The sequence below is a fragment of the Saccopteryx leptura genome, chromosome 1 (genome assembly GCF_036850995.1).
Source record: "Saccopteryx leptura isolate mSacLep1 chromosome 1, mSacLep1_pri_phased_curated, whole genome shotgun sequence".
Taxonomy (NCBI): domain Eukaryota; kingdom Metazoa; phylum Chordata; class Mammalia; order Chiroptera; family Emballonuridae; genus Saccopteryx; species Saccopteryx leptura.
Genome location: NC_089503.1, coordinates 87,922,911 through 88,067,089, shown reverse-complemented (window position 1 = coordinate 88,067,089; position 144,179 = coordinate 87,922,911). Strand labels below are relative to the sequence as shown.

General features: G+C 38.6%; 2 protein-coding genes and 1 pseudogene across 2 annotated transcripts; all 3 read left to right on the top strand.

Moving 5' to 3' along the window:
• Positions 1-26,331: 26,331 nt before the first annotated feature.
• On the top strand, positions 26,332-26,990 carry LOC136388939 (small nuclear ribonucleoprotein-associated protein N pseudogene; annotated as a pseudogene).
• Positions 26,991-41,048: 14,058 nt separating this feature from the next.
• MMP20 (matrix metallopeptidase 20) lies at positions 41,049-88,628 on the top strand. The gene is made up of 10 exons (XM_066360739.1): positions 41,049-41,174; positions 48,212-48,459; positions 53,206-53,354; positions 55,566-55,691; positions 56,520-56,681; positions 58,491-58,632; positions 68,447-68,583; positions 69,518-69,674; positions 87,027-87,130; positions 88,528-88,628. The coding sequence occupies exons 1-10, from the start codon at positions 41,049-41,051 to the stop codon at positions 88,626-88,628; spliced, it is 1,452 nt and encodes a 483-aa protein (XP_066216836.1).
• A 43,968-nt stretch (positions 88,629-132,596) lies between these two features.
• Positions 132,597-143,797, top strand: MMP7 (matrix metallopeptidase 7). The gene is made up of 6 exons (XM_066360737.1): positions 132,597-132,751; positions 135,465-135,691; positions 135,777-135,925; positions 137,558-137,686; positions 139,275-139,436; positions 143,496-143,797. The coding sequence occupies exons 1-6, from the start codon at positions 132,641-132,643 to the stop codon at positions 143,510-143,512; spliced, it is 795 nt and encodes a 264-aa protein (XP_066216834.1). The 5' UTR covers positions 132,597-132,640; the 3' UTR covers positions 143,513-143,797.
• Positions 143,798-144,179: the final 382 nt, after the last annotated feature.

The window sequence follows — 144,179 nt, the reverse complement described above, 5'->3', positions numbered from 1 at the left end:
AGACCATTGGATATAATAGATATTTACAGAATATTTTATTCCAGAACATTAGATTAGAAATTCTTTTCTGTGTGCATAACACATTATCAAGGATAGACCATATGTTAAGCTTCCAAACCAACCTCAACAAATTCACCTGCAATAAGTAAATCTGAATAAACTAAAAACTATATGTTTGTATATTGTTTTATGTCATATTATCACATTTGGAGACTCATGTAAACACCACTAAAATCAATAGCACCCTGTGGGACCCTTTGATAGTTACTCTTGCTCTCTTCCTCTCATCCCTTCATCCCTAAACCCTGATAAGAAGTCATCTATTTTTCATCTTGGAGATTATTATGCTAAATGAAATAAGCCAGGCAGAGAAAGACAAATATCATATAATCATAATGATATGTGGAACCTAATGGACACAATAAACAGGAACAAAATAGAAACAGAGGCAGGGTCACAGGGAACAGATAAACAGCTGTCAGAGGGAAGCAGGAAGAGGGAATGGGATCAAAGAAAGTAAACGGATTAGCCAAATTATATATACATAACACAGAGATACAGATAACAGGTTAGCAAGTCCCAGAAGGACAGCGGTATGGAAGTATGGAGATAAAGGATAAAATAAGTAAAATGGAAATGGAGAGAGAAATAGATGATTACTTTGTAAGTTAAACATGTATGATCACTAGGTTATACACTTGAAAGTAATATAATATTGTACATTAACTGTAAATAAAAAAATAAAAATTATAGAAACAACAGCTGATGCCAACCAAAGAAGACCTAGAAATAACACAACTGAAAATTGGAGGCAGACAACACCAACCTTCGACAGCCAGCTCTACAAAAAACACCCAAACTAGGAGGGTATACACAGACAAAATGGGAAGACAGAGAAGTGCAATCCAAATAAACCAACACAAGAAACCTCCAGAAAATGAACTGAGTGAGATGGAAATAAGCAAACTACCAGATGCAGAGTTTAAAATAATGATTACTAGAACACTGAAAGATCTTTGAACAACAATGGATGGACACAAAGAGATAATAAGCATCAAAGATGACATTGAAAAAATAAAAAAGAACCAGTCAGAAATGACAAATACAATATCAGAAATGAAAACTATACTAGAAGAAACTAAAAGCAGGCTGGATGAAGTAGAGGATCGCATCAGAGATTTAGAAGACGAGATAAACAAAAACAAGGAAGCAGAGCAGCAAAGAGAAAAGAGACTCAAAAGGTCTGAGGAAACTCTAAGAGAGCTCTGTGACAACCTAAAAGGAAACAACATTCACATCATAGAGGTTCCTGAAGAAGAAGAGAACAAGGGGTAGAGACCTTGTTCAATAAAATCATAGCTGAAAATTTCCCTAAATTGATGTAGGAAAAAGTCACACAAGTTCAAGAAGCACAGAGAACTCTATTAAAGCTAAACCCAAAGAAATCTACACCAGGGCACATCATAATTAAAATACCAAAGCTAAGAGATAAAGAGAAAATATTAAAAGCTGCTAGAGAAAAAAAGGCTATCACCTACAAAGGAGCCCACATAAGGATAACATCTGACTTCTCAACAGAAACACTTGAGGCCAGAAGGAAATGGCAATCAATATTAAAAGTAATGCAGAACAAGAGCCTACAACAAAGACTTCTTTAACATCAAGGCTATTGTTTAAAATTGAAGGAGAAATAAAAAGCTTCCCAGACCAACCCCCCCCCCAAAAAAAAACCCTCAAAGAATTCATTACAACCAAACCAATGCTACAAGAAATGTTAAGAAGTCTGTTGTAAACAGAATAAAAAGGAGAAAAATAAAGCAAAAGAGGAATATAGTTTTAAAGAATAAAATGGCAATAAACAACTACATATCAATAATAACTTAAATGTAAATGAATTAAATGATCCAATCAAAAGACATAGAGTAGCTGTATGGATAAGAAAACAGAACCCATACATATGCTGTCTACAACAGACACCTCAAAACAAAAGATACACATAGAGTACAAGTAAAAGGATGGAAAAAATATTTCATGCAAATACAAATAAAAAAAAGCTGGGATAGCAATACTTATATCAGACAAAATGGACTTTAAAACAAACGCTATAGTAAGAGATAAAAAAAAAAAAGTCACTACATAATGATAAAGGGAGCAATCCAACAGGAAGATATAACCATTATAAATATCTATACACTTAACATAGGAGCACCTAAATATATAAAGCAGACTTTGATGCATATAAAGGGCAAGATCAACAACAATATTATAATAGTAGTGAATTTCAATACCCCACTAACATCACTAGATAGATCCTCAAGAATAAAATTAACAAAGAAACAGCAGACTTAAAGAACACACTACATCACCTGGATTTGATAGATATCTTCAGAACCTTTCACCCTAAAGCAGCAGAACATACATTCTTTTCAAGTACGCATGGTACATTCTCTAGGATAAACCACATGTTAGGCACAAAAGTGGTCTCAACAAATTTAAGAAGATTCAAATCATATCAAGCATTATCTCTGATCACAATGGCATAAAACTTGAAATGAACAACAACAGAAAAACTGAAAAATACTCAAACTCATGGGAACTAAATAGCATGTTATTAAATAATGAATGGGTTAACAATGAGATCAAAGAAGAAATAAAAAATTCCTAGAAATGAATGATAATTAGCATACAACAGCTCAAAATTTATGGGACACAGCAAAAGCAGTACTGAGAAGGAAGTTCATAGCCCTACAGGCACAATTTATGAAGCTAGAAAAAGCTCAAATAAACAACTTAACCCTGCATTTAAAAGAACTAGAAAAAGAACAGCAAGTAAAGCCCAGAGGTAGTAGAAGGATGGAAATAATAAAGATCAGAGCAGAAATAAATGACATAGAGGTTAAAGAAACAATACAGAGGATCAATGAAATCAAAAGCTGGTTCTTTAAAAGGGTAAACAAGATTGCTGAACTTTCAACAAGACTCATCAAAAAAAAAGGGGGGGGGGGAGAGGAGAGAGGACTTAAATAAATAAAAGTAGAAATGAGAGTGGAGAAATAACAATGGACACAACAGAAATATAAAGGATTGTAAGAAAAAACTATGAAGAACTGTATGCCAAAAAATTGACAACCTAGGTGAAATGGACAAATTCCTTGAAACATAATCTTTCAAAAATCAATCTAGAATTAGAAAAATCTAAACAGACCGATTAAAACAAATGAGATAGAAACAGTTATCAAAAAACTCCCAACAAACAAAAGACCTGGGCCAGATGGCTTCACAGGTGAATTCTACCAAATATTCAAAGAACTAACTCCTATCCTTCTCAAACTATTTCAAAAAATTCAAGAGGAAGGAATATTACCAAGCTCCTTTTATGAGGCAAGCATAATTCTGATTTCAAAACCAGGCAAAGACTACACAAAGAAAAAAAAAATTATAGGCCAATATCCCTGATGAATTTAGATGCTAAAATCCTCAACAAAATATTAGCAAACCAGATCCAGCAATACATGAAAAAAATTATACAACATGATCAAATGGGATTATTCTGGGGAGGCAAGGCTGCTATAATATTTGTAAATCAATCAATGTGATTCATCACATAAACAAAAAGAAGAAGAAAAACCACATGATAATTTTAATAGATGCAGAAAAAGCATTCAATAAAATCCAGCACACATTTATGATTAAAACTCTCAGCAAAGTGGGAATACAGGGAACATACCTCAACATAATAAAGTCCATTTATGACAGACCCACAGTCAACATCATAATCAATGGGCAAAAATTAAAAGCAATCTTATTAAGATCAGGAACAAGGCATGGGTGCCACCTTTCTCCACTTTTATTCAATAGAGTACTGGAAGTTCTAGCCACAGCAATCAGACAAGAAGAAGAAATAAAAGGCATCTAAATTGGAAAAGAAGAAGTAAAACTATCATTATTTGCAGATGACATAATACTGTATATAGAAAACCCTAAAGTTTCAGTCAAAAAACTACTGAACCTGATAAATGAATTCAGCAAGGTGTCAGGATATAAAATTAATACACAGAAATCAGATATTTTTATACACCAACAATGAACCATCAAAAAGAGGAATTAAGAAAACAATCCCTTTCACTATTGCAACCAAAAAAATAAAGTACCTAGAAGTAAATTTAACCAAGGAGATTAAAAACTTGTACCCGGAAAATTATAAAACATTGGTAAAAGAAATCAAGGAAATTACAAAAAAGTGGAAGCATATACCATGTTCATGGATCGGAAGAATAAACATCATTAAAATCTTTATATTACCCAAAGCAATTTATAAATTCAATGCAATACCAATTAAAATACCAATGACATACTTCAAAGATATAGAACACATATTTCAAAAATTTATATGGAACAAAAAAGAACTCGAATAGCCTAAGCAATCTTGAAAGAGAAGAATAAAGTGGGAGGTATCAGACTTCCTGATATCAAGTTATACTACAAGGCCATTGTTCTCAAAACAGCTTGGTACTGGCACAAGAACAGGCATATAGATCAATGGAACAGGACAGAGAATCCAGAAATAAATCTACACCTTTATGGCCAATTGATATTTGACAAAGGAGGTAAGAGCATACAATGGAGTAAAGCCAGTCTCTTTAACAAATAGTGTTGAAAAAATTGGACAGCTACCTGCAAAAAAAAAAAAAAAAAAAAATGAAACTAGACCATCAATTTACACCATTCACTAAAATAAACTCAAAATGGATAGAAGACTTAAATGTAAGTCGTGAAACCATAAGCATCTTAGAAGAAAACATAGGAAGTAAGCTCATCGCCATCTCTCGCAGCAATATATTTGTTGATTTATCTCCACAGGCAAGTGAAATAAAAAACGAATAAACATATTGGACTACATCAAACTAAAAAGGTTTTGTACAGCTAAAGACAATATGAACAGAATAAAATGACAAACCACAGAATGGGAGAACATATTTGACAATATGTCTGATAAGGGGTTAATAATCAAAATTTATAAAGAACTTGTAAAACTCAACACCAGGAAGACAAACAATCCAACCGAAAAAATGGGCAAAAGAAATGAATAGACTCTTCTCCAAACAGGACATACAGATGGCCAATAGACAGATGATAAAATGTTCAACATCACTAATCATTAGAGAAATGCAAATTAAAACCACAATGAAATACCACCTCACACCAGTCAGAATGGTACTCATTAACAAAACACATGATAGGTGCTGTCGAGGATGTGGAGAAAGGGGAACCCTCCTGCACTGCTGGTGGGAATGCAAACTGGTGCAGCCACTGTGGAAAACAGTATGGAGATTCCTCAAAAAATTAAAAATGGAACTGCCTTTTGACCCAGCTATCCCACGTTTAGGACTATATCCCAAGAACACCATATCACTGACTCAAAAAAAGAAATGCACCCTCACGTTTATGGCAGCATTGTTCATAATAACAAAGATCTGGAAACAGCCCAAGTGTTGTCAGTGGATGTGTGAATTAAAAAGTAGTGGTACATATATACAGTGGAATACTATGAGGCCATGAAAAAGAAGGAAATCTTACCTTTTGCGACAACATGGATGGACCTGGAAACTATTATGTTAAGTGAAATAAGCCAGGCAGAGAAAGAAAAGTATCATATGACCTCACACATTTGAGGAATCCAAGAAACAATGTGAACTGAGGAACAAAATTGAGATACAGGAAGGATCAAAGGGACCAGAGGAAAAGAGGACAGAGGGAAAGGGGATGATAGGATGGGATAAACCTGAAGGGAAGGGGGAGGGAGGTGTTGAGAAAGGGGCAAGGGAGATGTTCAGGGGAATACAGTGGAGGGGAAGATGCATTCGGGGAGACACTAGAATCTATGTAAACACAATAAATAAAAATATATAAATAAATAAATAATAAAAATTATATTTTTAAAAAAGAACCATTTTTTTTTACTAAGTGCTCAGAGCAATGTAATTCCAGTTTGTCCTCAGAAAAACTAGGGACAAATGCAAACTGTGTTATTTAAAAGCTATAAGACAATGAAAAAATTCATTTAATCATTAGATATGTTTATATTTAAAATGAGAATAATAAAAATGACTGGTCTGCAAAGTTGTTGTGAAGATTAAATGTAGAAATGTGCAATGTCAAGTAGATGTCAAACTAATGACATCTTATGTCAGAAGATAATTGAAATAGAAGTCATTTTGGACTGATATTTTCACTTTGATTTTGTGAGAATGGAAAATCAGCGAATTTTCAGAGTAACTTCATAGCCAAGAATGGAAGGTTGAGCTTCCCCCCTTCCCAGTGTACCAGGTATGTTTCTTCACTTTGCCACTAAATGACACTACCAGAACATTTGTGCTGCAAGGAATTAAAATCCCCAAATCTAGTACAAGGCTGATTGTTTTTCATGTTACAAATCAAGCCTAGAGCCACTATATGTAACAGGGCTGCCTGTCAAAGAGAATTTGTTCACTCAAGAACTAAGAGATTCAAGGATCCTTCCTGAAATTCAAGGGTGGAAGGGATGATGGCCTGATAGAGCCATTTATGACTTCTTCCAAAAAGGCACTCACCCAACTAGCCTGAGTTCACTCCTGCTACAGAGCCTTTGCACTTGCTGTCCCATCTTCCTGGGTCCTCTTCCCCGGACCATACATAATCCACTCCTTTATGTATTTACTTCCTAGCTCCCTCTCTCCACAAAAAATGTCTCAGGAGAGCAGGGACTGTGCTTTTTTTCCCCTAAAGTATCCCCAACCTCAAGAACTGTCTCTACTACATAATTCTAAACATTTACACAATAAATATTCATCAAATGAAATCAAATACCCAAATTCAACCAAATGTGCAAGAAAACTATCGCTACCGTTTCCATCTTCATTTTTAGCTGAATGTGGATTTAGTGCTGTAAATGATTTACTGGTAAAAAAAAGAAATCGGCTGGATATAACACAACGTGGAGACTTGAGACTAAAGCTAACCAAATGGGAACCTAATATAAAATCTCTGTGCAGCAAGCATCAAGCGCAAGGATCACACTAAATTAAAATAATAAATTAATATAGAAAAATCTGTATTAAAATTATTTGGAATTTAAATTTCTGTTTTTCATTATATGTTTTGAAATTTTACTTACTGTGTTTTGTTAACAATTTCATAGTGATTTCTTCCTAGAACCTATCATTTATGTTTATTAAGTGAACAAATCAATTTTTTAATGTTAAAAATTATGTATGTTACATAGGGGGGGACATAAAAATTTTAGAAAGGTTAAGGTGGGGCATGGCACAAAAAAGGTTGGGAAACACTGTTAGTCACTGTTTATACATACCATTAGATCAATTATATGTTAATTTCCTCTTTGCAGTTGGCTACTTTTACCAGGTTGAGTTTCTCTGAAGCTCATCTTATTTACAGTGTGTCTGCAATATACTATGCTACATCTTAATAGTAACTTTTTTTTAATAGTAATTTTTTTTTACAGGGACAGAGAGAGTCAGAGAGAGGGATAGATAGGGACAGACAGACAGAAACAGAGAGAGATAAGAAGTATCAATCATCAGTTTTCGTTGCAACACCTCAGTTGTGCATTGATTGCTTTCTCATATGTGCCTTGACCGCAAGCCTTCGGCAGACCGAGTAACCCCTTGCTCGAGCCAGTGACCTTGGGTTCAAGCTGGTGAGCTTTTTGCTCAAGCCAGATGAGCCCGCTCTCAAGCTGGCAATCTTGGGGTCTCAAACTGGGTCTTCTGCATCCCAGTCCAATGCTCTATCCACTGCGCCACCACCTGGTCAGGCCTATGCTACATCTTAACATTTAGCAAGAAATAACATTTAGAACTGTCCAGACCTTGAGATCCTTGTCCTATATAACATATGGACCCTTTAAAAATCAGCTTATTCTATCTCTTTTATGAAGCCTTCTCTCTTTCTGCCTCTCTAAGTATAACTGACCCTCTGCATCTTGTCTCCACTGTGTGTCATGTAGAATTCTCTTATAGCATTTATTCCTTCTTATTGCAATGAATGTTTAGCAAGTTGCTTCTCACTAGACTACAAGGTCTTTGAGGGTTCATCAACATCATATTTATTTTGGTGGGGGGTTTTTTTATGCTCCTAAAATGGATCTGGAACATTTGATCCCTGTTACCTATATTATCTCCATTACCTACAAATAAATTGAAATCCTTTTGCCCCATCATTCAAAGTCACCAAGCATATCCTTTACCATATTTCCCTATGTATAAGATACTTCCATGTATAAGACACACCTTAATTTTAGGGCTTGAAATGTAAAAAAAAATGTATTACATAAAGTTAATGAACTCAAGTTTTGTTCATCGTAAAATTCATACAAACTCCTCATCACTGTCAAAATTCCCATGCATTAGCTTGTCCTCATCTATGTCTGATGATGAATCACTGTCTTCATATATTACCTCATCCTCAGTTTCATCTATGATGAAAAGCAGGAAATGAAAGTCAAAAAATCTACAACCACTGTATAAGATGCACCCAGTTGTTAGACCCCAAATTTTCCCCCCAAAATGTATGTCTTATACATGGGGAAATACAACAATTACTTCCCTACCTATCACTCCCAACCAGGCTGAACACTGTGGGTGCCCCTGTTAGCACGTATCAGGACTACCTAGTGCACCCAAGAAAGGCCTGAAAGGTAAACTTCAAGTGCATGATGATAGATCACATTTCAGATGTTCTAATATTAGTTACCAGGAAAGTTCCAGAGCCAGACTGACTGGGTTCAAATCTCCTTCCACCACTTACTGGCTGGGTGACTTGGGAAGAAACTACCTTAAGCTCTCTGTGCTTCAGTTTTCTCACTGGCAATGAGAGCACCTTTCCAATAATTTTTTTTTGAGGATTAGGTTAACATATAAATCTCTGGAACATTCTTAAAATATAGTAAGCATTCAATTAATTCTAATTATTAAATGTTTGCTATATGTCAGCTGTGATGCTCAAATCTTGACATATTGCATTCAATCCTTACAACACTAGGAGGCAGTATTTCCCCACTTCAACTGGTAAGAGGGTTGAGGCCCATAGAGGGTAAGTACCTCTTACAAAATGACATGGTCAGGAAATATATACTAGCGAGAGGATTTTAACCCAACACTGTCTCTTTCCTCTATGCTCTTTCCAAACTTCAATCCACAGCATACTACTAATGTGACTTTTGCCACATGTGTACCATTGTTTATTAAATATTCTTCAACTTAGCTCTTTTCCTTTAAATAAATACAGAATAGATGTAAATGCTTCACTTTCACAAATGAGATTGATGTATTAGTCAAGTATCCTAATTTGCACAGAAATTAATATTTAATTCTTAAATGTTTGTCCATCTCTCACCTTGGTAAACTCAGCACCATGTATGGCATGCTGCTTAGCTTGTTTATTTATATGAACTCTACAAGAATAAAGTAGTTGATCTGTGTAAAACAATGTGCATATAGTTAATAATGCTGTGCTGTCCACTTAAACATTTGTTAAGAAGACAGATTTCATGTTGTTGTTTTTTACCACAATAAAAAAAGTGAGAGTGACAAAACAAGAAGAAGAGGAAGAAAAGAGTAAAAGAGAGGGAAAAAAAGCCCAAACTGTGAACTGTGTAGATCAGCAGTTCTCAACCTGTGGGTCGCGACCCCGGCAGGGGTCGAACGACCAAAACACAGGGGTTGCCTAAAGCATTGGAAAATACATATTTTGACCCCTGTGTTTTGGTTGTTCGACCCCCGCCGGGATCGTGACCCACAGGTTGAGAACCGCTGGTGTAGATAAGAGAACATAGAACTCAGTTCACAGAACCTCAATTCTAGACTTTGGTCTGCTACTTAGATAACTTTGGTACATTTGGCAATTCTCTCAGCAGTTACTTTCTCTAGTCTGTTACATCTGAATAATGCCACATGTTATAGCTCCTCTTTGGACTATAGGAGGAATAAAATTGCTAACTGATGAGAAAGTATTGTAAGACATGTAATGTACTCTATAAATTAATATTTTAATTACCTGAGCAAATTATCAATAACTTGTATTCATAGCAGAATCAAATTAGACAACAGAGCCATTACAATAAGCTCTCATCAATACTCTGATAGGAACTCTGTTAGAAATTTCCACCTGGGCAGGTGGCTCAGTAGATGCAGAGTCAGCAGGCTGTATGGACATCCAGGGTTTGATTTCCATTCAGGGCACACATGAGAATCAACTATCTTCTTCCCCACATTTCTCTTCTCTCCTTCTTTTCTTCCCACTGCCAGTGGCTGAATTGGTTCCAGTGTGGCCAGGATGCTAAGAGTAGCTGGGTTGAAGCACATCAGCTTTAGGTGCTTAAAATAGCTCAGTACTAGAGCGTCTGCCCCAGATGGGGTTGCCAGGGAATCCCCTGGGATAAAGGGTGCATGAGGGAGTCTTCCTCACTATCTCCCTTCCTCTCACCTAAAAAGAAAGAAAAGAAATTTCCAACCCCATCAAGCCTCTCAAGGGAAACTGTTTCCTAATGAAAATGGAATTTCCCAGACAGAATTTTTCTCTAGAAGCAGAGTTTTCTTTTTATTATGGGTATATTATGGATATCTACCACAGTGAAGATGCAGTCCAGAAAATTTTATTCTGGGAACCAGAAACAAGACTTACTTGTGTTCAGACTAGACAAAGTAAGAAGTGCAGCCTCTACCCGTGTGTTATAAAACCTCACCAACACTCAAGCTTGTCCTGCAGAAAGAACACCATTCTGAGACACAAATTAAATGGACATCACACAAGATCAATGGTATCTCCTATACACAAATACAAGCAACCCAAAACTGCAGGCCGTAGTTATTTTGCCCATAAATTCATGTACGTACAGTTCACCCTTGAAAAAACATGGGCCACACACAGAAAAATCTGCTATAACTTTGATTACAGTCCACCCTTCACATCTGCGATTCAATCAACTGCGTATTGAAACAGTCCTTCACCTATGTATATAGTTGAAAAACTGCAGCTGGGAATGTAAAAATCCAGTTTTTGATTCACATGATGTGTTGAATCCTTGGCTATGAAACCTGAGGATGTTATGGCTGACTGTATTTACTGAAAAAAAAATCCACAAATAAGTGGACTAGCGCCGTTCCAGTCCATGTTGTTTGAGGGTCAGCTGTAGTCGTTGTTCACAGGGTCCTTTTTCTGAAGGTGAGGTACCATTTTTATTTTATTGCACTTTGCTTTTTGCTTTGCTTAACAAAGGTCATCTGGGGATGTTCAAAATATAATTGAAACATAACTACTAGTGGATTTCAATTTCTGTCAACATAATTGAAAGTCAGGCACGTGAAAATTTTATTTTGTTTAAAAACAAAAGAGTAAATTGCTTGTTATATAACTAAAAAGAATGTTAAAAGCTATTTATTTCAGAAACAGTAGGCTTCAATATACAGGCCAATGTTGAGGAATTGGCCACGGCTGCCTGGAATGCTGTTGGACACACAGAGGAAAAATGCCATGATGCTCTCTGCCAAGGGCTCAGGAGACTGAGACAAGGGCACGGGTCCCCAGTTTGCCATTCTTCATCCAGTCTACCCATTCAGCTTTTCAGAGGTAATGTCCAAGTAACTGTTTCTCCTACCACTCTACCCTTACTGGATAACCAATAGATCCAGGTTTTTCCAAGAGACTAGTAAGTAATAGAGGAAGGACGATATGACAACTCTCTTTTATTTCTTTTTTTATTTCTTTTTTTGTATTTTTCTGAAGTTAGAAGCGGGGAGGCAGTCAGGTTCCCGCATGCGCCCGACCGGGATCCACCCGGCATGCCCACCAGGGGGTGATGCTCTGCTCATCTGGGGAATCGCTCTGCCGCAATCAGAGCCATTCTAGCGCCTGAGGCAGAGGCTACAGAGCCATCCTCAGTGCCCGGGCCAACTTTGCTCCAATGGAGCCTTGGCTGCAGAAGGGGAAGAGAGAGATAGAGAGAAAAGAGAGGGGGAAGGGTGGAGAAGCAGATGGGCACTTCTCCTGTGTGCCCTGGCCAGGAATCAAACCCGGGACTTCCACATACCAGGCTACCACTCTACTGCTGAGCCAACGGGCCAGGGCTAGGGTAACTCTCTTGTTACTGGGATGATGGTGCCATAAGAGATACACAGGGCACCCAGAGCCAACAGGAAGGCAATTAAAAAGGGTGAGAGAGACATGCTAGATGGGGCACTCTGATGAGGCGTGGAAAGAACATCAAGGCGCTGCACCAGCCAGACACAATAAGATCCTGGCAAGTAAACACTGTTTAATGTGATGACTGTGCATTAAACCTGAAATCAGCACTTAGCCCCTGTCAGTAAGCCTTAAGATGCCTCTAAGTGCTTACTGGGGATCCTGCACGTGTATATTTTCCTGCTCCAACACATATTTAGGGCAGACACTGGGTTGTGGTGAAGGATCTCTTTTATGGCTATTTTCCTGGGCCGACCTGTGATGTTCATCTGGACAAGCCTCTACTTATTAGATCCCACTTGAAGGATTTAAAAAAATCCTCCTACTGATTCTCCCTCTGTAATTCTTCTTATTCTTTTTGATTTAGAAAAGAAGGAAAGTTTGTAGAGTGGTTACGCTTATTCTGAAAACTACAAAAGAAGAGCCAGAGGTCCTACCTTTGCTCGCAAGACTGGAACTCTCTTCCAGAAAATGTCTAAAAGATGACTTTACAGAAAATTAACCTAGCAGGCCTAATCTGCTATCTTTAGAATGCTCTGCTTGCAGGGCTGGCCTTTGGCTGGCTTTTAGTAACTTAGATTTTGGAAGAGTTCCCACCTTTAATGGATAAGAAAGGCTCACTGTGCCTAAAGTCTTTGTGCAAACAATATTGTTTATGCTGAGCACCTGCTTTCCTTCTGGGAATCTAGCATTTGGCTACCTGCCTGGAAGAGGCAGGTTGAGGGAGCATGTCACCAGCACCCAATAAAAACCTTGGGTACTGAGTCTCTAATGAGCCTCCTTGGTTGACAATACATCACACATACTGTCACGACTTGTTGCTCGGAGATTTAAGTATATTATGTGACACCGCTGGGAAATGACCTTTGGAAACATGCACCTGACTTTCCCTGGACTTGACCCCTTCCATCTTTTCCCTTTGCTGACCTTTTTCTGTATCCTCTTCCCGTCATAAGTCATAGCCATTAGTACGACTATATTCTGAGTCATGTCCACTCTCCTAGCAAATTGTGGAACCTGGGGGTAGGCGAGGAAAATCCATAGACACAACCACTTTTGCTTCACTATACTGCAGGGTTATAAGAAGATAGATCATGCCTGACCAGGCGGTGACGCAGTGATAGAGCATCGGACTGGGATGCAGAGGACCCAGGTTTGAGACCCCGAGATCGCCAGCTTGAGCGTGGGCTCATCTGGCTTGAGCAAAAGCTCACCAGCTTGGACCCAAGGTCGCTGGCTGGAACAAGGGGTTGCTCAGTCTGCTGAAGGCCTGCAGTCAAGGCACATGTGAGAAAGCAATCAATGAACAACTAAGGTGTTGCAATGAAAAACTAATGATTGATGCTTCTCATCTCTCTCCGTTCCTGTCTGTCTGTCCCTATCTATCCCTTTCTCTGACTCTCTCTCTCGGTCTCTGTAAAAAAAAAAAAAAAAGGATGGATCATGAACAGAAAACCAAATAAATTTGAGCTAAGAATCTGAAACTTACATATAAGATGCAAACTGGCCCTGGCCGGTTGGCTCAGCGGTAGAGCATCGGCCAGGCATGCGGGGGATCCGGGTTCGATTCCCGGCCAGGGCACATAGGAGAAGCACCCATTTGCTTCTCCACCCCCCTCCTCCTTCCTCTCTGTCTCTCTCTTCCTCTCCTGCAGCCAAGGCTCCATTGGAGCAAAGATGGCCGGGGCGCTGGGGATGGCTCCTTGACCTCTGCCCCAGGCGCTAGAGTGGCTCTGGTCGCGGCAGAGCAATGCCCCCTGGTGGGCAGAGCGTCGCCCCTGGTGGGCAGAGCATCGCCCCTGGTGGGCTTGCGGGGTGGATCCCGGTCGGGCGCATGCGGGAGTCTGTCTGACTGTCTCTCCCTGTTTCCAGCTTCAGAAAAATACAAAAAAAAAAAAAAAAGATTATGGCCTGACCTGTGGTGGCGCAGTGGGATAAAGCGTCGACCTGGAAGTGCTGAGGTCGCCGGTTCGAAACCCTGGGCTTGCCTGGTCAAGGCACATATGGGAGTTGATGCTTCCAGCTCCTCCCCCCTTTCTCTCTCTCTGTCTCTCATATCTCTCTCGCTCTCTCTGTATCCCTCTCTCCTCTCTAAAATGAATAAATAAATTTTAAAAAAAAGATGGAAACTCCATAAACATCAAATAGAGAGTTGATCTATGCCCTGGACCTGTGGGGAAACACAGTGAACTCCTTGTAGCATTGCAGAAGGGGTGTTTTACCCTTGAAGAGCATCTTTCAGTTTATAATCTGATCTTCTATGGAAGAAAAGAAAGTTGCCGTATAAGTAAATACTAGTTAACATAAATGATCTTCCTTGAGGTAAAATCACCTCAAAATCAGAAATCTAAGTTTCTTCCTTGCCTTTTTTTTAGATCCTGCCTGTCTTTTCAAAGGCATTTAGAAAACCTTTGACTCAAAAGGGATCTCAGAGATCATTTCATCTCCTATTAGTATAGAAATCCTCTTTAGACATTTCTATCAGATATTGCTTGAGCATTTATTTCCCTTACATTCAAGACTTTTCAAATTTTCCCTCAAAGTTGCCCTAAGGAAATAATTCATATTGGCATAAGAAATAGTTACAGGTGTAACACAAATCTGATTGAAAATGTAAATACCTCTAAACATTAGCTTTAAAATTCATCTGAATTTTGCTCTGTATTTTGTATATCTGAATTTGCTTAACATAAAAATATTATAGAATCAGGCATAACCTCGCACATGTATATTTCTGTGAAATTACTGATTACGATTTTAAAAAGCATGGTCTGAAATAAAATACAGGTTATGTCACTTTTTTTCATAATTACAAAATACATAAATGCCTAAGGAAAAAGGACAACATTCATACACAACCTCTACCCCTGCCCCTAAGAAAACTGCTTTGAATATTTAAGTACATATCTTAGACAAAAATTTTTAAGGAAAAAACCAACAGTTATAATATGTTGTGGTTTTTTCCACTTGCATAAAAAATAAGAAAGAAAATAAGAAAGGATTGGGTATTACAATTTCAATAAAAGGAAGGGCCTGAAATTCTAACCTTGACTGGAAGACCTAGAGTTGAGACAGAAAATGAGATGTAATAACCATGTTTTCATTTTAAAATATACCCTTTCAGTAAGGATCCAAATGCTCTAGATGTAACATGGCAAAGACAGAGTCCAAAAAATTGAGAGAAGGGCTGTCTGCACATTTGTTCGCCTGGAATGTTTGTTAATATGAGGTTAGGCCTCTTATACCCTTTAGTTATACTCACTCGGCTGCTGTCAGCAGAGTCATTGCCCAGGTTCAGGGCATGCGGGGAATTTATTTTCCAGTTATAAATAAGGATCTTTCTAAGAGGTAGAGAACTGGGACTCGTAAGAAAAATAATTGTGTCTGCAAGACTATTAAACTCTGTGGTTGGCCCAATAGGAGACCTAGTTAGGTATCCAGGACCTTAAAGAAGTGTCTATTACACACACACACACACACACACACACACACACACACACACACACACATGAGAAAAGGTAGAATGACCAAAGGGGGCAAGGTCCCACTGAACAGCATTCCACCAGTCATTCAGCTAAAGGACTGGGATGTGCTCCAATGATTAGAAACCTAGAGGCAGCTACAGTGTTTGAAAAAACCTGAGAACTTGCCCTGCAAGAAGTCTGCATTCTACTACTGCTTCTGCTATTTACCAACTAGTGGGTTTTTGCAAACCATATCACTTTCATGAGCTTGCATTCCTATCAATAAAATGGGTAGAGCAGTGTCCACCTAGAAGACTGAAGTTCATACATTTTATAATACCTGGCATGTAATAAATACTTAATACATGATAGCTCAGATGGCTGTTATGCTGATAAAACCATGTATGTGACAGTACTTTGTAAACTATATATATATGGTATCTATCTATATATAACATATATAGTATCTATTTATATATAGTATCTGAGAGTGAGAGGAAGTCAAACCTTACAGGAATGCTTACACCTGGAACTAAGGATTATGTTTAATAAGGACCTCATTGACTAAGAAAGGCAAGTAGATTTCCCCGGGAGGGACAATCCATTCCTTGCTGAGCTACTGTCTTGAGTGCTGCATTGTGTGAAGGGGTCCCCGAAGCCATGTCCAGACTTAGAATGAAAGAATTTTGTGAGACAGTAGTAATACCTTCCGTGAGTACAGAAGGGAAAAGAATGACAGCATTCTTGCCTGGCTCTGCAGTCTCAGAGTATCTAAGAGTATTTTAGACCTCACGCTCACCTCCAGCACTTCTGGAAAGGCACCCTGCCTTCACCTTGGCTCCTGATCTGTAGCTGCTGCATTTGATGTTGCAGAAAAAGGCTTCACAAACAGAACACAGCAGTGATAAACATCAGGCTTGTAAGGTGTATACACTGGATGAGAAAACCACAATGTCCCAACCTTTTCAAGTTTATCCAAGTGCATAATCTCAGATTACTGGGTATGGGCAAAAACGAGCAGGGAATCTTCCCACCCACAATCCAATTGGTTGCCATTAAATCTGAGGATAATTATAATACTACTTTCAGGGTTTTTATGAGAAATAAATGAGATGAAATACATAAAATGCCTAGAAGTGACCAGGCAGATAACAAACCCTTAATAATATTTAGCTATTATTATGAGGATGAATAATTTATTATTTTTTGTTTCAACAATTTATGTGAATTGGGATTAGGTTGTAAAAGTAATGATTATTGCCTGACCTGTGGTGGCGCAGTGGCCTAAGAGTCGGCATGGAACACTGAGGTCGCTGGTTTGAAACACTGGGCTTCCCCAGGTCAAGGCACATCCATAGATGCTTCTCAGCAACTACAAATTGATCCTTCCTGCTCCTCCCCACCCACTTTCTCTCTCTCTCTCTCCACTCTCTAAAAAAAATAAAAATAAAATAAAATCTTTAAAATTTTTTAATTAAATAAAATTAAATTAATGATTAGTGCAAAATTCAAATCAAAATAACTTTTGGATAATCCTTAAATTGTCAAAACCTGAAAATTAGGAAGCCTGAAGGCAAAAAATATGTAATTATTACCTCTCTGTTTTTCAGGTGAGAGTTCTCTTTACCTAGAACTGGGGAGATGCTTTTTAAATGCCATTGTGGGAAAGGGAGAGGAAAAGAAGAGAGTTGATGCTGGTTACATTTAAGTTAAAAATGCCAGGGGAAGGGGGAGGGAGGAAAGAGGAAGGTGGGGGGAAGGGGAGGGGCATAAAGAAAACCAAATAAAAGGGGACGGAGGACAATTTGACTTTGGGTGATGGGTAAACAACACAATCAAGTGTCAAAATGATCTGGAGATGTTTTCTCTGAATCTATGTACTCTAATTGATCAGTGTCACCTTGTTAAAATTAATTGTCTAAATAAAAATTTTAAAAATGCATGTGATACAAATGTATTCATAATTTTCCTTAAGAATTAAATCAAATAGTAGTAAAAGACTTAAAGTAAAGCTGTCTCTTGCGATGCCCCAGTCTGGAAAACAACCACTGCCACGTACTTAATTGTGTCTTCTAGCATTCAACTTAATTTCCTTAAATAAGCTTATGAATTTATTTCTTCATTTATCTATTTTAACATTATCTACTGCCATCTGATAAAGTAGGAGTTAGCTCTAGCACCCTCCCAATCCTCCATCCCTTTCCTCCCCACACTTCCTTTGCTTAAGTCACAATTTTTTTACTAAATCAATACTTCACATTTTTTATTAGGTTAATACTGTTTAATTCTAAGTCAAAATAGTTATTATAATTACATTTCCATTACATACAACTTTCTGTTCTTCCTAAAATTGTTTCTTTTCCTAAATGTTAGTTGTTGCTTTATTTTTCCAATTTTAATATATGTGCTGCCAAAGTGAGCATACTTTATTTTTCATTACTTAGTTTTCTATGTGGCGGTTCCAAGATTTTTCAAATGTTCCCACTGATTTGATGTGTGCTTATCAATAATTATCCAACTCAATTATCAAACCATTTAATTTAGTTTCAGTTTTCCTCCCTGAGGATGAAGCTGTCTGTAAGGTATATTTCCCCACCGAGGAAGAAGGAAGGGTGTAGCAACCAAGTGTGGATAAGCAAAAGCTTTATTTAGTACAGCACTTCTCAGACAAGGCTCTCTGGCCCGGGGGACAGGGGCCAGAGAAGTCGCATGGGGAAATCCGCGTGGGGGAAATTTAAAGGGTCATTTAGGGTGGTCGAGTTAATATGATGTGGTGAAATGTCATTGGCTGGCAGACAGTCGCTCTTTTCCAAAGGATTTCTGGAAGTTTCTTTTGGCGCACATAGTGTGGGCAGTTCCAGTCAAGTTCCCGGGTCTGATTCCTCATGCAACCTTCCCCCATTGCCAACCCACCTCACATTCCGACCTTTTATGTTAGATTGGGGTGCTGCTGTTCATCTGGCTACTTCCTGCTGGTTAGGGACGTCGTGGGGAGGGGAGGGCAGAAGGTGGTGGCTTTGAGGGGAGTCCTGTATATGGGTGTAGGAGCATCTGTTTGGCCGTGACTCAAGAAACTTCACGGATGTGGTCCTATAAGGATTTAAAAAAGAGGGGAGTAAATATGAGTAATATGCTGATAAGTAGAAGAGGATTTAGGATAGGGGCAGCCCAGGTGAGGATGGGTGGCTGCCATTAGGAGTTAAATGGGTTGTAGAAGGAGAGATCCTTGTGCAGTTTTTCTTGCAGACAGTGGAGGACCCCGATGCTTTCTTCCATTGGGCCAGTCTCATTGAACAGCATTGCTCCCTGCTTTAGCTGACCCTGGTGGCAGGTTCCCGGTGGGAGGGACAGGAGCAACAGGGGGATCTGCAGGGTCCAACCTTTTGATGAGCCAGAGACGGTAGGGCCCAGTGGTTCCGACTGCCAGCAGTCCTGAGTGGGGGCAAGCTTGAGGCGAAACTGCATGTCAGGAGTGGCATACGAAGGGGAAAGGAAGAGGTCCCATTCACTCCATAACTGAGACCTGTGAGATAACTAGAGGTCCAGAGTGTGATGGCAAAACAGAAAAGGTAGCCATTCGTGTTTACAAGAAATGAGATGGACTTACCTACTCCTGCAGCATTACCCTGGGCTTGGTGAGGATGATGGGGGTCTTTGAGTCTGGGCCCTGTCAGTCGTCATGAGGCCTAGGAGTTCAAGTGATGGGCCCGCCTGGCTGGCTTGGTCTCCCATTTGGGTGGCTTGTCCTTCACATAAAGGAACTGAGGAAAAGCCTGTTGCCCAAAGGGGCAATCACTCCGCAAGTGACCGAGCTGCTTGAAGTTAGGGCAGGGTTTGGTGGGCCAATCATGGTGCCGTTTGGTTGCTCCGCTACCGCCCACCATGAAAGCTGGAATGCCCACTAGTGGGCAGGAGGGACCAGGTTGACCAGCACTGCAAAAGTGGGTGGTTTTTATAAAAAGGTTCACCATCACAGACTAGGTGTATGGCCAGTAGCCCCAGCCACCATCACAGCTGCCTGGCCCATGCAGGTTTGCATTTGATTTGAATAGATGGTAATGAAACAATGGAGCCAAGAACTGGTGGGCCATTATCTTTAATCCAAGCTCACACCCAGTGGGCAAGAAATACACACAGTGGGAAAACACTTCTCTTTCCATTCAGGTCTCCCAAAGCCACTAACTTATTCAACTTTCCTAGAATCAAAGGTTTCTACCTCACCAGCCTTATTCACCTCTGTTCCCCATCTCCTTCTCTCTGCACAAACTCTGCACTAACTGGCTTCTCCCTCAGCACTCCACCATCTTGGCTGCTTCTCCTCTGCAATGCTAATTTCAGGAACCAAGAGAGAGAGAGCCCCTGGTCTCCCTTATTTTATAGTGTAGAAATTAAAGCCTTTAAACCAGTATGCAAATAAGAAAGTCTCTGATACAAAGCACTTATTTGAGGCATAAATGGGATTCCTCATAAAAGTGTACCACCCCACATCATGCAACAGTCAAGGGTGTGCGGAAAAGCTTAGTGTTGAGAAGATCTTAGTATTAAAAGGGTGGGAAAGGCTTAGTCTTAAAACTAAGCCCTAGCCCTGGCCAGTTGGCTCAGTGGTAGAGCGTCGGCCTGGCATGCAGAAGTCCCAGGTTCGATTCCCGGCCAGGGCACACAGGAGAGGCGCCCATCTGCCTCTCCACCCTTCCCCCTCTCCTTCCTCTCTGTCTTTCTCTTCCCCTCCTGCAGCGAGGCTCCATTGGAGCAAGGATGGCCCGGGCACTGGGGATGGCTCCTTGGCCTCTGCCCCAGGTGCTAGAGTGGCTCTGGTCGCAACAGAGCGACGCCCCGGAGGGGCAGAGCATTGCCCCCTGGTGGGCAGAGCGTCGCCCCTGGTGGGTGTGCCGGGTGGATCCCGGTCGGGCGCATGCGGGAGTCTGTCTGACTGTCTCTCCCTGTTTCCAGCTTCAGAAAAATACAAAAGAAAAAAAAAAAACAAAAAAAAACTAAGCCCTAGGCTGTAAGGACCCTGCCTGCTTTATAGCCTGTCCTCCACACCCAATGCAAACTATAAGCAAGCAAACATATACATCATATTTGCAAACATATTTGACCCACATTAGGTTTTATGACTTCTTGATTTGTATCTTGATTGACTGATCAGTTGACTCTAAAAACCTAAGTTAAAGGCATTTCTCTTAAAATTTTGAAAACATTTCTGTACTGTCTTCTAAAGTTCAGTGTTCTAGCCATTTGAATTCTATCTTTAGACTGATCTATTTTTTTCTGTCTTTATTTGTTTTTCTGAATTTTGAGGTAATTTGCCTTGATCTGGACCTTTTTGCATTTTTTAATTGAATTTATTGGGATGACATTGGTCAAATTATATAGGTTTTAGGAGTACTGTACAATTCTTCGCATTTGTTGATCTGGGTAATTGGTGGACTCTTTCAGTCCAGAAATTCTCAGTCTTAAGGGAGGGAAATTTTCCTATATTATTTCTTTGATAATTTTTTACTCTGTTTTCTCTGAAACTCTTATTGATTGGATGTTAGTTCTTCTGGTTTTCTCTCTGTTGGGCAGATAAAATGTATTATGCTCACTTTGTTAAAGATGGCGCTGCCCACGAGGAGGCCGTCGCCCAGGCGGTGGGCAGGCAGAATCCTTGTAGCCTGGGGTTTGGTTTTGGGATTAAGCCTTTCCCACCCTTTTTGATGTGGGGTGGTACAATCCAGTCATGCCTCAGAGAAGTGACTTTGTATTAGAGACTTCCCTATTTTGTATATTGGATTAAAGGTTTGGATTTCTACACTATAAAATAGGGGCAGAATAAAAGCTTACGCTCTTGGTTCCTGAGATTATCATTAGAGGAGAGAGCAGAGCAGAGAGCAGAGGAAGGCCACATGGAGGAGGCCAGGAGAAGCAGCCAAGATGACGGAGTGTTGAGTGAGAAGCCAGTTTATACAGAGTTTGTGCGGGGAGAAGGAAGGAGATGGGGAACAGAGGTGAATAAGTCTGGTGAGCTAGAAACCTTTGATTCTAGGAAACTTGGATAAGTCAGTAGCTTTGTGAGCACTGAATGTGAGTGGGTTTTGGAGCCCAGTGTCTGTTTTTACTTGCCTGCCGGGTGCAAGCTAGAATTAAAAATAATGGCCCACCAGTTCTTGGCTCCATTGTTTCTTTACCGACTGTCTGAATCCAATGAGAACCTGCATGGGCCAGGCAGCTGTGATGGTGGCCTTGGCCACTGGCTTTACACTCTCCAATTTTCATATCTTTTTTCCTCTAATTTTTAACCTTTCCATATATTTATTTTATTTCCTAAACAATATTCTTCACTTTATCTATTATTATATTTCTAATAAATTAACTGATTAGTTTGCATTAATCAAGGTACTTAGTTGTAAGAATGAGAATCAAACTGACTAATTAAATAGAAAGGGATTGTACTTAAAACATTTGGGTAGCTTATGGAATATATAGAAGGCTAAAGAACAGGTATAGAGACTACAACAACCAAGAAACCCAAATACCTATAAGAACTTTCTCAGTAAAGATGCTGTTTCACCATTGCTAGGCACAGTCACTGTGACTTACACTACCACTGCCACCAACACTAGAGGCTAGAAGCTATCACTAAAACATTTTCCAGTGTGCCCCTGGAGGCTGGAAGTAGCTGCCACCACAATTTCCAGACTCACCACAATGAATCTGTGTGGTACTTGAGTCTTCCTATCACTAGATGCCAATTCCAAGTTTGGAGAAGCCAACTATGCACTAGTTACAAGAAAATGCTCAGTATTTTTAGTTTTAATATTGGAGGCTGATCCAACCTCCTAAGTAGGGACATCAGCAAAGACAGATTCATCACTGATTTTCAGCGAATCCTGATATATAATTGGGCTCTGTTTCAGCTTATAAAGATCCAGACAAAAGAGAGTATGGTGACAACCCAGAGATAATAATGCAGAAAACGTTTTCAGTATTCAATGTATATCTATGAATCACGCACTATGCATAATGCAAGGGGCAAGATATCTACTATTCTGCTCTGTGTAAAGCCCATCAACAGGAGGGTGAATGAAGAAACAATAGAAGTATTTTTAAAACTGAAATGTCTCAGAGTTAGAAGGTACTTTTGAGGTCCAAGCCAGGTCTGCTGAATATTGACACTGGCAGAGCACACACAGCCTCCAGTTTTCAGCCAGTTCCACAACCTTGACCTCAGGTTGAGCTGTTATCTACGCCCTGGGAATTTATCCTGCCTCTAACCCCAGTTCAGCCCTCTGAGGCCACACAGAACAAGTTTAAAAACCCTGCAGGTATTCAAAAGGAGCTATTATGTGACTCCACTTGAATCTTCCCCTTTTAAGTAAGTTTATATTTCTTATATAATGTGTTTTGAGTGCCTCTTATCTTTTGATTCCTCTGTAGAGGTTCTAGGTATGACCATTTTAAAATGTGGACTCTAACACTGGTCACAATGGTTCAAGTGTGTTCTGATCAGAGCTGAGATCAATGATTCATCTGGGTTGACACTTCATCTCCTGTACGATAGGTGTCCGATCCCAGAACGCATACAAGGCAGGAATCTTTTGTCCCATACGGCTGGTCACTCTGCTCCTAGACAATGGTTATTTGGAAGGACATTGTCAATCAAAGAAATCAAGAAACTCTTACTCTTCAGTGTGCCTTACCCAAAAACTTGCTATAGCCCTTGTTTCCATTGGTTAGGAATAAAACTTGTATAATTTTAACTGCAAATATAATGGGAGTGTCAGGTTATTTTTATCTCATTTATCCATTCTACCTGATTTATATTTTTCAAATTCATCTAATTTTTTCCCTCCTGAGTTCAGGATACCATCTTTTTTCTATTGGGTTATTGCTACATCCAGCTACTGGAGTCCTATTGCCTCCAGTAGTAAGAGGCCAGAGTAAGTTCTCTAAAATATAATTAACAATGTTATTCCCTTTCTTAAGACCTTTATGTGGTTCTCCATCCCTCTTATTCTTCTTAACGTGACTTATAAGACCCAACCTGGCAAAAATCTATACCGGGCTTCATCTTCATCCTTTGCCTACCCAGCCTTGTGTCTAATGCTTAAGACATGTTGAACTTTCACAGGTTTGCCTGAGCATGGCCATGTCCTCTTTCACCTTTGGGCCTTTGCACTTGCTATTCCATTTCCCAGAACTCTCTCCCTCTACCATCTTGTCCTTTTCACCCTCTTCTCCTTGGGCTTTAGGACACCAGATAGTTCCCTTCCTCTAGGAAGCCTTCCTGACTCCTCACACCTAGTTTCCCCTCCCATGTTGCTCCCTTAGCACACTGCATGATATTCCTATCATCATAGTTATCAAAAGTCTTTCTCAAGACAGCAGGCCAGGAAGTCCACAATAAATTATCAGAGTTGGTACAATCTACACACCTTGAGTGGACCAAGAAAAGAATTAGTCGGACAATCAGCATATACACTATCTTAACCCTTAGAATTCTCTGGCTTTGAAGACTAGAGAAAAAGAAACAATTCTACTAAGGTTAAGAATAGAACAAAATAAGTATGGTCAAAAACCTAGAAACCTGATAGAAAACAGATGAAGATTAAAAAATAGTGACAATACATAATGTATTTGCCTTGAAAATGGTGATATTTGGCAAATTCCAGAAACTGAATCACCAACCGTGAATGCTGCAATCTGGAGTGGTCTGGCCTTTTTTAGAACCCCATAATCAGTTCTGAGTCTAAACCTAGATGATGTGTGTTGACCTGAGCAGCCAATCAGAAAGAGAGGAAACAAGGTTAGTACATTTTGGAAAGGAAGCATTTAGGTGGAAGGATGAAGAAACGAAGGCATTTACATAGAAGGAGAGTAGATGAAATGAAGAAACATCTCAGTCACCGAAATCCCTGTTAAGGAACGCACTGTATTTGTCCTGAAATAAATCTTTTCATTAACTACTACGGGTCAAAGGTGAGAATCACCCACATCCTGTAGGCACATGCTCAAGAAACAAGAATTGCTTGCTAAGCTGTTCCATATAGAGAAGTGGTGAATTTAAAGTTCTGTTTAAGCAAAGAAATAGAAAGAGGTCAGAAACAGAAAACTCCCAGAAGTGGCAAGAGAAGGAAGAGCTAGAGAAAATAGAATATCAGATGGTTAATCCGCCACCAAAAGTGACTTAAATAAAATATTATTTACTCAAAATTCAAATGTTTGGACCTCTATGTGTCCTTCTTTTCAGGATATTTTAAAAGAAAACTATAGGGTGAGCAAATGTTTGCAGAGGTTTAAACTCATGTCTCCTTAGAGAGGAAAGACTAAAGACCTTTTGAGACCTTCTCAGTCCTGTGATTCTATGACATTTCATGGAATCAAGAGCATGATTAAACCTGAAGAACTATAATAAAAACAAACTTTAGGTGTAATTATAATACCCAAAAGTGCCTGCTTCGTCTCTTTTGTTGCTGCTTCTTGTGTTTTTCACCTAAACAGCTTCAAACTGCAAATTATCATCACTTTAAAGATCCTGAGTTCTCAAAGATAAAAAGTAAATACCTCTGAATTTATAACATGATGCTGGTTCTGAGTCAGAGTTTTGCTGCTGCTATGATGTTTTTGATACATCGAATATTCACTAAACTGCTCCTCTGCAGTTTGTATTAGATCTTATGGGCATGGGGATCGAAGATGAGTGAAATGTGATCTCTGCTTTAAGGAACTCAAATCTAGTTTGTGGGACAGAAATTCAATAAACAATACAAATAAAAAGAGGTGAGTATAAAAATGAAATTATAAGGAAGTACTACCTATTAAGAAATTATTTAAGACATAGAAAAATGCATTCACTGCAAATCTCAAACCTTGTTCTTTATAGTACTATTATGTCCTGTTACCCTTATCAAATCACATCAACCAGGTCACCTTAGTCTTGTGGAGACAAACAACAAAACTATGACAATAGATGATAATGCTAAATAAGAGAAAGAATAAGGCTCTGAACCAAATGTTGTAGTGTAACTCCATAAGGGCTACCAGTCTGGTGGTCAGGGTGTTTAACAGTAAGCCAAAGTATGCTAGTAGTCATATAGGGTTAGAAAAGACCAAATATCCTAGAATGAGTCACTGCAACTATTTCATTCAGATGAAGTCAGGTTAACATGAACATCAATGAGAGGAAAAGAAACCATGAAAGGGTGATCTCTTTCTCAAGCTGCTGTGTGGGGGTAGAGAATAACTTTGTGGGATGATGGTCTTGGAAGCAGCACACACGATTGTTTCAGATCATTTTAGTTTCACCAGCTAAGTCATGTCCAGCACAATCAGCTTGACCATAAGCTGTACCCAAGGTGATCTCAGTGGCAAGAGTACCTGTGGTGGACTTCCAGGTGGAACTGAGGCAGGCATTCTGAGTTGAGATACCAACAGGTGGTTAAAGTTGTCGAAACATACCAGGGAGCTGATTCCAATTGAAAAATCAGACTATTTGAAGCCTCTGCCCCAGCTTACATTGTTTGTAGCAGAACTTATGTCATACCTTTATCTACATAGCCTTCCCTTAGGTCTTAAGGATCCCAAAAAATTTACTGTGGACATTGGATTTGTTGGAACAGCAGTCAGGACTGTGGGAAAGGGCAGTAAGATGCTACAGCACATCAACAGTAGAATGAGCTGTATCCTGCAAGATGGTTGAATCTTCACTGGCACCTTTCAGGCTTTTGACAAGCATGAGAACCTGATTCTCTGTGATTGTGATGAGTTCAGAAAGATGAAGTCAAAGAATGGGAAGCAGTCAGAACATGAAGAAAAGTGGGTTTCAGTCTGGTGTTGTTGCATGTGGGGAGAACTTGGTGTTCATGACTGTGGAGCAACCTCTCCCCAAAGATACTGGCATTGCTTATGTGCTCCTTGCTGGAGCTGCAGGAGGCCCTAGGGTTGGCAGGGCCACTGGCAGAGGTGTGCCAGCTGGTTTTCCAATTCCTGAGGCTCCTGTTGGATTAGCAGGTCATGTCCAAAGGCTAGGGAACCATTCCAGCAGGTAGTGACTGCACAGGGAAGAGGCACCGTAGCAGCTGCTGCAGGTGTGTCCACTGCCAGCATTGCTGTAGCCCCAGCTCAGAACCCACCAGGTCAGGGGTTCCACCTCCAAGCATATGGGTCTTCCACCTGGATGAAGCCACTCATTAGACCACCAATTGGGCTTTTCCCTGCTCAATAGGCATGCCCCATCTAGGAATGAGACACCCCCCACCAGAAATTGGATGTCCACCACCCCCAGGAAAGCATCTACCAAGACCTTAGGATATTATTGAGCCTCAGTCACTTTTTCCTGCAGAGCATCTTATGAAGCTATATAGAGTGTGTGGACTTTCGGTCCCTCTTTGTCACATTAATATTTACTAATAAATGCATAAAGAAATTAAACTGTAAAAATACATAAAGAAACTACATCTCTTCATTCAGAATTAATGGTTTATTCCATACGTAGGTGGGATATAAAAGCGAGACTAAGAGACATTGATAAGAGTGTGGTGGTTACAGGGGGTGTGGGGAGAAGGAGAGGGAAAGGGGGAAGGGGAGGGGCACAAAAAAACTAGATAGAAGGTGACAGAGGACAATCTAACTTTGGGTGATGGGTAGGCAACATAATTGATTGACAAGATAACCTGGGCATGTTTTCTTTGAACATATGTACCCTGATTTATTGATGTCACCCTAGTAAAATTAATAAAAACAAACAAACAAACAAACAAAAAAGAATTAATGGTTAATATCTGAAGGGCATTCTAAAGAAAATAATTAATATTAATAATCTGAAAACACAGCTTAGTTTACTTTCCTAATTAAAACTGTGCATTATAATAAGTGTGACAAAGTTACACAGAAATCATTCCCGGAACCTTTGTTTCTCTTTTCGTTTTCTACGTGTTCTTCTTTAGTAAAAATTACCAGTGGGAGGCAGAGGACTCTGAAGTTTAAATGACACATGCTAGACTTTTAAAATATTCATTGTTTCAAGGGGATAGGAACACTTATTTTATAAATAAAAAAATCAAAACTATGAAATAAGAAATTGCAAAGGCCGCGACACACAAATATATGACAACAGGACGACCAGTTCTGAGGGAAACAAAGCCAACTGCATGACAACATGAAAAATGAAAGTATTAACTGAGATTTCCCTTGAATTCAACCTTAACTGACTGAGTGTGTAGTGTATTTAGCTAAAGTCCAAGTAGTCATGGTTTCTGAAGTGATTGTTAAAGTGAATACTATCTTACAACCAGTAAATCTGTTTTGAGTGATTGCTCTTCTCCTTAAAGTAATAATCATATTAAGGTCAGAAATTTTCTTTTAGAATAGCAGTAAGGGAAATGAGACATGAGAATAAACTCTAGAAACTTCCCACTTGAGCAGATGAAGAAAAATATGACAGATGGATTAAAAAAATACGTAGCACTAGCTGGATAGCCTGATTAGCTAAAGCAGGGGTCGGGAAACTTCATGGCTGAGAGAGCCATGAATGCCACATATTTTAAAATGCAATTCCATGAGAGCCATACAACCACCTGTGTACGTTCGTATTATCAAAAAAAAATTTATTGTTGTCCCAGAGGACAGCTGTGATTGGCTCCAGCCACTTGCAACCATGAACATGAGTGGTAGGAAATGAATGGACTGTAATACATGAGAATGTTTTATATTTTTAATGTTATTTTTTTATTAAAGATTTGTCTGCGAGCCAGATGCAGCCATCAAAAGAGCCACATCTGGCTCACGAGCCATAGGTTCCTGACCCCTGAGATAGAGCATCATCCCAAAGCACAGAGGTTGTCTGTTCAATCCCCGGTCAGGGCACATACAGAACAGATAGATGTTCCTGTCTCTCTTTCACTCTCTCCCTTCCTCTCTTTAAAATCAGTAAAATAAATATTAATTTTAAAAGGCCTGATGACTCAAAAGAAACCAGCACCTGCCTGGGGAGAAGCCAGCAGTACACTGTAAATGCAGACTTGGAGCATAAGGTGATAAGAACATGCCTTTTGCTTCCCTGGGCTCCAGTTTCTCAGGAATGCGCATTTTCAGCAGAGCCAAGATTCTGTTGTTGATACGAAAGTCAATAGAAGAATGTAAATATCAACAGGAAAAATCAAGAAGTTGAAGTCCAAAACACCAGCAGGGTCAAAATCTGTCAATATTTATCCCTCATCTCCACCAGATAGAGCCCTGACCCCCTATGGGATGCAGGGAACATACCTGTCTTCTTCCGCCTTAAGGCTTGCCACTCCGCTAGCCCTTTAGGCCCGTGATAGTAAACCTTTTTATAAAAACCGCCCACTTTTGCAGTGCTGGTCAACCTGGTCCCTCCCGCCCACTATTGGGCTTTCCAGCTTTCATGGTGGGTGGTAGCGGAAAAACCACATGGCCTCACGATTGGCCCACCATGAAAGCTGGACAGCCCACTAGTGGGCGGGAGGGACCAGGTTGACCAGCACTGCAAAAGTGGGCGGTTTTTATAAAATGGTTCGCCATCACAGCTTTAGGCTTTAGGAGCATTGGGTCGTCATGGTTTTGCTTAGCCAGGCCATCTCATACTGTCCCACTTCCTACAGTGCTACCTTTCTTTCTTTTGCCCAGTTCACTGCTATCCATCCCATCACGCTCAGGGAACCTTCCCTGATCTCTCCAATAACCCCATAACAATGGCATCTTATATCCACCCTTGACTCCTGTTATAATTGTCTTTTATATGATTGCTGTAAAGGACAGAGCTGAGTCTTGTTGATTACGATATCACAATATCACTAGTGCCAGGCATGTGGCTGTTTATTCAGTGGATGAGTAACCAGGATATTTGTAAACTTTAATTTAATTATTTAAGAATAATCAGCTATTTAACTTTAATTATTAAAGAATAATCAGCTATTCTTTCAACTTCTACTGGCAAAAACTTCCTAAGCAATGTTTAGAGAATGTGGGGCTAACCAGGGAGAGAAAAAAAGAAATCCACAGTGAGCTCAATGTTCTCAGAGAATGCTTTGTAATTGTGGAGTGGTTGGGTGGGGGTAGGGGAGATAAATTTAGGATATGTTTAAAAGATTGAGAAGGAGAAAAGTATGAAAGAAGAAAATCAGAGAGTACTCTTATAACCATTCATTAAGCTGTACACGTTTGCTTAGTAGTTCTAAGCATATTTGAAGAGGTTCAAGTCAAAAGGAAGTGATATTGAGAGGCTTTGCAGATAAATTGTAGCTTATGATTATAATAATTACCATGTATGGTATAAAATTAAAATTCTATGATATACATGCACATAATATATAATGCTATATGATAATAAACATTATCCAGGACTTTTCTTCCTTCTAAGAAGACATGGCCTAGAAGAAGTTTTATTCAAAATACATATTTAGAAGGATAGCTTCCCAGTAGACCAGTATGGCTACTCTAAACACACAATACAGTAAATACTCACTACATAAAGCCTATGGGGAGAGTCAAACAAAGATTCCAGGACACCATTGGATATATCTTAAAAGAAAAATCTTGGGCCTGACCTATGGTAGTGCAGTGGATAAAGCGTCGACCTGGAAATGCTGAGGTTGCTGGTTCAAAACCCTGGGCTTGCCTGATCAAGGCACATATGGGAGTTGATGCTTCCAGCTCCTCCCCCCTTCTCTCTCTCTGTCTCTCCTCTCTCTCTCTCTCTCTCTCTCTCTCTCTCTCTCTCTCTCTGTCTCTCCCTCTCCTCTCTAAAATCAATCAATAAAAAAATTTTAGAAAAAGAAAAATCTTGGTTAAAGATAAAAATTTAGGTTTTATCAACATATATGTGGATCTTGAACAACAGTAACTGATGTTACTGAAAGTGAATACACAGAAGGTGAGAATACATAGAAGAGAATACTCAAATAAAATGGTTAAAGATAAACCCTGAAGAGCACCAACATTTAAAGATCTGGATAAAGAAGAAGGAGAAGACTAAGGAGCACAGGGAACGGGGGTAATGTGGGGTAATATGGCTAAAATTTTGGGATGAGGCCACATTCACTGAGCATGGTAATGGTAGATCTCTGTATAAAGCGTAGCCATAATTTTCTTGAATTTTTTGTGATCTCACTTGATAAAATTTTTTAGATACTTATAAACTCAGAGAACAAAATAAATTCATTATCTAATCTTCCCAATTTGGAATAACTTCTTCCAGGTACATTTAAAATTAGATCACAGTTCTGACCAGTGTCATTTTTTTTATGGGAATTTTAGAAGTCATACATAGTCTCCTTCTCCAATCAGGGCTAGACCAAAACTAAACTAATATTTAGGCTGAAAATTTGGCACCCTTTAAATCTATACTCTTTGAATATTCCTTCAATATTTGTTTAAAGAAAACCAGAAAAAATGTTTTCTATAAATGAAGACCATATTTTTTATGTATAAAATGAGATTCATTGCAATACTATACTTAATCACAAATTTTGACTTATTTGGGCTCATCTTTTATTTCAGTTTCCCCTACATAATTAAGCAAAGCTAGAGTTTTCATGGATATGGCTTTTACAGATTGTTTATAATCTTTTTTTTAAAAAAAATTTCTGGCTTGAGTGTTGCCAAAATAGTTCCTATTTTTCTAGAGTGTTTATTCTTCTCCTTGGTTGATAAAACAATACATTTACAATGAACTTTCCCACTCTTTCACTAACTTCTCAGAGCACCTGGGAAGTAGAGCTTATTGTGTGAGTCTGAGTCCTATTTTCCAGCAGAGGAAAGTGATCCTGAATTATTTAGATGACCATTTTTAAATGCTTATTTTTTTTTCAAATATTTAATTTTGAAGTGGTTTTAAACTTACAGAGAAGTTACAAGAATAATAAAAAGGACTGTCACATGAAGACCTCATTCAGGTTTTGCCAATTGTAGCAGTAATGTCCTTTAAAGTTCCTGGGGAGCACCTGTTTGTCATGTCCCCCTAATTTTCTTCAGTCTGGAACATCTCCTCAGTCTTCCTTCACTTTCATGACCTTAAAGCTTTTTTACAGTTATAGGTGATCATGTGATGGCATGTCTTTCAATTTGGGTTTGTCTGACATAGTGTCATAAATAGGCTCTGGCTATGTATGTTTTTGGCCAGAATATTACAGAAACTTTGTTCTTTTCTTTGCAACCTATTGGGTGGCACATTATGCTTATTTAGTCCATTATACATGGTGGTAACTTTTTTCCTTGGTAATAATACATATTTTGTGGGATGATATTTTGCAACTATGTAAAAAACCCCTTCTTCACCTCATTTTTCATCCACTAGTTTTAGCATCCTTTGGTGTTTCTTGCCTTAATCAATTATCACAAAAATGGTTTCCAAATGATTAGTTTCTAAGGCCATTATTCTTTTTGCATTTATTTATTAGTTGGAATTCTACTAGAAGGAAGAGGTTTTTCTTCTCCTCATTGTTTATTTGTTTGTTTATATCAGTATAGACCCATGTGTGCCCATTTTATTCAGAGGACTACAACCCATTACTATCATTTTGTATTTGATGCTTAGAGTGTCCCACACTAGGCCAAAGGAGGCTCCAACAGCTGGCTTCTGTCCTTTTGTCACGCCTCCATCATTACATGAGCACTTCCTTACTACCTGGCACCACAACATATTCCAAATACATCTTTTCATTTCCTTCCCCCAGCTCTACAAATTGCCATTTCCAAGGAGCCTGGTTCTTTTTAGTGGTAAGAGTTCTGGAAACCAATATCAGGGTGCAAGGTATGCCTGTTGGGTCCCGTTCCCAGACTCTTTCACCCTTTCAGTGGACACTGACAGGAAATACGTATGTGTGCAAACACACATTTGGCTCCATTTTTATTTCTGTGAGTATGAGTTTACACCAATTCCCCCATTCCCATTCTCTCAAGCTACAGCATAGCTTTCCTCTTGTCCAAATGTGTACCTCTCTTTTCTGATGGTGGAAGCCTTGCTCTAGATCTCTTAGTCTCTATGTAGCCAATCTTGATGCTGCCAGACCATTGCCCTCACTGCCCCTCACACCTATGTTCCGACCCTGGCTAGGTCTGCATTCCCCAAGTTACCATCCCCATTTGGGCCTGTTTAATGGCTTTTTGAGAAGGAAGTGAGGGAAGGAGAGAGGATGAGAGAGGGCAAGGAGGAGGGAAGAAAGAGAGAAAACTCTAGAGAAAAAAATGGAGACTTGGAAAGAAACTGCTGGGCACAACTTCCAGAAATTGCTGATTCATACACTGAAATAGGTCTGTAATTTAGTGACTTGACTCACTAAAACGATTAGGCAAGTGGAATGCGATCTAATGAGACTTCTGACATCCTACCCTTACATGGGCAGCTGTAAACATAGTTACCGTCCAACCTCAAAAGCTCACATTGGTGATCATTGCATTATAGGCCTGAGATTTTTTACAAGAATAAACAAAATGCTAACTACATGGACACTGTGCTTGCCTTTCACAGGTCATGATCTAAGATAAACATAGCTGTTAGCCCTCAGGCCGGCACCTCCTACACCCCGCCCTTCTGTGACCCCCTCACCTCCGTCCCCTCCAATCTATGCAGTCTTTCAGGGTAGTCTTTGGGTAAATGCAAACCCAATCATGTCATTCCTGAGGAAGAAATCCTCCAGTGGTTTCCCATCACAAACCATTAATATCTAGACGCCTTAGCCTGGCACACACGGCTCCCATGACGTTGCTAGTCCACCCCTCTCCGGGCACTTTAAATAAACGCAGCAAGCCCTCAATAGCCCTGGTTGCTACCGTGGCTGCTCCAGACTTGTTGCGTGCCATCCTGCTCACCTTCTGCCTTCTTTGTTATGCCAACGGTATCCCAGCTCTGTGTCCTGGAACCTCATTTCAGTCCTGCCCCTTGGATTTGCAGCTTGTGTTAGAACTTTCTTCTCTTCTGGCTTTCACTGTTGACCACAGCTCACCCAACGAATGACTCCTGGCCTCTGCCTTCCTGTTTCAGTCATCGGAACTGTGGGTGAGAGCTGTCCTCCAACAAACATGTCTCTGCACATCTTCTCTGCCCCAGAACCTGGTGCTGCCCCCAAATCACCTAGTGCAGAAGAATACCTTCCATTTCCTATAGATGCCCTTTGACATTCTCCCACCCCAGAATCTCCTTGGCTTAGAATTCCTCCTTCCAATTTCCCTGCACCATCCCTCCTTCTCACCTCACCCATCTTGCTGGTGAACTCCAACTCCTTCGGCAATCAATCCTCCACAAAAGCCCCACCCTGTGGAAAGCCCACCCTTCTTCCCACTCTCGTTCTCGACACTCCAGGCAGAAACAGACTTTCCCTCTTCTTCTGCCCTCATTGGGACCTTTAAATACCGTAATTATTCCACTAATTGCACTGTAAGGTATTCTTAGTTTACATTCACTGGAGACTCTAAGACCCTGCTAGGTAGAAACAGGTTTTTATTTACCTTTTGTACATGGAACACTAAGCCCAGCACAGGCGTATAGAATAAATGCAAGAGATTCATACTGAGTAATTAGATCAAACATGGGCAAACATGTAAGTAAAACAGGCCACTGAACTTAAAGGATACATTGATATGGTCTTTCAAAATCTCACTATTTTTTTTAAATGTACGTTATCATTAAAGGAAAAAATGTAAGCATAGTTAGGTACCGGTATAAGGTCTTACCACCTTCTCACTACTGCCTTCAGTTCTCTCGGTTTCCTTCCAGCTTTCTTGCCTATAGGTACATACTTTTCCTTCTCAGACATAGAACCAAATTTATCTAATTTTGTATATTTTTTGGTTTAAATTGTCCTTTTAATATTTTATGCATTGCTATTTCATTTCTCATGATTAAATTATATAAAGTGAGGTATCATCCAGGATACATGGTAAGTCTATTCTCCCCCATCCCTCCTCTCCTTTTCCCTCCTCTCCTCTCCTCTTTTCCCCTCTCCTCTCTCCTCTCCTCTCCTCTCCTCTCCTCTCCTCTCCTCTCCTCTCCTCTCCTCTCCTCTCCTCTCCTCTCTTCTCTTCTCATCTCTTCCCCTCTCCTCTCTTCTTCCCTCCCTTCTCTCCTCTCATTTTTCCTGTGCTTGGTGAAGATAACAAGTCAGCTGAATAAGAGCTTATCAGTCCCTCTCTGAGCTTCTAATTCTTATTTTCTGTATGAGATAAAGAGATCATCTCTGATTTCAAAAACACTGTTTCTTTCTTCCATTTATATTCCATCTGATTCTAGCATATTTGTTTATCTAGAAATCCAGGATATCACTTAATGTTATTCTCTAGTCTTAAAGTGTCTAATCTTTTAAATAATAATTCCATTACAAAATAAAATATGATATGACTTACAAGTTAAATAAATGACCGTTTTTTTTTAAAGTCAGGCATTCAAAGTGGGACATATTCACTAGAGAATTTTGAAAGAAAGACAGGTAAGGGTGGGTGTGGGCTAGAAGGCCAGCCAGTGGTTGACGGCTAGAAGCCCGCCTCACTGGGAGCTGTTCTTCCAGATTGTGAGTAAATTCCTTGAAAATCCAGATATGTAATCACTTATAAAAGCTAAATTCTCTAGAGATTGAAATGTAGAAAGCAGAATAACAACTGTATCATTAGCAATAAGAAATCACATCAGTCTAACTCAGGGGTCCCCAAACTACGGCCTGTGGGTCACATGCGGCCCCCTGAGGCCATCTATCCGGCCCCCGCTGCACTTCCGGAAGGGGCACCTCTTTCATTGGTGGTCAGTGAGAGGAGCCTAGTTCCTATTGAAATACTGGTCAGTTAGTTGATTTAAATTTACTTGGTCTTTATTTTAAATATTGTATTTGTTCCCGTTTTGTTTTTGTTTGTTTTTTTTACTTTAAAATAAGATATGTGCAGTGTGCATAGGGATTTATTCATAGTTTTTTTTTAATAGTCTGGCACTCCAACGGTCTGAGGGACAGTGAACTGGCCCCCTGTGTAAAAAGTTTGGGGACCCCTGGTCTAACTGATGCAAACAGTCTATCTGGCTCATCTTCATTGTAGGAGAACTCGCAGGGTGCTAGAGAGCTGCTTGGCAGGTGAAGTCAGCCAAGTGGTCCGTTGCCTGCCAGCCAACCAGAGGTCCAGTGTCTTGGCATAGGCACCAATGTAGGGTGTGTTTCCTGTAACTGGGATAGTTTAGGAAGTTTCACAGATTGAGATGGACATTTTCTGGGCGTGTTTTTAGTTTGTTCTGTTGCTGCCCTGCACCAGTTTCCTCTCAATGGAAATGTCTCCCAGAGAGGAAACTGATAGTCTCTGTGGAAAGTAGCCTGCCTCCTAGTATGGAGGACAAGATTGGAGGTTCTTCTGCTTCGTACCTCTGGAAATCCAGGTGAGAACACATGACCGCGACCCAAGCAACAGACTCTCCCACTGAAGACTCTGATTTGGGAGGGAGCAAAATAAAGACAATTAGAAACAAGAGCCTAGTCGCAATGGCCTCAACTGACCAGCTGCAATATTATCTAATGGTAAGAGGCCAGGGCTTCAGCATAGGTTACTCCTTGGCTTTGGTTTCTACTGCCTTTGGTCCTGCTGCTTTTCCCAACCTTCCTGGCAATTCTCTGAGCTCTCTTTAAATTAAAGTAAAGGAGGAAAAAGGTAGGAAGGGAGGGAGGAAAGGAGGGAGGGAGGGAGGGAGAGAGTAAAAAGGAAGGAAGGAAGGAAAGAAGGAAGGGAGGGAGGGAGGGAGGGAGGGTGGGAGGGAAGGAAGGAAGGAAGGAAGGAAGGAAGGAAGGAAGGAAGGAAGGAAGGAAGGAAGGAAGGAAGGAAATGTGTTTTCTTTTAAATTAGCCAGAATTGGATTTCATAGCTTGAACCTTAAGAACACTGACTGGTAACACATCTAGAAAGTGGTCAAGTCAGTATTTGATTCTAGGTCTATCTAGATACAAAGCTGTGCCCTTTGTTAGTAAGACAACTAGGCGGTCAATTATTTATTCAACAATTATGCATCAATTCCTCACATGCATGGCAGTTGCCATCTCAGAAACCAACGTTAAAGATTTACTGGAACTGCTATAGTATTTAATTCAGTTAGGATCTATCAAGAAGTTATCTGTAGTGAACTTGATTCTAAGAAGTCCTCAGGATCCCCAAATTATCATCCCCATCTCTGCCCAGAGGCTACCAACTTCCTATTTCATGTATATTATTTTTATCATCCAATTTTTCTACAGATACTATGCTTTCTAAATTTCTCTGTGACATAGCCTCTCATTTATTTCCTTGTAGTCATCGACTTACTTTGATATAATCTTTTTAGGTTATAATGATTTGGATTTAAATTTGATAGAAATTTTACAGTAGAAAGAAATCACACTTTGCACCTGTGAAGAGAAAAATATCAGTAAAAGGAAGTGAGAAATTACCAGCTTGAGTTTTTCATTCTTTTTTGGAAAAGTTAAGGATGTTGCCTAGTACTGTCCTTGAGCTAAAATTCATTCATACTAATGTTTAAGTGACTTATAAGCAAAAATTGCTATTGCTCTTCAGTTTTTTTATTTGTCAGTTGAACTGGTATACTTGGGAATGTTGGGGTTGACTGCATTCATGCATTAGAAGAATGGATACTGGACCCTACTAGAAATATATATTTATATCACACCTTATAAGCAGTTGTTTACCTCAATCTGCTTCAAAAAGTGGTTTAGTGTGCTCCTTAGAGTTCTGTGGGTGAGGATATCTTCTCTCTATTGGCTCTAGATATTTTTACTATCATTCCTTCCACTCAAAATTCCTCCACCCCATCTGCTTTTGCACTCTGGCCATTAGCATGAATTGGAACAGTCATTTTAGGGAGAAAACGAGGGAACAAGATGACCAAATAGAGGAAACTTTCAAGAATTCAGCCCTTGTTCTTTGATTTTGGCAGCTGCTATAATGGATTATTTAGCACTACAAAGGACGGGAAAGCATATAAATGAAAAAATTTTGAAAGATTATTGTAATTTTCCTTTCCTCAGACCAAAAAGTGACCATGAGTAGTATGTGTTTGTACATTCATTTATTTATCTATAAAACAAACTTGATTATGATTTTTGTATTATTTAGTTCTTAAGAAGCTTACAATTCAATGAGTCTACTATCTCTCTGGTTTTCTTCCTTTTATTCTTCTGAGAACCATGTGCTGCATGTCACAGAGTAAGTACATGACAGAGATGATGTTCACATGTGCAGTAAGCTCTTGTTGAACACCAGGGGTTATTCCCTAGACCAGTGGTTCCCAACCCCCGGGCCACAGACCGATACCAGTCCGTGGGCCATTTGGTACTAGTCCGCAGAGAAAGAATAAATAAATAACTTATATTATTTTCATTTTATTTATATTTAAGTCTGAACGATGTTTTTTAAAAAAAAAAAATGACCAGATTCCCTCTGTTACATACGTCTAAGACTCACTCTTGATGCTTGTCTCGGTCACGTGATACATTTATCCATCCTACCCGAAAGGCCGGTCCGTAAAAATATTTTCTGACATTAAACCGGTCCATGGCCCAAAAATGTTGAGGACCACTGCCCTAGCCCCCACACATCAGCTGTAACTCCACCATTTTCTCTTTCATGCAGGAAAGTTCACCAGGATGCAACAGCAAAAGCAAGAGGGAGACAGAGAGAGGGAGTGATCACCATGGCAGTAACACCGAATCTAGTCTAAACATGAAGGTCATTCACATACTTTTCTTAGCGGCATAAAAGCGGTACCAGGTGTTAACCTTGGTTCAGCAACCTCTGTTACGGAGTTCTGGCTAAGAAAAAAATCAGAGCCAAGAATTGTAAAAGAAAGTTTATATAGAAAGTCACAGAGGTAGAAGAAATGAGCCATGGAAGAAATGGGCTCAGGAAACACCTTACAGCAAAAGAAGGGTCCTTGGAATTTAGGGAAGAGAGAGAGAAGGTGGGGGGTAGAGAGATAAAAGAGGGAGGAGAGGTTCAGGCTTGCTCCAGAGAGAGAAGGGGGGGGGGACGTGCCCTGCAGAATAAAGGGGATGGCAAAAGGAATGGGCATGCTCCATAGAGAGAGCTGTGCGGGGTCCTCCATCCTGAGGGCTTCTGTCTGGAGGCCCTAGGGGAGAATCCCGAAAGAACAGTCATCAGCTTTCCAGCTGTGCCCCCTCACAGTCTCCACTTATTGGTCAGCCCCATGGGGTCATTAGTCAAAGCAGGGGCCCTGATGTCAGCCATAGCATCACTCTGTCTGCTTCTGCTGCCTGTCTGGGTCGGGAGCTGAAGCACAGCTGAGGCCTAGATGCTATCTTCAGGGGTTAATGTTTGAAGGGAGGAGTCATGAAAGGACTTGTAGTTTTGTTCATTGTTAGGCACCCAGGACTCTCCACCTGCCCTGGTGACCCTCTGCACCTGCCCTATTGTTCTTGCTCTGCTCATGCTCAACTGCCTACTACATTTTCATGGCATAACAAGTAGTAGTAATGAACTATTTGCAACAGACTTCACAAATAACTTTCTAAGACCAGGCATGTCACCACTAAAAAAATGCTCCAAATGCTAAAGGCAGTATTGAATACTTTCTGTGACTGGAATGATCTTGGCACTTTTTAGGCCTTTTTTCATTTCATCCCAGACCCCATAATCTTATTTACTCCACAAATCCAGTGGTTTTCCAACTTTAGCATGCATCAGAATGACCTGAGGGTTTGTTAAGACATAGACTGCTGGGCCCAGTTCCTGAGATTTCTGATTCAGGAAGTCTGGGTGGGGACTGAGAATGTTCATTTCCAACAAGTTCTCAGGGATAGTGATATTGCTGGTCTGGGAACCACACTTCGAGAATCATTGATGGAGTCATCCATTCAAAGAATATTTATTAAAAACCTACCAGGTGGCTGGCACCAAAGTAAAAGATAAAGTGAACTTTATTTTTTCTAAGTGAGAGGTGGGGAGGCAGAAGGACAGACTCTTGCATGCACCCCAACAAGCAAGCCCCCTACAGGAGAATGCTCGCCCATCTGGAGCCACTGCTCCATAGCTCAGCAACTGAACCATTTCAGTACCTGAGGCGAGGCCATAAAATCATCCTCAGCGTCCAGGGCCAACTTGCTCAAACCATTCAAGCCACGGCTGTGGGAGGAGAAGACAGGAAGAGAGAGAAGAGGAAAGAGAGGGTGGCAAACCAGAAGGTTACTTCTCCTGTGTAGTGAACACTATTTTATAAGAGCTATTGTCTACTGAACACTCTGCTAAAGTATGACCTGATTACTCCTCCGTGGCAATTCTACAAAGCAGCTATCTTTCCCCTATTTTACTGAAGAGAATACCACAACTGTGAGAGATTAAGTAACCTGCTCACAGCCATTGGGACAGATTTCTGAACTAGGATTTGAACATATGTCTATTGGATGCCAAGTGGTGCCAACAGACACTGTGCTATGTGCTATGGTGCCCCTGTAACACTGAGGAGTTTACACACAGTATTATTGTCAGTGTTTTGAAGATTAAAAAAAAACCCTAATATTCAGGGAGGTTAAAATATTTGCCCTAAGTTACACAGCTAGGAAGTATCTTAAACAAAATGCAGTGTCAGTTTGTCTGATGCCAAAGTGCTTTTCCCTCCATGAACACCATTTCTCCTTTATCTAGCTCCAAATCAAGACCAATCTTAATCAGAATAAGATCTTAATCAGAGAAAAGAATAAGATCCCCAGTTAACCAGAGTGAGCAGAGAATGAGTAGTTCTGTTTAATGTCTTGGTTAACTCTCATACTCTCATGTTAACTTTCTAACAGTGATCAGTTTACTTTCCACCCTAAGTCAGCACACTATAAAGTAATGTTTCCCTGATGGTTCAGGATCATCAGACCCCACAACTTCCATTAGGGACAGCGCTTGTTACTGAGAAGTATCAAAATGGGTGCAGAAGAGGCATACAATTGGATTGAATGCGTACGGAGTCCAGAATTACTGAGGACACATTAAATTACATTCGAATCATTTACCTTTTCTGTAATCAGAATGGAAAAAGGCCTCCAAACTGAGGCTAATCAAATGATTCAAGTTTAGTTGGGTTCTAATTAACCAAGTTTACCCCAATTTGTGTAAGTAACTGACAAAATTCATTAAAAGTGGCTGCTTTATCTCCTTTTATGACTTGGTAAATTGCAAAGGGTGAGGCTTTCCCTGACTCCTGTGCACTGTTGTGATACCCCGTCATCAGGGAGGAAAGCAAGCTGTATAATTACCTTTTGAGACATGAATCATCTTTGCTGTGAGGGTCCAGACCTGTTTGACTCTATAAAAGCAGCCCAAGGTCGAAGTGCAAATGTGTACTGTCTACCATCCTCGAGGCTGATATAATTACCACACTACCTGGAGGAGATGAAGGTGCTCCCTGCATCTGGCCTCGCTCTCCTCCTCGTCACGACTTTGAACTTGGCCACTGCAGCCCCCTCCCTACTTGCAGCCACCCCCCGGACCTCAAGGAACAGCTACCGCCTCGCACAGGTTTGTGAATCTTTGCAGAATTCCCTCTTCCTTTTCCTGCCTGGGAAAATTAAAAGGGTATAACAAGAAATAAGGAAAAAAATCTTTTTTAAAATCATCTTGTAAGTCCATTGAAGTCTAATAGATACAATCTCCTGTGTAACTAAGTCTGGGGTACATTAGGTGTATGTGTTGCATGACTAAATAAATAAATGAATAATTATTTCCCTAGATATCTTGCTTCTCAGAGAATTTGAGATGGCTTGCAAAAATATATGCAATACAAAAAAGACCAAAGAAGTATTTGAGGAATAATATAGCAGAAAAGTAAAGGCAGACAAATTTAAATGAAGGTGTAAGATCTGCATCTAGTACTAAGCTTCCTAGCAGTGCATTTGTACTCAGGGAAAACTTGGTCAAAATCTGAAGTGAACCGTTTTTTTCTGGGTGCCTACTTTGTCTTATTTGAGAGTCTTTTCACTCTAAAGCATTTCCCCAAGTACCTTATTGACTTACACTCTCTGTATTTCCCCTTTTAAAGTCTCTTTCAACTGACTGCTGGAAGAGATCTGATACAAGTAATTCATGTGAGAATGTTCGCAAAGACTAAATTTGACTTGAAATGATTCAATGTGTAGGGGTGGGCAAAAGTAGTTTTATAGTTGTCTGTATACAAAAAGACATCCAGGTTATAATAATTACAGTAGCTTTATTAACTGAAAACAAACAAACAAACACACAAACAACAACAACAACAAAACCCTATGCAACTATAAACCTACTTTTGCCTACCCTTATATATTTGTTTTTCAGTGGGATTTTTGCATTTAATAGGAAGGAGACAATCTTTAACTTAAAGAAACAAGTCTCTAATGATGGAACTTCCAGCATTAGTGAAAGGTGTGTGGATGAGATGTTTTTGCACCAGGGCCTCTCTTTCAGAGTCTGTCAAAGGAACAGCACACCTGTGATCACCAACCCTGCCTCCAGGGTGCCTTCTGACTTGCCAGGCTACCCCGTGTACTGCTTCAGCAGTTGCACTGCAGAGCTGAGTTTTGCTTATATGTATGTACATCAGCTGGTCCCTACCAACTGTTCACACCACTTGTCCATCCTAATTGGCTAGTCCCCTCACCACACCAGTCATTAAACATCAGCCCTGCACATAAACGGTAGAGTGAATGGCAAGTACAAGTCTGTTGAATTAAACTTCCTCCAACTTGAGCCCACTTCTAGATGAATGAAATTCAAAATAACAAATCTCAAATGCTGGGGTCTATTTCAAATTGTATTTCACTGATGCCACTTAGCTTTGGGTCCCTTCTCCCTAAATTTAGTTTTCCCTCACCCAGCCTCATGCCATTCTGACTCAGAACTACAGAGACTAGGTGACCTCCGCAAGGAGGCTCCTGCTGAGGCCAGAACTGGTCTGCGGTGGATAAACACCACGATTCTAGGACAGGTTCAGACAAGCTGTGGTCATCGGCAATCCGGCCATGCCTGGTCGCTTACATATTGTCTATTACTGTTTTTTGTACCATAATGGAGTATGCAAAACCAAAAATACTAACTTTCAGCCCTTTACAGAAAAAGTCAGCTGACCTCTGAGCAGTCAGTCTACACAGGAATAAGGCTAGAAAGGTTTAGGCAAAGCTAGCCTTGCAGGGAGCATTTGGAAAGGGGGTGGCCTTGGCATGTTGGGGCTCTTTAATGCTCCCTTACTTCTTTTTCTCCAAAATAAGTCAACTCTCCTCAGTTTTCCTCATGACATACCCCAGAAAGACCATCAACCAAGGACCAAGTAGACTTGTCAATACCTTGCCCCCTGGCAAACAACGCCTGCCTGCAACAGTCCCAGTCACCAGCTCTGGGCAAAACAGGCACCACAATTTAGCAAACTAGAATGATCTGGGAAAACCTCTCATGTGGGTCTCAGTGACTAAAGAAAATAAATGGCCCACCTTATAGTTTATAGATGCATATAACAACTTTGACAGCCTTAAAATATAACAAGTAAAATAACACAAACATAAGCAATTTAAGTTCATTAATTCAACAATCATTTATTGACTGCTCACTATGTGCTATGTGTCAGGGTCAGTTCTAAGTTCTGGATAAACATCAATGAACAAAACAAATGATGTCCCTGTGCTTATGGTGCTTACTTGAGGATGATAGAGGGTGGCAGGGAGAGGTGCCAGGAGGGTACTGACAAGTAGTCAATAGACAAATATCCAAAATTATTTCAGAAAGGGATGAGTGATATTGGAAAAAAATTAACCAAGTTGATAGAGTAACTGGTACAGTGGGAGTCATCTTCACCTGGGTAGTCCAGGAAGGTTTCTCTGAGGAAGTTACATTGTGTCTGGAAACACAAAACAGGCAACATTTCCAAATGCCATATGCTTCTTCTCAAAACCACAAACACAATAAATCTACACTTGAAAAGATGAACAGGTTTAGTTGTTTTATTTAATGCCCACTTATAGCCTTTAAATTTTGATTTAGTGGTGAACATATAGGCTTCAAAAAGTGTGATGATAAAATACTTAATCTTAATTCAGTGCTTTAATCTACATTTTGTTTGTTTTTTAGAAATTAGTGATATCAATATAACATTTAAAGCAAGTTGTTAAATTGTCCTTAAAGATAATATAACTTTTCATTATCACATTATTATAAATTCAAAGTTAAAGAAAATAAAAATCTTCCAACTACAAATTGTTAAATTCAGGTGTCTTTACTACCATTTTATTTTCTGTGCATGAAGATATTTTTAGAAATTTTTAATTGAATTTATTGGGGCTACATTGGTTAGTAAAATTATGTAAATTTCAGGTGCACAATTCTACATCATCTGTATACTGCATTGTGTCTTCACCACCCCACGTCTAGTCTCCCTCCATCACCAGCTACCCTGTCTTCCCTCTACCACCTCTGCCCACCCTCCCATTCCCACTTGCAATTCTTAAACTATTGTCTTGTCTAGAAGTTTTTTTTTATTTTTTTTATTTTATTTATTCATTTTAGAGAGGAGAGAGAAAGGGAGAGAGGGAGACAGAGAGGGAGAGAGAGAGGAGAGAGCGACAGAGAGAGAAGGTGGGGAGGAGCTGGAAGCATCAACTCCCATATGTGCCTTGACCAGGCAAGCCCAGGGCTTCGAAACGGCAACCTCAGCATTTCCAGGTCGACGCTTTATCCACTGCGCCACCACAGGTCAGGCCTAGAAGTTTGTTTTTTTTGCTTAATCCCTTCACCTTTTCCATCCAGCCCCCAACCCCCAGCCCCTCTGACAGCTGTCAGTCTGTTCTCTATTTATGAGTCTGTTCTATTTTGTTAGTTTATTTTGTTTGTTAGATTCCATAGATAAGTGAAATCATATGATAAGATTTTTCTGGTATTTTTCTGAAGTGAGAATCAGGGAGGCAGAGAGACAGACTCCCGCATGCATGGGACAGGGATCCAGCTGGCATGCCCACTAGGGGGTGATGCTCTGCCCATCTGAGTGTTGCTTTGTTGCAACTGGAGCCATTCTAGTGCCTGAGGTGGAGGCCATGGAGCCGTCCTCAGCACCTGGGCCAACAGTGCTCCAATGGAGCCTTGGCTATGGGAGGGGATGAGAGAAAGGAGAGGGAGAAGGGTAGAGAAGCAGATGGGCGCTTCTCCTGTGTGCCCTGGCCGGGAATCGAACCTGGAACTTCCACATGCCCATGCCAGGCCAATGCTCTACCACTTAGCCAACTGGCCAGGGCCAAGATATATTTTAATTGTTATTATATTTGCTTCCCACCTTTCTCATAAATATCAAAAAAAATTTTATTTTTCTACTATTTTTTAAACATCACTTTGAAGAATTACAAATATTCTATTATATAAATGAATTTTCATTTAATGATTTCTTTTATTGGACATGTTATTTCCATATGAATATTGTTTCTATAAACACCTTTGTACATCAGCCTAATCTAATGGATTATTTTTCAGTATAGACTTCCAGATGTGAAATTAATGAGTAAAAGAGTATACATTTATCATTTGATACATTTAAAAGCATTTGTACAGATTTTATTGGATCCTCACACTGGATCCAATTAGGATCCAGTTAGGGTCATTAGGAGGGATATCAACCCTATTTTATAGATGAGAAAGCTGAAATCAAAAGAATTTAAAGGAGTATTTGCAAACTTCCTAGAACCTAGGATTTATCACACAGAATCAAAAGTTCTCACAACTCCCTTTCTGTGACTTAGGCAAAGTAGAAAGAAATATAGAAGAAACACCTGGCCAATGCTCTTCCACTGAGCCAACCAGCCAGGGCCAAAGAAACCATATCTTGAACTTCACCTTGTGTTGAAGCATATTTAACTCTGAGTTTTAAACTTTTAATTCTTAGGAAAGACAGTAGAGAAGTGCAATGAATGAGGAGTTAAGACCTAGGCCACAGCATGCTGAGACAGACCCTCTAGGACACTATTATTTTTATCTATCAACATTGAAAGAGAAATGGAGAGAGGACCACTTGAACCCTAAACTCTGTGACTTTAACAATGGGGAAGTGGGAAGGGATGAAGGGCAAATATTACCATTCTTATGAGTCCTGAAATCTTTGACCCAGTGTTCCAATTGGGTGTTAGAATGTACACAAATGCAATTCTAAGTGCACATCTATTTGCCTAACTGAACACTTGAGCCTAAAAAGTATACTGAAAACTTATCAATAACTTTTACAAGATTTCCCAAATAAGTTAGGCTCTTAGAACATCTGATACTTTTTTAAAGAGCAGTGCATAGCCATACAGGCCTACCTCAAGAAAAAGAAAAATCCCAAATAAACAATCTAACTTTACACCTAAACAAATTATAAAAAGAGTAACAAACAAAACCCAAAGTAAATAGAAGGAAAGAAATAAGATCAGAGAAGAAACAGAAATGGAAGGGAGGAAGGAAGGAAAGAAGGAAGGTAGGAAGGAAAGAAGGAAGGAAGGAAGGAAGGAAGGAAGGAAGGAAGGAAGGAAGGAAGGAAGGAAGGAAGGAAGGGAGGGAGGGAGGGAGGGAGGGAGGGAGGGGGGGGGGGGAGGGAGGGAGGGAGGGAGGGAGGGAGGGAGGGAGGGAGGGAGGGAGGGAAGGAAGAAGGAAGGAAGGAAGGAAGGAAGGAAGGAAGGAAGGAAGGAAGGAAGGAAGGAAGGAAGGAAGGAAGGAAGGAAACCAAGACACCAAGAGCTGGTTCTTTGAAAAGATAAAATTGACAAGCCCTTAGCTAAACTCATCAAGAAAAAAGAAAAAGGACCCTAGCTGCCTAGCCCAGTGGATAAAGAGTGTCTGCCTGGTGTGTGGACATCCCGGGTTCAATCCCTGGTTAAGGCACACATGAGAAGTGACCATCTGCTTCTCTTCCCTTCCTTCTCCCCCTTCTCTCTCTCTCTTCCACTCCCACATCCAGTGGCTCAGTTGGTTCCAGTGACAGCCCCAGGTGCTGAGGATAGCTTGATTGATTTGAGCATCGGCTCCAGATAGGTGTTGCCAGGAGGATCCCAGTCGGGATGCATGTGGGAGTCTGTCTCTGTATCTCCCCTCCTCTCACTTAAAAAAAGAACTTCAAAAAATTTTAAAAAGAAACAGCCCAAATAAATAAAATGATAAATGAAAGAGAAGTAACAACCAACACCACATAAATACAAAGAATCATTAAAGAATACTACAATTATATGCCAACTAATTTGACAATCTTAAAAAAAAATGGATATATTTCTAGAAGCATATAACCTTCCAAGACTAAACCAGAAAGGTATAGACTGTCTAAGCAGACCAATTACAAGTAATGAAATTAAAGCAATAATCAAATTCCCAACAGATAGAAATCTAGGGCCAGATGGCTTCAAAGTTGAATTCTACCAAAGTTTCAACAAAATTGATACCTATCATTCTTAAACTATTTCCAAACATTGAAGAGGAAAGAATACTTCCAAAATCATTCTATGAAGATAGTGTTACGCTGGACAGTATATGACCTTTAAGTCTGTATTACTTCACATGAGTATATAATACTATACAAGTATCTAACAAATTTCCTATTGTTAGACATTAAGATTGCTGTTAATGTTTTATTATTTACACAATAAATATGCATATATAGCATATAAATAAAAGTCTATATAATTCATATAGAATATATATAGTTAATGTAATTTATAAATACTATTTTTATACAATAAAAATACCTTACATGCAATATATAAATATAAAATTTTATATATAATAAAAATGTATATATAAATCTTTAACTGCTCTTTGTTTATTTTCCTGAAATAAGTTGGGTGAGTAAATTCCTGGGTCAACAGCAGGTTCTGATCCTACATTTGCATGACTCAGCCTCACTCACTTCACCTAAGCAGTCATAGAAAAGTATTTTGAATGATATATTAGAGGCTTAAGCCTTTATCTGCAAATGAAAGCTCTATAATGTATGATTAATGTTACTTGTCTCAAGGGACAAAGAGCCTGTCCCAGGAAACCTGCCCCCTGGAAACGTCCAAGGTCACATACTGAACACACCTGTAAGGAATAAGACTGAGCCTCTGCCCTTGTATAAGATCAGGGCTGGAATATAACGTCTCTGAAAGTTAAAAACACTGATGTGTAAGGAAAACATGATACCAATAACTGCTCATCCGAGAACAGGAGAGTCTGTTCTGCAAATTGAGTACAGATATCAAAGACAAATAAATTATTCATGGGGAAAACATGTTCATTTTCCTTCCATTATTTTTCTCTCTTACAAGACCTCTTCATTGTAGAAAAGCTATAAAATGCAGGTGAGCAAAAAAATAAATAAATGAATAAATTAATAAGCTAAAATTGTCATTACCAAAAGATAATCACTGTTAATAATCTGACATACTGTATATCTCTCCAAATTTTACCTATGCAAATGTGTCTAAATTTTTTTTCAAAAATGGAAATATACACACTCTATTTCATATGCTCAGAAAATATTACCTGAACAAGAGTACTTCCAAGAGACTGTGCTGTAGATGTGTTAGCCTGCCTCTCCATTTCAGGCATACCTTGACAAGTATTACACAAAGAGAGGAGGGCATCAGGTTGGTGACATGGTTGCACGAGGAAGCAATTCCATAGTGAAGAAGATTAAGGAGCTCCAAGCGTTCTTTGGCCTCCAAGTCACTGGGAAGTTAGACCGGACCACAATGGATGTGATCAAGAGGCCTCGCTGTGGAGTCCCAGATGTGGCAAACTACCGCCTCTTCCCAGGAGAACCCAAATGGAAAAAAGATACTTTGACGTACAGGTAATAAGATCTGAGCCTTTCCAAATTTGGAAACACCTTCTTTTCTTTAAAAAAAAGAAAAATCTTCCTTCTGATCTGTGCAAATATCATGATTCATCACAACCACAAGATAGAATAAGAATTTTAGGTCCAATCTGTAGATAATAGAGAATTCACTAGAAAATATCTTCTCAGGATTATTGTAATAATGGGCTGACCATTATAGGTATTACAATTTCACAACACATTATTTTTTTTCTTTTTTGTATTTTTCTGAAGTTGGAAACAGGGAGGCAGTCAGACAGACTCCCGCATGCGCCCAACCGGGATCCACCCAGCATGCCCACCAAGGGGCGATTCTAGCGCCTGAGGCAGAGGCCATGGAGCCATCCTCAGCACCCCGGCCAACTTTGCTCCAATGGAGCCTCGGCTGCGGGAGGGGAAGAGAGAGACAGAGAGGAAGGAGAGAGGGAGGGGTGGAGAAGCAGATGGGTGCTTCTCCTTTGTGCCCTGGCTGGGAATCGAACCCTGGACTCCTGCACACCAGGCCGACACTCTACCACTGTGCCAACCGGCCAGGGACAACACATTATTTTTAAAGAAAAATAATCTAGGCTAGGGTTATTAACCTGATAGAATGAGCCAGTATTCTTAAAACAATCTGTTCAATCAGAAGGATATATGCTAAAACTCACCTATCAATAAATTGTTTTCATGTATTTAAAAAGTCATTTATTAATGACTTAGTAAGTATTTACTATAGGCAATGTTGGAGATCATTTGTCCTTTATGCATCAGCCCTTAGCCGCTTATTCCACCTTATACCTCTCCACCTCCCTGGTCATTATCTGGCCTCCACCTGCCCAGAGCAAGGACTCTGTGCAGCCCTGGGAGGCATGCCCAACCAGAACCTACATTCTCTCTGTGCTCTGGTCATCACACAGAATTCCTTCCCAGCAGCCTGGTCTCATTTCTGGGGCCGGTGCAGGCCCCTTTCACAGGTCCGCCTGGGTTGGACCATCCACGGTGCCTGTTTCCAGCCCCACCGCGTGTGGACCTATGGGCCTTTCTCATGCTAGACACAGGTGACATTCAAAAAGAAGGAAAGCCCACATTTCTAGCTTTTGCCCCAGGCCTCGCAAATATAGGGGTTTTCTAGGTGGAAAAGCAGACCAAGCAAACAGCCGCAAAATGTGGTGTGTGTGAGGCAGGGCCGTGAGCAGTGCCAGTGGAGGAGCAGACGGCGGGCAGTGAGGGGGAGGGCAGCTAGGACGAGAGGATGAGAGGCAGTGTGGACTTTAATCAAGGGCAGTGGAAAGCCAGACCAGGATCTGGATCTGCTTTTGTTGTGCAAATGAGCACATCTAGTCGATATCTGGGCACAGAAAAAGGCTGGGCTATCACAGTAGTCCCAGCGGTGGAGTGCTGGAGCTGGCTACTACTAACAGTTCACAAGAGTCCATCTTTAAATGTTGTGCAGTTTTGCAGCCAGTTATTAAGTTTCCAAGAATTTTGTGAGCTGGTCGCTAAACAAAACCGTTATTAAAACCTAAATTAAGCCCTGACCGCATGACTCAGTTGGAGCGTCGCCTGGAGCACGGAAGTTGCAGGCTCGATTTTCCCAGCAGCTCAATGTTCCTTCCTGTCTCTCTCTGACTCCCTAAAAAAAATAAAAATAAAAAAATGAATTATATAAACTTAAAATTAAATAAGTTATATTAAAAACAAGGTAATCATAAGATTGCTTTCTAATTATTATACTGCATTTATCTATATTCAGAAAGTCATTTACATCTATTTTATTGATGTGTTGTAAATGATGTCATTGCTCAATTCTTCCCAACTTGGTGTTTCCTGGTGGCAAGTTGGTAACTTGAAATTAACCACAAGGAGCATATTTACTATAAGAAAATCTGGAAACGCTACCAATTAAAAATCTTTGGCTTAGAACTGGTTGTTAAACTGTACCAATGTGTGACCTGTGGTGGTGCAGTGGATAAAGCATGGACCTGAAACACTGAGGTCGTGGGTTCGAAACCCTAGGCTTGCCCAGTCAAGGCTCATACAGGAAGCCACTACCATAAATTGATGCTTCCTGCTTCTCTCCCCACTTTCTCTCTCCCTCTCTCTTTCTTTCTCTCTCTCTCAAGTTAATAAATAAAACTTTAAAAATAAAATAAATAAATAAACTGTACCAGGACACCGGTTAGTCCCTACCATCAAATGAGAGCCCAAACTAGACCACTTGTTAGCTGCTGTGAGTTTATGAGTCCATAAGGTGGAGCTCTTAGCACAATTAATTGGCTTCAGCTTAAGAATCACACAAAAATCAAAGCATTTGTTCCGCTTATGGAAAACAATCCTTTTGGTGTTGAACACACAGTGATTATGAAATGATTAAGGGAAATTTTTATAAAAACCCGTGGAATCTTTTTCATTGTTTTGATGTTTTTTTCTTTTTTCTTTTTTTTTTTTTTTTTTTTTTTTGCTTTCTTTTTCTTCTTTTCCAAGTGAGAGGAGGGGAGCTAGAGAAACAGACTCCACATTCGCCCCACTGGGATCCACCCAGCAAGCCCAATCATGGGTCCATGCTAAGCGCACTGAGGGCCATGCTGGCAATAGAGCTATTTTTAGTGCCTGAGGTGGAGGCTGCAGGGAGCCAACCTCAGTGCTCAGAGCCAATGCTCTCAAACCAATCAAGCCATGGCTGTGGGAGAGGAAGAGAGAGAGAAAGAAAGCAAGAAGGGATAGGGGGAAGAGTAAAGAAGCAGATGGTTGCTGCTTCTGTGTGCCCTGACCAGATTCGAATCCAGGACATCCACACGCCAGGCATATGCTTTACCACTGAGCTAACTGGCCAGGTTCTCATCATTTTCTTAAAATAAACTGTGTCACAGAATTTTAGTCCCTGAATATGCAGAGCAAAAACAAGGGGATCCGGATAATTTGGGACTTGGAGAAGCATAATATCCTTGTGATAAGTTGGGAAGCCCCAACCCCCCTCAACACATTCACACTACCCCTCCACTCATGCTCTGCCCCTCATGAGAGACTTAGTACTTTGTCTATAGAGCTGCTGGATTCCTGAATAACTTCCCATAACAAAGGATTTAAAAAGACAAAATATATCATAATGTTTATGTGCATAAGCTTTGAAGTCAGAACTAGGCTCAAATCCTGATAAGTCATAAATTGTCGGTTATTATTATGAACTCTTAAGGTGTTGTGAGAATTAGATGACATATCACATTAAGCAGTGCTTAGAAGAGTGTCTTATCCTTAGTATGTGTTCAGAGAATATTAGCTATTATCACTATTGTTTTATCAATCTCTAGACCTTTGGATCAGGATTTTCTCTGTGTTCTCTTCTGGGGTTCTTCCTTTCTCTGTCTCTGCCTTCTATAGCCCAACACACTGCCAGCCCAAAGATACAGCTGACTTGCCTATAATGTGAGGGAATTGTAAGGTACCAACTACACAGAATTGTGATAAATCACAGATTCTTGTTATGCAGTGGGCTTGGCATATTTGAAAGCACTAAATGTCTCCTTTTAGTGTCTTTCTGGTTTCCCCCTTCAACATATAGTTCTTGGTCCCAACCCTGGAGTTAAAGATGTTGTTTCTTCCCTCTCCAGTGCTCAGCTGAGCTTTTTACCATCTTCTCTGTGAAACATGGCCCCTTCCTTTGTGCCTCCAGGCTTACCTCTATTGATTTCCAGTTGAGATTGTACCACTGGCATCAGAATAACCTAGGATACTTGCAAAATGCAAATTTCTGGATCACATCTGTATATTTAAAAACCTTCCCAGGTGGTTACTATAGGTCCCCAAATTTAAGAACTACTGCATAGGCTCTAAAAACCACTAGTTTTTATTCATTAATTCATCCATTTGTCAACTATATTTCCTAAATACCAACTATGTGCAAGGCACTGGACTAGGAGCTGGAGAAAGAATTGTAAACTCAGTCTGCTCTCAAGGTTGTTCTCACAGACCTAGCTTCCCGTTCTGCGTCTGTTATTCCATTCCACCCCAGGTCCCAGGTGGAAGTTCCTCTCTCCAACACTTCTGCACACGCTGCCGGAAGCCCCGCCCCTGGGCTCCAGGGTAGCATGTCTAGAGAACCACCAACCATCTCTCTCTATAACTGTTTGTCTACACCCCTAAAAAAATAAGTAAATAAAAAATGAAAACTATAACTTTCTGCCTACAGATGTCATTGTCACACCAGGACTTGATGAAGAACTCCAGCCTTTTTCAGTTTAAGTGAACACTTCCTCTTTTAAAATGCATTAAAGAGAAAAGTGATTTCCCCTTGGCCATGGGGAAATCCTGATGGCCTTTGAACTAAGAGTTTGCAAAACTTCCAAACTCCATATTATTTTTTACAACTGAAAATTTTCAGTCCCTTAGGGGGAAAAAGAGACCACTTCTCAATTAAAACCACATTAGAGCAATTGGACTTCTTGGTGCTTGCAAAGTAACCCAAGGTATTGTTCTTCAAAATTCCTATAGTAACAACGAAAGCCAAACTGTTTCAGCGCCAGATTACCTCAACTTTTTCATTTCTCCATTCCGTTTTCTCATTGTTTAACATATTTCAGTGATCTAACAAATATGAAAGCAAAATCAGAATTATTGTTTTGAAGGAAAAAAAAATCTAAATTGTAGAGTTATGTTCGATATTAACATTATTAGTGCAAACAATAAAATTCTTGGCTTAGGAGCATTTATTGAAAGAAAACCATGTTCCTTCTATTTTCACAGAGTATCCAAATACACGTCCTCCATGGCTGCTGCTGAAGTAGACAAGGCCGTGGAGATGGCCTTGCAGGCCTGGAGCAGCGCAGTTCCTCTGAACTTTGTGAGGATAAATTCAGGAGAAGCAGATATTATGATATCTTTTGAAACAGGAGGTATTGTGGAGCTTCTTGAATTTTGTCTACTAATCCAGAGGAGAAATGTTGCAATATTCCTTCTACCATACTTAATCAAGTGATTAGCAAGATCCTTCTTCACATTGTCGTGTGATGGGCGGAGACCTAGATCAGCACCGCAAAGTGAGGGTCTTCATCTGGCCAGAAAACAGAACCAGAGAAGTCCTCGCATTTCTTGTCTTTATTAGACTGAGCTGTAGGCTGGACCAGTTTTCGTTGTGGTCTTGCCCCATTAGGGACTGATTCTGTCAGATTTAGTGTTTGCTTGGGAGCCATATGACCTCATGCCATTCCCACAATGATGTTCATTGCTTTATATCCTCTTCCAAATTAGCCAGGACTCTCCCACCTTGAATCGTCACTAAGGAAAATGAATTACACGGAGACCCTGACAGCTGTCCCCTGCAGCAGTGGGTAGGAAAGTGGGGTTGCTGCTGTCTTGCCTCCACTTGCAGGCTCCGTTGGGAATCACCAGGCCTGCCTGCAACCTGCCCATCCCCCACTCACCCAGTAAGGACTAGAGGCCTAACTTTGCACAGTGATTGGGGAAGTGCTCTGAGCCCTTGTCAGAGAAATTTTGTCTCATTAGTAGACATAGGAAAGGCCATTGGATTACTTTCTCTTCTTAGGTTCCTAATAGGTAAGGTAAGTGAGTGCCACTACCTCTCACCCTCCAAAGATAACATTTCTAAGTGTCCCTCTTATTTCAAGTCTTGATCTTAATTTTAATCTGACAACCCTGGGAAGAACCATGCTAGAAGCTAAGAGAGAAAAGATCAAGCAAGTCCTGAGTAAAACCATTTAGAGATAGTCTGTGACAGTTCCTGCTCTTCCCAGAGGACCAAGGCCACCACCAGTCAAGTGGCAGGACAATGTGGCCTAGGGCAGCTTTGGGGACAATGGAGTTAACATCTTTCACACTTGTGCCCTGTCTCAAAGGACAAGGTAACTAGGGAATGTGCTGCCATGTCAGTAGGTGGCCCGGGACATACAACCGGATTAACCTGCGCTGCACCTAACCCTGGCAATGACACACCAGATCTTTGCTTTGTTGGTTTCTAATAAAACAGTGTATCCTCACTAAAATCCTGAAAAATTGTGAAACACAGCTTCTTTATTGCCCCTCTTTTTATTCTTCCTTCTTTTCTACTAAGTCTGTAATGAACTGTTAATACAATACAGAAAATAAAACAAAAACATAAGAAGCTTTAAAAGTTAGGCTTTTATAAACACGTCTATTACTTTCATAAATTTTACATGGGAAAGTTTATCAAAATTACACAGAAATGATTTGCTACTTCCTTAAGTTGTATTGTATTGTGCTGTACAAACAGAAAGCACACACATGCTCAATTCGCTGTCACTGTCATAGCTAAGTCACATGTTGAAGGCTGCACTCTACCAATGCATTCACATTCTGACCAGTGGAAGAGATCACTATCAAATGACCATCTCTGCTTTCTGCTTTTGTAATCTATAGTATGTCTCAATTCACAGTATGCCACATGTTAATCAATAGATACCTCAAAGAAAACAATAACAGAACATTTTTTTTTATTTTTAAGGCTTACTACATTTGAAATATAAAACAGCCCTTTTAATTTTCTAATTGACAGATTAGTCATTGACATTGAACTTTTTTTCAAAATATATATTTTGCAAGAGAAACAGAGAGAGACAGAGAAAGGGACATATAGAGACAGACAGACAGACAGGAAGGGAGAAAGACGAGAAGCATTGATTCTTTGTTGTGGCACCTTAGTTGCTCATTGATTGCTTTCTCATATGTGACTTGACCAGCATGGCTACAGCAGAGCGAGTGACCTCTTGCTCAAGCCAGCGATTTTGAGCTCAAGCCAGCAACCTTGGGCTTCAAGCCAGCGACTTTTGGGCTTAAGCTAGTGACCATGGGGTCATGTCTATGATCCCAGGCTCAAGCCAGCAACCCGGCACTCAAGCCGGTGACCTTGGGGTTTTGAACCTGGGTCCTCTGCATCCTAGTCTGATGCTCTACCCACTGTTCCGTCACCTGGTCAGGTGACATTGAACTTCTTATTATAAAAAAATGAATATTGAAAATCTAGTATTTGTATGAGAAGTATCAGTGCTATTCAAAAGACTGTAATGTTCTATGCCCCTCAAATTGCTAGAAGAACTAAATGTTGTTGGCATTTCTTCCTACTTGTTTAGATCATGGGGATTCCTACCCGTTCGATGGGCCTCGAGGGACCCTAGCCCATGCATTTGCACCTGGAGAAGGCCTGGGAGGAGATACACATTTCGACAATGCTGAGAAGTGGACTATGGGAATGAATGGTATATATGCACAATTCACCATAACCTGGAAAATATTGTACCTTCTTCTGGGCTTCCATCATGAAACCTTGAGGTTCAACGTCCCAAACCACCCTTTAACAAGGGAGGCTGGCTAGGAAAAACAAGTAAGCCAAAAATCCAAAAGGGAACACCATAAGGGAAAGACCCTCTCTCAGTCATGCTATAGACTTGCCTGACCTCTGATCCACAGCAGATCATATCAAGAAGCAGCAATTCCCTCCTCAACATATGGCTCTGTTTTTTTCATTTCCATAGTGTTTATTGTTTCTCACTTGTGCTTGGAAATAGGCGACATTCAGGAATGACCTGAAGGAGTCAGTACTCTCCTGAGAAGTGTGAGGAGGATGGGTATAAATTTCCAGAGCATAGTGCATATCATCTGAAAATTTTCAGTGTGAAACATGTTTGGATAAAAAGAAGTAGGTTGTAATAGCAGGGAACTAGTAAAGCATTTGTGACCTAAATCTACATATTATTGGCACTATTGTTATTTTGCCAAGATAAGCTCCAATTAGACCTCTTTTTTATAAATCAATCTATCGAGCATCATTGACAATGAACAAAATTGGCTGATTTGCATGTGCCTCTCCCTCCTCACCAAGCCCCTTCTAGACAAAAGGGAAAGGACTAGACTAAAGTAAGCCAAGTTAAATGCCAGAATAACCTACCAACCTTTGAACAATCCAGTTATGAGAAGAAAAGAAAATGAGCTAACTGTGATTTGGGTGTAAATTCTCCTGTAAAGACAGAAGATATTGAACATAAAATTCTGTGTTGATGCTGTCTTTTCTCTCTCATATTCTCTAGGTTTCAATTTATTCACGGTTGCTGCTCACGAATTTGGTCATGCGCTGGGCCTGGCCCATTCCACAGACCCCTCAGCACTGATGTACCCAACTTATAAGTACCAGCATCCCTACGGATTTCACCTCCCCAAGGATGATGTGAAAGGGATCCAGGCATTGTACGGTACGCACACTGCATTTCTTTGACAACTGACGCTGAAAGTAACAAGCATTAGGTATCCAACTTAGACAAAGTATAGTTTGCCAAAAGTTACCTGCAGAGGCCAAGATTAAACTAAAGACAACAGCTCCCACTATGCCCTCCTATAAAGAGCTTATTTATCAAATATGAATAATATTTTCTTCTAAGATGTGCAATTAAATTTTACATCTTTCTTCCAGATCATATTGGTCCCACAATGAGCATAGAAAATACAGTCATTTCTTTTTTGAGTTAGGTCAAAACTTAGACTTTGGGAGAAAATGGGTATATTTTATACTCCATATATATGGTGCTTACCCATTTTCAGATGAGTGACCTTATTTTTCTAAAAATAGCAATTATGATGATTATAACTACATCACTCAGTTGCAAAGACAAACTGCAGTTTACAAAATGTGTCACCATCTTTAGGATCAGCCTGTGGGGTGTGAAGTGTTTCCCTCATTTGATCGCTGAGAACACTGAGGCTCAAAGGCAGTATGTGTCTCAAGACCTTCAAAATTAACTCGTGTCAACATTCTTTCAAACATAATAAAGGAGCACTAAAAACTCCATACCCAACTTCCTTTAAAAAAAAAAAGACAAATTCATTAGTTCAAGAGAAAAAATCTTGACACACTATTAGAACTGGGCACTTTTTCATTAATGTTTAAAGGCAGAAAAATCTAGAAACTGATTTTCACACAAGCTTTGGGTCAGTCTTTCAGTCTTTCCTTGCCCCAGAGGCTATAAGTCAGACAGCCCAGCTCTTTCTTCTGTAGCTGGCCTCTAGTCCCTCCGGAACACACAGCGTGAGGTAAAAACTCACCTGCAGTTTTCCCAAAGAGCAGTCCTTGTTTTACAAGAGGAGCCACCAGAAGATGGGTTTTTTTTAATCATTTATTCTCTTATATCTATAGCAGGGGATATAGGGAGGTGATTAGTGGAACAATAAATATTTCCAAGATTTCAGTGGTGTAGCACAATGCACAAATTTATTTCTTGCTCTTGCAAAGACCAGTTTTCAGATAGTATGAATGCTGGATAGCCCTTCTCCACATAGTGACACAAATGTACAGGCCTCTTCTAGTTTGTATATCCTTTATCTCGTCGAGTTTCATGTCTATCCATCATGGTTCAGAAGCTTGGGGAAGTCATCCCCTGCACAGATGTTTCCTGGCCTGCGAGTTACTGATACCAGAGATGATGCCTTTAAATAGCAAACACGGTCAGTACACCTCAGTGCCACGAAAATCCCGAGTCTCTCCTGAGGGGCCTAATAAAATGCTTATGCTCAGTGTAGGACACCCAGAAGTGGATGAAAATAACATGAAAACACCTAAGAAAGTTATTATCTTATTGAGAATGCAGTACTTAATTACAAAGAAACAATCAGTGGCAACTTTTAAAGTACATTTCATTTAGGATGCCTGTAGATATCAAAGAAGTTATGTCTAATAATAAAATAATAGCTACTATTCTTTGAGCATGTACTATGTGCCAAGTCCTGTACTGAGTCTTTTCAGGCACTATCGAATTCTCACAGAAACCTGAGTAGGTACTGTTATCACCCCCTTCCATTTTACTAACGAGGAAACTGAGGCATGGAGCGTCTATTTGCCCATTTATCTCACACCCAGTAACCAATGAAGCTGGGTTTAAACCCAGGTCCGCCTGCCATCAACAGCAATGCTGTCTTCACCTTGCAAACGCACTGAAAGTGGGTCTGTGGAGGTGAAGTGCGCAGACTAGATTCCTGGTGCCTTTTGACCAAGTCGCTTTGAATCCTAGGACCTCGGAAAATATTTCCAGGAAAACCCACTGTGCCAAATGCTCCCCCTCATAATCCTTCCATCCCTGACCTCTGTGACTCCAGCTCAGCCTTTGATGCAGTGACAATGCTGGGGAAGGAACTCCTACTCTTCAAGGACCGGTAAGCCTAAACTGTGCTTAAGACAATGAGGTTGTCCTAGAAGTGTGAAAAAAATAATTTATAGATATTTTTCACTCAACATAATCTCATTTTTCCATGTCAATAAATTTTAATTTTCATCTTTATTTTATATATGTATATAGGGTGAGGCAAAAGTAGGATTTTACTGATTAGGTAACCCTGGACAAGTAATGTGCCAAACATATTTACTCCCAGTAAATATTTGAGAGTGGAAATCAAGAATTATGTCTGGCCCTGGCCGGTTGGCTTAGTGGTAGAGCGTCGGCCTGGCGAGCAGAAGTCCTGGGTTCGATTCCCAGCCAGGGCACACAGGAGAAGCGCCCATCTGCTTCTCCACCCCTTTCCCTCTCCTTCCTCTCTGTCTCTCTCTTCCCCTCCCGCAGCCGAGGCTCCATTGGAGCAAAGATAGCCCAGGCGCTGGGGATGGCTCCTTGGCCTTTGCCCCAGGCGCTAGAGTGGCTCTGGTCGCAGCAGAGCATCGCCCCCTGGCGGGCAGAGCGTCACCCCCTGGTGGGCGTGCCGGGTGGATCCCGGTGGGGCGCATGCGGGAGTCTGTCTGACTGTCTCTCCCCGTTTCCAGCTTCAGAAAAATACAAAAAAAAAAAAAAGAATTATGTCCAATGGATTGAGGCTTGGAAACTTGAAGTATTTTTTATTATTATTTATTTTTATTGGATTCTTTTTATATTAAGACATTAATTATTGACTTTTTTATTGACTATTACCAGAAGTAAACCTAAACAGAATTGGTAGGCATTGGTTCAGAGTGACAGAGCAGGAGGGGCCTGGAACACCATGTTAAGTAACGTTGGCTTCTTCTAGGATAACATTGTCAGAGTTTACGTTGCCCAGACGGGTGCACGTGGTACTCATTCGGTGATAAAGAAATAAAATACTGGCCACGGTGTAACATGCAGCTTATTCTTTTGGCAAATATCAGTGGCTGTGGTAGGGACAAAGGAGACAGTAAAGTTAAAGATGCCTTTTGATGCAAGCGTAACTATTTTCTTTAAAAAGCAGCAATAATAATAATAATAAATTTTAAAATCTTCTATCAAACTATGAAACATTTAGCAATTACTAATGACTATTTGAAGTAGATACATCTTTTGATAAAGTCTTGACTGTAAATACTAAGGGTGGTAACAGAATAGAAAGGGAGGTGTGGATACAAGAGACATTTAGGTGCATAAGTGGCTGGGGAGGGATGATGAGTGGTCCCCTTCTAGGACTGGTTTGCTATTAACTTGCCATGGGACCTTGAACCTCTCTCTTCCTCCATGTTAAAATGAAGTGTTGTCTGATATTAATAGTGACTTCAATGTGCTCAGTACTTACTATCTAAAGACTTTATTATCAAATCTTTACAACAGCCCTGGGAAGAATGAATTATTATTCTCTTTTTATAAGACACGGGAAGGATAAGCCACTTGTTCAAGAACACATTGCTAGTGAAGGTTTGAACTGGGACCCACTCCTACATGTGGCATGGCAAGGCCTGTGCTCCAAACTGCCCTGCTCTACCATCTCCTCCTGTGTCACCCAGAGAAAGAATCCCATGACTCCATAGTTCTGATCGCCTACCTGCTGTCACAAAAAGTGCCAAAGTGCTTGCTAAGCCTGAACAAAGGAGTCTTTCAAGTCACGGCTACAATGGCCACCTGGGGGCCATTATGAAAGAGCTCCAGTCTACTCGCTCCCACCGCAAGCCTGAATTCCCCATCACCAACAATAACCTGTTGATGAGGCATTCAAACCGCGAATGTAATAACCACATTATTTGTTTCCAAAGCAAGATGGAATGCAGTCCCTTTTAAAGTCACTGTGAGGTTGTTACACACTCTCCATAGTGTGTAAAGGAACATTGATACATTCAAATGTTCTGTTTGAAAAGAACTAAACTTCAGGTATAATGGGTTGAAAGTCATATATGTTTAATTTACATATGTTTATTCTATGTACTAGATGACAAAACACTATCCCAGATTTCCTCGAGCACTTAGGGAAGAGAAGAGGTAAATGACTGAATTGTAGCCACAGCAAAATTATATTTACATTTTTTAGATCATTCTGAATTTTATACAATGTCATTTTAAGGTTAAAATTTAAAATAACACAATCAGCTATAGACCTTAGGAGATTAATAGCATTTTACAAATGGGATAAGTATATATACAGGTTGATCATGTTCAAATTCTTCATCTTAGAGATAAGAAAGCTAGACCCAGGTCTTCCAGCCTAGTGGACCCTCAACTGCAACCCTGGCTTTCTGACTCCTGGTCCTGAGTTCATCCTATCACTGGTATAGAAAACCTTCTGTTATGCAACAGAACTACCAACAGAAGCACTAAATGTGGGTGACCTTATGCCTTTTGACCGGACACAACTGAATTGGCAGAAAAGCACTCAGGGCTGCTGATGTGCTCCTAGGCCCCTGTCTGCCGGTAGGCTCAACAGCCACAAGAGGAGGGTGGTCTGAGACTGAGTTTCTAAAATGTTTGATAGACTTCTCCACATTGTTTTATTCTCAAAATAAGATTCTTTATTTAAAAACATGTCAATCATTACTGTCACACTTTGAAAGGTACTATGTATCTTAGACTAGAATGCAAACAAAGACATTTTTATGGGGATCAAGTACCCAACAGAATTAAAGAGAAGGATAAATGAGAAAGGCACTCTAAGGGAGGCACCAGCAAGACTTGGACAGTAATTTGGTGAATGGGTAAAAAAGAGTCAAAACTTTCAGCATAATTCACAAAAAACAAAAACTTAAGTTATGTTGTGCATTTGAAAAAAATGTTAGTTCTGATTGGTTCACACAAAAATGAAAAGAAAGAAGTGGTAGATGTGTTGGATTTCAGGTGACGATGACTCTAGTGGGATTTTATAGAAATAAGCTAGTGCTCATTGGAGAGTTGAAGGCTTCCATGGGTTGTGAAATCTCCCACTGGGAAGAGACAGTTGAATATGTGAAAATAAACTCCAACAACACTTACTGATTTAATCCACACTGTTATTATCTCCAGCTGGAATTTTAACTTGGGTCTATTTGACGTCAGAGACAGAATCCCTGTAGTGAAGTCTCAAAACTTCAGAAAAGGGAGGTTTTTCTAAGTGAATAATAGTGGAAATGCTGCCTGAGGTCACCAGATTGAGAACTGGAGAAAAGAGTCTGACTGGCAGGATAATTACGAAATGCAAATTCAGTGGAGTGGTGAGGAAGGAAACCAGATTACGTGGCGTGAAAGAACATTGGTGGGTAGCTAATGGACATGATTCATTTGAGAATCTGACTGAAAACAAAGGGACATAAGTCAATAGCTGGAAGAGGCCGCAGGGTCAAATGAGGATTTTTCAAGATGAGTAATACTTGGACAATTTGGGGACATGAAAAGGAGCTGAAAGGAAAGAAGGAAAGAAGGAAAGAGGAAGGAAGGAAGGAAGGAAGGAAGGAAGGAAGGAAGGAAGGAAGGAAGGAAGGAAGGAAGGAAGGAAGGGGGGAGATAGAAAGAAAGAAAAGAAAGAAAGAAAGAAAGAAAGAAAGAAAGAAAGAAAGAAAGAAAGAAAGAAAGAAAGAAAGAAAGAAAGAAAGAAAGAGAGAGAAGGAAGGAAGGAAGGAAGAAGGAGGAGGAGGGGGAGGGGGAGGAGGAGGAGGGAAGGAAGGAAGGAAGGAAGGAAGGAAGGAAGGAAGGAAGGAAGGAAGGAAGGAAGGAAGGAAGGAAGGAAGGAAAGAGAGGAAAAAAGAAAGAAAAAGAGGAAGGAGAGAGGGAGGGAGGAAAAAAGCAAATGCAAAGCATGTGAGAAGGAAGGACAATAAACCCAGTAATCGCAACTACTAGGTAGTATATTTGAAATCTATTCCAGAGTTCCACAGCCTTGATTACAGCTGGTAAACTGAAAGGAAATCTTCCTCCTTTCCAATCTCCCTGAAGATATGTCTTATTTTTATTTTTTTATTTTTTATTTAGAAAAGTAAATTGGCCCTGGCTGGTTGGCTCAGTAGTAGAGTGTCAGCCCAGCACGTGGATGCCCCAGGTTCAATTCCCAGTCAGGACACACAGGAGAAGTGCCCATCTTCTTTTCCACCCCTCTCCCTCTTGCTTCTGTCTCTCTCTCTTCCACTCCTGCAGCCCTGGCTTGATTGGAGTGGGGTGGCTCCATGCACTGAGGATGGCTCCATGGCCTCTGCCTCAGGCACTAAGAAGAGCTCAGGTTCTGAGCAATGGAGCAATGCTACAGATGGGCAGAACATCACCCCCTAGTGGGCTTGCCAGGTGGATCCCAGTTGGGGCTCATGAGGGAGTCTGTCTCTCTGCCTCCCCCCTTCTCACTGAATTTTTAAAACAGAAAGAAAATAAAGAAAATTAGATTTAATTGACATTAGTCAATAAGAGTACATAAGTTTCAGGTAAACATTTCTATAACATTTGAACTATTGTGTTGTGTGCTCATCACCCAAAGTCAAATCATTTTCTGTCACCGTATGTTTGTCCCTTTCTACTCCCCTCTCCCAATTCTCCTCCCCCTAGTAACCACTTCACTTTTATCTATGTCCATGATGTGTCCTTTTGATAAGGTTGTACCACTGAAAGTCAACAAATGGCATTGTATTTAAGTAAACGATTCTCTGTTTTATATTAAGAATTCAGACAAGAAGAGGATGTACCAAGATCCCTGACTTGTTATTTCTTCTGAACTCCCTCCTTTTAGCAAAGAAGGGGGTTCTTCACATCTTCACAAGTTAGGCTTATAAATATACTATAGTTCTCCATCATCTTCTCAGATGGTTATACAGGTAATTTAAGGGAACTATGCACAGCCACAAATATTTTTAACCCATACTACAGTCTCAACATGGGTTTTCAATTTTATAAGCTGTATTTTGCTTGGGCTCAGCGAGTTAGATGTATGATTGATTTCTTGGCTTCTAAGGTATTCTGATATAAGCAAATCTGGTTAGTGAACCCCTCATGTGACTTCAAAGTTTCCAGTGATAGACCTATTTTATACCAGGGAGATAAATTTTAAAAGAAATTGATCTGTTGATAAACTCTAAGTTTTATATATCATCTATTAATAAATTTAGAGTGAAACATGTCTTTTTAAGTTATCTACAAATAATTATAAAAGTAGTCCAGAGTTTATAAAAAGATAATAGGCATTATCTCATTTGATCCTTTGAAGTATTAGCATAGATGTTATTATTGTTCTCACCCTTATTTGACAGAAGGTACTGAGTCTCAAAAAACTTAAATGACTCAAGATGAGGTCACATACTCAATGAAAAACAAGGCTTCCAGCATTCCTTGCTTCCGTCCCTGCGCCACATCGCCCAGTCTCAGGGCAGAGAAGTAGCAGTTCAGTTGTGAGCATCAAAAAGAGGAAACACACCTCTTCCCCCTGAAGCTAGGGAACAGGGTGATGGGAAAGAACAGAGTCAAAGGAAATAAAGGGTTGAAAATAATGGAAAATCAAAGTGCCCATTCAGCTCATGCCAAATAGCCTTGACATCCAGCCAAGAGGAGATGACGGTATCTCCTGAAAGTGAGACTGAAGGATCAGCTTAAGGAGGCAGGGGGAGCAAAGGTGGTTGGGTATCACAAAAATAGAACAAAGGCTTAACAAACATGGATCAAGCCCCTAGATGTGCCAGGCACTCTGCTAAATTGAGATTTTAAAATGACTAATACATGACCCTGTCCCCATGGAGCTCACAGAACAGGGCCAAGTGGAGGTTACCAGTGACCTAATCTCAAACTTGGAAAATTAGTTGCTGTTCTTTAGCTAAAGGGAATGAAAATGTCAGATAATACAATAATTGATGATCAAATAGGTTCCGCTCAACACTCTGTCACCTATTTATTTCACCAACAAATATTTATTGGACCTTGACTTACGCCAGGCATAGTGTTGGCTCCTGGGGACCCAAAGGTAAATAGTGCAGCTAAATATCTAATCTGCAGGTCCACAATATCAATAAATTCCATTGTTTTGTATTCTTTATCAAAGATCAGATTACAGACTACTGATATGATCTGTTTATCTGTTTTCATTACCAGTTTAAGTACATACTGTATCTGTTTTTTTCCAACAAGCTCATAGATGAGGGAGGAGCAGTATATTTTAAATCCATTCTCTAGTGTATTAGGAAGTTACTTACTATACTCTTTTTCATCCATTTTAATTTATTTCTTATTGTAACCTATAGCCTAAGCTTGTGAGTCCTCTGAGATTTCTGTTGCTTTACTACCCACCAGACATAGTTTTTCTTCATTAGTGTACTGAAAATTTTCATGAAGATAGAATTTTTTTGGAATTTGTGATGCTTTATATAAAGCGATGAGTAGAGTTTATTTCTATTTTACGCATACAGTGCTACATTGTAATATGTTCTGACAGTGTTTAAACTAGGGTATCTCAGCTTTGGCACTACTGATATTTTGTGCCAGGTAAATTTTGTTTTGCAGGGCTGTCCTGGGCATTGCAGGATGTTTAGCAGCATCCCCAGCCTCTGTTAGACTCCAGTAGCATGGCCCAACCCCAGCTGTAACACCAAAGTTGTCACCAGACATTGCCAAATGTCCCCCAGGCACAAAATCACTCTTGATTTAGAACAACTACTCTCTCTCAATGTAGTCCTCACAATGTCCACAATACCTAAAGCCATGTTTATGTGGTAAAAAATTTGAGATTCTACCACCAGTAAAAAGTTCCACAAGTACCTTTTGGTTCGCCTGCACTCCTAGTCATTACACTTTACAACCTCTCATATTGAGATATTTGGGACATCAATGTCCTATAACTTCAGATAAAAGATAGGGTTCAATTTTTTCCTAGAGTCACTCATTGACTTTTAGTGTCTGAAGAGAAACCAGAGTATGGTTTATTGATTTTTAAATGAGAATGAAAGGAAGTGCATCCCAGAGATGAAATTCTGATACAGCCTATGTATCAGAGGAAGGTCTGCCTGGCCCCTGCCCTCAGCCCACCGCCTGCCTTCCCATTCCCTGTCCCCGCCATTATAATCCCCTGAAGTGTACACTTTCTGCCTTCACAAACATCTAGAACAGTGACTTTAACAGAATCAGCATTTCAGAACTATGGGTTAAATTAAATTAATTAGAAAACACTTGCTTTTCAGATTCCCCATCAAGTTCCCAATTAATCCAGTCTTGCTGTCCTTATCAAAGTTCAGATTATGGACTATTGACAGGATCTGTTGATCTATTGTCACTAACCAGTTCTTCCTATAACCTAACCTGTGCTCATTTTGTAGTGGTGGAGAAAAAGAAGAGAAAGCAGTCTCTCTTGCCTTCAGAAAAAGCTAGGCCTGATTGGACAAGGGGTTGAGTTCCTTTTTTTTTTTTTTTTTTTTTTTTTCCGAAGCTGGAAACGGGGAGAGACAGTCAGACAGACTCCCGCATGCGCCCGACCGGGATCCACCCGGCACGCCCACCAGGGGGCGATGCTCTGCCCCTCCGGGGCATCGCTCTGCCGCGACCAGAGCCACTCTAGTGCCTGGGGCAGAGGCCAAGGAGCCATCCCCAGCGCCCGGGCCATCTTTGCTCCAATGGAGCCTTGGCTGCGGGAGGGGAAGAGAGAGAGACAGAGAGGAAGGAGGGCGGGGGGGGGGGGGGTGGAGAAGCAAATGGGCACTTCTCCTATGTGCCCTGGCCGGGAATCTATCCCGGGTCCCCCACACGCCAGGCCGATGCTCTACCACTGAGCCAACCGGCCAGGGCGTTGAGTTCTAAACAAAGAAACACCAAACATCACAGGCTGAGAATGAGCAGGTAGATGAGATAGGTATGTGATGAAAATCAGGCCTGCTGAAGTCTGATTCAGGTTTGTCTCCCCCTAATCACCAGATGAACTTTGGGCCATCAACCATACTGAGTCTCAGTTTTTCATCTGGTAATATATGTGCTACAGATAAGGCTGTGATGTCTGGGCCCTAAGGTGAGGCAATATACCCTAAATGGATTTTTGCCACCTGGGTATGGTCTATGGTGGGTGATCAATTAGTGGGTAGTTAATGCCTAAGCAAGTAATTTCTATAATTATAAAATACAAAATGTTTATAATGTACTTTCCTATGCACTATCTCATTTGATCCTCAGTGATCTCATTACTTAGGCCAGGTATTATTTGCATTTAAGAGATGATGATACTGAGGCTTGGAGACACTGGTCATTTCGAACGCTAGCCTATGTCTTCTAAAACACAGTATGCTCTTCCTTCTACATCATGATGCCACTTAGGAAAACATGAAGAAATGTTTTTCTCTTCCCAGTATAGCTCTCTTTTAGCTTTCATCATCAGCTTAAAGTGCCTCATCTGGAATGCCTTCACCAAACCCCTACGTGCAGTAGGGTGTCCTTTCTGTGTGTTCCCAGAGTGCCCTGAGCTTAACTCTGTAGAACTGTTCACTCTGAATTCGAATGTCCTAATCACTTATCTATCTCTACTACTAGATTTCAAGCTCCTTGAGAGAAGGCCTGGGTCCTGTTCAACCTTTCATCCTTGATGTTCCATAAATATTTGTTAAATTAATTGAATAGGAAAACCCACTGTAAGATTTGAGGAGTTTCTTAGGTCACTACATGGAAAGTTAAATGTCAAAATATTATTACAGTTTCCCTGTCCACAAACAATTTTCTGTATTCTTTTCTCCTTTTTTCCAAGTGAGAGGGAGATAGAGACACAGAATCCTGCATGCACCCAGACAGGGATCCACCCGGCAAGCCCCATCTGGGACCAGGCTTGCAACCCAGCTATTTTTATAGCATGAGGCAGAGGTTCCACAAGCCATCCTCAGCGTCCAGGGCCAATGCTTTCAAACCAATTGAGCCATGGCTGTGGGAGGCGAAAGGAGAGAGAGAGAGAGAGAGAGAGAGAAAGAGAGAGAGAGAGAGAGAGACAGAAGAGGGGTGCAGAAGCAGATGGGCTTTTCTCCTGTGTGCCCTGACCAAGAATCGAACCTGGGACATCCATATATCCGACCAATGCTCTATCCACTGAGTCACTGGCCAGGGCCACTTTTCTGCATTGACTCTAGCTTCTATAGAATCAAATAGACTGTATTTTATAAAAATAATTTTTATCTGAAAAATCAAAATGGACCACGTTAACATTGAAAGTTTCAACCCACAACCGCCATGTATACTACCATGATTTTATGGACATAATATTGGGTAAGTGGATGAATGAGTGGCTAAACCTTAAGTTAATTTGTGTGTTACCAGATTTTCTGTTAATTAGCCATCAGGTTAAAAAATACAAACACTTTCAATAGATAAGCATATAAGCAGCATGATAATTTATAATTAACAGTTTTGCTGTTTTCACTGGGAATAATTAGCATCTTTCAACCACAAAGTTTGGGTTCATTTGCATAGTATTCATAATGCCCACCTAGATCATATTTATCTTTGTGAGATTTTAATTTTTAAAGATCAGAATAGGAAAAGGAAATTTGTATCAAATGGTATTTGGAATAGGAAGGTGCATAGCTTAAATGTGTAAATCATTGATGTCATTTCCTTGCTATATCCTTCAGTAGTTTGACCATCATTAAATATATGCAGGAAAGGGGATTGCAGAGAAGCTAAGAGAATGAAAAAGAAGAAGAAACTATTTACTAAGGTAAAAAGAAAAGTATGTTCTTAAAAACAAGACAGGGGCAAGAGGCATCTGCAATGGCCTCTGAAGTGCAGCTTGCTGTATATTTCAGTTCAATTTAAAATCTAAATGGATCCTTGATCTTGATGTCTTTTGCATTGTCCAATAGGATTTTCTGGCGTCGGCAGGTTCACCTGATGGCAGGGATCCGGCCAAGCACCATCACCAGCTCCTTTCCTCAGCTCATGTCCAATGTGGATGCAGCATATGAAGTGGCAGAGAGGGGCACTGCTTACTTCTTTAAAGGTACCCTACAGATGCCTCAATGAAAGAAATGGCAGGGTGTGGTGCCTGCGGTGTTTGGAACATTAACACTGTCAACGTTTGTTCAGTGATCACGTTTTGGTCATTCCTTCTCCTCAGGTGGGGTATTCAGTGCCACCCCATTGTACTGTAACGATGACGGAATTGACAATGACTCTCAAATTGTTCTCAGAGCCAAGTTTTTTCCCTAGTGAGGTTTCATGCTAAGGACAGTGCCCAGGGAGATTGGAAGTTGGTTCCTGCTCCTGGGATCTCTGCTCAGAGTGACATGGCATACCCTCTTGAGAGCCTCTAAGACTTACTTAGAGTCTAAGTAACAAAAGCCAATATAGAACCCAATGTGAGAAGAACAATACCTTTGATGCTATGCCAGGATGTTTTATTTACCTTTGCTTTATTTGTGCTTGGGAGATGCCTCCAGAGTAACTTTTTTTTTAAGTGAGAAGAGGAGAGGCAGAGAGACAGACTCCCACATAAACCCCACCAGATCTACCCAGCAAGCCCCCTTTGGAGCAATGGTCTGCCCATCTGGGGCCATTGCTCTGTTGCTTGGCAACCAAACTATTTTTAGTGCCTTAGACAGGCTGCAGGAGGGGGGAGAGAGAAAGAAAGAGAGGGGGGGTTGGGGGAGGGGTGGAGAAGCAGATGGTTGCTTCTCCTGAGTGCCCTGACTGGAAATTGAATCCAGGATATCCACACATGGATGCTCTACCACTGAGCCAACTTGCCAGGGCTCAGCGCAACTTTTAAGTCTTGTACTGAGTTGAATAGTTAGAGGCTTATATCTCCTATTGGTTATAGTCATGGCAAATATCCCAGAAACTAGTCCCATTTATGATCCCCCACAGCATCCTCATGAGTGAAGTGCACCACTAAGTGGGACAGAGTGTTTGTCAACTTTAATTTCTGCTTTCAGGCCCCCATTACTGGATAACAAGAGGATTCCAAATGCAAGGTCCCCCTCGAACTATTTATGATTATGGGTTTCCAAGGTATGTGCAGCGAATAGATGCTGCTGTCTACCTCAAGGATGCACAGAAGACCCTTTTCTTTGTGGGAGATGAATACTACAGGTATGGCTTTTCTCCTTTTGATTGTCCAAATGTATTCAATGGGAAGGAAAAAGCCTTTTGCAGAAATGAATGCAAGGCAAGTTTGCAATAGACCCATTGACTCTTCTTGGCCACTGGGGTGCCATTTACTGATGGTTGACACTGTCTTCAAGATATGGAACCATCCAAGTGATAAGTAAAACATTAATTCAATAATACCGTTCTTTGGTCTCTAGGACACCAAACATCCTGGTCTTTCAATGCATTCATTAACTGGACCCCCCCAGTGACCTAAAAGAGTGGATGCAGCATTCCCAAAAACATAACCACCCACTGGGCATGCCTGAGGGGAGAACTGGTTCCCTGTTATGTGAGTACCAATGCATTTCAGAATACTCCATGATTTTGTGCAAAATGAACATGGTCATGACTGTGGGGTTCTTTGAAGGAAAGTTCTGCTAAAGGGAAAAGGCCTTATGACTAAGTCTTTTTATTCAACCTAGAGCATGATCATTCTTTTTATCCAAATGAATTATTAGTCATTTCCATGCCTGTCTTGCAGGAGGTTATTATAAACAGATATGAATAAGGTGTCATATGTCATCCAATCACTGCACACAGGATCACCCCTCATTTCACCTACTGCGTTTCTCTCCTTCATTGATTCATACAGAAGCATGAGCACAGCCATTTGTCAAGCTCTGCCTCTGCATACCTTCCCTCTAGTCCCCATTCCCACTTCGGCATTGCTTCTTTTCCTCAACTTCAAAAGAGAGTAGCAAAAATATATTCTAAGCAGGTGTCTACGCTAACATTTTTAGGGTTTGGTTTGAAGCAGGAAGGCACACTTGGGTCTAAGGGTTTTCATTTCATTTTATATCACTTACTTTTAATAACTTCTGTGTCATAAAAGAAATTTTAAATAAATATTTGTCATGTTTCACCTTACTGATATTATCTTCCCCAGTTTGGAGCTGAGAAGGTAATATAATTGGAACATAGATATATTTCATGAGTAGGAAAATTTATCTTATAAAAATGAATGCCAAACAAATGTGGACCTTGCTGAGCCTTTTGGGTCACTGAAAGCACCACCAGCACTGCTCAAAGTATCATATGGTGTCATGAGTTGTCACTTCCAGTCCAGTGTTGAAACAACTAAGCCAGCTATTTTTCTTTCAGAACTTCCTTTCTGAAAGTGATAGTAATTCATTGATTAAGCCTCTAGTATCAGCTGGGCAGTTTCTCCAAAGTCTTTCTTTAATATAAAGTGACTGTAATCACAGCACTAACATACAAGGATAAAAGTATTAAGAAACTCAACTCCCATTGTGGATTTTTAGAGAATGAGATTGAGAAATATGTGTATGAGTGTATGTATGAGAATGTGAGGCAACTATGTAGTGATTATTCAGGTAATTTGCCGAAGCTTGTTCACAGCCTGATTTTCACTTGGTGGATGATCCATTCTCCCATTATATCTCTTCTCCATTAATCACCTGGTGTTTAGAGTAATCCACCACCCTCAGCACCCGCAGTAAAGCATGCACCTCCAGCCAGGCAGGACTGCTGCTTAATAGCCAACACAAAAGGCTTGATGAAAGGTTTAAAATTCCCATAATGTAGGATATGGAGGGAGAGGGTCTCTGATTGTAATGACGCCTGATGCCCCCTGACAAAACAATACTGAACCTTTCCAACCAGCCTCTGTGGGTGTCTATTAAGGAAGAGCCTTTAGTAATTTAGATGAGACAGATTCATTAAACAATCTATGTCATTAACTCAAATATTAAAGAACACATTTTGCTGATAAGTGAAGGAAACAACGGTAGGTACCTTTAACATTAATTTTCTCAGATTATTGGGAGTATGAAGTGATATAATGTATATAAACACCTAATACAGTGCTTGGCACATAGCAGGTGCTCAAACTGTTCAGTAATAGTAGGAATTTATATGATAATTAACAAATAATTGCTTTAAAAGTTATGATAATTAACCAGTTATTATTTAAATCTCAATATTTCTCTGAGGGGCAGTGCACTCAGAGGTCATCAAAAGGAGTTTTGTTTTCAAAGTCTGAAGGGCCCTGGCATTGCCCTGAAATTGCTACTTCTGGCAAAGCATAGGCAAACCTTTCAATAGTGGAAGTCTTCTACTTTACATACTCTGCACATGCACTGGTTTATGCACTACAAAATAAGACAAACACCTCTGACTTACAGCACAAAAGTTCAGAAAAAGCTATTGTATCAGCTCTATCAATGACCTCCCTGCCTGAATTTTACACATTGTGTTTAGCAGGGCCTTGCATGTATGACATCTTATTGTCATGTGAAGCCTTGTATCATTTAGAAATTCCATCCAGCTGCTAGTAACAGAGACCCATAAATATTGTGGCTTAAACATAAATGGGTTTGTTCTTCTCAATGATATAAAATGTCTGAAGTTTAATAGGTTCAGGGGTGGTAAGGTGAGTCCATGGTTAATAGGAACCTAAGTCCCTTCTAACATTTAATTCTGCTATTCTTACCATATGGCTTCCACTCACGTGTTTGCCATGAGATTCAAGGTGGCCAGCGGAGCTTCAGCCATTACATCTCTATTCTAAGCAGGAAAAGGGAGGAGGAGGAAGGGAGGAGGAAAGGTCAGAGGAAGGAAATGAGGGTCAATAAGTAAACCACATGGCCACACTTAAAAATAGAGAAAGACACAACTTCAAGTTGTAGACCAAGAATTTACTATATACTTATAGAAACAGTGTGTTAGGACTTATTTCTCTTAATCACTTCTCAGGTTCTTCTTTGGTCCTCATGTGTGTTGAATCTATTACACCAATAATGTGCCAAAGGAAGAAAAGTCTCTGGATATGCTTGTTGTCAGGGAAATTCTCCATGAACTCTGAGGGCTTGAGACCAGTTTTAGTGATGAAGTGCCATGAGAAAGCTATTAAGGAATTCCTCCACTTAGGATTGAGGGTTGGCTTGGGGCCAGGGAGAACCTATGAGTCAGCATCCTACTAACTCATAGGGCAACAGCCCCTAGAAAACTGCAAAGTGAAATCCAGAAAGGGGGCTCTACCGTGCTGATGCTGTTACATGCTACATCACAAAATGACATGCTGACCAGGGCTACTTCCCCACAGTTCATTTACTTTTATTCCTTCCTTTCCTCTTTCCAGTAGTCCTGAATGATCCAGACAGTTTTATTTTCTTCCCTTTACTTCCACCACTTCTGGCTAATTTCTCCTGTAGATGCTTTCCCTTGCCTACCAATAGCAGAGCAGAAGCCATACCAAGGAGTTTCTGGGGGTGCATCAATGTCATCATTCTTTGAGGTGGTCAATGTTTTCTAAATTTTATGTAAAATGGTTTTTTCAAATCTGCAGGTCTCAGCCTGTTCTGTCCTAAATCATTCTTTCAATACAGACAGACTGAAAGCAAAATTGATGCAAAGTAGGACACACTCTTCCACATTCTCTCCTTCCTGAATGCCCCAGGAGCACTGGGAATGGAACTGTTTATTTAAGGATTTTATAGTTAGTCGGAATGGAACTGTTTATTTAAGGATTTTATAGTTAGTCACCATAGAGAAACAAATAACAAAAATCAGTAAAAATGAGTAGAGGTCAAAATCTTGTCTTTTAATCTTAAGTTTTAAAAAATGCATTACTAAACTATTGCATTTAACCTACATGTATTGGGCATAGTTATGTGTCATGTCAGGCTCTGTACTAGGAAGTGACATCAAGAGGCATAGAGTTTGCTGTTGAAGAGCATGGGCAGGAGTAGGAGAGTGTTCATCTCAATTCTAACAGCAAACATCTGGCACCCTGATCACCTCTGTGTCACCATCTTCAAAAGGAGGTACATAGTTTCCACTTCATAGAGTTGTGGGAATGAATGAAAAAAAAATGCAAAATGCCTGTTGTATAATAAGTTTTCAATTCATGTTGGGTACTATGAGTGCCCTCAGCAAGTCTTACAATTGAGAGTAAGTATATGGGTAAATAATTAACAGCAATTCAAGTGCCCTGATAGAAGACTGCACAGCGAGCCGTGGGGTAAAATAAAGAGGTAAAAGCCGAGATAGGATTCTTGGAGGAAGCAATCACTGACCTTCATCTTGAGAACTGAGTAGGAATTTCCCAGTCATATGGGGGAAATGGGGAGGTAGCTTCCAGGCAGAGAGAGCAGTTGAAGCAAAGGCACTGATGTGTGAAATAGCCTGTGTGTGTGGGGAAAACCTGAAGAAGTCCACATGACTGAACCATGGACTGGAATGAGAGATGTGGCCCGGGGCCTCAACCAAACTTAATCTGCCTCTGATCATATAGTAATTTAAATCCACATTAAAAAAAAGTACCAGTAAATATATAGAATTATAGAAGATAAACATATTTCTTCTCCTTTTCTATATAAAATAAAATGTATATAATAATATTAGGCTTATAAGATATAGAAACATATTTTTCAATAATAGCACCAAGGAGTGGGATGGGAGAAAAACTGTATTAGACTAAGAAAATGATATCAGATAGTAATTGAACTAGACATCAGTATCAATAAGGAAAAGATGACCTGGACAGCACTGTAAATCAACTAGACCTAACATATATCTACAGAATAACACTTCACTCAACAAGAACAGAATATATATTCTTCTCAAGAACATATAGAACATTGTCCAAGATAGATGATATATTAGGCCAGAGTACAAGTCTCAATGAATTTAAAACAAATGAAATTATACATTGATACAATGGAATAAAGTTAGAAATTAATACTAGAAGAAAAACTGGAATTTTATAAATATGTGGAAATTAATTAACATACTCTTAAATAACCAATTTAAAAAAGAAATCACAAGGGAAACTAGAAAATATTTAAAAGTGAATGAAAATGGAAACCTACAAGATTTCACGGATGCCGTGAAGGCAGTGCTCAAAGGGAAATTTAAAGCTATACAAATGCCTATATAAAAATATATCTTAAATTAATAACCTAACTTTCCACCTTAATACACCAAAAAAGAAAGACAAATTAAACCTAAAACAGAAAGAAGGAAACAATAAAAACTGCAGTGTAAGTAAATTAAATAAGTATTATATAAGCAATTTGAGAAAGTCAACAAAACTAAAAGTAGGTTCTTTATGACCAACAAAACTGACAAACTTCTCAGTAAATTAAAATTTGGAACAGAGGAAACTGAAATTACTAAAATCAGAAATGAAAGAGGGGACATTACTACCAATCCTATAAAGGAATACTATAAACAATTATATTCCAATAAATTAGATAACATGAAATAGACATACTCCTAGAAAGATACAAAATAATGAAACTGAATCAAGAAGAAATAGTCTGAATAGAACTATAGCAAATGAAGAGATTGAACTCATAATTAAAAAACTATCCACAAAGAAAAGTCCAGGACCAGATGGCTTCATTAGTGAATTCTACCAAAACATTTAAAAAACTAATACCAAGTTTTTGCAAACTCCTCCAAAAAATAGAAGAAGATGGAACACTTCCCAATTTATTGCATAAGGTCATTACTCTGGTACCAAAGTCAAACAGAGGCATCACAAGAAAATAAAACTTCAAACCAAAATCTATTATACATGTGGGTGCAAAAATCCTCCAAAACTACTATCAAAACAAATTCAGCGATATATAGAGAGAAGTACATACAATGTGCAAGTGGGGTTTCCCCCAGGGATGCAAGATGGGTTTAACATCTAAAAAGAATTAATATAATATACCATATCGATAGAATTTTAAAAGCATAATTATCTCAACAGATGCAAGGAAAAAAAGCATTTGACAAAATCTAACACTGTTGCATGATTAAAAATAAAACTCTCAGCAAATTAGGAATAAAAGATTTTCTCAACCTGATAAAAGGCATTGATAAAAAGCCCACAGTTGATATCATACTCAGTTATGAAAGATTGAATGCCTTCCCCCTAAAATCAAGAAAAATCACTCTCACAACTTCTATTCAACATTGTACTGAAGATTATACTTAGGGCAATTAAACAATAATCAATGAAAGAGAAAGCACCCAGATTGGAAAAAAGGTAAGACCATATTTATTTGCATGTCACATGACTTTTTATATAGAAAAGCCTAAGTAATCCTTTAAAAAAAGTTACTAGAACTAACAAATGAGTTCAGCAAGTTTGCAGAGTATGAGTTTAATATGCAAAAATCAGTTATATTTCTATTCACCTCAATGAAGAATATGAAAATGAAATTGAAGAAACAATTCCAGTTACAATAGCATCAGAAAAAAAAGTACTTCGATATAAATTTTAAAAAAGAAGTTGAAAATTTATAATCTGAAAACTTATAAAACATGACTTAAAGAAATTAAACAAGATCTAAATGGAAAAAAATATTTCACATTCATGGATTGGAAGACTTAATATTTTTAAGATGGCAATACTCCCCAAATTGTTTTTCAGACTCAATACAATCCTTACCAAAATACCACTGACTTCTTTGTAAAAAAATAAATAAATAATTTTAAAAAATCTGTCCAGCTGACCTTAAAATTCATTTGAAAACTCATAGAACACAGAATAGCCAAAATATCTTGAAAAAGAACAAAGTTGGAGGACTCAGACTTCCCTACTTCAAAACTTATTACAAAGCAACAGTAATCAAATGTATGTGATACCAACATAAGGACAGACTTATGCATCAATGGAATAAAATTGACAGTCCAGAAATAATCCCATGTAGCTATGGTCAGCTGATTTTTGACAAGGATGCTATGACCATTATATGAGGACAAGAATACAATTAATAATTAAAGTAGAATTAAACAAATAAATAGGCATTTCATTTGTACATGTGGAGTTGGATGTGAAGGTGGGTCCCAAGGATGGAAATGCCCAGAAGAAATTTGGATATGCAAGTCTTAAACTCACAGAGCTCAGGCTGGAGAGATAAACCTGGATTCATCCATAATCAGGTAGTGATTGAGGCCATCAGTATTTTTCCATGTTTTTACAAATTCTTTGTTCCAATTCTTCTCACCTCTTGGACTCGTGGTGTCTGGACTTTTTCTTGTCTGGGACAGTGCACGCAGCTTCTCACTCTTCTCCCTTCTCTTCATTCTGACCACCCTCCCCTCTGCCCTTCCCTGGTGTAGATTACAAAGGCTCCTTCCTCCATGAAAGCCATGCGAGCCCTGGCTGGATGTGGATTATTAACTTCAAAGGAGATTTCAGTTTTCCATTTCACAAGAAAATCTCCTTAAAAAAACTTCCTGAAAACATGTAGCTCAGATACCTTTATCAATACATTCCCCTTTTTGCAATCTTTTCTTGCATTTTTTAAAGCATCTGTTTGTAGGCACAGCTCCTCATTCAGATATCTATGGTACCATAATGTTGCTAGTGAAGTTTAACTGTCAGTAACAATTTAACAACTATACACATTAGTAAGTATTAAATGATGAATCAAATGCCCATAAAGGAAATAAACTTAGTTCTAGGTCAATTAATTTTAGTTGGTATTTAGATATTATCTTGTTTCACAGACAAGACCTCAGTGATGAGAAAAATATATGCAATTGATTTCAGCAGGTAGCTCATACATAGTAAATTTATAATAAAATTCATTGTTTTTCTCAACACAAATTCAGGTAATAGTTATTGATTGTGTATTGTGTATTAGGAATCTATGTGTTAGATTCCTAACACATAAATAATGCTGAGTATTTTCTCATTTTCTCTCATTTTCCCATCTGCTTTCTAAACAATCTTGAGAAATAGGTACTGTTCTTTATTTAACAGTTAAAAACATTCCATCAGAGAGATTAATGATTACATCAAGGTCACACAGCTAAATATGAGTCATCTGAGGCTGTATTTCATGTCCTCTGATTCCAAATTCCCAGGTCCTTCCCATTTACTACATATAGTCACTCTTCATTCGCTTCACCATGAATTTATTTACCGTCAATTAAAATACTCAAGCCCAGAATTCTGACCCCATTATTTAATTTCTTTTTCTTTACCCTTGTAAAATTTGCACCATACCCCAGTCGACCTTCTTAATCTTAATTCCTTCCTTGCTATATCTCTGGACTGTCTCCAACATTCTCCAGTCCTCCTTCTCCACCTCTCTTTAATCTTGCCTACCACTGCACAATGTTATCTTGATGAAATGTGTTTAAAGATTAGGTAAAGATTAAACTCATTAATGACTTAGACCCAGACTGAATCACAGAGTTCACTTAACCTCATACTAGCCAGTCAGAGTTAAAGGCTCTTGTTGCCCAAATAAATGACAAGATCATATGGCTTGGACCTGCCCTGAGTATCTACATGTACCAGGATTGAGAGAGAGAGAGAGAGAGAGAGAGAGAGAGAGAGAGAGAGAGAGAAAGAGAGAGAGAGTGTAAATTGTCTCTCATCCTCATGACCACAATTATACAGATGAGGAAGCCAGGGCTCACAGCTCTGAGATTTTCCCCCGATCACAGAGCAAGCAAATAACAGAGTCAGAATTCAAAACCTGAGCCATCTGACTATACAGGTTATGTTCTTTGCTCTGTAACAGAAATCTTCTAGTATTTGTGTCCAAACCAAGGGCTAGCTCATCATAAAAACTTATAGAAAAGTTTTTACAAGTCCACAGCAAAATAAAAACAACAGCACAGTATTATACATGGGGAGTGGAGGCTGGTTCAGTGTAAAGGCATACTATTGGCAAGAACTATCTTTTATTCTGAAATTACATCCTTTCCCCCTTTTTAGTATTAAAGTTTCTTTTCTTTGCAAAATAATGAAAATAGGTGGTAATTTTTTCAATGATTTGATGGTAATGTTCTTACTTAGCAAAACCAAAATTAGGTAACCCTATGTTAGTTATGTAGGACCTATCTACATAACATCTGCATAAAAGGTTCAAATGAAATATTAATATGTTATCAGCTAATCTCAAAATGGTGATTCTTGTTTCAGGCTGACACTTTGAAATAGAGTTTGTTGAAAGTAATGCTTTTTTGAAAGCAGTTATAGGATAGGAGGCAAGAGGGCAGGAAAGAAGAGGGACTCTTCAATATACAGGAGATGGGGGAAAGAAATAGTAAGTTCACAATTATGCCGAGGACTCTGCCTTGGTTTTTATAAATATGATTGAGAATTAAAATTTACAACAGCTTCTCTAAAATTTCTTCTGATACTTTATTTACATATAATCATTACCTCTGAATAGATATACATAAGATTTTAGATGTTACCACCACCCATCTCAGTGAACTAAACAGACAGATAAGAAAAAATTCTTTTTTAGAACTTTCTATTAAGTTAATAGTCATTTTTTTCATTAAAACTTATTTCTGTATTATTTAAACTGTGTCTCTATTTGCAAGAAAGATTTTTGCTGTCCTTTCTTACTTTCCAGACTTCTCTGTCCAATTAAATATCCTACAAGCAGATTCCAACTTATAATAGGCTTCTTTAGTCAGTCACTTGTTTGAAACTGAAAAGACATTTTGCCATAAAACAATATACATAGTGCCCTGGCCAGATAGCTTGGATGGTTAGAACTTTGCACTGAAGCACAGAGGTTTGCAGTTTTGATCCTCAGTCAGGGCTCATATGGCAAGAGATCAATGTTCCTCTCTCTCTCTCTCTCTCTCTCTCTCTCTCTCTCTCTCCCAAATAAATAAATTTTAAAACAATATAAATGGTGACTAAGTTCTCAAAATCATTCATAAAGGTCTGTTAAACACTCACCAAAGTAAGGAGCTATAGTTATAATAGTTCAGCTTTGAATCCTTCATTCAGAGCAGACAAAAAGAGGATAAAGATATGAAAGGCATTCCACTGTTTTTCCTGAGCACAGGTCAGCATTACGCAAAGGATTCAAAATAGGCTATATTCTCTGCTATCCTCCCACTGTGATTCCCTTTGTATCTACAGATATGCCAAATGCTTCTCAGTGGTTTTGTTTTATTTTGCATTCCTCACCCCAAATATTTAAAGCTTTACCATTATCTTCTTCACTCCCTCCAATCAAAGCTTCCATTCCTCACTACAGCTGTCTCAGGGAAATGAGAGAAGAAAAACAACCTAGTGAGCAAAGATTAACATGTAAACAATCCATACTTTCATTTTTAAATAAAGGACTTCAGATTTCAAATTCTAGAGCAAAGTGAACAAAAGAAATCTAGGCATGAGGGAGCCAATGTGCCTGGACTGTTCTTTTTCTTAATTTTTTTCTCCATTTTCCCCTAACTCCACTCCTGCTACTTTGCAATCATTCCTTCTAGTAGTGCACAGGTGCACTGGCCCCACATATTGTGTTGACACATCCGAAGATGAAACACAGTACGGGCTCTAATGTCTCTCCTGGAAGAGGAGTTTGGGAAAGTTAGCTTCTACTTCTATCCTCAAAGCTCCATAAAGTGCTCAGTCCTCAAAACTCTCAAGTCAGTTTCAGTCTGACTAGTTTCAACTTAACTTTCCTTTCCCAATGTTCAACTTCTACTCAAAATCGTTAAGATTACAGTCCCCTGGCCAGCGTGTTTTTAGCCACGTGAGAGGAACATTTCAGGAGAAGGTAGGTGTGACCTGTTACCACAGGAAACTGTCTAGTGGCTCAGACACCAGGAAAAAAATTGTCTAACCTTTTGGTGGGAAAGGATTTGGGTGCCCACCCTGAGAATGGCATCATTGGGAGCTTTGTGCTGATGAAGAAGGGACTTTCTTACACTTTAAATGTAGTCTTTTTAAAAAGGTGAGAGTCTGCTCTGCCTACATACTGAACTGGTGCAAGTCATGATGATTCATACAAGTCACAGTCCTTTTTTACAAAGTGGGCAATTTTGATCACAAAGAGAGGTATAAACCAGTCTCTAAAGTTATCACTGAATTGTAGTTGCTGATCCAGAAAAAACATGCTTAATCTATTCCGTCAGTCCTCTAATCTTTATAGGAAACAAAAGCAACTTAGTTCAATTAAATTGACTTGAAAGGCAGAAGTTCTATTATTCCAGGTTTTCTTGTTTCTTTTTTTTAATTTAATTTATTGTGTTTACATAGATTCTAGTGTCGCCCTGAGTGCATCCCCCCTCCTCCCGTATTTCCCTCAACATCTCCCTTACCTCCTACCCAACATCTCCCTCCCCCCTTCCCTTCAGGTTTATCCCATCCTATCATCCCCTTTCCCTCTGTCCTCTTTTCCTCTGGCCCTTTTGATCCCTCCTCTGTCTCAATTCCGTTCCTCAGTTCACATTGTTTCTTGGATTCCTCAAATGAGTGAGATCATACGATATTTTTCTTTCTCAGCCTGGCTAATTTCATTTAACATAATAGCTTCCAGGTCCATCCATGTTGTTGCAAAAGGTAAGATTTCCTTTTTTTTATAGCCCCATAGTATTTCATTGAATATATGTACCACTGCTTTTTAATTCACTCGTCCACTGACAGACACTTGGGCTATTACCAGATCATCACTATTGTGCACAATGCTGCCATAAACATGGGGGTACATTTCTTCTTTTGAATCAGTGATATGGTGTTCTTGGGATATATTCCTAAAAGTGGGTGGCTGGGTCAAAAGGCAATTCCATTTTTAATTTTTAAAGGAATCTCCATACTGTTTTCCACAGTGGCTGCACCAGTCTGCATTCCCACCAGCAGTGCAGGGGGGTTCCCCTTTCTCCACATCCTCACCAGCACCTATCATGTGTTGTTTTGTTAATGAGTGCCATTCTGACTGGTGTGAGGTGGTATCTCATTGTAGTTTTAATTTGCATTTCTCTAACGATTACTGATGTTGAACATTTTTTCATCTGCCTATTGGCCATCTGTATGTCTTCTTTGGAGAAATGTCTATTCATTTCTTTTAACCATTTTTTGGTTGGATTGTTTGTCTTCCCGGTGTTGAGTTTTACAAGTTCTTTATAAATTTTGATTATTAACCCCTTATCAGACATATTGTCAAATATGTTCTCCCTTTGTGTGGTTTGTCTTTTTATTCTGTTCTTATTGTCTTTAGCTGTGCAAAAGCTTTTTAGTTTGATATAGTCCCATTTGTTTATCCTGTCTTTTATTTCACTTGCCTGTGGAGATAAATTAGCAAATATATTGCTGTGAGAGATGGCGATGAGCTTACTTCCTATGTTTTCTTCTAAGATGCTTATGGTTTCACGACTTACATTTAAGTCTTTTATCCATTTTGAGTTTATTTTTGTGAATGGTGTAAGTTGATGGTCTAGTTTCATTTTTTTGCAGGTAGATGTCCAATTTTCCCAACACCATTTGTTAAAGAGACTGTCTTGACTCTTACCTCCTTTCTCAAATAAAAGTGTTCATAAAGGTGTAGGTTTATTTCTAGGTTCTCCGTTCTGTTCCATTGATCTATATGCCTGTTTTAATGCCAGTACCAAGCTGTTTTAAGTACAATGGCCTTGTAGTATAACTTGATATCAAGAAGTATGATCCCTCCCACTTTATTCTTCCTTTTCATGATTGTTGAGGCTATTTGTGTTCTTTTTTGATTCCATATACATTTTTGAAATATTTTTTCTATATCTTTGAAGTATGTACTTGGTATTTGAATTGATATTGCATTGAATTTATAAATTCCTTTGGGTAATATAGAGATTTTAATGATGTTTATTCTTCCTAACCATGAGCACGGAATATGCATCCACTTGTTTCTATCTTCCTTGATTTCTTTTATCAAAGTTTTATAATTTTCCGGGTATGAGTCTTTAATCTCCTTGGTTAAATTTACTCCTAGGTACTTTATTTTTTTGTTGCAATAGTGAAGGGGATTGTATCCTTAATTTCTCTTTCTGACAGTGTATTGTTGGTGTATAAAAATGGCTCTGATTTTTGTGTATTAATTTTATATCCTACCACCTTGCTGCATTCATTTATCAGGTCCAGTAATTTTTTGACTGAAACTTTAGGGTATTCTATATACAGTATAATGTCATCAGCAAATAATGAAAATTTTCTTCTTCTTTTCCAATTTGGATGCTTTTTATTTCTTCTTCTTGTCTGATTGCCATGGCTAGGACTTCCAGTACTCTGTTGAATAAGAGTGGTGAAAGGGCGCACCCCTGCCTTGTTCCTGATCTTAAGGGGATTGTTTTTAATTTTTATCCATTGATTATGATGTTGGCTGTGGGTTTATCATAGATGGCCCTTATCATGTTGAAGTATGTTCCTGTATTCACACTTTGCTGAGAATTTTGATCATAAGTGGGTGCTGGATTTTACCAAAGGTTTTTTTGCATCTATTGAAATTATCATGTGGTTTTTCTCCTTCTTTTTGTTTATGTGATGAATCACATTGATTGATTTATGAATATTGTACCAGCCTTGCATCCCCAGAATTAATCACTCTTGATCATGATGCATGATTTTTTTCATGTATTGCTGGATCTGGTTTACTAATATTTTGTTGAGGATTTTAGCATCTAAATTCAGCAGGGATATTGGCCTATAATTTTTTTCTTTGTGTTGTCTTTGCCTGGTTTTGGAATCAGAATTATTCTCACCTCATAAAAGGAGCTTGGAAGTCTTCCTTCCCCTTGAATTTTTGAAATAGCTTGAGAAAGATAGGAGTTAGTTCTTTGAATATTTGGTAGAATTCACCTGTGAAGCCATTTGGACAAGGGCTTTTGTTTGTTGGGAGTTTTTTGATAACTGTTTTGATCTCATTTGTTGTAATCGGTCTGTTTAGATTTTATGATTCCTCCAGATTGATTTTTGAAAAATTATATGTTTCAATGAATTTGTCCATTTCAGCTAGGTTGTCTAATTTTTTGGCATACAGTTCTTCATAGTATTTTCTTACAATATTTTGTATTTCTGTTGTGTCAGTTGTTACTTTTCTGCTCCCATTTCTAATTTTATTTATTTGAGTCCTCTCTCTCTTTTTCTTGGTGAGTCTAGTTAAAGGTTCATCAATCTTGTTTACCTTTTCAAAGAACCAGCTCCTAGTTTCATTGATCCTCTGTATTGTTTCTTTAGTCTCTATGTCATTTATTTCTGCTCCGATCTTTATTATTTCCTTCCTTCTACTACCTCTGGGTTTTACTTGCTGTTCCTTTACTAGTTCTTATAGATGCAGGGTTAAGTTGTTTATTTGAGCTTTTTCTAGCTTCTTAAGGTATGCCTGTAGCGCTATGAACTTCCCTCTCAGGACTGCTTTTGCTGTGTCCCATAAATTTTGAGTTATTGTATGCTCATTATCATTCGTTTCTAGGAATTTTTTTATTTCTTCTTTGATCTCATTGTTAACCCATTCGTTATTTAATAACATGCTATATTTAGTTTCTATGTGTTTGAGTATTTTTCAGTTTTTCTGTTGTGGTTGATTTCTAGTTTCATGCCATTGTGATCAGATAAAGTGCATGATATGATTTCAATCTTCTTAAATTTGTTGAGACCACTTTTGTGCCCTAATATGTGGTCTATCTAGAGAATGTACCATGAGCACTTGAAAAGAATGTATATTTTGCTGCTTTAGGGTGAAAGGTTCTAAAGATATCTATTAAATCCAGTCGATCTAGTGTGTCCTCTAAGTCTGCTGTTTCTTTGTTAATTTTCTCTCTTGAAGATCTATCTCGTGATGTTAGTGGGGTATTGAAATCCCCTACTATTATAATATTGCTGTTGATCTCGCTCTTTATATCCAACAAAGTCTGCTTTATATATTTAGGTGCTATTATGTTAGGTGCGTAGATATTTATAATGGTTATATCTTCCTTTTGGATTGCTCCCTTTATCATTATGTAGTGACTTTTTTTATCCCTTACTTTGTTTTAAAGTCTATTTTGTCTGATATAAGTATTGCTACCCCAGCTTTTTTTTCATTTGCATTTGCATAAAATATTTTTTTCCAACCTTTTACTGTTAGTCTATGTGTATCTTTTGTTTTGGGGTGTGTCTGTTGTAGACAGCAAATGTATGGGTCCTGTTTTTTATCCACGGAGCTACCCTATGTCTTTTGATTGGATCATTTAATCCATATACATTTAAGGTTATTATTGATATGTAGTTGTTTATTGCCAGTTTATACTTTAAAGCTATATTCCTCTTTTACTATATTTTCTTCCCATTTTGTTCTGTTTACAACAGGCCCCTTAACATTTCCTGCAGCATTGGTTTGGTTGTAATTGGTTTTTTTTGGTCTGGGAAGCTTTTTATTTCCTTTTCAATTTTAAATGATAGCCTGCTGGATAAAGAAGTCTTCATTGTAGGCTCTTGTTCTGCATTACTTTGAATATTACTTGCCATTCCCTTCTGATCTCAAGTGCTTCTGTTGAGAAGTCAGATGTCATCCTTATGGAGGCTCCTTTGTAAGTGATAGCCTTTTTTTCTCTAGCAGCTTTTTATATTTTCTCTTTATCTCTTAGCTTTGGTATTTTAATTATGATGTGTCTTGGTGTAGATTTCTTTGGGTTTCTCTTTAATGGAGTTCTCTGTGCTTCTTGAACCTGTGTGACTTTTTCCTGCATCAATTTAGGGAGGTTTTCAGCTATGATTTTATTGAACAAAGTCTCTATCCCTTGTTCTTTCTCTTCTTCTTCAGGAACCCTTATGATGTGGATGTTGTTGCTCATTAGGTTGTCGCAGAACTCTCTTAGAGTTTCCTCAGATTTTTTTAACCTCTTTTCTCTTTTTCTTTTTTTTCTTTTTTAGTTTTATTTATTTATTTATTTATTTATTTATTTATTTATTTAGAGAGGAGAGGGAGAGACACAGAGAGAGAGAGGAGAGGAGAGACAGAGAGAAGGGGGGGAGGAGCTGGAAGCATCAACTCCCATATGTGCCTTGACCAGGCAAGCCCAGGGTTTCGAACCGGCGACCTCAGCATTTCCAGGTCGACGCTTTAACCACTGCGCCACCACAGGTCAGGCTAACCTCTTTTCTTTTTGCTGCTCCACTTCTGTGTTTTCGTTTATCTTGTCTTCTAAATTGCTGACTCGACTCTCTGCTTCATCCAGCCTGCTTTTAATTGCCTCTAGTGTAGTCTTCATTTCTGATATTGTATTTGTCATTTCTGACTGGTTCTTCTTTATTATTTCAATGTCCTTTTTTATGCTTGTTATCTCTTTATTTATGTGCTCATTGTGTCCATCCATTATTGTTCTAAGATCTTTCATCATTCTAATAGTCATTATTTTAAACTCTGCATCCAGTAGTTTGATTATTTTCATCTCACTCAGTTCATTTTCTAGGGGTTTCTCTTGTTGATTCATTTGGATTGCACTTCTCTGTCTTTCTATTTTGTCTGTGTATACCCTCCTCATTTGGGTATGTTGTTTGTAGAGCTGGGGTAAGTCTAGGGTTGGTATTGTCTGCCTCCAATTTTCAGTTGTGTTATTTCTAGGTCTTCTTGGGTTGGCATCAGCTGTTGTTTGTCTTCTTGTTTCTTATCTTGATCTATTGACTTTTCACGTATTTGTTCATTCATTGTGTATTATTTGTTCATTATGCACTCTATGGGTGTATAACAAGAGCCCATGAATAAAAGCCCCAATGAAGGACTCTCATATTTTTGGTTAGCCAAGAAATTTATACTTGTAGAGAATGGGAATGGAGTGAGAGAGAAGGACAAAGAGAGTAAGAAAGAGAATAATTACAACAGTAAATAAAGCATGAAAAATATTTATAAATTTCTTTTTGAAATGCAATATTTTTTAAACTATGGAAACATGTTATTATAATACATAGAATAACTTATTCTAATCCTTGTATCTGATAATGTTTTTAAATAATTTTATTTATTTATTTTTATTATTTTTATTTTTCTGAAGTTGGAAATGGGGAGGCAGTCAGACAGACTCCTGCATGCGCCTGACCGGGATCCACCCAGCATGCCCACCAGGGGGCGATGCTCTGCCCATCTGTTGCAACCAGAGCCATTCTAGCACCTAAGGCAGAGGCCATAGAGCCATCCTCAGCCCCAGGACAACTTTGCTCCAATGGAGTCTTGGCTGCAGGAGGGGAAGAGAGAGACAGAGAGGAAGGAGAGGGGGTGGGGTGGAGAAGCAGATGGACGCTTCTCCTGTGTGCCCTGGCCAGGAATTGGAACCAGGACTCCATGCCAGGCCGATGCTCTACCACTGAGCCAACCAGCCAGGTCCTGATAACTTTTTAAAGAGACTCTTTAGAGAAAGTGTGCCCAAAATGTCAGGAACCTGAGAGAGTAGTGATAGAATATATTTGTGTGTTTGCATTTGTGTATGTGTATGTGTGTGTGTGCAAGAGAGAGAGAAAAAGAAGTTTAATGTAAATCATAAACATCCCTGGCTAAATATGTTTGACCAACATGACAACACCTACAACCAATGAAAATCTTTTTTATGAAATAATATTTCTTCTAGTTATGATGAACGAAAAAGGAAAATGGAAAAAGACTATCCAAAAAATACTGAAGAAGAATTTTCAGGAGTAAATGGACAAATAGATGCTGCAGTGGAATTAAATGGTGAGTGTTTTCACCATAAACTGTCTTTGTGGGAATTGTAAAAAGAAATCTGGGCTCTGCTTTAACATAACAAAAAATAGATTTACAAATGGGGGAGTCCTTCATTCTTATCTTTGGTGCTGAGTCCCTTATAAATTTACCTAACCACATTAACCACTAGAAAAAAAATAACTATAAAAGGTCTGCATTGTGGTTTGCTTTGAGAATAAAAAAATGTTTAAAAAATATTGCTTCAGGCCCTGGCTAGTTGGCTTAGCAGTAGAGCATTGACCTGGTGTGTGGAAGTCTTGGGTTTGTATCCAGGCCAGGGCACACAGGAGAAGCGCCCATCTGCTTCTCCACCCTTCCCCCTCTCCTTCCTCTCTATCTTTCTCTTCCACTCCCACAGCCAAGGCTCCATTGGAGTAAAGTTGGCCCAAGTGCTGAGGATGGCTCCATGGCCTCCACCTCAGGCACTAGAATGGCTCCAACCTCAACAGAGCAAGCCCCAGATGGGCAGAGCATCGACCCCTAGTGGGCATGCCAGGTGCATCCTGATCGGGCATATGTGGGAGTCTTTCTGCCTCCCTGCTTCTCACTTCAGAAAAATACAAAAAAAAGTTTACTTAGTGAAAATTACCATTTTTATCCGTAAAATGCACATGCTTTGAACTTTCCCAGTGCCTTTTCCCACTCCAGCACTCAGCTCCTAAAATTCAACACATAGTTGGAAAAGGTGAATTGAATTGAACTGGTTTGAATAGATTTAATTGAATCTTTTGAACCAGCGAGTCAACATATTCTTTTTAGGAATATAGCACAGAGTTGAACACTTCAGAAATGTGAAGACAGTTCCAGACATGGTCTCTGCTCTTGCAAAGTGGTCAATATCTTTGGGAAATTCCTCTTCCTCAACATAGATGAAATTACTAGAAAACAAGACAGTTTATAATTTGGTATTGAATTGTGTGGTGGCTTTTACAATTATAGCAAGAGTTGATCCAAGAAAGAAAAAATCAGAACTGGCCTTCATAGTTGCAAATTTCATGGTGGAACTGCAGCTGGGTTTTAAAGAACAGGTAGGAGTTTGACTAGGGAAAGAAAAGAGGAGGGTAATCCCTGGAGGAGAACAGCCTGAACAGAAACACCAAGCATAATTAAGCTTGACCCATTGGATGACCCCAAAGAAAAGGCTGGACCTGGTTGGAATAGAGAACAAGATGGGAGATGAATGAGAAGTTAGAGGCATCAGGATCTAGGGCTCAGTGAGAACTGTGCTGCCAACTGGCTAACAGCCACCTGACATATTCCCAATTCCCTTTTGGTACCACCTCAAAAAAGTTACAATTACAAATCTTCCCATTTATAAATTTGCAAGTCATTTTCAGTAACCACAATTTCAACTTTGTCTCTTTTAGGTTACATTTACTTCTTTTCAGGACCAAAAGCATACAAGTATGATATAGAGAAGGAGGATGTGGTTAGTGTGCTGAAGACTAGTTCCTGGGTTGGTTGCTAAATAAAAATGTCTAGTCTTCCCTAAGAAATGGAGATGACTGCAAGCAGCTGGTAACTGGATCTAAGGACTGAAGCGGAAATTAGGGTAGGGATTCTTCCCATGGCCTTCAATTCTAAGGGTACTTTAGAGTTTATTGAAAATAATTATGCTTCTAAATTTTTCCAAAGTTGTGGATTCATAATTTTAATCCAAATAAGAAATTCCTATGTGGCAACTTCACACTAAATCAGAATCAACACAATGAACTCTTCTGTTAGACACTCATTATTTTTTTCTTACCTAATATCCTGAAGCAAATTGATAACTTTGGATTTTATTTCCAAGAAGAGCCTACTTGTGGATTCTCTGGCATGTATTATAATTTTTTAAATAAGAAATGTCATTACCATACAAATTATAATTATTCTTCACTAGTAGTGGCTTTTGTGGCCTTAACATTTATGATAAATATGTTTATTCTTGTGTGTTTTAAACGTATCACGAACAAAATACTGTGTAAGTATTGTTTCTCATTGGTGTTTTTTTGTTTAACTGTGTATTCACTGGTCTTTGAAGTAGGTTATGGCAGGAGAACCTATTCAAATGAATTTCATACTAGGAAAAATAGGCACCTTGCAATGGGAAAACTTGTATCAAATGCCAATTAAATGTTGTATAAGAGCAATTCTCATTTCTCTCTTCAGTTAATATTTGCTAGCTTCTATCATATTTTATTTGGCAACAAATTTTATGTGCCTATAAAAAAACTTGAGATATATTGTGAGTATACAGACTCAGAGTAAGTAATAGTAATTCACTCTATTTCTTGTTTCCTGATAATAAAATACCCCCAATGGAACCCATTAAGTGAAGCTCTTATGAACAGTTTTTCATTTAAGGGAGTTCACCTTTTGTTTCAGTTTTTCTTACTTTAAACTAACCCTTTTTTTGACCCCTACCTAGTCATTACACAGATAATATACAGTTGTCTGTCACTCTTACAATATTTTTAAATTTTTCCCTCTAGAATGTAAGGATTCTAAAACATGTTAGTGGTTCTAAAATTAAATGATAAAATACATTTAACACACTTCATAGGCTGCCTGGAACATCTGCAGTATTGCACAGATGTTAGCTATAATTGTTATTATCAGCTATTAAACTTGTTTGATACACCTTCTAAAACACTTTATGTTAAGAAGGCATGGGACAGTTACTTAAAGATACTCTAAGCTTTCCACTTGGTTTACATTATTGAAAGTGGCTATTGCCAGCCCAAATGTTGAATCTTTGACTGCTGAAGAAAGTCTAGTATGCTTGTTTTCTAGTGTCAGTTGTTGTTAGAAAAGTCACTTTTACAAAAACAGTCAGCTGAGGAGAACTTCTTAATGTCAATAAACAAGAGGGAAGATGGACTGGCAGTTTCTCAAAAGGCTAAACCTAGAGTTAGCATATACATAGCCCAGCAATCCCACTCTTAAGTGTATTTGTATTATAAACAAAAACATATGTCCACACAAAAATATGCACACAAATGTTGACAGCAGCATTATCCATAATAGCCAAAACAGTGGAAACTTCCATCAAATGTTGAATGATTTTTTTAAATGTGATAAATTCATACAATGGAATATTATTCAGCAATAAAAAGGATTAATACATACTACAACATGGGTAAATCCTGAAAATAATACAATAAGTGAAAGAAGCCAGACACAAAATGACACATGTTGTATGGTTCTATTTATATCAAATATTCAGAATAGAAAGACTCTATAGAGACAGAAAGCTGACTAGTGTTTGTCAAGACTTGAGGAAGAGGGAATGGGAGGTGACTACATGGGTATAGGAGTCTTTTGTGGGGGGTGAAAATGTGCTAGAAGTGATGATGATGGTTGCACAACTCTGTGAATATACTATAAGCCATTAAATTGTATACTTTAAGTGGATTAATTGTATAGTATGTGAATTATTTCCCAATAAATATGTCATATTAAAATAGTAATAAACAAGGAGCTCAAGGTGCTTGTGATGATCTATGCAAGATGTGCAGTCTGGCCCATTGTGACAGGGACCACCCAGCAGTGAAGTGTCAGCCAGCAGATGTCTGCTGCTGAGCCCCACCAGCATCCTGTGCCTTGTGCTCAGTGCTAGCCCAGGAAAATGGAAGTTTCACACACTTCACTAAATAAATTGATGTCTCTAAAAACAAAAAAGCATGTGCTCTGAGGTCAGACAGGCTAGAATCAAAGCCCAGGTCTTCCAGTTTTAGCTGTGTGATATTGGTCAAGTTCCCTAATCCCTGACCAAATTTTCCCCCTTGTAAAATAAAAATAAGAATAGATCTTATCTCCTAAGGATAGTCAAAGGCTTAAATACAGAGTTGGGCAAAAGTAGGTTGTGCACACAGAAAATAATAAAGTAGTTAATAAATTATAAAAGAATAAACTCTGTCACATACTCATAACTATCAACCTGCTTTTGCCTAACCCGGTATATGAGTCAAAACATGCAAAATTCTTAGATAGTCCCCAGTACCTATAAGAAACTCTATAATTGTTTTTGAAGCAATCAGAATTCATTTTGTTTTGATATTATGGAGGACATGTATATATTCTTTGAGATAGCTGAAGACGTAATGAACTGTAGCACAAGGATTGATAACCAGTGACCTGAAATTTCTTTTCCAAATTAAATTGATAACCAAATAATATACTGACTGTGGTTAACCTCCATTCCCGAAAAAAATAATTCCTACAAATCATCATTTATTTGTTGAGTAAGAGAACTCCTGGTTCCCAGACATTGTTGTATGTATTTTGGGAAGACAGTCATTCTGATGCATAGTGAAACAGTGATTGTGTGTGCCAAAATTCAATCAAAACATTTACATGCTCATTCGATACAAGAATTTTGTTCATAAATAATTTACAACATAGACTCCTCACTTGTCTTCAGAGTAACAGTACAAAAATGTTTTGTTAAGTAACAGTTTTGAACAAAGCATGGTACAAGTGCCCCTTTGGGGATCAGGGTTTGCACTCTGATACTCTCTACTATTAACCTCAGTGATAACTGTTTATAGGTGACCCAGAAGCCCTTGGAAAGCATCAGAAAGGTCACTAATGAACAAGTGAATTTACCTAGGTGGGAGTTTCCCTAACAACTCACATTAAATTTTCTGTGGCTGGCAAGATCTGGAAACAGCCCAAGTGTTTGTCAGTGGACAAGTGGATAAAAAAGCTGGGGTACATATACACAATAGAATACTATGTGGCTGTGAAAAAAAGGAAACCTGACCTTTTCCACTGATATAGATGAACCTGGAGATCATTATGCTAAGTGAAATAAGCGAGCAGAGAAAGACAAATATCATGATCTCACATATATGTGGAATCTAATGAACATGATGAACTGAAGAACTGAATAGAGGCAGAGGTGGAGTCACAGGGAGCAGAGGGACAGCTGTCAGAGGAAATGAGGATGAGGGGATGGGGTCAGAGAAGATGAAGGGGTTAGCCAAATTATATATATGTAACACATAGCTACAGATAATGGGACAACAAGTCCCAGAGGAAAGAGGGGGAGGGAAATAGGGGGTGAGGGGGCAACTGGGGTGCAATAGGGGACATGTTTTGGTGGCTGAGAGCATTATGTTGAGTAGGACACTTGAATCCATGTTAACATAATAAACTTAAAATTTAAATAAAAATAAAATTTAGAAAAAGAAACAAAAAGAATAAGAAAGTAGATAAAATAATCTCCAGTGTTTAAATCACTATTCAAGATTCAATCTACTAATTCATTCTTCTTTTCCTCTTGAAGAACATGATTTAATTTTCAGCAAGATTTTTTTGGCCCTGGCCAGTTGGCTCAGTGGTAGAGTGTCATCCGGCCAGTGGATATCCCAGGTATGATTCCCAGTCAGGGCACACAGGAGAAGCACCCATCTGCTTCTCCACCCCTCTCCCTCTTGCTTCTCTCTCTCTCTCTCTTTCTCTCTCTTCTCCTCCCTTCCTGCAGCCATGGCTTGATTGGAGTAAGTTGGCCCAGGCTGCTGAAGATGGCTCCATGGACTCTGCCTCAAGGACTAAGAAGAGCTCTATTGCTGAGCAATGGAGCAACGCCCCAGATAGGCAGAGCATCGCCCCCTAGTAGGCTTGCCAGGTGCATCCTGGTTGGGGCGCATGCAGGAGTCTGTCTCTCTGCCTCCCCTCCTCTCATTAAATTAAAAAAAAAAAAAAGAGGAATTTTTTTTCATGATTTTCCCTTCCTTGGTACAAAAACTAAAAAAAATTACAAAGCAAAGTACAAAATCTTAAGGATAGCTCTTCTAGAAAAAAAAAGTTGTTTGTAGTTTAAGAACCTATTAAATGGGGTAAAAAAAAAACCCTTTCAATATATATTTTTTCCATCCCTTTTGTTTTTACAGTGAAACACCTGTCTTATAGTACAGATAAAGTGACTAGCAAGGTCTCTACCACATTCTTCTGTATTTGCCTGAAAACCAGAGTCTCTGTGCCTTCACCTGAAGGTCAAGGCCTTTCACAGTACCAAAATCAATCTTCAAGACAACAGTTATGTCTGGAACCTCAATCCAGCCATTCAGTTGAGATTATTTCAAAGGGCTAGTCTTACTCTCCACTGGGCAGGAATACCAAGGGCAAGGAGGAATTCCAGACCTGTACACCCTTTTCTGCCTGATCCAGTGCGTGCAGCCAGGCCTCTGCCTCAGTTTTCTTTCCCAGTAGACAAACCCTGCTATGAACCCTACATCCCTTAACTGATGTCTCAGAACTATATTCAGCACTATAATATTTCAAACATCATTGCATACCGAATCGGCTTTGAGAATCACAAAAACCCTGAGATGTATACATTGCTTCCACAGTTACACAGATAAAACTAGAAATTTACATGAACATGTACAGAGAAGAAAACCAATGCTAATTAATTGTCAAGTGAGTGGCATAGACCACACATACGATAGGAACCCAAATAAGGGAAAATATGGCACGAGAGAGGGAAAGATAATTTCACTTTTCTCTTTCTAGTCCTCTTGCCTGGGACCTCCACCACAATGTTGACTGAAAGTGAGGAGAGTGGACATCCTTGCCCTGTTCCCGTTCTTAGAGGCGGGCATTTAGTCTTTCACCATTTAGTGTGATGTTAACTGTACATTAATTGAGGAATGTGCAAATTGAGCAGTTTGTCTTCTATTATCATGAACAAGTGATAAATTCTATCAAATGATTGTCTGCGTATTGAAATAACTAAAGAGGTTTTTAAAATTCTTTTATTTATTCTTTTTTTATTTTTATCTTAAAGAAAATAATTTTCAAATCTTAAACTGACATTGCACTCATTCCTGGAATAAACCCAACTAAGTCATGATATATTAACTTCTTTATATGTCTCAGGGTTCATTTTGTTATTTTACTTCAAATATTTGCATCTATGTACATAAGGGATATTAGCCAGAAATTTTCTTTTTTTGTGTTTGTCTGGTTTTGATATCAGGTTAATGCTGGTCTCATAAAATAATTTGGGAAGTATAACCTTCTCCCTTGTTACATGAAAGTTTGTCTATGATTGGTATCTTTTTTTTTTTAATGTTTCATAGAATTTACCAGTGAAGCAACCCAGGTCTGGAGCTTTCTTTGTGGAAAAGTTTTCATTACAAATTCTGTTAATTTACATAGGACTATTCAGATTTTCTATTTTCCCTGCATCTCTTTTAGAAAGCATATTTTTCAGATACTGTCTATTTCCAATAACTTGTTTAATCCATTGGCATAAAGTTTTTGAATAGTATCTACATATGATCTATTTAATGTGTATAATAAATATGTAAGGTTGCCTCTTTCATTCCAGATATTGCTGAGTTGTATTTTACTCCTTTTCTCTTTATCAGTTGCTAGTAATTTGTTACTTTTATTTACATTTTCAAAGAACTTTTCTTTTCATTGATTTTTCTCAACTACATCTCCCTTTCCTATTTTTTGAATTTTTCAAACTTACTTTGATTATTTTCATACTTCTACTTACTCAGGGTATAACTTGCTTTTCTATTTCAAGCTTGTAACTTAATCATGCCCCCATTCACGTCTTCATATTATTTATCTGATCCCTTTACTTTTTCCTCTTGATCAATCTCTCCAGACATATGTTTCCTTAGAAGCAACATATTGTTTCTTTGTATGTTTCTTTTCCTCTTTGTTAGATTTCTGCTTGATCTCTATTATATTCTTTCTTGTTCTTTGGATTTATTTTATTGGGTTTTTTTTTTTTTACTTTAAAATTTTATTTATTTATTTATTTATTTATTTTTATTTTAATGAGAGGAGGCCAGGCAGAGAGATAGACTCCCGCATGCACCCCAACCAGGATCCACCCCTACAAGCCCACTCAGGGCACTGCTCTGCCATCTGGGGCTGCTGCCCCATTGCTCCACAACCGAGCTATTTTTTAGCACCTGAGGCCGAGGCCTCAGAGCCATCCTCAGAGCCCAAGGCCAACTCACTCAAACCAATTGAGCCATGGCTGCTGAAGGGGAAGAGAGAGAGAAAGAACGGGGAGGGGTAAAGAAGCAGATGGTTGCTTCTTTTGTGTGCCCTGACAAGGAATCAAACCCAGGACATACACATGCCGGGCTGATGTTCTACCACTGAGCCAACTGGCCAGGGCTTTCTTCTTTTTTTAAGAAATTAAATTTAATGAAGTGACATTGATCAACAAGAGGACATAGATTTCAGGTAAACATCTCCATGGCATTTGAACTGTTGATTGCATTGTGTGCCCATCAACCAATGTTAATTCATTCTCCATCACCATATATCTGTCCTCCCTTACTCCCCTCCCCAAACCCTTTCCCCCTGGTAATTACTCCAGTTTTATCTATGTGCACGAGTCTCTGTTTTATATCCCACCTCTGTATGAAATCATATCATTCTTAGCTTATTCTGATTTACTTGTTTCACTTAGTATAAATGTTCTTAAGGTCCATCCATGTTATCGTAAATAGCAATATGTCATCATTTCTTATGGCTGAGTAGTATTCCATTGTATATATGTACCACATCTTCTTTATCCAATCCTCTGTCAAGGGACACTTTGGTTATTTACATGTCTTGACCACCATAAATAATGCTGCAATTAATTTTGAGTCATCCTTATTTCCTAATATAAGCATTTAAGGCTATAAATTTTTCTGTTTCTATTCAATTCCCAAGTTTGAAACTGCAGTATTTTTATTATTGTCTAGGTCAAAGTATTTTAAAATTTACATAATATATCTTTTTTCTTTGACCTATGAGTAATAAAATGTTCAAATTTCTGGCAATATTTTCAATGAATGTTTTTGTTATTGACTTCTAACTTAATTACATTTTAGTTTGAGAATGCAGTCTTAATTATATATGTTTTTAAAATTTTGCTGAGACTTACTTTTTACCTTGTTTTTCTTTTTTTGGTTTACTTAATACATGATTAAATTTTGATATTCAGATTAAATTCTGTGTATTCAGATACAGGTGTGTAGTATGTGAACTTCTTTGGACATCTTGCTGTCCACAGATGTCACTGATTTCCTTTGAGCTCACATTATTAGTTTTGCTGGCTAAGGGAAGGATGAAGAAGCACATCTAGTTTGTGCCTTCTGGATGAGTTTCGGGACTGGGAAGGAACTGAAGAACCTCGGGGCAAGGTGCTTGGTAATGAAGTCTGGCCTCAACCACTATCATTTCTCATCCTCGCCAGTAGCGTGTGTTCTCAGAGACACCTCAGAATTCAACATCAGGCTCTGAGCATCTCTGGGGGCTGCTGTTACTCTGTATTTTTCTAGTGTTCTAGTCTGGGGAAGAGTGAGAAAAGGGGTCTTTCAGGAGCTGGTCAAGCTGACTACATATCTTATTATTGACTTCCCATGTTTGCTGATATCCAGCATCAATTCCACATTAATTTAGTCAAAACTATTTTTTAAAGCAACTATTTGACTCTTGGATTATATCAGCAAACAAAACAAAAGCCCTTGACTTCAAAGAGTTTCCAATGTACCCACAGAAGACAAGCTAAATAAGCAGTATACATAAAAAAAGTAATTAAACTATACAGTGTGTTAGAAGATAATAAGTTCTATAGGGGGGATAATAGAGCAGAGGAAGGCATTGGGAATTAGGGGTTGGGGTATAGTTTATAATTTTAAGTATGGTAAGTCAAGGAAGCCTTCATTAAGAAGGTAAAAAATTAAGCAGTAATCAACAAACGACAAGTGCTGGCAAGGATGTGGGGAAAAAGAACCCTGGTTCATTGTTGGTCGGAATGCGAATTGGTGCAGCCACTGTGGGAAGCAGTATGAAGTTACCTCAAAATATTAAAAATAGAACTGCCTTATGACCCAGCTATTCCACTTCTGAGAATATATCCATAGAAAACCAAAATGCTAATTCAAAAGAATATATGCATCCCTGTGGTCATTGCAGCATTATTTACAATAGCCAAGATCTGGAAACATCCTTAGTGCTCATCAATAGATGAGTGGATAAAAAAGCTTGATACATTTACATTATGGAATACTATGTGGTCATAAAAAAAAGAAGGAAATCTTACCTTTTGCAACAGCATGGATGGAGCTGGACATTATTATGGCAAGTGAAATAAGCCAATCAGAAACAAACAAATACCATATGATCTCACTTATATGTGGAATCTAATGAAAAATTTAAACTAATGAATAAAATAGAAACAGAGACATGGATACATGGAACAGACTGACAGCTGTCAGAAGGGAGGGTATTGGAGGACTGGTTGATAGAAGGTGAAGGGATTAAGAAAAAAACCCCATATATATAGAACACATAGACACAGACAACAGTGTGGTGATAGCCAGAAAGGAAAGGGTTAGGAATAGATGAAAGAGGGCAAAGGAGAAAAATGAGGACAAATAGACTTTGTTTGAGGCACTGGGCACATGATACAGCATGAAGATGATGTTTTATTGAGCTGCACAGCTGAACCTTTACCCCAATAAATTCAATTTTAAAAATAAATCTTTTTTTTTTTTTTTTGTATTTTTCTGAAGTTGGAAACGGGGAGGCAGTCAGACAGACTCCCGTATGCGCCCGACTGGGATCCACCCGGCATGCCCACCAGGGGGCGATGCTCTGCCCATCCGGGGCGTCGCTCTGCCGCAATCACAGCCATTCTAGCGCCTGAGGCAGAGGCCACAGAGCCATCCTCAGTGCCTCGGCCAACTTTGCTCCAATGGAGCCTCAGCTGCAGGAGGGGAGGAGAGAGACAGAGAGGAAGGAGAGGGGGAGGGGTGGAGAAGCAGATGGGTGCTTTTCCTGTGTGCCCTGGCCGGGAATTGAACCCAGGATTCCCGCACGCCAGGCTGACGCTCTACCACTGAGCTAACCGGCCAGGGCTAAAAATAAATAAATATTTTTTAAAATGAAAATTAAATTGAACTAGTATCTTCCTTAAAAAAACAAACCCATTTTTTATTTTAAAATGAAATGCACATTTATACTTAACACTGATAAATCAGAGAAAAAGGTGAGCTTTTTTTCATAAAACCAAAACTATTAAACCATTCTGATTTGCCAAAGACTGACCGTTATATGAACATAAATTTTTAAAATGTTTCTGAGTTAAAGTTAAGTCTGTATTTAAAAAAAAGTATTTGAAAAAAAAGAAATATATTTACCATACTAAAACTTTACTTTTCTTGTTTTCTGTGAATTTGGGGAATAATAAAATTACAAATTGTTTATTTACCTCTATTTAAACAAATCAGAACAAACTTCTTCAAGAGATATTATCACCTAATGCTTTCCACTATTAAGCCCTCCAGAAGTTGGAGAGCATTTCTAATTCTCACAACTAAAGGATAGGACCTTTTTCAGTTACAGCCATTAACACACAGACATATAAGCAGAGAGTGGATGGCTTCAGTCTCATACTTCAGCAATGACTCAAGAATAAATACAGAAATATAAAAACTACCTGATCTAGATCTCAAAGAGCTATTTTCATTTCTGACTGGGCACAAAAGTCTAAATTAAATGTGAACCACAAATAGATGAACAGACAAACAAACAAAAAGACTAACCGACCAGATTGCCTTGTTTTTTCTCACTCAACAGAGAACTCATCTCTATTATCTAGAAAGATCACAAAATGGTTATTCCACAAAACTGACTTCCCAATCATTGATGCAACCGATTGGGAATAAATTATTAACTATGGGCAAACCAGAATAAAAAACAAAACACAAAGGCAGTAAAAAGATTTTTTTAAAAGAACTAGAGAGGAACAGAAAATAAGTAAAGCTACATTTCTCTTGTTCCTTGGAATTTATTCTGAAGACCAGGAAAGGACGTGCCCAGGTTCAGCAGCCATTTCTGACCTTCTCCTGAAACACGGTTTACTTGATACTTTGTCAGGAGATCCCATTCCGGCTACTCAGTGTAACCTCCAAACTGCTAAAATATAATTTTCTAGAAGTTAAAACCATTACTCTCAAACACATATGAAGTGAACATGTGTCAAAGAATTTGTTTATTCAATTAATTAATGGGATACTAGCAAGAGATTTTGGACAATGTATGCATGCAATTAAGAATGCTAAAATGATTGTGCTAATAAATGCAAAACTGGTTAATATCTTATTGCTACATAAAATATAAATTTTACATTTAAAATTTTTATCTGTATGAGGCAATATGCCTCTGCATTTCTATAACAAGATAGTTTGTGTTATGTGAACAAGAAAAAAATGCATTTTTATCAGTTTTCTACAACTTTTTATCCTTACAGAGCTATAAAATAGCTTAGTCAATTATAGAAAATCAAATAATTAAATAGAATCAAATAATGTATGGATGATTAGCTAGCCAGGGTTTTTCAACTATGTCTCTGCCAGAAATTTCATGCAGATCCACAAAAAGGTAAACCACCCAGTGGACCAGTGGTTTTCAACCTTTTTACACTTGGGAACTGGTGTGCGAGCTTACTGGAAACAAACACACAATAAAGGTTTATCTTACCTTACCTAACGGTGCAACATGGTACATATAAGCTGGTGCCTGATTTCCAAACTCGACGTGTATGATGTATTGATTACTGTATAAGTTTGTCCAAGTGCTTTTTGTCTATTGAGCATGGTTTGTAAATGCTCTGCACTGTGCAAAATGTTATTCAAACTAGCCTACAGGTTCCAAAGATATTTAAGACAACCTCAATAGTATTTTCATTGATGATACAGGCTGGGAAGTGGAAATCACCCTGAACACAAGCAAATTTGACTAAGATGATTGGGTTATAATCTTCATAGAACATCAGGGTGGTTGACTCTTTCGGAATCTGCACAAAATTTCTGGTGGACCGGCAGTGGTCCATGAACCGGTGGTTGAAAAACACTGCTTTGGACAACCCTCAGGACCACTTTACTGAAAGAACACTCGATACTCTCTTCTTTTACCCTTTCCAAGTCTAATAACTTTTCCTGAAATTTAAAATAAATTTACAAAAATAAAATTTCCCACATCAATTTATTCAGTCCTATATAATTAATTCTTGGTTGAGCTGGATCACAGGCCAGCAGTCTGCCTACATATACCCGCCTGAGCTCAGAAAAACCAGCACTGGTACTAGTCATTCTAAGCATTCAATTAGAGTTACCCATTATTTGAAAGTTTCTTCTAATATTAGCTTTTTAACACCCTGGTGGGGTTTTGGTTTTAATTTTTGTATTTCCATTAGAAGTAATTTTAAAATAAAATAATTTCAAATAAAATCATTACATTTAAAGTTAAAATTAAATAAAAGGCATCCTCTAAATCAAAACACTGTTTTCTCATCCCATTTTGCCAGACACTGTTCTTCAGAAAGTTTATTATTGTGGAGAGTTACTAAGAGAAAGGACATTTGAGAGAAGGGACACTTCTTGGAGCGAGAGACCTGCTGTGGTCCCTGAAGTTTCACCTGAGCACCTGAATACAGTGCTTGGTATGTGGTCATTGTAGCTCCTTCATATCTGGGACGATGTAAGCAGGTCTGGCCTCTGGACAAGGACTAGCAGCTCTTCCTTTCTCTTTATTTGGCCAGAAACCAGCCTTCAACCCCATACCTAATAAGTAATCAGAGCTAGGTCTATTATTGAGACAGTACAATGACAAATTAACTGGATAAATGAAATTTTTTTCATATTTTTGGGGTCCAACCAAGTATTTTGGGTCCCACCAAAAGTTTTAACAAAAGCATAAGAAACCCTTGAAATTTGATATGTTTACCTTTGACGAGTAAATAAATTAATCAACAAATAAGCAGAGAAAACAGTCTATGAAGATAAATGGTTTAAATAGACAATAAGGACAAAATAATATAAATTTTTAAGAGAATATAAAAAGTTTGGACTGTTATTTTGGGCTTACATTGTGAAAGATCCTAAAAACTCAAGTGGTACTTTTGTCAACAAAACAACTCAGGTTACAAAATGAAATGTTTTGAGGGGGCTACCAAAATGAAGGAGGTATTTTTTAAAATGGTTGTTGGTTCACAACCTTGGGAGTTTCCTGAGTGAAATTTGAAACTGGCCCCCATGCAGGGAGGGCAAGGAGAGACTGAAGACAGAAGCCAGACACTCAGGATAGTAGGTGGCAGGTTTAACAGGCCAGGCCACTTGGGCTCGTCCTAGCTGGCAACAAGGACAAGCCAAAGTAGGTCTCCACACATGCAGGCCAGAATCTGAAAGTTTATCTAGAGGCCTTTAAATGAAATCAGTTACATATTAAGTCCAGATGGTCTCAACAACACCTTGCTCTCTCAATACGACCTCTTTGAAATGGCTCCTAGCTAGGGAGGGTGGGCAGAGAGGACATTCCAAGGACTGGGGGCCGGCGGGGGGGGGGGGGGGCTCTGAGTGCCGGGGTCTAGCCACAAGAAAACCAGCGGTTACATCCCTTATACCTTCTCCAACAATGGTTAACCCTTTGAGTAGTGAGTTGTTTTCATGCTCACTGACCCCCGGCAGTGAGTATTTATTCAAAAAATAAAATTGGTTCCAGTTCCAGTTTTATTAACTTAAAATCATGTTTGTTTGATAACCAATATATGGAAACAAGAAGAACACACATTTGCCTTTTTTTAATGTTGCCTTACACATTTTTAAAATAAAAATTTTTGTTACGATTGTACTCTGGATGGTCAGGAGGCACGAGGGCGTACTTGAACATTCGTAATACTCAAAGGGTTCAACTAAGTTACCATTGCATTAACCGAGAGGAACAAATGTTGACGTACCTCATGTGAATGTAGTGGATTTTTATATCTCGGTGAGGAGGAGGACCAGAAGAGGAAGGAGGAGCAGGAAGAGAAGAAACAGCATGTGACAGACCACTTGCTTCTTTTCAGAAGACATTATAGACACATTCAACAAATATAAAATTACTTTAAGAAAGTGCTTATAAAAGTTTATAAATGCTTACTCTCAAGTTCTATTAGAATGTCATCACGACCGATAGCAAGCAGTTTGCAGACAGTCTATGGACCACATTTTAGGTACCTCTGGTCTATAGGACATAGCCATTCAAGATGGTGTGCCTTAAATTCAATTTTTTTTATCATATCAACATAATCATTCAACAACTTTCCAAACTGAAGATGCCATCACTAATAGTCATTTGTAAAGTGTGCCTATATTATATATATTTATGAGTTATTTAAAAACTGATTTCAGAAGAGATATAAAGAAAGAAGAGAAAGAAGAAAGAAGAAGTAGAATTGACTGACAATTTCATAATTGCACCAAAAATTATTTCAGTAAGGTTTTATTCATAACACATTGCAACCAAGTATAAAAATTCTACTGAGGCGAAAATAAAAGAACACAGAATTAAATTTCACCAAAAAAGACTGTAATGAGAGTTAATTCTTAAACAAGTAAGAATGTTCTCAACAGTAAAAACTGTCAAGCATTTCGATGTAATACCTTGTCATACCAAGAAACACTGCCTGGTGGCCTGGCATCCTGGGACTTACCCTTGTCTAATTGAGGAAGTCAGCCAATTCCTTCATGAGATTTAATTATTATTCTCGTAACAGAATCCAGAATTCCCAAAAGTGACCATGTGACTAACCATGGTATGCCAAGAACTTCAGGCCAGCGAAACTCAGGAATTTAAGTATCAAAGAGCAGCAAACCATATCGCTATTAATCAAATAAAATATAGTACACACAGTTCCCAAGGTTTAACTGGGTTGAATTTGAAAACTTTGCTAATTAATTCTTAAGCACTCAGTACTGATTTCATATGATAATAATCTTATAAGCTAAAAAAAGACTAGGGAAGGAGTATTACCTACCAAGAGAATTGTTGAGACATAATCTATATATATGGTCATCTTTAATATAAACCACCAAATCATCTTCCAAAGCAGTTGTCCTAATGTGTATACCCCACCCAGCAGTGTGTGAGTTCCAGTGAATGATCATTTTTACTGAGCATCTGCTATATGCCAGGCACTGTGTAAATGCTTTACATATGTTATTTCATTAAATCTCCACAGCAACTCAGTGAAGTGCGTATTACTGCTTCCTCCATTTTCAGGGTAAGTGAACTACCCCAGTTCTATAGCTGAAAAGAGGCAGAGTCAGGATTGGAAACAATGTCCTGGGCTCTTAGCCATTGAGCCTTCCCTGAGAAAGACTTCAGTGTACACAAAGCAAACACATATTAATAATACCCGCATAAGGTTGCCAGGTGGGAAAGGGGTTAAAGGGCCGGGCAAAAAAGGTGAAGGGATTAAAAAATACAAATTGGTAGTTACAAAACAGTCAGAGGAATATAAAGTACCCCATAGGGAAAACAGTCCATAATATTGTAATACTATGTGTATCATGCCAGGTAGGTACTAGGATTATCAGGGGACCACTTCCTAAATTATATAAATGTCTAATTACTGAGTTGTGCACCTAAAACTAATATAAAAAATATTAAATGTCAATTGCAATTGAAAAATAAAATGTTTAAAAAGAAAAATACTCCTCATCATACACTAAAGAAGAGCTGCATTTAGTCCTGTGCATAAATCAACTGTCAGCTCTGCATAAGGATATAGCTGAGGGATGACAGGAGCAGACAGGAGGCTTCCAGGTGGAGTTAACATGGGAAGAAGACCCAGATATTTGGGAAGAGGGGAGTGATGGGAGGCAGACCACACACAAGTGAGGTCAAGAGCTCTGTGATTTGGCTTGCTTTGCCATCAGCATTTGTCGCCTTATGCATCAGTCACATTCTTTGCAGTGAGTTGTCAGGTTTTCCTGGCGCTCTCTCCAAAATAATAGACTCCTGGGCTCTAAATGAAAGAATTATTTTCACCCATGTTTCACCTTTCCTGAGAGAGAAAATTATTGTTTTCTGTTCCTGGAACTCCACCCTTTGTTCTTTGGTTCTGTTTATTGTTTTTGAGTGGGAGTTTTTCCCTCTCTTCCTCATTCCCCTGGTGCAGGTCTAGTCCCATCACTCTGATGGGAACTCCTTTGAAAATGCCGCAGTCTCTTTGATGAGCTGAGTGTGGCAGACTTCAAGTAAACCCTGGGATGGGCGCTCCAAGCTGTCTGACCACCTTCCCACACACCACAAGTGTCTATGCACAGATCATCGGTTATTCTCTCTTCAAATTCTTCTACTCCCTGAGGAAGGGAAACTCAGCCTGCCTCTTTAAGATCCTACTCGGTCTGGCTATACTCTCCGGGTGGACACTGCTCTGAACCAGCTTAGAGTGCTCAATACCTCCAAAAATTTACCGCAAATATCTCCAGACTTTTATCTTTGGAGTCACACTTTTCTCTAACACCCAAATATACTGAGCCGCCATTCTGTGCTGGGGCTCAAGTCATCATCCCTGTCCCCCTGCCTCTTGACAAACACTACCACCAGTCAGATCCTCCGAGAATTTCCATGCTAGGAGGATGCTTACATTCCTTATCATCTCTTATCTGTCCCCATCATCTCTTCCCCAAACTTCTTCTCTGAGCATCGTCATGGCCATCTGCCTTGTCACCCTTCACAATGTAGATGTAAGTAGCAGATTTATCGCAGGTTTAAGGGGAAGTTTAGAGCGCAGAAGAGGAAACAACTTAGTTGAAATATCAAAGCTTGCTGGTAACATCCGCAGACCAATTCCATCCCAGGGTCCTTTCCCGAGTGGACACTGTGATACTGGAGATGTTTCTCTTCTCTTATAACACAGCTGCAGCAACCTCCTCTCCTCTTCCCTATATTCTCCCTTTTCCACTTCCTCACACACCCTTGAACACTTCCTTGGGACCACCAGGAAAAATAAGGAATTTCTATTGCTTTCGCACAGATCAGTTTAGCTTCTTTTGCTTCCATTTCCCAGTTCCTGAGCCTGAACTTTCATAATCAAAATGCCATAAATGATGTTCTCAGAACTGTCTACTCTAGGCCTTCACCAGTTTGCTCAGTAGACAGAGCATCAGCCTGGTGTGCAAACATCTTGGGTTCAAGCTCTGGTCAGGACACACATGAGAAGCAACAATCTGCTTCTCTTCTAATATATATAAATTATATATTTTATATATATTATATATCTTATATATTATGTATTATATATTATATATCATATATATTATATATAATATATATTATATACTATATATTAAATATTAAATTATATACTATATATTATATATATAGTATATATTATATATAGTATATCTAAATAAGTGCCAGAAGAATGATTGAAACCTTTTCTTCAAATTTCAAGGCCTTAGCGAATTGTGTTCCTGCAAAATTCAGAAAATAGTAAGTCAAACATCCAAATGGTAATCTACCTCTTTGCATTCACCTCATATCCCAAGTCTTCCAAAAACTACATCAGAACAAGAGACAAAGGGGCAATGAGACAATGAAATATGATGATAGATTACCAAGGCAGGACAGGAGATTAAAAACAAATACAGCATTAAATATGTCAGTCTATGTTTATCAAGTATATTTGTTTTAATTCATAAAGGTACTTGCATTATTCTCTTTTTTAAAATAAATCTCTTTGTACTACTCTGCTCCTATAGAGTAGGGAAAGATATTTAAAAAGATAATCACAAAATGCTGAGAACTGTTAGCTTCTAGAAATCTATGAAGGAAAGGTAGGATTTCCAGGCCTACTGTCATGACTGTGAGAATGCCTAGTGAAGAAAGAGAAGAGTCAGCACAGGGCACGTGGATTGTGGGTCTACATTGCTGGTCACATTGTGACCTGAGATAAGTCAGTTTCCAAGACTCCACAGCAATCGTGAGAGATGCAGACAGAAACAGTATTTTGCAGCTTGCCCACGCGCTACTGTGCTCAACGTGCTATCATTATAAGCTGTCATTCATGCTTCACTGTTGGGAGGGCTCTGGGTGACGTTCTGTCTCACCCTCTCTCATTCTTTATTCACCAAGCAATGAAATTTAAATAATATGCCTACAAACTCACAGGCTTTCAAAGGAGAAACCAGAACTCAGACCCAGGTTACATTCCTGGAATCCTGAAGTGGAGAGGTGGATTGCGAGGCGGTCGGGTGTGGGAGGAAGATGGCAGTGGCGGCAGCAGGCCCAAACAGTTCTAACAGTCCTGCCATCAGATAGATGCTTTCTCCCACCTTTCCCTTTCTGATGGCACACATCTTATAAGCCTGTTTTTCCATCTGTACAATGGGAATAACAATTACAGATCTATTGTTGTGAAAATTAAATGAGGTAAACTAGATAAAGCACTAGCACAATGCCTAGTTCATGTTCATCAAGGGAGGGGCGAGGTTTCTCTTGAGCCTGAAGCTTCTTTAGCTCAGAACAATCTGCACAGCACAGAAGCACATCTAGAGATGGCTCCCTGTGACCCCCCTCAGTACCCACTGCTGGGTAACAAGAGACTTGAGTTCCAGTCCTGCTCTTCTGCTAATGAGTTCTGAGTTCTCGGATGAATTACTTTATCTTTCCAGACTGACTAAATCTCAGTCTGCTTTTCATTTATCACCATGTGCCAGCACTCTAAGTAATGTCATTGATGAAATGTTCCTCCTCCAAAAATCTTGTATTAGTAAGGTGACCAATCTTCCTCCTTTAGGAAGGACAGTTCTTCTTTTGTAAGTTCCATCCTCCCTCAAAAAATGTCCTCCTACATGTCCTCTTTTTGATATTGGAAGACTAATCTGTAAATGTCCATATTCGATTGATGCAGAGTCAATCCATTGCATGTGATGTGACGTATTTGTATCCAAATGAATACTTTTTCCTTACAATTATTATTAAAAATAATAGGCATGTAAGCATACTTACAATATAAAATAATACAAATGTTTTTATTATGCATTTATCACATTATAGTGTATTATTGTTGCAATGAATAGAATGTTTCTTTTATTTATTATGGTTTTCTTCAATTTATTTTTGTCCTTTTCATTGTAAAAAAGTTGTTCACCTTAGTATTAGTCTATGTTCTAAACAAGTGCTCAAGTTACTGTTTATTTTAATGGTATATATGTATACCTCAAATGAGTACATTTTTATTATTTATTTTAGCGGATATTGTGTGCCTCATAGAAATTAACTCAGAGACTTAGTTAACAGTTAACCTTGGACAAAGGAGGACTCAGTCACACACCCATCTGACAGGAAGTTAGCAATAGTTCATGGTCACGCTGGCACAGTTTGTTTCTCCAAGCTCTCTAGCACATCAAATTCCAGCGTTTACACAGTAGATTCAAAATAAACAATGGAAACATGGGATATAGAAATGAGAAAACAGGGTTTGAATTTCATCAGTTCTGTCATTTCCTGTGATCACATGGAGTTTTAACTTGTATTTTAAGTTTTTGATCCATAGAGACATATGAAAGATGTTCAATTCAATCCCAAAGAAACAGATAGTATTGTGGATAGTATTGTGATTTCTGGAATCAGTATAAAATGAGATTTTTTTTAAAGACTCTGATAAGCTTATTCTCATGTTTAAGACTTTTCTTATTTGTATATAGGTGGCTCATGAAAGAAACTTACTAAAATTAACAAAAAAAAAGTTCTTCAGTTAACACTGAGTACAGATTGACAAATTTTAACATGAATACACAAGGTCAATTATGAAGGAGTTCTGGTTCAAAAATAAAAATGTAATGTTATTCACTATTATGATAGGTTATTATGGGAAATCAGGGTTTTTTCCCTTTTCAACATTATTATAATCATCTCTTTTGCACTCAAATATGTTTTATTTTTATATGTTTTTCTGGCCTCGTTATAGATAAAATATCTAGAAATTGAAATTTTCACTTTTTATATATCTTTTCCAGTCAGTATTTTTTTAAAGATTTTATTTATTGTCTGATGTGTGGTGGCACAGTGGATAAAGCGCCAACCTGGAATGCTGAGGTCACTGGTTTGATACCCCAGGCTTGCCCAGTCAAGGCACAGACAGAAAGAGACTACTACGAGTTAATGCTTCTTGTCCCTCTCTCTGATTCCTCTCTCTTCTCTCTAAAATCAACAAACAAAATATTTATTTTAAAAAATATTTTATTTATTGACTCTATGGGGGATGGAGAGGTCAAAAAGTATCAGCTCATAGTTGCTTCACTTTAGATGTTCATTGCTTGTTTGTCATAAGTGTGTTGACCGGGCAAACCCAGAGTTTTGAACCTGTGACCTCAGCATTCTAAGTCCATGCTCTATCGACTGCACCACCACAGGTCAGCCTCCAGTCAGTACACTTATTCATTTCCTGATTATGACTGAAAAAGAAAGAGGGTATGAAAAAATGATTCACTCCCTGGGCCACAGACACTGAGTTTACTCCTGCCTCTGTCAACCAGAGGCAAAGAGGTTTTGCTGGTTTCTGAGTTGGGAAGGGGTCGTCCACAGGTGAAAGCTAACTTAAAGGAATGCTTTGTTTAAACAGCATGGTGTCCGTTCACAGCTATTATTTTTTTATTATTATTTACTTATTTATTTGTATTAGTTAGGACTTTAAAAATCAGGATATCTATGTAGGTTTAAATTTTTCTGGCATCTCTGGAATAGCAGCTGTCCTCCTAGCCTCGTGGTGGCTCTCCAGTCTGCTACAGTCACCAGTTCTCCCTCAGGACCGCCTGAACCCTGAGGCTGAGTTTTGTTTGCCAATTGGCACTGGTTGGCAATACACTTCAAGTTGAAAGTGTCCTCATACAATATAATTTTTGAATATATGCTCCCTCTTAACTTGAAGATCAGAGGGACTAAGTAATTTCCCCACAGATCACTGGAACCAATATACCAGGTCTCCCAACTAGAATTCCCAGGCTTTTTGCAATGTGTTACTTGCTGTGTTGTGGGGGTTGGGGGACAGCGAGAGAGAGAGAGAGAGAGAAAGTGTCATGACAAGTGTCAATGCAAGGGGCAGAAGGGGTTCAGAAAGGGTTCTATTTCAGCATACCAAGAAGAGTTTATTTCTAAGAAGACTAATTTCTGGATCAAGTTCTAGGTCACAGCTCTATCCTTCCCTCAACAAGCACATGCCTGCATCTGCACTTCCCACTTCCAGAGCGCCTGTGATGTACCAGGCACTGCATTGGCTATTACACTCACCCTCTAGCATTCTCTCAATCCCTTCAATTCTCTCAACCCTCTGGTTCCCAACTTCATGCTGACATACTTCAAGGTACACAAGTGAACTCCCAGGACAGTTTAGATTTTCAAGGAAATACAGTGACACTTGACATTTGTTGGACACAGTGCAAAGCAGTAGCTGCAGCTAGTGCACAGTCTCCCTCCAAGATCGTCAAACTTTGCAAAACTCAGTTTTCCATAGTTGCTGTGATTAAAAAGCAAGTGTTGTATGAAAATCAAGGTGAATTAAGCTTATTCCAAAACTTTAGAAGTTGTGCTATTTCCAACAGGTGCATACATTCCACTAGTAAGAAATCGTGGTTGGTGAAGAATGAAATAAAAATATTATTTTTCTTCCTGTTTTTGTGTATTTTTTCCCAAATAGCTTTTAAGTTGTTAGGATATGAATAATTAATAAGTAGATTTGGACCAAACTCAAGTCCCTAGTGAAAAAGACTATCCCCTCCACAAAACAACTGCTTGTCATGTATGGAGGCATGATATCAGTTCATGTGATGAGGGCTGGACTTGGGTGGGAGAAATTCAGTAATGAAAACAGAACTGGTGGGGTTTCATAATAACCAAGGGGAATCTTGGTGACTATAAAAATGCCTTGGGAAATCCTCAGACTAAAATGACCAGGATAAGAAATGATGTTTGAATTCCTTCCAAAAGATATAATGAAATTAGAGAAGTCTTTCCTTTCTCAAAAAGAAAGCAGCTTCATAAAAACAAAGAAGTAGGTAAAAGAAAATTCTGATAGAAAAAGTATTGTATTTATTACCAAATGACACACCCAAAAATAGTAGTATGATGATGTTTAACCATAATTTACATCAAGAGAAAAAAAAGTCAAAAATAATAAATGCAAATTATCAAAAAACACCAGCTATTAAACTTAAGGGAAGACAGGGGACTTTTCACATGCACTGCTATAACCCCCAAGGCCAACTTCTCTGCAGGTGTTTAATAATTGTGAGTAGGATAAATTAAACCAAACTAGTGGACACTCAACTAAATACCAGAGTAAATTTGAAAATTCTACCATGAGCTAAAACAAAACTTTCTAAGACTTCTGTTAAAAAAAAAAAAAAAGTACCAATAACGGGTGATTTTTAAATATATGTGAATTATATCTCAATAACGTTATTTTTTTAATTATTATTTAGTGAGAGGAGGGGAAGAAGAGACAATTCCCACATGTGCTGTGACCGGGATCCACTCAGCAAGCCCACTAGGGGGCGATGCTCTGCCCTCTGAGGTCCTTGCTCCATTACAACCAGAGCCATTATTTAGCACCTGAGGCAGAGGCCATGGAGCCATCCTCAGCACCCAGGGCCATCTCACTCTAATCAAGCCATGGCCTCAAGAGGAGAGGAGAAGAGAGAGAGAGAAAGAGAAACGAGAGGGGAGGGGTGGAGAAGCAGATGAGAGCTTCTCCTGTGTGCCCTGGCTGGGAATCAAACCTGGAATATCCACATGCTGGGCCGACGCTCTACCACTGAGCCAGCCAGCCAGGGCCATCAATGAAGCTATTTTTTTTAAAAACTATAAGGCTTTTTAAAAAATCACATAGGTAACCTAACCAGGTGGTGACGCAGTGGATAGAGCATTGTCATGGGACACTGAGGACCCAGGTTCAAAACCCCAAGGTTGCCGGCTTGAGGGGTGTGGGCTCACCAGCTTGAGTGTGGGATCATATACATGACCCCCCATGGTCTCTGGCTTGAGCAAGGGGTCACTGGCTCAGCTGGAGCCCCTTGGTCAAGGTATATATGAGTGGTAATCAATGAACACCTAAAGTGCCACAAGATGCTTCTCATTTCTCTTCCTTTCTGTCTGTCTGTCCCTCTATCTTGCGAAAAATAAAAATGAAAATTGCATAGGTGATAGTGAGAAAGCCTTTCTTTACCTTGTAGAAAATTACTGATTTTCCATTCACACTTTTATCATGTTCATTTATAAAAAATGTTTATAACAAAAATTAAATAATGCAGGAGAATTGAGAAGACAATTTGACTAAATAATTAAGGCATCAGTTTGGGTGTCATACTAACAAGTTAATTAAAACATTTGTGCCTCACCTTCCTCATCTGTAAAACGGAGATGACAACAATGGCCATCACAATGATGATGATGATGATAGCAATTTCATGAGTGCTAACTATATATCAGCAGTGTTCTAAAAAGTTTATATTTGCATCTCAATCATCACAACATCCCCATTAATTAAGGTAGGCTCCACTTTTATTTTCATGTTACAGATGAGGAAACTGAGGCACAAAGAATTAAGTAACTTGTTTTAAGATGACAATCGTACAGCTAATCTGTTTGTAAGGTGAGATAGTTTGAACTCTGGGCTATCTATAAGTAGGAAGAGCCTAGACTCAACCACCAGTGTCTTCCTCGTGGGGTTATTATGAGTAAGTGAAATAAAACAGGTAAAACTTTAGAACAGGGCCTTGAACGTGCACTGAATGTTAGCTTTTATTAATTATTATAAAGTAAAAAGTGAAAATCTCTTTTTACCCATAGCATATTGCCTTCCTTTCCCCAAAAGAAATCACTATTACACATATATACTGATATGTTACATTTAAATTTATTATATAGCTACTTGTTTTTAATTTATCCATGTGTCTTTGGATATTTGAAGACATTTACATCATAGTGCCTAAAAATCATTTAAATTAGGGTAAAATGATGATGGTTTAATTCAGTGGGGAAGATGAATTAGTTAATTGGTGGTATTTTTACTACCAGCTATCTTTATTTCCATATGGTCATGTTCACTGAATATTGGCCACAATAGTCTGGGGCATACAAAATATCCCCTCCCAGGTGAAGGACAAGCTGCTGCATCTTCTACCTCTTACACTAAGAAATAAGCACAACAATCTTTAGATGTTTGTGATAGAAGGTATTATTCTGACACTCTTATTGAGTGACTTACAAGGCTGCTAGCTTTAAAGAGGGTCTTGATCCAGAGAGATCATTTTATTGCAGATTCAAACTATAAGCAATCCCCCACCAGATAGAGTCACAGTGCATTTCCCAGGAGTCTAGGATTCTCTAGTACAGAACTGTTCACTGCATAAAAAACACACATGATGGAAATGGTACATTTAGGATCAGACCCAAGCTGGTCCAGATAATACATGTTACCTTAGTAGGTGGCCAAAACCCTTATGTCATCTTTTTATCTTTTGCACAGATATCTTCTCATAGATCATACTTACAAACTTGTGGTGTTTTCTATGACTAAATGTAGAGAAGAAAGGAAAACATTTTTCCTCTGTCCTCTGAGGTATTCCAGCTGGGGCCCATAAATTAGATTGACAAAAGGTAAATTAACAAAAGAAAAACAAAATTTATTAACATATGCATTATGTATACACGGTATGAGGACACTCAGTGATGAATAACTCAAAGGGATGGTTAAAAGGTGGGCTTATATAGCATCATAACAAAAGAACAATACATTTTTAGTCAAGTGACAAGACAAAGGAAAAGGACTTTAAGTTTCTAAGGAAAGTAAAATATTAGAGAACTAATGGAAGGTAAGGAATAGTTAGTCAAATGTGTTATATAGGTTCCTCTGGTGACCTCTAGAGTTGGGCTAATAAGGGTCTAGAGTTGTCTCTAGTGCTTCCTGGTAGAGCAGGGAAGAAAGATACCTTTGCAAAGTTATGGTCTGCTTTTTGGCCAATAGGGGGCGAGCAGAGAGCTTTTCTTTTCTCTGTTTCTTCTCAATTGCCTTCAGCTCAAAATGCTCTTTATGTGAAAGTAACATATGTGGGGGGGGGCATATTCTACTCCTTTCCACTGCTAAGAAGGAAACAATTCATGCCTAGCTAACTAAAAATAGACTGCTACTGTACTATAGCCTCACAGAAGGTAATGCTTCCAGTAAAGACAGTAGAGAGGGGTACTGCTTTTGGTAAGGAAAGCATCGAGTGGTAAATTTCATGCTGATGGCCATGATGATAAGTGGTCATTAGCTTATTCTGGAAGGGGAAGTGACCTTAAGTAATGATATGTATAAATCCCTTAGTATTCACAAGTCACTTGACTGGATCAACAACATCTGGAAGGAACAAGAGATAAATTATAAGATAAGAGACAAAGTGGTCAGAGAAAGTAGCACCTGAATGAACTTATAAAGTAAGCACAAAATGTGTGGATTTTTGTGTCTTACATCAATTCCCAAAAGAGAACATCTGCTGACAAGGTAGCACTGAACGCCTAATGTGGATGGGGTGATACATCCAATGGAGGTCAGCTAGCCTCCATCTTCACCTACTTCATGAACATAATGGGCACAGTAATGGGTATGGAGTTTCTTAATGAGCCCGACTACAGTTGGTCTAGCTGCTGTTGTTTCTGCAGGTATGACTTGTCAGTATGAAGGACAGAATCTGAGCTTTCAGCATGGTACCATTCCTCAAGGGGATTGACTAGTCATTTATGAGATGATTAAACCAGAAATTACAGATATAAGTCTGCATTCATTGCCCTCAGTACATCAGGCTGTGCTAAGCAGTCCTCCTCTGCATTCCTCAATATCAGCAAATACCCTTATTACACAAACCATATTGCCTTCCAATTTTGTGTATCTATTTCAACCAAGTTGCTAACTTATTGAGGACAGATTCTTGTTGTTATTCTTCATGAGTTCCCTAGCCCTACCACAGGGCTACATCACATACTCTGAAAGAGTAAGAAATTCACGCAACACTACAATTAGGTAGATTTCCATACCATATTGGGGTCAGGGTAAAGAAAAAATCAGACTAGCCAGTAATTCAGTTGGTGGAACTATTTTATTGTCTATTCATTATTAGTGACCTTAATTATCACAATGACACAAACACCTCATATTAGAAATCTGTCATATGTCTCTATAGCCCTGGCACCCAGCACTATGACTGGCATGAGTAAGCACTCCCTATGTGTCTGTAGAATGAGTGACTAGATGTCTGAATTAATGAATGAGAGGTAGCATGGAATACTGAAAGAACTATGGGCTTACCAGACAGGCAGGTCTAGATTCAAATCCCAGCTCTACCACTATTTTTTTTTTAATTTATTGTGTTGACATGCTTTCAAGTGTCCCACTCAATATAACACCCTCTACACACCACATTGTACCCACCCCTTGCCCCATACAAAGTCTCTTTCTACCCCCGTTTCACCCCCTTTGTCCCTCCTCCACTATCTCTACCCCCTCTTACCCTCTGGCTATTGTACCCTGTTGTCTGTACCTATGTGTTATGTAAATATATACAATTAGACTGATCCTTTCACTTTCTTTGATTCCATCGCCTCTTCACCACTTCCTCTGACTGCTGTCCACCTGCTTGTTCCCTGTAACTCTACCTCTGTTTCCTTAGTTTATTGTGTTCATTAGAATCCACATAGAAGTGAGACTATATGTGGCTTTCTCTGCCTGGTTTATTTCACTCAGCATAATAATCTCCAGGTCCATCCATGCTGTCACAAAAGGTAAGATTTCCTTCTTTTTCACAGCCATGTAGCATTCAATAGTGTAAATATATCATAGCTTTTTTATCCACTCATCCACTGATGAACATTTGGGCTGTTTCTAGATCTTGGCTATTGCAAACAATGCTGCAATGAATATGAGGGTGCATATATTTTTGAATTAGTGTTTTGTGATTCTTAGGATAAATTCCTGGAAGTAGGATAGCTGGGTCATAAGGCAGTGTCATTTTTAATTTTTTGAGGAAACGCCATACTATTTTCCACAGTGGCTTCACAGAGTCTGCATTCCCACCAGCAGTGCAGAAGGGTTCCCTTTTCTCCATAACCTTGCCTACAATTCTTTGTTGATTTGTTAATGAAAGCTATTCTGGCAGGTGTGAGGTGATATCTTATTGTGGTCTTAATTTGCATTTCTCTAATAATTAGGGACATTGAGCATTTTTTCATATGCCTATTGGTCATCTTTATGCCCTCTTTGGAGAAGTGTCTATTCAGGTCCTTTGCCCATTTTTTAATTGAGTTGTTTACCTTCATAGTGTTGAATTTTAGAAGTTCTTTTTAATTTTGATTATTAATCCGTTATGAGATGTATCAGTGTATATATTCTCCCATAGAGTGGGTTGTCTTTTTATTTTGTTAATGGTGTCTTTTGCTCTGCAAAAGTTTTTAGTTTGATATAGTTCCATTTGTTTATTTTGTCTTTTATCTCACCTGCCTGAAGAGATATATCAATAAATATATTGCTATTAGAGATGTCTGAGTCTACTGCCTATGTCTTCTACTAGGATTTTTATGGTTCCATGACTTATACTTAAGTCTTTATCCATTTTGAGTTTATTTTTGTGAATGGTATAAGTTAGTGATATAGTTTCATTTTTTTGTGTGTGTGTACTTGTCTAATGTTCCCAACACCATTTATTAAAGAAACTGTCTTTACTCTAGTGTGTACTCTTGCCTCCTTTGTCAAATATTAATTGACCGTAAAGGCGTGGACTTATTTCTGGATTCTCTGTTCTGTTGTATTGATCTGTATACTTGTTCTTATGCCAGTGCCAGACTGTTTTGATTACAATAGCCTTGTAGAGTAGCTTGATATCAAGAAGAATTTTGTTCTTCATTTTCAAGATTGCTGAGGCTATTTGTGTTCTTTTTTGGTTTCATATACATTTTTGGATTATTTGGTCTAGATCTGTGAAGTATTCCATTGGTATTTTAGTAGGGATTGCACTAAATCAATAGATGGTTTGGGGTAGTATGGACATTTTAAAAATATTAATTTCTTTTATTCATGAACATGGTGTATGCTTCCACTTGTTTGTATCTTCCTTGATTCTTTTTTCAATATCTTATAATTTTCCAAGCACAAGCCTTTTAGTTCCCTGTTTAAATTTATTCCTAAGTACTTTATTTTTTTCTTGTTGCAATAGTAAAGAGGACTATTTCTTTAATTTCTCTTTCTGAGAGTTTATTATTGTTGTAAAAAAGTGCAACTGATTTCTGAATATTGATTTTATATCCTGCCACTTTGCCAAATTCATTTATCAGGTATAGTAGTTTTTTCACTGAGGCTTTAGGACTTTCTATGTACCATATCATGCTATCAGCAAATGATAACAGTTTTACTTCTGCTTTTCCAATTTGGATGCCTTTTATTTCTTCTTGACTGATTGCTGTGGCTAAGACTTCCAGTACTATGTTGAAAAGTGGTGAATGGGAGCACCCCCTTTTTTTTCCTGATCTTAAGAGAATTGTTTTAATTTATGCCTATTGAGTATGATCTGGGCTGTTGGTTTGTCATACATGGCCTTTATTATGTTGAGGTATGTTCCCTATATTCCCACTTTGCTGAGAATTTTAATCATAAATGGGTGCTGAATTTTATTAAATGTTTTTTCTGCATCTATTGAGATGAACATGTGATTTTATCCTTTATTTTATTTATGTGATGAATCACATTTATTGATTGCTCATATTGTACCATCCTTGTCTCCCTGCAATAAAATCCCACTTGATGATGATGTATAATCTTTTTAATGTATTGTTGGGATCTGGTTTGCTAATATTTTGTTGAGAATTTTAGCATCTATGTTGGGATACTGGCCTCTACTGTTCTTTTTTTATAGTGTCTTTATCTGGTTTTGGAATTGAGATAATGCATGCCTCATAAAATGAACTTACAAGTCTTCCCTCTTCTTGAATTTTCTGGAATAATTTGAGAAGGATAGATGTTGGTTCTTCTTTGAATGTTTAGTAAAATTTGCATGTGAAGCCATCTGATCCAAGATTTTTGTTTGCTAGGATGTTTTTTTTTATTAAACTTTTTAATTTATTGTGTTAACATGGATTCAAGTGTCTCACTCAATATAACACCTTCACCCCCCCCCCAACATCGTGCCCTCCAGAATATCCCCTTAGCCTTGTTCCCCTTAGCTCCCTCCCACTATTTTCTTTGGAATTTGCTGTCCGGTTATCTGTATCTATATGTTATTTATGTATGATTTTACTAATCCCCTCACCTTCTCTGATCACATCCCCTCATCCTCTTTCCCTCTGACAGCTGTCCCTCTGTTCCTTATTACCCTGTCTCTACCTCTATTCCATTCCTCATTTCACCACATTCATTAGATTCTACATATATGTGAGATCATATGATATTTGTCTTTCACTGCCTGGCTTATTTTATTTAGCATAATAAACTCCAGGTCCATCAATGCTCCTGCAAAAGGTAAGATTTCCTTCTTTTTCAAGGCTGCATAATAGTTCATTCTGTGTCTGTACCACAGCTTTTTTATCCACTCTTCTACTGATGGACGCTTGCCCTGTTTCCAGATCTTGGCTACTGTAAATAATGCTGCAATAAACATGGGGGTGCATATCTTCTTTTGAATCAGTATTTTGGGATTCTTAGTATATATTTCTAAAAGTGGAATAGCTGGATCAAAGGCAGTTCCAATTTTAATTTTTTGAGAAATGCCATACTGTTTTTGACAGTGATTGCACAGTCTGCATTTCCACCAGCAGTGCAGGAGGGTACCCTTTTCTCCACACCCTTGCCAGCACTTGTTAGGTGTTGATTTGTTAAACAGAAATATTCTGACTGGTGTGAGGTGGTAGAAACATTCTGATCAGTGTGAGGGGGTATCTATTGTGGTTTTGATTTGCATTTCCCTGAAGATTGGTGACATTGAACATTTTTTCAAATGTCTGTTGGCCATCTGTATGTCCTCTTCAGAGAAGTGTCTATTTAGTTCTTTTGCCTATTTTTTAATTGGATTGTTTACTATCCTGGTGTTGAGTTTTAGAAGTTTTTTTATAAATTTTGGTTATTAACTCCTTATCAGGCGTATCAGTGAATATGTTCTCCCATTGTGTGGGTTGCCTTTTTATTTTGTTAATGGTGCCTTTTGCTATGCAAAAGCTTTTTAGTCTGAGATAGTCCCATTTGTTTATTTTGTTATTTATTTTACTTGCCCATGAAGATATATCAGAGATATATCAGCAAAAATATTGCTATAAAAGATATTGGAGAGATTACTGCCTACATTTTCTTCCAAGACTTTCGAGGTTTCATTACTTAATTTAAGTCTTTTATCCATTTTGAGTTTGTTTTTGTGAATAGTGTGAATTGGTGGTCTAGTTTCTTTTTTTTTTTGCAAGTACCAGTCCAATTTTCTCAACATCATTTATTAAAGAGACTGTTTTTACTCCATTATATAGTCTTGACTTCTTTGTCAAATATCAATTGACCATAAAGGCATAGGTTTATTTCTGGGTTTTCTGTTCTTTTCCATTGACCTGTATGCCTGTTTTTATGCCAATATCAAGCTGTTCTGATTACAATGGCCTTGTAATATAACTTGACATCAGGAAGTATGATAACCCCCACTTTGTTCTTCGTTTTCAAGATTGCTGAGGCTATTCATGTTCTTTTTAGGTTCCATATAAATTTTTTGAATATTTGTTCTAGATTTGTGAAGGATGCCATTGGTATTTTAAGTACTATTTTAATAGGAATTGCACTGAATCTATAGATTGCTTTGGGTACTATAGCCATTTTAATGATGTTTATTCTTCCTATCCATGAACATGGTATATGTTTCCACTTGTTTGTATCATCCTCAGTTTTTTTTCAATATTTTATAATTTTCTGAGTACAAGACTTATACCTCCTCAGTTAAATATACTCTTAGATACTTTTGTTGTTGTTGTTGTAATAGTGCAGGGGCTTGTCTCCTTAATTTCTATTTCTGACAGTTTATTTTTGGTGTATTAAAAATGCCACTGATTTCTGAATATTAATTTTATATCCTGCAGCCTGAGTGAATTCATTTATCAAGTCAAGTAGATTTTTGACTGAGACCTTAGGGTTTTCTATGTGCAATACCATGTCATCAGCAAAAAAAAATGACAATTTTACTTCTTTTCCGATTTGGATGCTTTTTATTTCTTCTTGTCTGACTACTGTGGTTAAGACTTCCAGAACTATGCTGAATAAGTGCAGTGAAAGGGGGCACCCCTGCCTTTTTCCTGATCTTAAGGGAATTGCTTTTAATTTTTGTCCATGAGTATGATGTTGGCTGTGGTTTTGTCATATATGACCTTTATTATGTTTAAGTATGTTCCCTGTATTCCCATTTTGTTGAGAGTTTGGATCATAAACAGGTGCTAGATTTTATCAAATGCTTTTTCTGCATCTATTGAAATTATCATGTGGTTTTTCTCCTTCCTTTTGTTTATGTGATGAATCACATTGATTGATTTGCAAATATTGTACCAGCCTTGCCTCCCCAGAATAAATCCCACTTGATTATGATGTCTTTTTCATGTATTGCTGGGATCTGGTTTGCTAATATTTTTTTGAGAATTTTAGCATCTAAATTCATCAGGGATATTGGCTTATAGTTTTCTTTCTTTGTTGTGTCTTTACTTGGTTTTGGAATGAGGATAATGCTCGCTTATAAAATGAGCTTGGAAGTCTTCCCTCCTCTTGAATTCTTTGGAATAGCTTGAGAAGGATAGGTGTTAGTTCTTCTCTGAATGTTTGGTACAGTTCACCTATGAAGCCATCTGGTCCAGGACTTTTATTTGCTAGGAGTTTTTGATAACTGTTTCAATTTCACTTGTTTTAAACAGTCTGTTTAGGTTTTTTGATTCTTCCAGATTGAGTTTTGGAAGACTGTATGTTTCTAGGAATTTATCCATTTTGCCTAGGTTGTCCAAGTTTTTGGTATATAGATCTTCATAGTATTTTCTTATAATCCTTTGTATTTCTGTACTGTCAGTTGTTACTTCTCCACTTTCATTTCTAATTTTATTTATTTGGGTAATCTCTATTTTCTTGATGAGTCTAATTGAAGGTTTGTCCATCTTTTTTACCTTTTCAAAGAACCAGCTCTTGGTTTTATTGATCTTTTGTAGTGGTTCTCAAAGTGTGCTCCGGGGCACACTGGTGCACCCTAGAAGATTTCCAGGTGTGCTCTATGGTATTCCAGAAAAATATGTGCCTGTTTGGGACCAAAAAACCAACAGGGTTTTTGGAGTTTAGATTTTGGGGGACAAGGGTGTGGAGAATTGCCTGTAAGCTGATGGTCTGCACAACCCCCCACCTCACTTGCCTGATTAGGTTGCAAAAAGGCTGTTAAGCTATAGTGCTAGATTGTTTACACTACCCCCCATGTTCCCTGGAAAGACTGGAGGCAAGTTTCTTTTATCCTTTGTTTGGTGTAAAGTTAAGATGAAATGTATGGTGGGGGTTTTCTGTACTCTACACAATTAAGAGTAAAAAGAGAGGAGTTCTTCAATGTATTGACAAGGAAATGAGAGTTTGCCTTTCAAATACATACTCAAACATTGAAGAAATCACTAGGACACATCAGGCTCATGTTTCTCATAAACAAAGAATGAAAACGCTTAACACATTTGCACTGGGACCTACCAAATTAACTAAATCTTACTAAGAATGTATCTATATATATAAAAAGATAAGTTTTTGTCATTCTTTAATTTTTTACAAATTCTAAAAAGCATAACTAAAAATATGTAACATAAAAATGTTTTGTAATGTCAGAATAAATTTAATTTTGTCATATTTATTTTGTTTACCATAAAAGCATGCTTGGACTTTATATTTTTTTCTTTAATATTTGACTTAATTATTATAACATATTTCTCATAAATTTGTATATACTGTGCCTACAATTATTTGTAGGATTTTAAATGCACCCTGACTTCAAAACATTTGAGAACCACTGATCTTTTATATTGTTTCTTTAGACTCTATGTCATTTACTTCTGCTCTGATCTTTATTACTTCCGTCCTATTACTTCCTCTGGGCTTTATTTGTTGTTGTTTTTTAGTTCTTTTAGGTGCAGAGTTAAGTTGTTTATTTGAGCTTTTTCTTGCTTCTTAAGGTATGCCTGTAATGCTATGAACTTCCCTCTCCAGACTGTTTCCACTTTGTCCCATAGATTTGAGGTTGTTGTATGTTTGTTTCATTTATTTCAAGGAATTTTTTTATTTCTTCCTTGATCTTGTTGTTAACCCATTCATTATTTAATAACATGCTATTTAGCTTCCAAGTGTTTGAATGTTTTTCAGTTTTTCTGTGGTAGTTGATTTCTAGTTTCATGCCATTGTGGACAGAGAAAATGCTTGATATGATTTCAACCTTCTTAAATTTACTGAGAATTGTTTTGTGTCTTAACATGTGATCTATCCTAGAAAATGTACCATGAGCACTTGAAAGGAATGTCTATTCTGCTGCTTTGGAGTGAAATGTTCTGAAGATGTCAATTAAATCTAGTAGGTCTAGTGTGTCATTTAAGGCCAGTGTTTTTTTGTTGATTTTCTGTCTGGAAGATCTATCCTTTGATATTAGTGGGGTGTTAAAATCTCCTACTATTGTATTGCTGTCTATCTCTCCCTTTAAGTCCATCAAAATCCACTTTATATATTTTGGTGTTCCTATATTGTCTACATAAATATTTACTATGGTTATATCCTCTTGTTGGATTGCTCCCTTTATCATTATGTAGTGACCTTCTTTATCCCTTACTGTAGCCTTTTTTTTAAAGGCTATTTTATCAAATATAAGTGTTGCTTCCCCAGTGTTTGTTTGTTTGTTTGTTTTCATTTGCATGGAATATTTTTTTCCATCCCTTCACTTTCAGTCTATATATTTCCTTTTTTCTGAGGTGGGTCTCTTGTAGACAGTATATATATAAGTCTTGTGGTTGGTTTTTTTAAGTGAGAGGAGAGAAGATAGTGAGACAGACTCCCACATACACTATGACTGGGATCCACCCAGTGATGCCCATCTGGGGCTAATGCTGAAATCAACCAAGTTATCAGCAGCAGCCAGGGCCTATGCTCAAATCAACAGAGCTACTGAATACATGAAGGGTAGAGATTGAGAAGAGGGAGAGGGAAGGGAAGAAAAGCATATGGTTGCTTCTCCTGTGTGCCCTAACTGGGGATTGAACCCAGGATGTCCACATGTGTGGCCAACATTCTACCCACTGAGCCAACCAGCCAGGGCCAGGTCTTGTTTTCTTATTCATGCAGCTACTCTAAGTCTTTTGATTGGAATGTTTAATCCATTTACATTTAAGGTTATTACTGATATGTACTTATTTATTGCCATTTTTGTTCTTTAATTCTATAATCCTCTTTTTCTTGATTTATTTTTTCTTCTTTTCTCTTTTTATAACAGGCCCTTTAAATTTCTTGCAGTACTAGTTTGGTGACAATGAACTCCTTCAGCCTTTTTTTTTGTCTGGGAAGCTCTTTATCTCTCTTTCAATTTGAAATGATGGATATGCTGGATAGAGTAGTCTTGGTTGGTTGTAAGTTCTAATTTTGCATTACTTTGACTATTTCTTGCCAAATCCTTCTGGCCTGAAGTGTTTCTGTTGAGAAGTTAGATGTCAGCTTTATAGGGCTCCTTTGTAAGTAATTAATTGATTCCCTCTTGCAGTTTTTAGTATTCCTTGTCTCTTAACTTTGGCATTTTAATTATGATGTGTCTTGGTGTGGGCCTTTTTGGGTTGCTCTTTAATGGGACTCTCTGTGCTTCTTGAACTTGTAAGACTATTCCCCTCATCAATTTAGGGAATTTTCTAGCAATGATTTTTTTTCAAACAAGTTCTCTATCCCTTGTTTGTTTCTTCTCCTTCAGGAACCCCTGTGATGCAGAAGTTGTTTCTCTTCATGTTGTCACAGAGCTCTCTTAGACTTTCCTCAGCCTTTTTGAGCCTCTTTTCTTTTTGCTGCTCTACTTCTCTGTTTACATTTATCTTGTCTTCTAAATTGTAAAAATTGGGGCTGATGTAAATAATATTTAAATTTTATTTTTTTTAAAAAATTTTATTTTTATTTATTCATTTTAGAAAGGAGAGAGAGAGAGTGAAAAGAAGAGAAAGAAAGACAGAGAGAGAGAAGGGGGAAGGAGCAGGAAGCATCAACTCCTTATGTGTCTTGACCAGGCAAGCCCAGGGTTTCGAACCGGCGACCTCAGCATTTCCAGGTCAATGCTTTATTCCACTGAGCCACCACAGGTTAGGCGGAAATAATATTTAGCTCTGTTTAAAAGTTTTCCTATCATTCCTCTTACAAGCGGAGGAAATGGTCTTGCTTAAGCAAAGTCCTGTTTCTTACAAATTAGGTTTTGAGGGGAAATAAAGAGATAAAGAGGAAGAGTAAATGATTTGTTTTTGCTTTTTCCTTCTGGTGGTGGAGAAAGAAAAGTTAAAGAAAAATGGGTCCTGAGCAGAGGCTATTGTCACTCTAATCATCCTCTCACTCATTTTCTTCTCACCTACTTTCCCTCTGTGTCCTCCTTCCTCCTCCACTGTCACAATTCTACAACTTTCCTCCATTAGCTGAGGCATGAGCCTCAGGAAAGAGTCAGCTGCAGTGAGGCAACACCACTGCAATAGCTCATGTGTCACCTTGTCCGACAGCCTCTCCCCTCATGTAGTGGGAGGGCTAACTCGTAGAATCTGCTACATTCACTGCCTTCCTTTCTTCTGTATAAACCCATTTCCTGAAGGTGAATGTTTCCATGCATTTAAAATCAAAGTCCAATGACTTGTCCTAACATCTGATTGACTTGATTTCAATGTTTGTGATTTTTCCTTCTGTGGCTATGTTCTCTTGTTCATACTATCCACTCAAAGATTATATTGATAAATATTACAAATGCTTTTCTTGTTTAAAAGGTCGATGATGTACATGATAAGTAGATTTCCTTGTTTGGTTTTTATGACACACTACATTGTAATATTTAAAATCTTTACTTCCTTGTTTCTCAGAAAACATAGGCATTCTCTCTATCAATAATATTATTGGAACAAAACCATTTTAACCTCCTATTTTTTTTATACTTAATTATCTGAGCACCATGCTAGGTTTATACAGGCAAAATAAAAAGGGCATTATAACACCGGAGAACTCCTAGCATACAATGAGTGTGACAACAGCAACAACTCGCACTTACCACACTCTTACCATGCTCCAGAGACACTGCCAAGTCTTCTATATGCTTAATCCTCTTACTCAATTCTCATTACAACCCAAAGGGAAAAATACTATCTTTGTTTTCAGATAAAGATTCTGAAGCATAGAGAGGCTAAGTATTTTAAACTATGACACATTAAGTAACTGACTGAGGCCGAATGACTTCCCTCTAACAGGATGACAAGTTAAATCAGCCTGGTCAGAACAGCAAAGCACAAAATCACACTGCAGCAGGGGGTGATCAAAAATAGTAAAGGAAAGCTTTCAAAAACAAAGCATATTTAGCTCTTAAATATAAGAGCTAAAAATATACAATTTATAGAAGAACCCTGGCTGGATAGCTTGGTTGACTAGAGCATCATCCCAAAGCACAGAGATTGCCAGTTCAATTCCCAGTCAGGGCACATACAGGAACAGACTGATGTTCCTCTCTCTTTCTCCCTTCCTCTCTCTCTAATAATTAATAAAACACTAAACATTTTTTAAAAAAAGAAGTTATTAATTTTTAAAATAAAGAAGGAAACCTCTTAGAGGAAAACAGGCATAACTCTTCATGCCTTTGATTTGGCAGTGGATTCTCAAATATGACACCAAAAGCATGAACAACCAAACGAAAAATAAATGTAATGGACTCTATCAAAATTAGAAGCTTCTGTGTAGCAAAGGACATTCTCAAGAAAGTAAAAGGACAACCTAGAGGAAGGGTGAATTTATTTATTAATATATATCAGATATCTGATGAGTTTAACATTCAGAATTTGTAAGGACTGACCTGTGGTGGAGCAGGGAATAAAGCGTTGACCTGGAATGCTGAGGTCACCAGTCTGAAACCTTGGGCTTGCCTGGTCAAGGCACATATGGGAGTTGATGCTTCCTTCTCCTTCCCCCTTCTTTCTAACTCTCCCCCCCCTCTCCCATCTCTAAAATGAACAAAATCTTTTAAAAAATAAAACAAAATAAAGATATATTTTAAAAAACAGAATATATAAGGAACTACAACTCAACAACAAAAAGACAAACAACTCAATTAAAAATATGAGCTAAAGACTTGAAGAGACATTTGTCAAAAAAATACTTACATATAAACAAGAACATGAAAAGATATGACTAATAACATCATATATTAGTCATTAGAAATACAAATCAGGCCTTGGCCAGTTGGCTCAGTGGTAGAGTGTCAGCCTGGCGTGCAGGAGTTCCGGGTTCGATTCCCAGCCACGGCACACAGAAGTGCCCATCTGCTTCTCCACCCCTCCCCCTCTCCTTCCTCTCTGTCTTCCTCTTCCCCTCCCGTAGCCAAGGCTCCATTAGAGCAAAGTTGGCCCGGGCACTGAGGATGGCTCCACGGCCTCTGCCTCAGGTGCTAGAATGGCTCTGGTTGCAACAGAGCAATGACCCAGATGGGCAGAGCATCGCTCCCTGGAGGGCATGCCAGGTGAATCCCGGTAGGGCGCATGCGGAGTCTGTCTGACTGCCTCCCCATTTCCAACTTCAGAAAAATTAAAAAAAAAAAAAAAAAAAAAAATTATATATATTCAAAAATACAAAAAAAAAAAAAAAGAAAGAAATACAAATCAACCACAACAAAATACCACTTCACACCTACTAGGATGGTTACAAAAATTTTTTTTAAACACAGAAAATAACAAATGCTGACAAGAATGTGGAGAAATTTAAATCCTCATACACTGTTGGTAGGAATGCAAAATGGTACAGCCTTTGTAAAAAACAGTTTGGTGGTTCCTGAAGAACTTAAACCTAGAGTTACCATATGAACCAGCAATCTCACTCATAGGTATACACCCAAAATAGTTGAAAAGAGGGATTCAAACAGATATTTGTATGCCACTAACCACTGCGTTGTTATTCACAATAGCCAAAATGTGGAAACAACTTGTGTCCATTGACTGATAAATAGATAAACAAAAGGTGGTATATCCTACACAGTAGAATATTATTTAGCCATAAAAAGGAATAAAGCTCTGATACATGCTACAACATAGATGAATTCTGAAAACATTATGCTAAGTGAAATTATTCATATACAAAAGGACAACTATTCTATGAATACACTTATACGAAATGCCTAGAATAGTTAAATTCACAGAGATAGGATGTGAAATAGAGATTACCAGGAGCTAGGGGGAGGAGGAAGGAAAGAGTCATTGTTTAATGGGTACAGAGTTTTTGTTTGGGATGATAAAAAGTTCTGGAGATAGATATTGGTGATGGTTGCAAAACATTGTGAATGTATGCAATGCAAATGAATTGTATGCTTAAAATGATAAACTCTATATTATGCTTGTTTTACACAATAAAAAAGCATGGTGCTCCTTTTTTAGAAATAAGTACTTCATGACTTATATCTACAAATCAGATCACTCTTATGAAATCCAAATCTGATTTTCCAGCTGAAAATATCCAAACTCAATATCCAAAATTAATGTCATTGTTTAACCAAACCAAGTCCTGTTTTCTTGGAGATTTTACTTCTTGTTTCTTCTACTGTAAGCCTTGTCTCTGTAATAACTGTACTATTGTGCACTAAGTCCATTACATTTAGATCACCTTTAATTCTCTCTTCCTCACCCCTGCAACCAATCAGATCCTAAGTTTTTGTTTTGTTTTTGTCCATTGTACCTTCTATATAGATCTTGAATTTCCTTCATCTTTTTCTTCCCCCAAGTCAGTCTCAGGTTAGGGCCTCATCCTTCCTCTCTCACTTGGATTATAGTAATAACTTTTTCTTGACCTGCCTGGCTGTCTAATAGCCTTCTACAGAGAGTCATCTCTACTTCCATAATCTATCTTCAGAATAGCCACCAAGATTTCTTTACAACATTACAAATCGTATAAAGGTATATCTTTTTTTTAACAGTGTTTTTCAACTGCCAGTTCACAAACCCATCCACCAGAAATTGTGTGCGAGTCCACAGGAAAGACAACCACCCTGATGCTGTATGAAGATTACAGACCAAGTATTCTTAGTTGGATTTGCTTATGCTCAGAGTTGTAAGGTATTATTCCCTGCCGAGGTAGAAGGAAGGGCATAGCCACAAAGTGTGGGTAAACAAAAGCTTTATTTAGTAGAGCGCTTCCCAGACGATGTTCTCCGGTCCAGGGGACAAAGGCCAGGGAAGTCGCATGGATAAACCCGCGTGGGGAATATTTAAAGGGTCATCTAGGGTGGTCGAGCTAATATGACACGGTGAAATCTCACTGGCTGGCAGATAGTTGCTCTTTTCCAAAGGACTCCTGGGAAGTTTCTTTTGGCATGCATGGTTATAGGTGGTTCTAGCCAAAGTTCCTGGGTCTGGTTTCTCACGTGACCTTCCCCCATTGCCCACCACCTTACAAGGATAATTTCTGTTTCAGCATCCCAGAAATAATTCTCCTATTTTCACTAGTGCCCTGGTGTAAAAAGGTTGAAAACCATTGTGTTTTGGACTTATCCTTGACACCCTTTAGGATAAGTCCAAACTCCTTAGCATGTAAGGCTAGCTCTTTACAACTTGACCCTAACCTGCTTTTCCAGACATTCACAGCCTCCTTCCAGCAACACTCCTCTTTATCCTTGTTCTTATCTTCCTACATACTCTTCCTACAATTTCTTATCCCAAGGAAACTCCTAATTAATTCTGAAATCCAGCTAAAATGCCACCTTTTATGTAAATCACTCCTCAATTTCCATTGGGAGGATTAGTGTTCTTCTCTCTTTGATATGGCTGCATATTATAAGCATGTGTCACATTGTTTTAAGGGTCTTTTTTTATTATTAAATTTAATGCAGTGACATTGATAAATCAGGGTACATATGTTGAGAGAAAATATCTCTAGATTATTTTGACATTTGATTGTGCTGTATACCCCTCCCCCAAAGTTAAATTGTCTTCTGTCACCTTATATCTGGTTTTCTTTGTGCCCCTCCCCTCCCCTAACCCCTCTCTTCTTCTTCACCCCATCCCCCCTCCCCCAACCCCCCTCCCCTGTTGCCATCACATTCTTGTTCATGTCTCTGAGTCTCATTTTTATGTCCCTTCTATGTATGGATTCATCTTAGTTTTTTTTCTGATTTACTTATTTCACTCCGTATAATGTTGTCAAGGTCCATCCATGTTATTGTAAATGATCCGATGTCATCATTTCTTATGGCTGAGTAGTATTCCATAGTATATATGTACCAAAGCTTTTTAATCCACTCGTCCTCTGACAGACACTTGGGCTGTTTCCAGATCTTCGCTATTGTGAACAATGCTGCCACAAACATGCGGGTGCATTTCTCCTTTTCGAGCCGTTCTATGGTGTCCTTGGGGTATATTCCTAAAAGTGGGATAGCTGGGTCAAAAGGCAGTTCGATTTTCAGTTTTTTGAGGAATCTCCATACTGTTTTCCACAGTGGCTGCACCAGTCTGCATTCCCACCAGCAGTGCAGGGGGGTTCCCTTTTCTCCACATCCTCGCCAGCACTTATTCTGTGTTGTTTTGTTGATAAGCGCCATTCTGACTGGTGTGAGGTGATATCTCATTGTGGTTTTAATTTGCATTTCTCTAATGATTAGTGATGTTGAGCATTTTTTCATATGCCTATTGGCCATCTGTATGTCCTCTTTGGAGAAGTGTCTATTCATCTCTTTTGCCCATTTTTGGATTGGGTTGTTTGTCTTCCTGGTGTTGAGTTTTACAAGTTCTTTATAAATTTTGGTTATTAACCCCTTATCAGACGTATTGTCAAATATGTTCTCCCATTGTGTAGTTTGTCTTTTTATTCTGTTCTTGTTGTCTTTAGCTGTGCAAAAGCTTTTTAGTTTGATATAGTCCCATTTGTTTATCCTGTCTTTTATTTCACATCCCCGTGGAGATAAATCAGCAAATATATTGCTCCGAGAGATGTCCGAGAGCTTACTGCCTATGTTTTCTTCTAAGATGCTTATGGTTTCACGGCGTACATTCAAGTCTTTTATCCATTTTGAGTTTATTTTTGTAAATGCCACCTTTTATGTAAATCACTCCTCAATTTCCATTGGAAGGATTAGTGTTCTTCTCTCTTTGATATGGCTGCATATTATAAGCATGTGTCACATTGTTTTAAGGGTCTTTACATCTCTCTATCCTCACCCCAGAGCATAAGTTTCTAAAGGCAGAGACGAGGACATGAGCCCTATGATTGGTTTGTTTGTTAGCTAATTATAATTTAAATAAACAAAAGAAAATTTCTTTCTCCCTATCCAAAAGTGAATATTCAGAGAGTTACTAAAATTCATTTAAAATATTTTTAATGCAGAATATTCTTTGAATTACTAAAAATAACCAAAAAAGATAAAATATACAATCCTGGAATGTCTTCTAACTTTAATTCAATGCAAAGGTCATGGAAAACCTCATGTAACTTCCAAATTAGCTGATTCAAGTTCATAATTATTCATTTATTCTGTAAGCACTTTCTGTGCACCTGTTACATAACAGACACTGAATAAAGGTACCAGGTCTTCAGGTGTAGTTGAATTGTGATTATGCAGAATTAAAACAACTATGCAAAGAAAGCAAATTTAATTAACTGATCTGGAAATTTTACCTTTGCTAACATACAGCATCCAATCATCAAATGGTTTGAAAGATGTCTGAATAATTAAATTTTGCAGCTCTAGCATATATGTTGCATTTCCCATGATGCATTATAGTCAAAAGCTATGTTGCTCTTTCCCTAAAAGTGTATACTATGATGACAAGATGAGTAGGCAGTGTGTTATGATTAGCAAAAGCACGGGACTAGGAGCTGGGACTACTGTTAATTAGCTGCCTGACCTTGGGGAAATATATTAATCTGTCATCTTGGTTTCAATTTTTATCTTTGGTAAAAGTGAAGTAGTTGACTAGAATCTCTAGATCATGGATCCTTAATTGCTATATGTAGAATAACTATTATGTGTATCAAGAAATAAGCCAGCCCTACCAGTGCTTGATTAGCAGCTGGAGTCACGGTGACTGGAAGAGAAAGAGTGTATAAAGTGATTTCCAAGTAAACAGTATGGAGATTCCTCAAAAAATTAAAAATAGAACTGCCTTTTGACCCAGCTATCTCACTTTTAGGAATATACACTAAGAACACCATAGAACTGTTCCAAAAGGAGAAATGCACCCCCATGTTTATGGCAGCATTGTTCACAATAGCGGAGATCTGGAAACAGCCCAAGCGTCCATCAGTGGACGAGTGGATTAAAAAGCTTTGGTACATATATACTATGGAATACTACTCAGCCATAAGAAATGATGACATCGGATCATTTACAATAACATGGATGGACCTTAATAACATTATACGGAGTGAAATAAGTAAATCAGAAAAAAACTAAGAACTATATGAATCCATACATAGGTGGGACATAAAAATGTGACTTAGAGACATGGACAAGAATGTGATAGTAACGGGGGGGGGGGGCAAGGAAGAAGAGAGAGGGGGTGGGGGAGGGGAGGGGTACAAAGAAAACCAGATAGAAGGAGACAGGAGACAATTTTGACTTTGGGTGAGGGGTATGCAACATAATCAAAGTCAAAATAATCTGGAGATGTTTTCTTTGAACATATGTACCCTGATTTATCAATGTCACTGCATTAAAATTAAAAAAAAAAGGCCCTGGCCTGTTGGCTCAGTGGTAGAGCGTCGGCCTGGTGTGCAGAAGTCCCGGGTTTGATTCCTGGCCAGGGCACACAGGAGAAGCGTCCATCTGCTTCTCCATCCCTCCCCCTCTCCTTCCTCTCTGTCTCTCTCTTCCCCTCCCGTAGCCAAGGCTCCATTGGAGCAAAGTTGGCCCGGGCACTGAGGATGGCTCTATGGCCTTTGCCTCAGGCGCTAGAATGGCTCTGGTTACAACAGAGCAATGCCCCAGATGGGCAGAGCATCACCCCCTGGTGGGCATGCCGGGTGGATCCCGGTCAGGCGCATGCAGTAGTCTGTCTGACTGCCTCCCCATTTCCAAATTCAGAAGAAAAAAAAAAAAGATTTCCAAGTTGCATGTTTAGCTCTGGAGAAATCTGTTTCTATAGAATGTGAAGCATGAGAGGTAAACTAGATAAACAGACAAGGCAGTGCTTAAAGATTTTTGGTTATTTGATATTTTTTCATGTAATTTAAGAGAAATTCTGAGTGATGTTGACCACTAAGAAAAGAAATGATCTGATTAAAAGGGGATTTAAAGATAAGGGAATTCTTAGTGCTCCACTACGGTCTCTGGAAGGGGAGAGAATGGCGGCCGCTGACCCAGTCACAGTGCGGCATTTCCACCCACCACTCCTGCCATCATTCCTCACGTAGGGAACCGCAGGGTGGTAGCGATGTTCTATTTCTTGACGTCAGGAACTGTTACAGAATATTCACTTAATAATTCCTGATTATTTATGTACTTTTATGTACTGTTCTATGCAATTTTTACTTCTTAAATCTTTTAAGGCACTGGCTGGTTTTCCCAGTGGATAGAGCATTGGCCCAGCATACAGATGTCCTGGGTTCAATCCCCAGTCAGGGCACACATGAGAAGCGAACATCTACTTCTCTTCCCCTCCCCTCTCTCTTCCCCGTCTCTTTCTCGCAATCAGTGGGTTGGTTGGTCTGAGCTTTGGACCCAGGCGCTGAGGATAGCTTGGTTGATTCAAGCAAGCATCGATCCCAGACGGGGTTGCTGGGTGAATCCTGGTAGGAGTACATGCAGGAGACTGTCTCACTATCTCCCCACCTCTCACTTTAAAAAAAATCTTTTAAGATATGTGAGAATGTTCTGAATAATACTCCTCCAAATTTTAAATTAAGAAGATATATCCAGTGGCTCAATATGGAGCACATGGTGCCTTTCCCCACCTCCTTCTCCCTGCCCAACAAGCCCAAGCTGCCTCTCTTTTTCATCCCCTCAAGGCACCTCTCTCTCCTCCCACCCCCCAAGTTCCAAGGGCCCTTCTTTTGCTGTAACTTGTTTCCTGAGCCCATTTAGTCCATGGCTCACTTCTACCTCTGTGACTTTCTAAATAAACTTTCTCAAAGAATAAGGAGAAAGGGAAGATATGTCTGAGTAGCAATTTGATTATGGCAAATAAAATGTGTTTTCTCGTGGATTAAATTTATACAGCAGATGGAGGAGGGGAGATCCAAACACAAATACATTGTGTCCTTCTTACCAATAAGAATATAGTACTTCCTCGTTGTCATTAGTGAAAAATAACACACACTTCAAAGTACTGTAGACATGAAAAAGAAAAAACATTCAAATGAGTCACCTATTCTTACATTCAGGGCAGAGAAGCTATAAAAATCCCTCCAGCCTCTGAGAGAAAACACCAACCCAACCACAGGTCAGAAAACAATCTCTGGACGCAGCCATGCAGCTGGCCGTGCTGTGCGCCGCCGTGTGCCTGCTGCCCGGCGGCCTGGCGCTGCCGCTCCCCCCTCAGGCAGGAGGCGTGACTGAGCCAGAGTGGGAGCACGCGCAGGTATGTCCCGGCCCCCCATCGGGGGCTCCACGGTCTTGCCATCCGCGTTAGGAAGTGTGCTTTTCGATTTTGGTAATTTTTCTCTTATAAAGGCAATATATGTTTTAATCAAGTAGCTATTAACAGCAGGCCTTTAGAACCTCCCCAAACTGTGTTCAGGTTTCACCTCCACTCGCTGTGTAGATGAATATTGTTATCATAGGACTATTAAACTTCTCTGAGCTTCAGTTTACTAATTTGGAAATCAGATAGTATAATGGTATCAATCTAACAGGGTATTGTGAAATACTGAACACAGTGCTTGAAACATTGTTCTTACTAGAAAAAGTTGAAGTTATTATTTATTGTAACTTGAGATTCTTTTCATAAAGAACAAAGTGCTGCCTTTATTAATGAGGACTACACATACTGGAGAGACTTGAAATCAGTAAACAAGGGTGAAAGTGACACTTGCCACTTTCAAGCATGATGATGGGCAAGGCATGACTTTTGAGTTTGTTTTCTCATGTGTCCGATAGAAATAATCATACTATCATGTGTTTTGTATCTCACAGGAGTATTCTAGTGAATAAATGAAGTAACAACACCAACTATCATGTATGTAACAATTAAAAGTACCTCACACACATTATTTCATTTAATCCTTACCTCAATCCTGGGGAAAAATAAGGAATCAAATTTTAAGCAGATTCACGTACTTGTTAGTGGTGGAGAACTGAGGATGAGTTTTGACAGAAGTCAAGGACAAGTTTTTCTGGTTCAAAACTATGTTCTTTCCAATATACTACTTCATAAGAAATCTAATATGTGTAAATAATCATTATTTGGTAAAATAATGGGATATTTTCTCTTAAGTATTATTATAAATATAAGCTTTAAGCATAAGAAAAGCTGGGTTTTTAATTCACATTAACTTTGACTCTTTTCCTGGCCTGTGGTGGTGCAGTGGATCAAGTGTTGATCTAGAATACTGAGGTCGCCAGTTTGAAACCCTGGGCTTGCCTGGTCAAGGCAGATATGGAAGTTGATGCTTCCCACTCCTCCCCTCTCCCCTCCCCTTCTCTCTTCTCTTTCTCTCTCTCTCTTCTCTAAAATGAATAAATAAAATCTTTAAAGAAAACCCAAAACTTAGTTACTCTTAAAAGCCTTCATAATATGCTAGTTTGAACCATAGGAAATTACTAATATTTGATTGTTTTTTTACCTCCAAAACAGTCATTTCGTACGGTTCCACCTACTGAATTATCCATAAGGAGTACATATGCAAGAATATTCCATCTCTAAGCTATTTAGTATACAAGTTACCAATAAACTAGAGTGAGGTTAGCTAGGTTTAACAGGAGGCAGTAAAATTCACTTCAAGGATGCAGAGAAATTTGCTCCAGAGAGTGTCTTTGTAAAGCCTGTAGCTCTGGAATGAATGAGTTGTTTTTAAATCAGATTAATTCTTATCTGTCATGGATAAACAATTAGTAGTTTCTCTTTTGAATGAAATGCAATCATTGGTAACAGGAAGAGAGAGCACAGTATTACTAAGGTTACTCAGATAAAGAGCATACCCTTGAGACGTTCTGAGACAAGTAACCCTTTCACCTACTCCAAATTAGACTGGCATGAGTGAGCCAATGTTTAAATCATTTCAACGATACTATCATGAACTATATAGCCTTATACAGTTTTCTAATGAAATGGGCTTTGAAATCAGAACACAAGTTCAAATATTGTCTCCTTCAGTTACTCATGGGGTGAACTTGTGCAAGTTATTTTGCTTCCCTGAGCCATGATTCTTCATGTAAAATAGGGATGACAATACCATACCTACTTCACAGGATGGTGATGAGGTTTAAATGAGATAAGTATGTAAGGCTCCTAGAACAATCCCTGCCACCTAGTAAGTGCTTAATAAAGTTTTTTATGAGGCTGCAACTGCTTCTGCTGTTACTTCATTCATTTTAAAATATTTCCTCCTATTTAGTCTAGCAACTATCCTCATATGCGGACACGAGGGTCCTTTCAGAAATTCTCAGGGACTAGTTGAACATGGAATATACCTGGGGAACCTGCTCTGTCCTGTAGCCTCACACTGGGTTTAGTCAAGATTTAACAGTGGAAAGAGCACGGGACTGGCAGTCGGGAAACTCAGGGCCAGTTCTGCTACTATTTTATTTTTTCTATGTGACCTCGGGCAAGATATTTAGTACATTTAATGTGCTTAGAATATGTGCATTAGACTAATTTCATGCTACCCTTTCTCTGGACTAAAATTCTAACACCCTTTAACTTTAGCTGGGACCAGATCTCCAGAAAATCTTAGAAGGGGCTGGATGACTCACACCTCCCCAGGGGGTCTCTGATGCCAGAGGAGGTGTCAGTTGTGCCCCTTGAGGACACACTAGTCACTCTTGCAGCTGAGCTGCTGCAGACAATTCTGTGTTATATGAAGTATACTGTGGGTTTCTCCTCAGGACAGTTAATGAGATGAAAGAGAAAGGGATAGACTTTTTCCTCTTGCTCTTGAAATGGAATGACAGTGCTCCACTATCGATATTAATTTTCTTTTCATTAATACACACTTATTTTACTTGGTGATTCTCTAATGATTATGTCCTAAAACCACTGTTTGAGTCTATAGGTATAGAGGCAGAGATGTGCAGACTTCTGAGATAAAAGATAATAAACAAGGATTACAGATCAATTACTCTCTTTCCAATAGAATTATCTCAAGAGATTTTATCCATATGACTCAAAAACAAAGAATGCCAACAGTTTAGAAGACAGACTCAAAGAGATGCAAAAGTTCTTTCGCCTGCCTATAACTGGAATGTTAAACTCCCGCATCATAAAAATAATGCAGAAGCCCAGATGTGGAATACCAGATATTGCAGAATACTCACTATTCCCCAGTAGCCCTAAATGGACTTCCAAAGTAGTCACCTACAGGTTAGTTTTGCTTTGGTTTGTTTAGGCAAAAATAGTAAAGCCCTTTTCCTATGAGGTCAAACATTGTTTTTTTATTTGCTCCCAGGATCATGTCATATACTCGAGACTTATCATATTTCAAAGTGAATCAATTAGTGGCAAAAGCCTTCGAAATGTGGAGCAAAGAGATCTCACTGAACTTCAAGAGAATTAGATGGGGAATTGCTGATATCATGATTGGCTTTGCAAGAGGAGGTAAGGAAGATCCCTGTAGGCTAATCCTCTGTGCCATTCTGCTTGTCATTTATATCAATGCCTTCCTCTCTTCAGAATTTAAAATCTTTAATGATATATACAGTATATCATTAAATTCTTTAATATAGAGCCTGACCAGGTGAGGATGCAGTGGATAAAGCGTCAACCTAGGATGCTGAGGACCCAGGTTAGAAACCCCGAGGTCTCCGGCTCCAGCACAGGGTCGCTGGATTAAGCATGAGATCATCAACGTAATCCCATGGTCACTGGCTTGAGCAGGGGTCACTAGCTCAGGTGGAGCCATCCATTCAAGGCACATATGAGAAGCAATCAATGAACAACTAAAGTGCCACAACTACAAGTTGATTCTTCTCAGCTCTCTCCTTTCCTGCCTGCCTCTCTCTTGCAAAAAAAAAAAAAAAAAATCTTTAATATAAATACCATTAATGAGATATATATAGTGAGAGAGAGTTAATACACTTTTTCTAGTACACCTAAAGCCACATTTTATAGGAAAGGATGGTAAACTATGGCCCATGAGCCAAATCCAGTCCACCATCTGTTTTTGTCAATAGATATTTATTACAGTGCAGCCATATTGTCTATGACTGCTTTGGGAAAACAATAGTGGAGTTTAGTAACTGTGATGAGAACACCAAACCCACAAATCCAAAATTACTCATCGCCTAGCCCTTTACAGAAAAAGTGTATTACCCCCATTTTGTAGCATTAATTATGATACACACATATTTATGGGACAGTTTAAAATATATCTCACTAGAATCAATATTAAACAAAGAAAAAGGGTTACAACTTCCATAGACCTTAATTGATCTCCAAGAAGCATCCTTCATGTAATAATAACAGAAAATAGAGAACTTTCATTCCAAACGTCTTGAGGAGATATAACCCATGAACATGAACTGCTGTTAGTTACTAGTGTTTCATGGTGCAAATTTAGAGGGCACCACTGCTCTTTTCATTCTGTTTTGATATTAAAGTACTTAAGTGCTGTGAATTTAGCTGAAATTTAACTTCAGCCACCATATTGATGACACCAAAGAAAATGTTACAGAAAACACTGATCCTGGCATTCTATTTCAAGACTAGATAAACTGACACAAATTTGAAAACAAATAACTCAATATCACAGCTAAAAACACCATTCTAATCCATGAAAGACACTTTCAGCATAGTTCTCCAAGGAACTGTCTACTGTATCCACAAAGATTAAGCTAGGTTTTTAAGGAAAGTTATACTGAAACATACACAAGTTACCTGTGGAATAGAGTTCTCACACTCATTCTCCATCTTGCCACCATCTGGCCAAGCAAAATGATCAAACTTAGAAGCAACCATAAATTAGATGTGAATGTATTTAAATTCCCATATCCAGTAAGCTTCCAACAAATCGTGGTTATCAGTGATGAGCAGGGGTTTTGTGAATGAAAAAGTGCCAATGACCAATAAACACCCAGATCACCCTGTGCCTGAAGCTGGCTGCCGACAACAATGTTTGTTAACTGCTTGGTCTGGGCTCATCTTTCTAACCTTAAGAATTACATAAAATAAAAAATAAAATGACTGGAAATAAACTCAGTTGCTAAGGACAATCACCCTATTTTCTTTCAGCTCACGGAGACTCCTACCCATTTGATGGACCTGGAAACATACTAGCTCATGCATTTGCACCTGGACCAGGCCTCGGAGGAGATGCGCACTTTGATGAGGATGAACGCTGGACGGATGGTAGCAGTCTAGGTACAGCTTCCTATCTCTTCTACCACACGCCCTTTTAAAGCCCCGAACTCCTTATACTAACTTTAATTTAATATTTGCTTTGATTAGTAATAATTATTGAGCCCTTAATAACTGCCAACTACTGTACTGTGTACTTTAAATGCATACGTTTATATACTATGGTATAGTATATGCTTATAATGCTACATATACAGAAGGCTCAGGCTGTGAAGTCAGCGACACTGGGTTCACTTTGCTGTACCTGTACTAATTACTCTCTGTGTGTCTTTGGGCAAGTTATTCAACTTCTCTGAGCCTGTTTCTTCCTCTATTAAAAGGGGCTATAAAAAATTTTTACCTCACAGAATTGTTGTTTGAATTAAATAAAATAATGCTTATACAGTATTTAGCCTAGTGTTTGAAATGTCTTAATAATTCAATAAGTTATAGCTCTTTCTTTATGTTTTCCCAAAATTTAAGTTTTTTAATTAAAAAAAGAGGAACAAACAATGACTATGATATTTAAGAATTATGTACAATTCTGAGTATTACGGTTGGTCAAAAAGCCCACACCATCACTCATCTCATCCTATTCAATATCTTACAAAGCAAGAAATTATAGATGCATCAGAAAACTAATGGAGAGAAGCTCTGGTGTGAATAATCCTAATTGGAGACAATTCTAAAAAAAAAAAAAAAAAAAGGTTATTAATTGGTTCTGAAAGGGAAATCAGTACTTGTGTTTGGCAGTGGGAATTCATCACTGTAGTGATGCTTTGATGGGAAAGTCTAACTTATAAAATGAAGACACTGTCTCCATTACACATTTTGCATATCTTCTTTATTCTCCTTTCTTTCCACTCAAGAAAAGAAAGCTGAAGGTAAGCTGAAGGTAGCTTCCTTCGATCTAATGCACCACTATTGGAGCTCTGACCACTCAAACTCTCAGGCCCACATCCACCCCACTCCCCCTTATTGGCAAAGACTTTCTGATTCTGAGTCTGAGAGCGAAAATAGCATATTGTATTATATATATATATATAATACAATTTAATATATAAGAAGCAAGCACCAGCATTTCCTGGAGATCCTGACTTTCAGTCTTGCTTTCTCCAAGCCAGCTATCTTTCTGCTGCTATTCAAAGTCACTATCACTAATGACTAGCCATTTTTTTCCAGATATTGAGAAACTTGACAAATCTACAAGGTAGTAATTATTATCAGTGTTTAACAAGTGAGGAAATGAGACTCAGTAATATCAATCAATGTGCCCAGAGTCGTCCAGCTAATAAGTAGCAGAGCTGGGTTTCAAACCCAGATCTTAATATTTTCAAATCCTTCATTTTCCTCTATAAAATACTGCTATGTGAGTAATTACATAAGAAGTAAACAGACAGAAAAACATTACTTTAAAAAAACCCAAAAAAGTGATGATTAAAACATTACTATTCGATTATCCTTTGAAACCCTCCACCTCCCTTCTGAAAGCCTCAAAACAGTAAGTAATTATGGAGGATATAAAGAGGTAGTTAGTTTTATAGTGATTATATATTATATTATATTTTATATATAGTTTTTATAGTTACTGTGTGTCCCTCTTTGCTTGTAGGCATTAACTTCCTGTATGCCGCCACTCATGAACTTGGCCATTCTTTGGGGCTGGGTCATTCATCTGACCCTAATGCTGTAATGTATCCAACCTATGAAGATAAAGATTCCGAGAATTTCAAACTTTCACAGGATGATATCGAAGGAATTCAGAGATTATATGGTAATATTTATGATTTCAAATAAGGAGGATTTCATATTGTCTCTTTAGACTAGCCTTGAATGAGGAAGACTGAGAAATGGGTATGTACTTGGAAAAACACACAAAAACTTCCACTAAAAGCCTATTCAGGGGAGAAATTTGAGACCTTAGATACCCAAAATTTAACCAGACTATTTTATACCCTGAGGATATTGATTTTAAGTTTCCAGTAATGGAGTATCATTTGGTAAAATTATGAAAATAACACTATAAGGTTTTGGGTTGTTGTTGTTGTTATTGTTTTCTGAGGGGCCATTCACGGTTCTTTCTTGCTCAGTTCAAACACTTTAGGAGAGTCTCCCCATGGAAATGGACTGAGGAACATAACACCTTCTTCTTAAACTGCCTAATCCCAGGATTCTGTCCTAGGTGACTAAGTGTGACCTAATTCTTCCCGCTGTGGATATGTGTAGGGAAATGGGTTATCATTGACAATCAGTGCTTATAATTTCCGGTCATGATGCTCATGAATATCCTATGTTCCAATCAACACTTCTTTGTTTTAGCAAGTTCCAAATTCAATTTAAAAGAATAAGCTGATTTGTATTTGTTAGTCAGAAATAAAAGGACAAGGGTAAAAAGCCATGTCTCTGGATAAAGACAATAATATATAGTATGATTCAAAAGGCTAAATGAATTGTTCTTTGAGGTCACATGGCTGCTGAGTGCTTGAACAATGATTCTACACCAGGGCTGCAGGATTTCATATTCTTTCTACTACATATATCTGCCTATCACTACTTATTACATTTTAAAAGCAACTTGGAAAGGAGAATACAGACTGATATATTTAAGTCCATAGATACAATCAAACCTTTCCAGCAAAATATCAGGATGATAAGAATACACTGCAAAAATCCACCTTAGAGTCTCTGAATGATCAGAAGAGCAGTGGCAGTGCTTCCACATAATATCCTTAGGGGAAGTTATTCCAATAAAATAATGGCCTTATGATGTTGGTTGAACCTATACTACCAATCAACATTTCCCAGAGTAGAGTCCTACAAGATAATTTCCCAAAAAAAGAAAATAAATACTATGAAGAAACAGGTTGAAAAACACTACCTACTGTATCTCAGGTGCAGAAGATATTTAAAGAGTACCTGAAAAAATTTTGTTTAACTCATTGCTTCCTAAGTTATAATCCTTTTTTTTTTTTTTTTTTTTGAACACCCATTGAGCCCTCGCAGAACAGCATTTCAGAGAACACATTTTGGAAAATACCATGTAATTACCCTGAAGTTCTCACTCAAAGAGCTGCTGCTGTCTAAAATGCTCACAAAACACTGACAATTGTTGATAAAGTTATTGTCAACAAAACAGAATAAAATACCTCCCCTTATGTAAAGCTATGGAACTCATGAAATATTCTATGCCATGGATAATTATCTTAAAACCTTAAGAAAATTAGAAAGGAAATTAAGGAGATTCTTAAGCAGACTAAGTAGAAGACATGCTGGTGCATTAAATACTTAAGTATTAGAGGCCCTGGGTGGCTGGGCTCAATAGATAGAGCAGTGGTTCTCAAAGTTTTTGAAGTCAGGGTGCATTTAAAATCCTACAAATAATTGTAGGTGCACTATATACAAATTTCTGAGAAATATGTTAATAAAGTCCAAGCCTGCTTTTACGTTAATTAAATGAAATAAATACGACAAAATTAAATTTATTCTGACAATAAAAAACATTTTTATGTTACATGTTTTGAATTATGCTTTTTAGAATTCATAAAAAAAAAGGGTTAAAAAATAAAAAAACAATAAAAAAATTATCTTTATATATATATATAGATACATTCTTAGTAAGATTTAGTAAATTAGGCAGGTCCTGACACAAATGTGTTAAATTTTTTCATTCTTGTGTTTATGAGAAACATGAGCCTGATGTGTCCTAGCAATTTCCTCAATGTTTGGGCATATATTTGAAAAGCAAACTCTCATTTCCTCATCAATACATTGAAGAATTCCTCTCTTTTTACTCTTAATTGTGTTGAGTGCAGAAAACTCCCACTACACTATCATCTTAACTTTATACCAAACAAAGGATAGAAGAAACTTGCCTCCAGTCTTTCCAGGGAACATAGTGGGTAGTGTAAACAATCCAGCACCATAGCTTAACAGCCTTTTGCAACCTAATTGGGCAAGTGAGGTGGGAGGTTGGACAGACTATCAGTTTACAGCCAATTCCCCACACTCCTGTCCCCTAAAAATCTAAATTTTTAGTCCCCAACAGGCATATATTTCTCTGGAATACCATAGGGTGCCCTGGCGCACACTTTGAGAACCACTGGAATAGCATGTCAGCTCAGCATGCAGACATCCCAGGTTCAATTCTCATCAGGGCACACATGAGACGCAACCATCTGCTTCTCTCCCCTCCCTCTCCCTCTTCTCTTTCTCTTCCACTCTCGCATCCAGTGGCTCAATTGGTCCGAGTGTCAGCCCCAGGCGCTAAGGATAGCTCAGTTGATTTGAGCTTCAGCCCCAGATGGGAGGTTTCCAGGTGGATCCCAGTCAGGGTGCAGATGGTAGTCTGATGCTCTATTTCTCCTCCTCTCATTAAAAAAAAAAAAAAGAAAAGAAAAAGAAAATCCTTACGTACTAGACACTGAAGTACCTGCCTTTAGTCAAAAGTCGAAAAGAAGTAACTTCCGGACAAATGAAAGTAAGCTTTAATTATGTAGGTTTTTTAAACTTAAGGATTTCATTAATATAAGAAATGTTATAAACAGGAAATATAAATTCAAAAGAATATAATTAAACTCACGCATGTAAAATGATCCAGTGCTTTTTTTCAGAATAATAAAAATAATAGCTCAGTTGCACCGAGTATTTACTACCAAGCACTTCATATGCATTACCTCATTTAATCCAACAATCCAATGAGTTGTTATTATCCTCATTCCATAGATTGGTAATCTAACATTAAAAGAGGCTAAGTAGTTCAGCCATAAGAAATGATGATATACTGACATTTATGACAATATGGATGGACCTTGAGAATAGTATACTAAGTGAAATAAGTAAATCAGAAAGAGCTAAGAACTACAAGGGGTCTTCCAGTTATGACACAGTTCCTTTCCTACAACAGTGATATAACCCGGATTTTGGTGTAAATCAAAGCATGACCTAGCCTAAGTCATTTACTTATCCTAACACAGTTGTAAAATCATAATCTAGAACATAAAAACACAACTAAGCCACAGAAAAGGACATAAGTGTACTGCACTGTACACTGAACTGTAGTAACAGAAAAAATAACAAAATATGAGTGTGAAAAAAAGTACAATGCGAATGGCTTAAGCCGAAACACTCCTGTCTCAATTTTTTAAAGTTTTTATGGGAGTGAGCATCATAAACCCAAAATGTCATATGTCAAGACTGTCGTAACCCGACAACCCCCATATATGATTTAACACCTAGGTGGAATATAAAACTGAGACTCATGGGCATGGATAAAAGTTAAGTAGCTACTAGAGGGAGGGGGTGGGGTAAGCGGAGTAAAGAAGGGCAAATACATTTCCTACATTGGTGGGACATTAAATTGAGACTCATGGACACAGATAAAAGTGAAGTGGTTACGGGGTGGGGGGAGTAAAGAGGGACAATATACAGTGACAGAAAATGATTTGACTTTGGGTGATGGACACACAACACAATCAACCATTCAAATGTTATAGAGATGTTCACCTGAAATCTAAGTATTCTTGTTGATCAATGTCACCCTATTAAATTTAATTTCTAAATTTATAAAAAATAGAGGCTAAGTAGTAATTTGCCCAAGAACATACAGTGGGTAAAATAGAGATTCCTGACCCCCAGACTTACAATCTGCACAAAACCGCCTTCTTAGCCTTTGAAGGTTGTTCTTCAAAACTTTTGTCCCAAGCACAGGTTATTGGGCTGGGTGAAGAATAAATTTTACACAATTATGACATTTACTGAGTTTTTATAGCCTTAGGATGGTTTTTTATGTATATATTTTACACTATGTCAAAAATATTTTTGTTTTCTCTAACAGGAGAGAGACGTGATTGAAGAAAGAATTAGAAACTTCAGGGAGAACACACACATATTCATTGGATTCTATATCATTGTTCCCCAACCAGAATCAATGAGCCCTGTTCCTGCACTCCATGTAGCACTGATTTCATCTTTTCTTCTGTTGTGTTTGGTTTTTGCATGTCTCCTCCCCTCTGGGGATAAGCTCTTTTATGGCACCGTTGTTTCTCACTCATTTATGTCTCTCCTCACGCAACTTACACTTAGATGTCAATGAATGTTAAACAAATAAAAGTTTTGTTTAATAGTATAATGATTTATATTTAGGAGCACTGTCTCTATGTCAAGGGAAGACATGCTATCCAATGAAATCAAAGAATAAGACTTAAAAAACAATACCACTGCATCAGTTTGGGTCTTCAGCTGCACTTCACTCTATCACCAGATGAGTAAGAAGAGAGCTCCTACCCTTTACTGTCCACTAGTGTAGTCCAAAGTTACACTCAGCATCCTATCCTTTGGCCCCAGCTCTCAATCTAAGTATTCTGGAAAATCCAGTTCTCCCCACAAAATGCATGTGAATTCCCCAGGGTTTACATTCTCACAGTCACTTCTGACTCTGTGTTCTTACCCTGACCACCTGATTTCACATGTCTCTCCTGCCACAGCTGCTCTGTGTTCCTGTTCCTCTGCCTCACGCCAA

Excerpts from the sequence above, each read along its gene's own strand:
- MMP7 (XM_066360737.1), top strand. The coding sequence starts at position 132,641 with ATGCAGCTGGCCGTGCTGTGCGCCGCCGTGTGCCTGCTGCCCGGCGGC. Across the intron at positions 132,752-135,464 it reads CAGAGTGGGAGCACGCGCAG|AATTATCTCAAGAGATTTTA; the intron begins GTATGTCCCGGC and ends TCTTTCCAATAG. Across the intron at positions 135,926-137,557 it reads GATTGGCTTTGCAAGAGGAG|CTCACGGAGACTCCTACCCA; the intron begins GTAAGGAAGATC and ends ATTTTCTTTCAG.
- MMP20 (XM_066360739.1), top strand. The coding sequence starts at position 41,049 with ATGAAGGTGCTCCCTGCATCTGGCCTCGCTCTCCTCCTCGTCACGACT. Across the intron at positions 48,460-53,205 it reads AAAGATACTTTGACGTACAG|AGTATCCAAATACACGTCCT; the intron begins GTAATAAGATCT and ends CTATTTTCACAG. Across the intron at positions 56,682-58,490 it reads AGGGATCCAGGCATTGTACG|GACCTCGGAAAATATTTCCA; the intron begins GTACGCACACTG and ends TTTGAATCCTAG.